Source organism: Momordica charantia (genome assembly GCF_013281855.1).
Source record: "Momordica charantia cultivar OHB3-1 chromosome 3 unlocalized genomic scaffold, Mcharantia_2.0 BLBB01000003.1, whole genome shotgun sequence".
Classification (NCBI taxonomy): domain Eukaryota; kingdom Viridiplantae; phylum Streptophyta; class Magnoliopsida; order Cucurbitales; family Cucurbitaceae; genus Momordica; species Momordica charantia.
This window is the reverse complement of record NW_028275161.1, coordinates 22,902,395-23,032,048: the sequence shown is the minus strand read 5'-3', so window position 1 is coordinate 23,032,048 and position 129,654 is coordinate 22,902,395. Positions and strand designations below refer to the sequence as shown.

The 129,654-nt window shown below is 33.6% G+C and overlaps 10 protein-coding genes and 1 pseudogene across 24 annotated transcripts; 4 read left to right on the top strand and 7 right to left on the bottom strand.

Annotated features, from left to right (window-relative positions):
* Positions 1–4,612: 4,612 nt before the first annotated feature.
* Positions 4,613–23,656, top strand: TAF2 (TBP-associated factor 2). 2 transcript variants are annotated; one of them, XM_022281634.2, is made up of 25 exons: positions 4,613–4,820; positions 5,069–5,402; positions 6,213–6,358; positions 6,445–6,511; positions 9,718–9,917; positions 10,060–10,213; positions 10,809–10,893; positions 11,006–11,097; positions 11,499–11,624; positions 11,700–11,753; positions 12,316–12,384; positions 13,983–14,080; positions 14,170–14,487; positions 14,578–14,665; positions 16,230–16,355; positions 16,431–16,487; positions 16,759–16,838; positions 16,923–16,965; positions 18,089–18,175; positions 18,899–18,988; positions 20,715–20,773; positions 20,861–20,951; positions 21,055–21,220; positions 21,416–21,599; positions 22,357–23,656. In XM_022281634.2, exons 1-25 carry the CDS (start codon positions 4,699–4,701, stop codon positions 23,501–23,503), a joined length of 4,083 nt encoding a protein of 1,360 aa, XP_022137326.1. In that variant the 5' UTR covers positions 4,613–4,698; the 3' UTR covers positions 23,504–23,656. The 2 variants fall into 2 exon arrangements, with proteins under 2 accessions (XP_022137326.1, XP_087977591.1); XM_088121465.1 differs by lacking the exon at positions 4,613–4,820 and having other exon boundaries at positions 5,265–5,402; positions 6,196–6,358.
* Positions 23,657–40,582: 16,926 nt separating this feature from the next.
* LOC111009036 (transcription factor TCP18-like) lies at positions 40,583–45,447 on the bottom strand. The gene is made up of 2 exons (XM_022281949.2): positions 40,790–45,447; positions 40,583–40,706 (listed from the first exon to the last, which is right to left on the bottom strand). Exons 1-2 carry the CDS (start codon positions 41,795–41,797, stop codon positions 40,671–40,673), a joined length of 1,044 nt encoding a protein of 347 aa, XP_022137641.2. The 5' UTR covers positions 41,798–45,447; the 3' UTR covers positions 40,583–40,670.
* Positions 45,448–55,737: 10,290 nt separating this feature from the next.
* LOC111008743 (uncharacterized) lies at positions 55,738–61,292 on the bottom strand. 3 transcript variants are annotated; one of them, XM_022281539.2, is made up of 10 exons: positions 61,137–61,292; positions 60,864–61,040; positions 60,140–60,315; positions 58,608–59,007; positions 58,172–58,455; positions 57,986–58,054; positions 57,826–57,882; positions 57,359–57,411; positions 57,191–57,266; positions 55,738–57,033 (listed from the first exon to the last, which is right to left on the bottom strand). In XM_022281539.2, exons 3-10 carry the CDS (start codon positions 60,145–60,147, stop codon positions 56,082–56,084), a joined length of 1,899 nt encoding a protein of 632 aa, XP_022137231.1. In that variant the 5' UTR covers positions 60,148–60,315; positions 60,864–61,040; positions 61,137–61,292; the 3' UTR covers positions 55,738–56,081. The 3 variants fall into 3 exon arrangements, with proteins under 3 accessions (XP_022137231.1, XP_022137228.1, XP_022137229.1); XM_022281536.2 differs by having other exon boundaries at positions 60,140–60,310; XM_022281537.2 differs by lacking the exon at positions 61,137–61,292 and having other exon boundaries at positions 60,140–60,310; positions 60,864–61,125.
* Positions 61,293–63,836: 2,544 nt separating this feature from the next.
* LOC111008549 (ATP-dependent Clp protease adapter protein CLPS1, chloroplastic) lies at positions 63,837–67,065 on the top strand. 3 transcript variants are annotated; one of them, XM_088121694.1, is made up of 4 exons: positions 63,942–64,074; positions 66,212–66,305; positions 66,396–66,543; positions 66,637–67,065. In XM_088121694.1, exons 2-4 carry the CDS (start codon positions 66,230–66,232, stop codon positions 66,896–66,898), a joined length of 486 nt encoding a protein of 161 aa, XP_087977820.1. In that variant the 5' UTR covers positions 63,942–64,074; positions 66,212–66,229; the 3' UTR covers positions 66,899–67,065. The 3 variants fall into 3 exon arrangements, with proteins under 3 accessions (XP_022136971.1, XP_022136972.1, XP_087977820.1); XM_022281279.2 differs by lacking the exon at positions 66,212–66,305 and having other exon boundaries at positions 63,837–64,074; XM_022281280.2 differs by lacking the exon at positions 66,212–66,305 and having other exon boundaries at positions 63,838–64,074; positions 66,427–66,543.
* A 1,002-nt stretch (positions 67,066–68,067) lies between these two features.
* Positions 68,068–69,986, top strand: LOC111008878 (protein ASPARTIC PROTEASE IN GUARD CELL 1). The gene has a single exon (XM_088121693.1). It carries the CDS (start codon positions 68,221–68,223, stop codon positions 69,679–69,681), a length of 1,461 nt encoding a protein of 486 aa, XP_087977819.1. The 5' UTR covers positions 68,068–68,220; the 3' UTR covers positions 69,682–69,986.
* A 2,926-nt stretch (positions 69,987–72,912) lies between these two features.
* On the bottom strand, positions 72,913–76,994 carry LOC111008552 (Peptidyl-tRNA hydrolase family protein). Of its 6 annotated transcripts, XR_002601112.2 has the most exons (11): positions 76,534–76,991; positions 76,102–76,186; positions 75,446–75,513; positions 75,296–75,346; positions 75,055–75,128; positions 74,197–74,255; positions 74,040–74,116; positions 73,842–73,950; positions 73,599–73,730; positions 73,443–73,489; positions 72,913–73,208 (listed from the first exon to the last, which is right to left on the bottom strand). XR_002601112.2 is itself a non-coding variant. In XM_022281286.2 (9 exons), the coding sequence occupies exons 1-9, from the start codon at positions 76,789–76,791 to the stop codon at positions 73,696–73,698; spliced, it is 816 nt and encodes a 271-aa protein (XP_022136978.1). In that variant the 5' UTR covers positions 76,792–76,991; the 3' UTR covers positions 73,578–73,695. The 6 variants fall into 6 exon arrangements, 4 of the variants coding, with proteins under 4 accessions (XP_022136978.1, XP_087978196.1, XP_087978195.1 ...); XR_002601111.2 differs by lacking the exon at positions 72,913–73,208 and having other exon boundaries at positions 73,238–73,489; XM_022281286.2 differs by lacking the exons at positions 72,913–73,208; positions 73,443–73,489 and having other exon boundaries at positions 73,578–73,730.
* Positions 76,995–77,853: 859 nt separating this feature from the next.
* On the bottom strand, positions 77,854–95,383 carry SCD1 (stomatal cytokinesis defective / SCD1 protein (SCD1)). Of its 5 annotated transcripts, XR_015789711.1 has the most exons (33): positions 94,931–95,376; positions 94,732–94,825; positions 94,364–94,565; positions 93,943–94,084; positions 93,700–93,800; positions 93,267–93,330; positions 92,907–93,020; positions 91,851–92,071; positions 90,898–90,952; positions 90,669–90,752; positions 90,169–90,364; positions 89,910–90,039; positions 89,747–89,810; positions 89,618–89,662; positions 89,424–89,502; positions 89,236–89,309; positions 88,807–88,857; positions 87,541–87,698; positions 84,418–84,465; positions 82,801–82,858; positions 82,598–82,681; positions 82,035–82,284; positions 81,739–81,938; positions 81,572–81,636; positions 81,319–81,442; positions 80,423–80,604; positions 80,183–80,254; positions 79,671–79,831; positions 79,543–79,584; positions 79,162–79,370; positions 78,488–78,628; positions 78,292–78,398; positions 77,854–78,106 (listed from the first exon to the last, which is right to left on the bottom strand). XR_015789711.1 is itself a non-coding variant. In XM_022281496.2 (32 exons), exons 1-31 carry the CDS (start codon positions 95,102–95,104, stop codon positions 78,533–78,535), a joined length of 3,639 nt encoding a protein of 1,212 aa, XP_022137188.1. In that variant the 5' UTR covers positions 95,105–95,376; the 3' UTR covers positions 77,854–78,106; positions 78,488–78,532. The 5 variants fall into 5 exon arrangements, 3 of the variants coding, with proteins under 3 accessions (XP_022137188.1, XP_022137187.1, XP_087977738.1); XR_002601156.2 differs by having other exon boundaries at positions 78,292–78,628; XM_022281496.2 differs by lacking the exon at positions 78,292–78,398.
* A 1,096-nt stretch (positions 95,384–96,479) lies between these two features.
* Positions 96,480–101,125, top strand: LOC111008981 (Eukaryotic aspartyl protease family protein). Its single transcript, XM_022281867.2, has 9 exons — positions 96,480–97,259; positions 97,804–97,921; positions 98,534–98,763; positions 98,861–99,100; positions 99,451–99,604; positions 99,699–99,775; positions 100,151–100,265; positions 100,357–100,429; positions 100,870–101,125. The coding sequence occupies exons 1-9, from the start codon at positions 96,664–96,666 to the stop codon at positions 100,980–100,982; spliced, it is 1,716 nt and encodes a 571-aa protein (XP_022137559.1). The 5' UTR covers positions 96,480–96,663; the 3' UTR covers positions 100,983–101,125.
* Positions 100,946–101,971, bottom strand: LOC111008982 (heavy metal-associated isoprenylated plant protein 19-like). The gene is made up of 3 exons (XM_022281872.2): positions 101,809–101,971; positions 101,637–101,718; positions 100,946–101,531 (listed from the first exon to the last, which is right to left on the bottom strand). The coding sequence occupies exons 1-3, from the start codon at positions 101,818–101,820 to the stop codon at positions 101,254–101,256; spliced, it is 372 nt and encodes a 123-aa protein (XP_022137564.1). The 5' UTR covers positions 101,821–101,971; the 3' UTR covers positions 100,946–101,253.
* Positions 101,972–103,236: 1,265 nt separating this feature from the next.
* Positions 103,237–103,754, bottom strand: LOC111008788 (S-protein homolog 1 pseudogene; annotated as a pseudogene).
* Positions 103,755–123,413: 19,659 nt separating this feature from the next.
* LOC148212601 (uncharacterized) lies at positions 123,414–124,399 on the bottom strand. Its single transcript, XM_088121448.1, has one exon. The coding sequence runs from the start codon at positions 124,316–124,318 to the stop codon at positions 123,659–123,661; it is 660 nt and encodes a 219-aa protein (XP_087977574.1). The 5' UTR covers positions 124,319–124,399; the 3' UTR covers positions 123,414–123,658.
* Positions 124,400–129,654: the final 5,255 nt, after the last annotated feature.

Below are 129,654 nucleotides of genomic sequence, written 5' to 3'. Positions count from 1 at the left end.
TATAGAGAGTATATATATCTAATTAAAAACGGTGTTTCACTGTACCTAGAAGTTACTCAAATTAATAAGGTGGTGTGTCATCCTTTTTTAGTATAACATGTGAGGTGGGGATCGAACTTACAACCTCTCGATTGAAGATATATATTAATTACTACTGAATTATGCTCGCTTTGGCAGGTCGTGTATCATTTCATTTGTCAATACACTTATTTGTATATTAGCATACATTAAGATGGGCCGAATTAATATCTTTAGCCAAATTTTAATTTAATTATATGTTTCTGATCAAAATTATTATAACTATAAAAAAACACGCACAAAATAAAGACGTGCCCATTCTATAAATTTTGATTGGACTGATGTAGTGTGATATACAGCTAAACGTTAGTAGGTATATGTATTATTAGTTTATAGAGCTCTGTATTTAGGTTTCTTATTTATTGTATCATTTGATCTCTTTTTTTTTTTTTTATCTCTTTTCTCATTTTCTAAAAATATTTTCAAAATTGTAAATTTTTTTCTAAAGTAATCAAATCATATTTCTTGTCATCATCATTATTGACTTATAAAATGCATAATAACTATTGAAAAGTAAATACGACCTAAAAATTTAAATATTTAATAAAATAAGTTTCACATAATTTTTTTTTCATTGAAATTTTTAAAGAACGAAAAACAAGAAATTGTTAATAAACACAGTTTCATTTATAACTGTTAAAAAAATAAGACAAAAATATTACCAAACATACCCTTATGTTAACACCTGAATAAAAAAGAAATAAAAAACAAAAATATTACCAAACATACATTTTTCAAAACTTTTTAAAGTTGGCTAAATAAAAACAATATTAAACATATTAAAAAAAACAAGTATTCAACATTAGAATACTAAAATTATTATTAAAAAAAAAGAATACTGAAATTATATATTAATGTTAAAATTAATATTTGGAATGAAAAATGAGTGAAAACCAATGACGCAGGTTGGTTGGGACGTTAGGCTACATTTTGTTGGTATTATTATTTAAAGGATGGAAAAGTGGGCGTGGGCTTGAAGATATTAGAAATTCAGTAGAGCAGTTTGCAGCAATTCAATAACCAAATTAATTAAAGGTCAAATTCTTGTGGTTATGGCTCAATATATGCCTCATTCATTAAAGAATTAATTAATTGAGTGGCAACGGTACAGTTGAGTTGAGGATCAAGAATATTTGTGAATAATTGGCTCTATCTCTCATCTAAAGGACATTAACCTTCTTGTCCTAATTGGGACTTACTATAACTAACTATAATCAATTACCTCTCTTTCTTAGCCTTCCAAATTCCAAACAATTTGGAATTTTAAACCAACTTTCATGTCTTTTCAGGGGCTATGTTTACCTACTTTTAATTTAAACCCATCGTAACATTTGTCTGTTTAGTTCCATCAGAGTTTATGAAAATTCAACGTTTAATCCGTAGTAGAGATGTAAGTAATATTTTTTAAATTTTATCTCTAAAACACTAGCAAGTAAAACAATTTTACATGTATATAATATAAATATAATTCGAAATGCAGTATGGCAATTAATTGTCCCAGTATTCTCAGGTTCCTAAACCAAAAACACGTTTTACTTTAAAGTTCTTAGGATTAAGTCACCAAAAAGAAAAGTGTACTTTGTTGGTATAGATATAATGACTCTTAATTCTTTTAAACATTTATTAACCATGCTTCCATGATCTTAAGATATCTATCAGATGTATTCATTTATGTACTCCCTCCTCCCTACTCAAGCATTTGTTAATATTTTAAACGAGTTGGCCTATCAATTAACGTTTCAATTTTGTCTCAAAAGTTCTTTTCCTTCGTTGTCAAGAAATTTTGCTTCTCTACTGTCTATCAATTGTGTCATAATTCCCTTCTAAAAAATGGGAGATTCTTCCTCATTCTATTTCTTCCATTTTCAAACTTAATTTAAGCAAATTTCGACATTAGCTACCACTGACTTTTAAATTTTGATAAGCCAACTCTCCGTTCAAAGATATGAATATTATTAAAAAAAAAAAAGAAAGGCAAAATTCAGATATTTTTATATATAGTTTAGCGGAATGTAATTTGAAGTTTTTTCCTTTTTGTACAATAATGGGGAATAAAGTCAGAGATCAGAAGTTTACATGTGGGATAGGTTCCAATTTCCCATTGGACCAATGCAATACACTAACGTGTGGTCTGTGGATATAGATGCATAAAAATTAATTAACTTCATATGGGAATTAAAGCATTCATGAAAGATGATTACATATGCAAGTGTTGTTATTTTCCAACAAAGTCAAACAAAACTGCCATATTCAACCCAAAAACATCAAAACGACAAAAAAAAGAAAAAAAGAAATTGCTGACTTTTCCAGTGGAAACAAAGCTTTGTCGATCGCAAAGCTGCAAAACGACTTGTAGTTTTTGCTTCAACGCGCGCACTGATTAATTAGTGATGCAGAGGATTTGGACCACTCGGAACGATGTGTTTGTCAGTTTCGTATTCGTAACCGTACCGTCGACCGACGATCTCGGTTCTTGTCGGCCACCACGGGTCTCCGGCGGCAACCCGGTGGCGGCGTAAATACGACATGTCGTCCCCCTTCCCGGAGATCGAAACTTTCCTGTCGCTCTGGCCGCCGCCGCCGACAAGGAACCAGCCATGAAAGAGTAACAATAATACACAGGCAATGAGCTGCAAAAATCTGATGGATTTCATTACAAACTTGAAAGAAAGAAATGAGAGAGATGGATATTTCAGAAATCTGAAGCTAAGGTCGAGCCTTGAGGAGATAATGGAACCCAATTTAATCTAATTTGTGAATGTTAAATTAATAATTGGAAGAGGTCTTGTAGTCGTAGGTTTGTGTTTGGTGTTGGAAGGATTCGAGTTCAGAATATGGAGGAGGAGTCAGTGAGGCAGCGCAAGCTTTGTCGAGCATTACTTCTTGTCCCGTTGAAGTTTAACAAACTCTGCCTTTAACAGAATCAAAATTTTCAAATTCCCAATTATGCCATCAATTAATGAAACGACCCAATATCATTCACAAACGACAACCAATTCATAGACTGATGTAAATTTTAATAGGCTATGAGGTTAAATATATGTTTGATCAAGTTAGTAGTTGACTTTGGAGATGAGCTGCTTAGCAGGTAGTAAAGCGGCAAAGAATAGTAAACATTTCGATGCTAAGTTAGTAGTTGACCGATCTATATTCAAGAGATAATATAGTTTCGCATACATGAAAATGAGGTGAGAGATCTCTATTTATATGTGGAGCTTCCAATAGGATTTTCAACGAGCCTCCAACAACTATCCGACAACTCGAGAATTGTGGCATGTTGTTGTGGATCGTGTCGAAGTTCTATTATTGAAGGAGTATCATTTGATTGGTTCGGCTGATATCACATGCGACCAGATCGACTCAGTCTCTCTAGAGAGGGATGAGATGCAATTACTTTAATGTATGACTTTTCATGTTGATTCATCATTGTTGTCATATCAGATGTTGACACGTGGTTAGTGAAAAATTGCCTCTAACAGATTTTTACTCGAAGGATTGTAGTGAGATGGAAGCATAATCGAAGTTATATAAAAGTTTAAAATGGCCAACACAAGGATAACTTAATTGTCTCCAATATATATATTTTTTGTTTGTTTGAGTTTGAAGTAAAAAAATTATTGATATTAAATCAAATTACTAAAAAAACTGTATTAAAAAAAGAAGAAAAAAGAAAAATTAAAATCTTCACGTACTGCTGACACCAATCTAATTCTTTCAAAATTGGGCCGAATGTGGGCCGCTAGCTCCCCTGGTCCATAGCCAGACTATAATGGGCTCGCAATCGCATCGCCAGGTTGGACAGTATTTGATTTTTTTAGAATTAGGGTTTAGGGGATATATAACAATTTAAGAATATAATTTCGTAAACGCAGCAAAGTAGCAAAATATTGATATCTCTCTCTCTCTCTCATTTCTTTTCGGAGCATCTATCATTCTCTCCATTTTGTAAATGACAGTATTATAAATTAAATAAAATAATTATCAATAACGGTATCTAAATCCCTACATTTATTGTCAAATTTTATAGGTTTCATTTGAGTTAATTAATTATTATTCACTCACTAACTAGTTTCCATTATTATTAAATAATTATCTTTAGTTATTATTAAATATTTGTTGCACAAATATATCCCTACTGTAGTTCAAAAAGTTAAGAAAAAAAGAAGGTATCCTAAGAAAACAAAGGTAAATAATTTTTTTTCTCGTCATTATATTAATTGATTTTCTTGGGTTTTCAGGTCACATTTGTGTTCAATTCTACGTGTTTCTGGATATTACTTTTTTTTTTTATTGAGAAAATTCTGGATATTACTTTTCTTAATTATGAATTTGAGATTTATGTTTATAAAAAAAAAAAAAAAGGCCATCATGTTCAATTTTCCTACATGTTCCCTCGTCTTTATAGCTTTCGATCTACGACGACCGTTGGATCAGATCATCGAGAAGCGTACGGTTAAGATTATAAAGACTAGGGCAACTAGGGTAGGGCACATCGTTACGAATCGAAACCCCTCGTCTTACAGAAAAGCTGGTGGAAGTCGTCTATATAAATTCCTTTGTCCGCCATCAATCGAAGAGAATTGGATCGCGCTGCTTCCAGTCCCAGGCAATGTGCTTGCCATGGCCAAGCCTCGCAAGCCCAAGAACACCGACGATGCCAAACCACCTGACAACTCTGGAGCTATAGTTCATCACCAGAAGCTTTGTATTTCTATCGACATTGACAAGCGTCGCATCTATGGGTTCGTTTTAGCTCCAACTTGTTCAATTCTGATCGCTACTCCCTCCCCCATCTACTTTTGTTTCTTTCTGGACGGAATCCTGCTTTTGTTTAATCTCTACTTGTGTTTTTATGCTCCATGAAGTTTTTTCCTAAGCATGCGAGGTTGTGATTGGCTTTCTGTGTTGGAAATTGCTGCTGAGGTAGCTTGCAGCTTCGTTTGCTGAGTTTTGGCCTTCGAGGTTCACAATTCTTGTTTCTGGATTGTAGGTTTACCGAGTTGGAAATCGCGGTGCCGGATATTGGTATAGTTGGGTTGCACGCGGAGAATCTCGGGATTGTGAGTGTTTCAGTGGATGGCGACCCGACTGAGTTCGAGTATTATCCGCGGCATCAACATGCGGAAAGTGAGAGGAGTTTTAAAGCGGTGTCGTCACCGAGCTCTGCTGCAGATTCTGCGGGGTCAATTTATTTATCTTCAATTGAGAAAGAACTGGTCCCTAATTTGTTGATAAATTGCTGCAAGGCTTTCAAGAATGGAAGTGAGCAGCAAGACCAGCCATTTCTTGAGAATGGACTGCAACCTGCGGGCGAGGACAAGCAGGTTGTAGCTGTTAGTTATTGTTACGAGGTCATTCTTTTAGATGATGGAGAATATGCATCTGGTTGCTAAATGTGGTGTCCTAGTTTTGGTCTTCAATCAATTTATTTGTTACTCCATGTATTATGGCATGTATATGTTATTGTTACGAAGTGTAATGTACATAGATATACTTTTATACTTATTTTGTTGTCGGTTTAAAATTTTATTTTATTTATTTATTGTTCATTCAGTTCATATGACTTGCTAAATGCCTGGTAAGTAATTAGAAGCATCTATATGTAATGAGCAGAACTAATCATCCATATGGCTTACGGATATTTAATTCTTTTGTTCTTGGGCTTTATGACTCCTCCGTACCTGAAATCCTAGTTCAGTAGGTTGTAGATTTGGAAACGAAGAAGTTATCTTTGTTTAAGCATCCATTTTTCTCAAGAATAGAAAAAAACCAGAACAATTCTTGCTCAGTTCAAACTGCTGAAAAATGAGAGATTTGAGGTTAAAGTGAAGAGTATTGCACGTGAGTAAGTAAGTAGATAAGTTTCAAGTTGGGAACTAATCATTCTTTCCGCATAAAGCTGTGGGAATATGATAAACTAAGTTAGGCAGAGATTATAATTAAGCATAAGTCTACGTACTTTTGTGAGAACCAAGGAAGAAGAAGGTTCTCTTCTTGATATGTAGTCATTTCTCAAGGTATTGGAGCTCTATGATGACTCTTGTTTATGGAATCCTACATGTTGAATTCTGTGTTTTGTGGTGAGGTTTATTATTTCTTTTGTGGCTTCTCATATAGGTTAATATTGGATGCAGAATATAAGGCTGGTTCGTATTGATTACTGGGTAGAGAAATCAGAGGTAGGTATTCACTTCAGTGATCATATGGCTCACACTGACAACCAAATAAGGCGTGCAAGATGCTGGTTCCCTTGTATGGATGATGGTCTTCAACGATGCAAGTAAGGATACTGTAATCTGATTGTTTATCTTGTCCCAATTTTAGCTTTTACTACCCATTTGTAATCCTATCATATCCCATGTTCAGGTATGACCTGGAGTTTACTGTCTCTCAAAATCTTGTGGCTGTCAGTAATGGAATTCTGTTGTACCAGGTGAGAAATACTCTCAAATGAGTATTATGTACGTATTTAATTTTTTCTTCTTGTATATATCTTGAGGTAGTTAGACAATTACGGAATGTTCATCAATAAAGATGATTGACTTTTGCTCCCGTCTGTTCTTCATCAAGTGCATTACTGCATTATAACCAATTCATTCATCCTGGAGTACTAACTTCATGAACAGTACTATTTTGAAGTTTCAACCGAACCACTATTTTTCATTTTATTTTTTTAATTTTAACAATATATTGAATGAACTTGTATTGCGAAGATCTACAACTCCATCTGCAACCTTGTTTAGCTAAATGATAATTCTAGAAGGGTGCATTGTCTTGTAATACTGTTTCAGGAAATGATTGATGCCCGTGAGCACTCCTGACTCTCGCCACCTTGTAATAGCTTGTAAAAGATGGAGCATGTATTTGGATATACTGAAAATTAAGAGGTGAAAATTAGTTTTAAACTTTTCGTAATGCGTCAAGAGTTTGGATTCTGAAAAAATAAATTCAACTGAGGATTATATTTATTTGTCCCAACCAAGTATAGTGGAGGCCTTTAATTGAGCATATGGCTGGTAACATACAAAATTAAACATTACCGACTGAACAAGTGACTGAACTACCACTAACCCTCAGCTACTAATGGGAACAAATTAGTAAAAGATTAAAAGGTCGGGAAACAACAAAGGAACTAACAATTCGTGGATAGCTACAAGTTTATGACACAAATCCCCCTCCCCCCTCTCCCAAAAAACTTGCCTTGATTTGTAAGCTGCCAATTGAAGCTCATTTGGAGGATAATGTTCTTGGAGCTTGGAGTTTGGACACATTAAGAACGGGAGAGATATCCAAACCTGCTGATAGCTCAACTCCATCAGAATTAGGGCAAATTTTCTGGACAATCTTAGAAGATCCAATCTTTTTACTTGAAGTTTATGGTATTAATATTATGTAGCTATTCCTCTTGTTACCTAGACAAATCACAAAAAAGTTACCAAGTCTCAAATTGATTAAATCAACTAAGGTTGTTAGTGTCAGTAATTTTAACCTGATTACTGCCTGAATTTTAAAAGTTAATTCATTCCTCGATGAATTTTAACTGCATCATTGCCTATTGGTAAGCACATTTATGAAAGCTTGAAACATTTCGTAGTTTGAGGAGATTCAACATTGAACGGCGAACTTTAGTATGAATCGAATGATGATTGCTTGGTTTGTTCATTATTTATTGAGTTAAATGCAAATGAGAAGAGCAGCATCCCACTGAAAAATATCCCCAAGTGTTCCCGGTAACTTCTATTTGGCCAGTTTTTGGAGGCTAACAAGTAAAACTTAATTTCAAAGTAGTATTAATTTTTTCCACAAAATCTTTCCAGAGTGACTTAGAAATTTTGTGTCTCGATTTGACACTAGTGACCAAATTTCATGAAGTCCAATAGCCTCTTGAGAGAAAAAGTTCACTATATTAATTATATCAGACATGTTTCTACGCAGAAGGAAATGAGACATATTGCTAAATTTGTCCAAGACCATGAATTCAGAATCAACTCTTCTATTGTGTTTGTGGAAGACGAGGATGAAATCCATTAAAAAGTTTTTCTTGATTTGGAACAGGGAGTAGTGAGTAAAGATCACTCCTTGAAGCTTGTCCTTTGAGTACTTGGCAATTGTCCTGAACAAAGTTAGTCAAATTCCTTATGATTTCTGGCCAGAAATCTATCACAGATAAATGTTGAAGTCTTATCTGGACCAAATGATCATTGCGCCCATTTAAACAAATCTTTCAATATACATGTTCTCGCGGTGAAAATTGTGGAAGGCACAATAAATTTTCTTTGAATAGGAATCCATCAGGAATATGATAATCCTTTTGACTTTCATCATGGACACAATCAATACAAATATTTGCAAAATAAAGATCCTCCTTAGAGTTCGTTGACAGAGTCAAAAGAAATTAGTTCAACTGTCAAAGTTGCTAGAAGGGTTGCAAAGCATCATTACCAAAACCTTGCTACTGTCTACAGATGTGTTTTTTTTGCAACAAGTCTAAGTCTTAAGTAAGCCACCCAGGAGCTTGCATCTTATTCAACACTTTTTTTTTTTTTAAATTATCCACTTGAGTGCCTGATGATTGGAGAGTATAAGATGATCTCATTTGCTACGAAGCATAAAATTCTGGTTCATTTGTTGCTCCTCATAAGTACTCTATTGGCTCATCATTCTTTCAGCACAGCACCGATGCATGTTCCAGAAGCCTCCACATTAACTTTAGATAGTACATTGATTTTAGGTAAAGCTAGTACAGTAATTGAACATAACTTGCTTTAATGTTATTAATGCTTTCCTGTTGCGCATCTTTCCATTGAAAGTCCTATTTTTTTAGACAGTTGGTGGAAGATCAGTATAGATGAATCTTTCTGATGAAATCCCTGTAAGATTGTAGCAAGGCCATGAGTCCTCCATCCGTAATGGTTCTCAATGTAGGCTGATTCTGGATGGCAACAGGAATCCACTAGAGTGCTATCTTGTCCCACAATGAATCCTAAGTAATACAAGGAAAATACAGTTAGCAATTGTCATAAAAAGAAAATTGTCATAAAAAGATTGCTTTCATGACCTGCAGTAAATAATTCCATTATATGCATTATGTGCTAGCCTTTTCCCCATCGTAGATTAAAATGTCCATATGAAATGGAAGTGTTCAACCACAAGTTTTCCCAGTTGAAGAACTTTTTGTTTTTTTTTTGAAAGGCAACAAATTTCATTAATGTAAATTATGCAATTAACATTATGATGAGCTGCATGCACGTCTGTGTATATTATCCTTTGAATTAATCAATAAGATGTGCTGGATCTGGATTTTCTTTTTCTTCCACCTGTTTGCATTTTGCTTATCTGAGAGACTTATGAGTACGTCCATCCCCTCTAATAGAATCTTAAAGTTCAAAGCCTTGTTAAAGGCAGCATATTTTCTCAACATGATGTATAGCACGAAAAACCTTGCTTCTTGCTGCAAGGTGTCTTCAAATCTGGCTACTCATATACATTTTCGTGCCCTCTGCAATCTTATTTCTTATTTACATTTTATAAAGCGCATCTGATGTTTTAATGTACAAATATCAAGTTGCACTCTACATATCAAATTGGCTTCAAGCATATTGGATGTTTTGACTTTCCACGTACTGCCATTTCTTTCAGGTCTTGAGTAAGGACAATCCTCCCCGCAAAACCTATGTGTATCAGGTGGACATCCCCGTCAATGCACATTGGATATCACTTGCAGTCGGACCATTTGAAATCCTTGCTGATCACCAAAATGGACTGATATCACATATGTGCTTACCAGTTAATTCATTAAAGCTCAAGCATACGGTAGAATTTTTTCATAGTGCATTCAGGTTTGTTTTTCAGTTTTCTGAATGCAATTAACTTGGGGGCATGGCCCATTCTTTTCAGTTTTCTGAATGTTTCAGTTACGATTACTAACCACAAATTCTATGATCGTAAATTATTTCTTACTTTGGAATTTACTTTGCATAGCTGCTATAAGGATTACCTCTCGGTGGACTTCCCATTTGGGTCATACAAACAAGTCTTCGTAGAGCCCGAGATGGCACTATCATCAGCGTGTTTGGGAGTTTCCATGTGTATATTTAGTTCTCATCTTTTGTTTGATGAGAAAATCATTGATCAGGTTTGTTTATTCATAGGGCTTGTGTAGCATGGGTTCACAATTCTTTTGTTTTGGAGTTTACATCTGTTGTAGGTGAATGTCCATTTTCATATATATGCGTAGATCATGAAATTTCTGTTGGGTAACAGTGTGCGAAATGCATGGGTTGGCTGACTAGATCATGAAATTTCTGTTGGGTATCAGTGTGCGAAATGCATGGGTTGGCTGACTAGTGAAGAACAATAGTGGCCACCTACCTAGGACATCAAAATCCTATGAGTTTCTTTGGCAACTAAATATCGTGGAGTTAGACAGGTGTCTTCTGAAATTAGTTGTGGTGCATGTAAGTTGGGCTGAAGCTTTACAGATATAAAAAACAAAGTAGCAAAGCACCAATACTTCCCCACCCTCTCTCTCTGCCATTGGGTCCTTTTCAAAACCGTAAGCTATTGTTTTGTCCTGTCCAAGTCCCTCTTAAGTGACCACCAATTTTTGATGGTAAGGTGTTTGGGTTCCATGGTGCATGCGTAAGTAGATTAGATTGGAAGGAATGACTTGAATGCTAAAAACTCTATGCTTTACTTCTCTAATTACTATGTGTTCTGATCGTTCACAGACCATAGATACGAGGATTAAACTTGCGTATGCTCTTGCAAGACAGTGGTTTGGGATTTATATTACGCCTGAAGCCCCAAATGATGGTAAATGGTTGTCATGCGTTTTCGTTGAAATTTACTGTTTTGTCTTCAGTAATCCTTTTTTGATCCAGAATGTCCATTTTCTCTGATTAGCACGTGTAATTCTTGTTGCTAGAGTGGTTGTTGGACGGTCTTGCTGGATTTTTGACTGATTTATTCATCAAGAAGAACTTAGGAAATAATGAGGCACGCTACCAGAGATACAAGGTTTGCTTTACTATGCTCTGGTTGCTTGCACTTATTCAGCATGCACTTTCTTCATCTTTCCTTTCCTTCTTTTCTACTTGAGGCTTTGTGTTACTTTTCTATCTGTTGGCCATTCAAAGAAGTTTTACTATTTCTGGTGTCACAAAGCACAAAATGAGGGATAATTGCACTTTATTAATTATTATTATTATTATTTTTTATCTCTGTACCTTGGCCATTTAGAAACTAGAATCGTGTACCTGGTTTCATATTTAATGTTTTAGTCCTACCACACTGGTGTCTTTTGCATTTTAGTCCTCTGGTTAAATCCTACCTATGAAATTGTTCTTATTTTTAAAAAATCATTTCATGTTTTCATATATCAATTTACAGTAGAAGAACTTTGTTACGTTGTTCTGCAGGCTAATTGTGCCGTTTGCAGAGCAGATGATAGTGGTTTGACCACCTTGAGCTCCTCTTCTACTTGTAAAGATTTGTATGGAACCCAACGCATTGGTATATACGGAAAAATAAGATCATGGAAATCTGTAAGTTCACTCTGGTTAGTTAGCTTGTTACTTCTAATAAAACTTTCTAACTATTTCTTTTGATTTCCAAAAAAGGTAGCAATCCTTCAAATGTTAGAGAAGCAGATGGGGCCTGAGTCTTTCCGTAAGGTAATGATTCTTGAAAATTATAAAGATTTTCTTAATGCCAAGGATGTAAGGATGATTATAGATTCTGCCATCAGTTTTATTTTAACTTCTTTCGGCTGGATAGAACAGAACTCTTTTTTTTCTTTATTTTGACATTTGTGGTATAGTCTACCACCCCATACACAGGGAGACTCTATGTGCCCCAATGTCAGGAGACAACAACGTTTTATTTTTCGTTACTTTTACCTTGGAGGCTCCAAATCAGGGCATTAGGCTAAAAGCCCCAAGAACTCCCTTTGGACAAAAAAAAAAACCCTTTAAATAACCTACTGGCCGTAGTACATTTTGATGGTTTTTCCCTACTTTTTGCTGTTTCAACTTTCAACACTCTCCTGTCCTACTGAACTCCTAGCTTGTCGAGTTGTAATACATCTTGATGTTAGATATGTTATGTGCTTGATTTTATCAATTAGACCTCCTTGTATGTTTGAGCAAACACTGTGATGGAAAGACCTACGATTTATAGAAGATAAGTTTCTTTCTTGATCTTTATTTTGATTTTTGCTTTCTTCTGCTGTGCCAGATTCTGCAAAATATTGTTTCTCGTGCTAAAGATACAACCTCTACTTCACGATCACTAAGCACAAAGGAGGTATTGACTTTCTCCTACGATAATTAATAGTTATTTTTCAGAGCCTTTTATTCTGTATCATCCATTTAGTGTTCAATGCAGTGCTTGTGTTAGAAAACTGATTTTCTATTTTTTATTGTGCCAAGAAACTATTGCATAACAATAAGAACACACAAATATCGTATGACATTATACAACATTTTGATTTTGTATATCAGATGATGTGTCTGAAGAACACACAAATATTGCATGAGATTATACAACACTTTGATTTTTAAAATCAGATAATGTGTTTTGCACCTGGGTCAGTTGAAAAATTGTTGGGGGAAAATGGTTATATAATACCTAATGAGAGGAGTGGTCAACTACATTTGAAAACAAGTGACAAAATCCATATAGGAAGGATCAGAAAGAAATATGGTGGGAAAGAAACCAGAAAATATTTGAAGTCTAACATTCAAAGTGGTGTGAGAGATTTAAAACATTAAGCTACGTCTTGGAGTTGTTTATCTACTTTTTTTCTTGAATTTATTTATTATTTTCTAAGAAACTAAGTGGAATATCATTATCAAAAGCAGCTTGTACAAAAAGGGGAATGAGCAATCCCCTAGAAGCCAATTGTTACAAAAAGGAATTCCAATTGGCAGAATATTCACAAAGCTGAAATTACAAAACTCTTTAGAGAGAAGACACCAAGTAGAAGCAAAAGTGTAGACAAGATCCCAAAAGCCCTCAATAGTAGTCTCAATGCCTTTGAAATTTCTCTGATTTCGTTCAAAGCGAAGTCTCCATAATGTCACTGAAACCACATTACGACAGAGAATCAAAACTTACTCTTGAAGGGAGAACCAACCACGAGCTGCAGCAATGCATCCTCACAGCCTTTGGGGAAGAACCAACTTAAGCCAAAAATCTTGAAAATTTTGGACCACATAGCATTGGCAAGGTCACAATGCAAAAGCAAATGGGAGTGAATTTACGAAGCCGCTTTACACATAATGCACCAATCTAGGGAAATCATCATGTTAGGCCTCCTCTTTGAATCCGATCACAAGTATTCAACTTCTCTTGACTAAGGATCCACAGAAAAACTTTCACCTTTTTAGGCATCTTTGCTTCCCAAATGCCATTGATGAAGTCTGAGGGAATGACGTTATACTGATTGGTAATTTAAGAGGTCAAAGAGCTAACAGAGAACTCCCCACAGCTATTCAAACTCCAAACTCTAATGTCTTGCCGTTTATTTATCTACTATATTTGACAATTACTCTTTACTGGATGTTATGAACAATTGGGGATTTTATTTTATTTATTTTATTTTGTAAAGTTTGTTTTATGTGTTTGGGGGTTATACGTTTAATAGGAGTTTTTTGGGATGTTTTGATGAGCTCCTCATAGGATTCCTTTAGAATTTTGCTCATACATTTTTATAGTATCAGTGAAAAGTTTGTTTCCTCAAAATAAAAAAGGGGTAAAATTATAATGTTATTTATTTTACATAATTTAATAAAATAAAATCAACCATAAAATACTTCTCCATTATGAGTGTTTGTGGGTATATGGATTTGCTGAATGGCATGTTGTCTAATGTCAATATTTTTTATATTTTCGAGATGCAGTTTCGTCATTTGGCCAATAAGATTGGGAATCTCGAGCGGCCATTTCTTAAAGAGTTCATTCCTCGGTGGGTTGAATCATGTGGTTGTCCATTGTTAAGGTAAACAATATACCATTATCTAAGTTCTTGCGTGTCTGCATATTTTCTTTGAACAAGAAACTCATCATTTGGTTTGTTCATAAAATCAGGATGGGATTTTCCTACAACAAGCGAAAAAATATGGTTGAAATGGCGGTGTCACGGGAATGCACAGTTACACCAGCCACAAGTGTAGACAATCGAGATAGTGATACTGGATGGCCTGGCATGATGAGTATCAGGATTTATGAACTTGATGGTGTGTTTGATCATCCAGTTCTTCCAATGACTGGAGAGTCTTGGCAGCTACTAGAAATACAATGCCATTCCAAACTTGCTGCTAGACGCCTACAGAAAACTAAAAAGGGGTCAAAACCTGATGGTTCTGACGACAATGCTGATATACCTGCACTCGATATTCGCTCTAGGTTTATAATTCCCTCATAATTTGATAATATCACTTGTAAGACAATCTGCTTAGTATTTGCTTGAATGCATTAAATTGTCTCTCTTGACAGTGTGGAATCCCCTTTGTTATGGTTGAGAGCAGACCCTGAGATGGAATACCTTGCTGAAATTCACTTTCATCAACCTGTTCAGATGTGGGTAAGACTGAATTTTGGCCCACTCATCGTAATATTTGCAATTGTTGGCTATGCGTTTTCCTGTATTACGTTACAGGTCTTTTGAGATGGTTTTTTATTGTTTTAGGTGAGGATACCGTAGGAATTTCATTATCATGCAAACGTCTTATCTATTCATGTTTGTTGGTTTTAGTTTTTCCTTAGAGGCAAGAACTTCAACTTCTATAAGAAAATTAAATGCAGAAGAGATTGGAGAAAAAAAATTATTTATAAAAAAAATCATGGCTATGATCCTATCTAAAAGCTATAGCTTTCCTAAAGGTTTGTACCTAGATAATTTCAATTATCAGGAATAAAAAAAGGTGGAAACTCTATGTTGATTTTTGTAAGAAGTATAGTTGGTCCTTTAGTTTACCTTTTCCTTCTCATATTTAACAGGATACAAACCTAAAATAGAAGCTAAAACTAAGGGTTCAAAAGTGGGCTGTGATACAGGGAGAGAAGAGGGAGTTGGGTGGGGAGGAGAAGCTAAAACTAACGGTACAGCATTTACAAGGAAAGTGAGCCTTGATGTAAGGAGAGAAGGAGAAAGGGTTTGGTAGGAGGGGAATCTGATAGATCAATAAAATTTTGGAGATATGCTAGGTTATAAACTTAGTGGGCTGATCCAAGAGGAATGAAATATTGTGATTCAACACTTCCCTTTAAACTATATTCTGAATGTTGATTAAATCCAATTTGATTTTCAAAATTGTAGTGGTTCTCAAAGGTGAAAAAGTGAAAAAATGCCTTAGTAAAGATATCTACGATTTGTGTTCTTGTTGGTATGTATGGGAGTGTTGAGTATATATACGAGATCGATTTTATTCTAATCTATTGGTTTAAGTTTTTTAGGTTTAGAAATGATTTAACATATTATATAGTAGGAGATCTTTAGGTTTACTGGTGGTTTAATGGTGGCTGAAGATTTTTCCTTCAATCTTTCTCTTTGATGGACAATCTATCTCCATATGGTTTTGCTATGCTTATTGATGGGTAATTCACCATGGGATTATACAAAGCCAACAAGTTATATAGAGTAACTGTTGTTCCCTAGATGGGAACATGAGCTATAGTTACTAAAAAGTAGGGAAAAAATCAATCCTATTGTAGTGGAAAATAAATGATCTTCTTGCGAGGGTTTTTCCTTAATTTGATATTTCTTCCATGCCTGCTAGACAACTCACCTGATCAGAACTTACAATGTAAGCTAAAGGCAATACAGTTGCATCTTGTGAAACAGTTACCTAGCATGATATCTGACAATTACTTTTCCATTTACCATATTAAATTTTGACATAAAAAAAAGTCACCTGATCAGAGATGGTATTCTTAGGAAAACCAATGGCCTTTGAATGACTCTTAGAGCTAGCATGAGAACAGCTACTATTGTATCTTATATCTCCAATGTTTTCTGGATGCAACAATGCCGAGGAGATTCCCTTCCTAAAGAGAATCCTCCCAGCTATTCAGCATGATACTTTTATCTTTGTATTGTTTATATATATTTTTGTATAAAATATTTACTCCAGTTCTCTCTAAATCAGATTAATCAATTAGAGAAGGACAAAGATGTCATTGCCCAAGCGCAAGCAATCACGACGTTGGAGATGCTGCCTCAACCATCTTTTTCTGTTGTTAATGCTCTTAATAATTTCCTCACAGACCCCAAGGTTATATATCTTTCCTACGGTACTTATATATTATGTTCCACAATGGATTGTGATTAACTGAACTTTGCTATGCAGGCCTTCTGGAGAGTGAGAATCGAAGCAGCATTGGCAATGGCCAAAACGGCATCAGAGGTATTATCACTCAGACACTGAACATCTAATGGAAACCTCCATTTCTTTATCTAAATTGGTCTTACAACAATTTCCCTACTTATTTATTGACTATGCAATGTTGGAAGGTTAGACAGTAGTCATTTTTCCAACCCAGTAGACATTTAGGAGCTATAAATTTCTAGGTGAAAAGTTATTTCTTCATTGAACATGTTGATGCATGTCACTTAGTCTGTGTGAAAAGTGACCCAGGTTCCTCATTCTTTTGATTGAATTTAACTTTCTTCTGCAGGATACTGATTGGGCTGGTTTGCTTAATTTGATTAAGTTTTTTAAAAGTCAGAGGTTTGATGCAGATACCGGACTCCCCAAGTAAGATTCAAAAGTGTTTTGTTTTAATGAGTTTACTCTTGGATCGCCAATTATGACTCTTGCTTGTTCTGACATTCTTACCAGGCCAAATGAATTTCGTGATTTTCCTGAGTATTTTGTTCTTGAGGTAATGCAATGAGGTAGGATTTGTAATAAGTTTGTGGATCAGTCTTTTTTGTTTCTACATTTATGAATTGGTTTCTCGTATAAATAACATATATATATATTTTAATTTTATAACTGGGAGTCGGAGCTTTGCTCCCCTATACCTAGGGGCACTTGTTCCCTAAGGCTGTATAAATAACATATGAAGCCATAAAATGGTCATAATTTGTCACATACCCTTTCTAGCCATCTTATGTGGGTATCATTTATTCGGATATACTCGTGCAAATCAACTTGATAGTTGAGCATACTGAATGTAAATGTGCCCTATAATTCTTTCTGAATATAGGCTCCTTATTGGAGACATACTATAAAAGTAAGTGAAACTGGGGGCTGGACTGGGACAGCACATGGGAGTTGGAGGAAGAGCATTGTGTATTTGATGATTTCTTATCTCTTATTTTCTTTTCAATTAGGCTGTGATATTTTTCTTCAGCAGAAATGTGCGCCTTCCCCCTTCTCTACAGAAAAGGTTTAATACAAATACTATAAAAATTCATTGAAGATGCATAATTCCAATTAAATCAGATGCTCCCAAGTCCATGTAATCTTAAAATCTTTGTTCTTCCTTCCAGGTTGTTTGAAGGATGCCACCGTTGTATATTTTCTACACTCTTCTGTCTCAAAAGTCTTACTCTTTTCTATATATAGTTTGAAATGACTTTTATGCACACCAACATACAAGCAATACAAAATAAGGAGTGGATTATTTTATTAGCATTTTCAAAGTATGTCTCCAATGTTGTAAATGGACTTCTTCGTCGGTCAGGGTGGTGCGGGCATTGATGATTTCAGTATATCGTGTTTACTTCTGTGAACCTTTACTTAATAACATGACTACAGAACTAGAAGTGGTGAAAGTTTTCTGAGTTGAATGTGAGTAAAATGGTGTATTGGACAAATCCCTATTCAATCTAGAGATTGGAAATCAGAGGTTGTTGGGTGATGATTGAATAGATACTTTTCTTTTTACAATTTCTGTACACCTTTATTTTTTTACTTTATTTGGCTGACTCGAATACTGAGGTGCTGCATTTCTGCTTGTATGTGTGTGTGGCTCTTTCTTCTTTCTGGGGTTCTCGTAGGCAATTCCTCATGCTGTTGCTATGGTCAGGGCCACCGACCAAAAAAGCCCTAGAGAAGCTGTTGAGTTTGTTTTGCAACTTTTGAAGGTAGGTGTTATTTCTGCTTGGACATTATGAAAGACCCACAAAAAATTGCAATTTCCATCCTGCTTGTTAGTTTAATGCTCTGGAAGACTCCTTGTTCGTCTGTAAGGGGTTGCAGGGCTGTATTTAGGTTTTCCCGTACTTGAATTTGCCTGTAAATGGTGATGATATTCTTTGAACTTGACAATTGGGAATTTTGACTTCCAGAGGAGAACAGAAAAAGGAGGAATTGGAAGAAACAAGGGCATTCAACTGAGACAAAAAAGGAATAATAAGAGAACACACTCGAAGGATCAGGGTTGGTCTAAATTCAAGAATTCATAGGCTAGGAAGATGCTAATACGTTGGAGAAAACAAAGAAGACACCTCAGAAGTTTTCCTTCTGAACGATGGTCTTAGTAGGTGGTGGGAGGAGGTTTCAAATGACTTTTGAGGAATGTGATGATACAACAGTTTAGAACCATGCTAGATCACAGAAATGCCCTGATACTTCGAAATTTCACAAGGGGAATATAAACTAAAAATTCAGGATAATTTTGAATAGATTTGTCTCAGGGAATGCAAGAAAGAGAACTTATATTTTATGATCTCCTCTTGAGTGTTTGGGGTATCATAAAAATTGCTAGTTTGTTTTTATCTTTCATAGTATGGTTTTTTTTTCTATTCCTTTTAAAATTTTGTCTGTGATTCATTTTCCAAATACTGATTTCTTTGCTATTTTGACAGTATAATGACAACAATGGGAATCCTTACTCTGATGTTTTCTGGTTGGCTGCATTAGTCCAGTCAGTTGGCGAGCTTGAATTTGGACAACAGGTTGGAATATACTCTTCTCAGCTTGTATCATTTTGTATTTTCTTGACATGATAGGTTGTAAAACTTAATTTCTGATATTTAATTTGTTATTGTTCATATTTATACTTGGGTTTGTTTTAGATAAGAGAGTTCATTGAAAAAGAAACCAAATAACAGCCTAAGGACAAGGGGTGAGGAGACCCCTCCCCAAAACACAACTACACAAGCAAAGCTCTCCAATTTAGGAGAGGCTGTAGTTACAAAAGAATTTTCTGTTCCTACATCACCACCAAGAGGCCGTAATATGTACACTATTCACAAAAGAATCAAAAGACTTGGACTTGTCCTCAAAAGATCAAAGGTTCCATTCCAAACCATAAATTCCATAGAAGAGCTCTGAAGGCACACTTCCAGGACACTCCAGCCTTTCCTTTGAGATGCCACCCATGAAAACGTTCTAACATCCAATCATCAATTTGTCTAGGCATGGAAACAGAGAAACCAAAGATGTCAAACAACACCTTCCAGTCCTTGGCAGCACAATGCAATGAAGAAATAGGTGTTTTAAGGTCTCAACTTCACCCAAGGAAAGACAACAGACCGACGGGGATATCTCTCAGCACCTTTTTTGTAACCGATCATGTGTGTTCAAAGCTTTGTGAGCTAGGGACCAAAGAAACAATTTCACTTTATTTGGAATGGCATCTTTCCAAATGAAATTAATCAGCGGGGACTTCAACCTAGGGGTGGTTTCCATTAACTTCAGAAAAGTTGACTTAGTAGTAAAGCGCCCATCAGGCTACAGAGCCCAAGCCACTGAAACTGACCCTTCCCCAACCACTGCAGAATCCAATCTTTGCACCATTCCCACCCAGCTTTCGATCTCCCTCTCAAGAAGGCCTTTTTTTTGGACAAGAAGAATTTTTCATTGATATATGAAAAGGAACATAAAATGTTCAAAGATACAAACTCAAAGAGAAAAAAAAAAAAAGAAAGAAAAAGAAAAAGTAAAATACAGCCATAGGCAAGATAAAAGCCTAGAGCCTAAAAGATCAAAGGAGTTACAGATTCAATCAAATAAAATCATGTAAAATACTACAAAATGAATAACCAACACTACGATTCTTATAAATGAACTCCACCAGTCTTTCCTCCCCTAAGAAGGCTCTTATATGCGTTCTGACCTAACCTACCAATAGATGACTACTCTTTAATGACACATTTGAGGCACAAACACCTTGTTCTTCTTCCGTCCATTCCCTTCTTTTTCAACCTCCTATTAGAACTAGTTATACAAAGTAGTCTTTAATGTCTTTCTCACAGGACACGCTTAATGAAATTAGTCTTTTAATAACCGTCATTTCTAGACATCTCCTATCCTTTTTTTTTTTTTTTTGATAAGCAACAATATGCATTAGATTAAACAAAAGAAGCAACAGCCTAAGGAATTTTCTCACAAAAATGGCATCTCCTATCTCTAAAACACAAAAGTGGCTCCACTCCCATAACTCACTCATTGATCATACATTTGTTCAACAATCCCCATTCGAGCCTTTATTTTTCTGTGGCAATGAAATTTTCTGTACATTTGTGTGGTCTTTCGAGTGTTTCGAACAAGGCCATAATTAACCTATTTTTGTTAGATCTCAATTCTCAAGTCATTTTATGTCTGCCTTTATTGGCAACGTTTTTTTGTCCTCCTACATCCTTGTAATTTCTTTTCTTTTTCTTCCTTGATAAATTGCAGAGCATTCTATTTTTAGCATCACTTCTGAAACGGATTGATAGGCTCTTGCAGTTTGACAGGTTGGTTAACCTGTTAATATTTGAATACCGGGATTATGTTTATGATACATTACTAGATTTTATGCATCTCAAAATGATATGTGACAGGCTGATGCCTAGCTATAATGGGATCTTGACTATTAGCTGCATCAGAACCTTGACTCAGATTGCACTGAAACTATCTGGACTTCTCTCTCTTGTAAGTTCTTCTTGTCTTCATATTATTTGTCAAGAAGTGCACTTATTAATGGTAATATTCTATCATTCGAGAGTGATTATATTGTGTTTTAAAATTTCTACAGGATCGTGTATTTGAACTTATAAGACCTTTTCGAAATTTTAATTCCATGTGGCAAGTTCGAATTGAGGCAACACGAGCGCTTCTTGATCTTGAGTACCACTGCAACGGGATTGATGCTGCATTGTTATTGTTTATTAAATATTTAGAAGAAGAGAAATCCTTGCGAGGTTTGATACTGTCATTTATTCCTATTTAATTATTTATTTGTTTGTTTTCTCATATAAGTTTTGAAGTTATCCTTGGTCTTCTATGCTTTTGGTGTCTTGTTTTATTTAATCTTGCGTTCCTTCGCATAACTATTCCATTAATTTGTTCCTCATATTGGGTTTCTCCAAGCTTCAGAAAAAGTTCTTATATTACAGGGCAAGTGAAGCTGGGTGTCCATGTTATGCGTTTATGTCAGATAATGAGAAGATCTGACTCGAATGATTTAGTCAATAGTGACACTCTTGTTGCTTTGCTCCTCCTACTTGAAGGCCATATGGCATTTAACAATGTCTATCTTCGTCACTACTTGTTCTGTATTTTACAAGTCCTTGGAGGAAGGTGGGTACCCTTTTTCTATGAATTTTTAGCTGTTTTGTACTTAATGATTGTATTTGTCTTTGTTCTACTGTTTTTCTCGGCTATGCCAAACATGTTTGTTATCTATTGTATTTCCTTTTCTTTTATTATTATTATTTTTTTAAGAACTGAAGCTGTATTCAGTAGTGCTTGTGTTGGTTTTGTATACGACCATCATTTGGTGCATGTCAGTTTTTTTACAAAATTATTTTGATCATTGTTATTAATTTGGCCTTCGGTATTTAACTTGATTCACTGTTGTAGATAACATTGTTAATCATTGTCACTTAAAACAGTGTACTAACACGTTAATACAAGAAAGTTGGTGCTGGGAGTATGGTTTAATCCCTTGCTTTTTTTCCTTGTAATGTGATTACTCCTCGTGCTTATAAATTTACACCTACCTTGAAGTTTGCTGAAATTGCGTTTGGGGTAGATGGTATCTTGTATTTGACCTGGATTTTTCTGTAACATTCAGTATTAAGATCGGGTCAGAAAAGAAAATTGTAGAGAACATGGTTACAACTACTTTCAGTTTCTCTGTAGATTATCTTTCATGCTCTGTGCTGACGAGGAGAGGAAAGGAAGCTAAATTTTTGTAATTTAAGTTGTATGATAATTCTTGTGTTTAAGGAAAATAACCGTGTTAAAAGTTTTTTTTTTTTTTAAATTATTTATTGTCTCCCATTTATGGTAAAACACAGTCTCATGTAAACTCTTATTTTTACTTCATTTTCAGGCCCCCAACACTTTATGGAGTTCCTAGAGAATATAAAACATTGCATATGGGTGAGACGGGAACTTGTAGTGAACAAAAGAAGGTTTTAACTTCTCTCATTCCTGAATTCAGTCCACCAGAGCCATCATCAGTCTCTGCCGTAGCACCTATGCCATCAATTGCAGCTACTCTGTCATCAGAACCACTTGATGCTCCCAAACAGAGGTCTGACAGCTTAGCAATTCCTGAGGTTTCCAAAGGAGGAGGAGCAATTCCAGAAGTTCCCAAGCAAGCTATGGCAATAGTAGAACCTCCCAGAGAAGCAGCCTCTGTTTCCAACAGCTATGAGAGGAAGTTGCCAGTTGTTAAGATCAAAGTCAGATCATCTGCTGCCACAAGTAGAGCAGAGGCTGATAATCAAACCATTGAAAGATCTCATGCTGCACCTCATGAAACAGATGTTGGTCCCAGTAGTTCTGTTTCTGTTGATGCACCCCAAAGAAATATTGCCGAGACTACAAGTATCAGCAACCAGAATCTTGAGGAGGTTAACTCCTGTCATGATCAGGGGTCTCGCATGACAGCCAGCATTGGCAGTGCAAAACTTGCAAGTTATGGTGATGAACTTGGGAAAGACTTCCAGTGCACTGCCGATTCCAGTAGGGCTTTTGGACATTTTCAGCCAGAAGATCCTTCATCATCAAGCATCATACAGGATAACAATGTTGATGCTGATGCACAGAAATATGCTAGTCTTCAGACTCTATCTTTACCACAGCATGATCATGGTTTGGCCTCTTTGCACTCTCGCCATGGGAAAAAGGAGAAGAAGAAAGACAGAGAAAAGAAGCGGAAGCGGGAAAGTCACAAAGAACATCGCAACGATCCTGAATACATTGAGCGCAAACGTCTGAAGAAAGAGAAGAAGCAAAAAGAAAAAGAGATGGCAAAGCTATTGAATGAAGAGGTGAAGCCACTGCCAATAGCAATCCCTCCTATAAAAGAACCACCAATCAAGCCAACACTCGTGCAGCTGGAAACAAACGAACCCAGTGGATCAAGATTAATCGTAGGAACTCAGAGTAAGCCCGAGGCATCAGAAGGTACTACTTCTGCTGCTCCCAAACTTAGAATCAAATTCAAAAATCGGATGCTGAACAATTCATAATGGATGTATTCTGCCTTCGTTAATTAGTTGGAATCCCTGCCTCCAACTCGTTATCACCCTATTCAGAGGCAAGGCATAGAATCTGAGTTCTGCGATAGTCTCTTTGTATTCACAATGAAATTCATTCAATTCAATCTTTCTCTCTTCCTTTCATCACGTAGTAGAGAAATGATCATTTCTTCTGTTATCATCTGTCTTAAGTAAATGAGCAGCAGTGATTACAAAGAACATAACGTACCACACAAGGCAGTTTTGTTATTCGGCCTGCCCAAGGGAGACGAGCCATGGAAATTGTATACCAGAGATGGCTTGCATCTTCAATTACAGTCCAATTAGTTGTAATCTTGTTAAAGTAATGAAATAAATGTTGGAGAGAAATAGGAAGAGATGGAGCCTAGACTTGCTTGGCTCAACTGATTGAATGACCAAACCTCTAAAGATGAAAGTTTATGCTGCTTTGAGGTGGATACCATATAGAGTGATCCAAAATTGTTAAAAGTCCAACTCATTTAATTGAATCTTAGAATGGCGGCTTAGGCTTGAATGAATGATGTTGGGGTCTTAAAATCAGGCTACACACAAAAATAGGGAAAATTCCAAGGTATGAAAATAAATTTTTAGGATTGGTTTGGTAACGTTTCATTTCTTGTTTCTTGTTTTTTTATTTTTTTAGAATTAGAGACGGTAATATGTTTGGTAATCATTTATATTTGTTGTTTTTAAAAAAGAAATAGAAACAAAAATATGTTTCATAATTGTTTACTATTTCTTGTATTTATTTTTAGTTTATTTAGTACAACAATTCATGGGAGGAGATTTGAACCTCAATATATAATATACGCTCGAAAAAATATAACTCATTAAAGAAAATATAAATTTATTTGATATAAAAGTATAAATTAAAAATTATTGGTTTCATTAAGAATCAAGCGTACATTAGGTGACGCATTTAGGTGAAAACTTGAATTAAGGTGATGGATGAGCCAATAGACCAAATACCCGCATTGTATTTCATGGTACATTATATAGTATTTAAACAAAACACGTTTCGAAACATTCAAACAGAAAAAACGAAACTACTTTTGTAGTTTTTAAAATTTGGCCCATATTTTAGAAACGTTTCTTAAAATTTAGAAACGAAAAATGGAAAAGAAAAACGTTACCAAACGGATCTTTAGTTATCAAATAGAAGGGAATATTTTCAGCTTTGTCTTGTTAAGAATACGATAAACTTTTATTCCTTGCAAGTTGCAACATCATTTCTAAGTCTCTTGGACTGGTTTTCTTTTTTTGCTATAAATCCAACCAATCCGAAAGAAGTTTCTTATTGCAACATTTAAGTTCTCAAGAGAGAAGGCGGCGAATGTCAGTAACAATGAAGTTGAAACAAGCTTGCCATGCATAAAGTCGAAATCTTTTTAGGACCCCACTTCCAATTCTATCAACCTAGGAGAGAAGAACCAGATTGAGATACTTCTTAGCTCACTGCTGCAACATATATCAATAATATTAGTTGCTTAAAAGTGCCTGATCTGCTACTCAAAAGGTTGAATGATCATAAAAATCAATGAGTATTGGGTTGATGGGAAAAAAAAGAAGAAGAAGAAGTGGTAGACCAAGAAATGAAAAAGAAAAGGGAAGAAATAAAAGTGGAAGTTAGTCAAAAAGAAAGGACAAAACAGGGGTGTTAGGTATACAGAAATCTTTTAGTAGACTGGTGAGTGTTACAATAAATGTTGATGTTAGGCTGTAGAATAGTATAGTATCACTGTAAAAGAAAATGGGTAAAATTAATTAATGCAAAATCAATGAGAGATTTTGCTGTTTGTTCCATTGGACATTGGAGTTGCAGTGCAGCAGATTCTCTTTTCCCTACTTTTTTCTGCCTCAACGACGTGTCGACTCTCAACTGCCCTTTGACTTGAGGGCCCAACCTGATCACTCCTTGTTCTTCAACTCTTTCAAACTCCTCAAAATCTGCCTTTCCTTTGGAATTTTACAATTCCCTTCTAATGGAGAGAAGCCCTCTTTTGATGAGTATGAAGAAGACAGGTATCGGAACATTTACCACGTATAACGTTTTATATCAATGATACGATACTCAAGAGTATACCTGGGGATATGCACATCGTTCCTATACCCGTACATATGCAAGGAATCATCATTTTGGTGGAAGTTGCATCCCATGTGGCTTGAATCCAAGACCTTAGAGCCTCGATGGATTGTCAGGTGTAGTGCACTGCAGGTCAATCTCTTATTTTTTTGGGTGCTCGAGACATCGCTTGCATTTTTATGTGGGATATATACATAAAAACTTCTAATCTTCACTCCATGGAAAGACTGAATTTCTTAAATCAGTAGAAAATTTTCACATTCCGTATTTGTTAAATAAGTTTTAGCTATGGAACATATATCAATAATATTACTTCTTCAAAAGTCATCATTTTCTATAATGTAAATGGGCAAAATAAGGAGAAATATCATGTTATATAACTTCTTTTTTATAGCAATTTGAGTATTTCAAATTGTAAACACTACCATCTCAAAACTTTCACCCTTAAATGTAGACACAGAGATTACATATCATATATCATAAAGACTCTTTCAATTAATATAATATCCATGTATGCAGTTTTAGAAAATACTGTACACTATCTCAAAAGAACAAAAGATGTCACTAATAGAATAGACAAGCCATTTGAAATATGAGCCAAAGTTATTTCAAAATCTGAGTCATGGGTTTGACTTATAGTGATACTTGAAGGCATATCCCACAAAATCTAACTTTATATCCTTCCCAAGATCTTAACTTTAAGCACATTTCTACACACCGGATAGGGGCTAGCGATGACAAAACTTTCCTTGTTTAAAGGTTGAACCAAATTTTTGAAGGCGATCCAATCTTTACACTTCAATATACAAACCTCTGACAAGGTAGACCAAATCAATTCAAAGAACCAACTTTTTGTATCATTTTGGTTGGTTTTTCAAATGCTCATAATAGAAAGAGAGGCAGAAAGATGCAACTTAAAATAGTAGGCACTTTGCAATGTAATCTAGTGGATAGTGTAGCCCATAGAGAGGCTTTAGAGAAATCCTCCCTCTTTTCATTTTTCTGATCAACCTTTTTCCCCTTCTGTTTTTCTTGTTTTTGGTCGCTGTTTTAGCTCATTTTTTTTTCCCGAAAAGAGATATTTTTCATTTGATGAAGTATGTGAGAAGAAACCACAAAAGATCAGAGAAGCTATATATATATAAAGGCATCTCAATTTAGAGATAGCAGAGATAGCATAATTACATGCCATAGGAGGCTGGGGGCAACTCAATAAAGGGGGGAGATGCTAAACACCTACAATTTCATCAAATCTTATTTTGCGTGCTCAACACCTTTATACACGTGGGAGAGGGGATTCGAACTCTCAACCTCTTAATTAGAGATATATGTCAATTAGCGTTTACTTTGGACAACTTTGTTATTATTAATTAATAATAACAAAATTAATAATAACTTTATTATTATTAATTAATATCAATAGCTTTTTAAAAATATAATTTATTATTATTAAATATTAGAATAATAAAATCTAATAATATTTTATATTAAATGATGGTTGTTCTAATACGAAAGTATTTTAGTCTACGTAATTTTATTTTAATTATTTATTACTTATTAACATTAAATAAATTATTAAAATAAAAAATATTTACAACCAATAAAATAGTAATAACATAAATTAAAATTTATTATTAGAACAATAATGTATTATTTGTAATTAGTTAGAAAGAAGAAAGAAGAAAGAAAATATATTAGTAATTGTTATATATCTGGTTCAGACAACATCATTAAATGATTTCTGATTTCTGTTCTAGAAAATTTATGGTAAAAACAACATCAAATGATTAACATTTCTATTATGATTCTTTCCACGATTTAATTTCTGCTACATATACAAGACCTTAGAATGATTTAGTTGAAGCAGAGACGTGCTTGAAGTTGATAGTTCGATCTCTTATCCTTGATTATTATCTGTGAGCTTTCTTATGTATTGTAATGATAAAATAAGTGGTGTTGAAAGGTGAATGAGGGACAAAGAAGACGTGTTAGGTTAGGGTTAGGAACAGGTATGTTACACAGCTGACACGTAACACTTACAAAAGCCAGTCTACAAATGTAAAGAAATAACCCTAATTATTTATCCCATCACCAATCAGATTTTGCTGTTCCCAAACAGATTCTCCTCTACCAAAACACATCATTCAACACAAATCCTTTCCCACATTGTGGGCACAAAGTTGTTAACTTAAAACACTAAACTTTAGTTTATGTGTAAGTTTTGTGATTTGTAAAACTTGGAACACGAGTTTTAAGATTTATTCATCCATTTAACTTCACACCTTCGACGAATTATACATTGAAGTGAATTGAAGTGTCTTGATTTAGCTTCTTTATCTTGGATGTTTCTCAAGTATAGCTTTTTGAATGAATGATATGATGTCTCTTTAAAAAAAACAAACAAAAAAGCAAATTATATTAATATATTTTTTTCTTTTTGAATACAATATGTGGGGATGAGATCGAACGACTCATAACCTCTTGGTTGGAGATATATGTCAATTATCACTAAACTATGTTCATTTTGACTCAAATTATATTAATCTAAAACTAAATAGCCAAACCGAGCATAGCTCAAATGATTAAGGCACCTATCTCTGACCAGAAGATCATGAGTTTGAACCCCACAAGCCTAGCTCAAATGGTTAAGGCACCTGACCATAAGATCATAAGTTCGAATCCCCACCCCCACAATGTTGTACGAAGTGGCCGCCTTTGCTCATTTTGTTCCACTCATTTATGCTTAAGAAAGGGAAATATTTAAACCGCTAAACTATGCTTGTATCCATGGGTTGAAAAGCATAAATACAAAATTGAAAAATATTAGAAACCACATCTTAAGGAATATATATATATAGCACTTTTGATGTGTAATCCCATATCCTGAAATATTAAATTAATTAATGCCACCACAATATTGGATCTCAGGCAGAGAATCAGAACAGAGTTTCTCTGATTACCCAATTAAGAAGACGACCGTACAATAAATATAGAGATCAAGACTCCTCCTGAATCTGTGAATTTTGGAAGTTTCTATTCTTCCTTTGAAATTCAATACCACTCTATTCTTAATAATTAATAGCTTTCCATTTCTGTCTTTGTAGAGTAACTTTAACAATTTTTCTTCTTCTTCTTCTTGAAATTGTTTTTATGATCTCTAACTTTTACTGTACTGTAACTCACCTATTGCTAATGCTAATTCTAATGCAGTAATTTGCATACATATTCACATTATTCCGCAACCATTTTCCAACTTCCAAAGAGTTCCTCCATATATTGATTTGGAAAATTATCTTATTTTTCAATCCCAAAATTGTTCTAAGAAGGTCTCTTTGAATCTATGGATTTGTCATGATGGTCTTACACAAAAAGTATAACACTAGCCTTTAAAATAGCTTTAGGAGCCACTTGATGTCCCCAAACTGATCCTTGACGTGACCTTCAGGCGAGAAACATACACAAAAAGAGTGAGGTTAAAAAAAAGTCACAAATTTAACGAAACGGTAGATATATCATAGTTAAAAAAAAGAAGATTTCAAAAATACCAAAATCCAGATCCTTAACATGACTACAGTTTATACAAATTTTAAAAAGTATTTGGGATCAAAGTAAGAGTTAAATGCGTTGTTATAAGCTCTCGTAGACTTTTCATGTAATGGTGTTTCAATGTAGAGGTTTGAACACAAGATCTTTTGCTTTGATACCATTTTAAATATGATTAAATCATGAATGAATAAAAAAAACCTTAAACTAATGAGTTAGGATAAATTTAATCATGGGATATGTTAACATGATTTTTTAGATTAATTCTATTTAATTATGATTTTAGTTTTTTTCTTTTATGTGTGGATGGATCTCTTCATAATTTATTTTGAATTAAATGTTACATATTCCTATTAAGGCCTAATAATATTCGTACATTATCATTTGCATGTCAAGTAAGAAAAAAATTTGTAGACGTTGTGAACATTATTTAAAAAATGTCAAGCAAGTTTAATGTATCCAACCAAAAGATCATGAGTTTAAATTAAAGGTTGTTCTAAAAAAAATATTATTTAAAAGGGTTGGAATTATCTAATTCAAAATGAATTTAATGATTTCTGGATCTGTCCTCCTAGATTCCAGCCTTCAATTTCGGTAAATTTAGTCTGGTCTGATCTCCTCTGCAGAAGTAATAACTCATTTTTCTTCTGTCTTTCGTTTTCTTTTTTATCTAAAAAATTTCTACAGTTAGTGTTCATAAGAATTCAAATAGTTTAATCAATCTGTTCAATCAAATCAATCAGATCAACAAAAGTTTAGAAGTTTCTCTTTCTTCCTGACTCAAACTCATTAAGAAGTAAATTACAGAGAGTTTTTTTAATAAATATTTATCCTACTTTATTTATTAAATGAACTAAACTAAGCAAAGAAATGATTAGCAACAAGGCTTAACTTTCAAATTAGAAAACAAAACAACTAATTTTATTGAACAGAATCTTAACAAATTATGGCTCCATCAACTTTGTAGAACCTGGTTAAATTCTCACATTCAGGATTATGTTAGATTATTGTTGGTAACCCAACGTTAAAAACAGAGACAGAAACAGAACCATTCCAAAGAAGACAAACAAAAAGATGCAAGTTTAATACATCTATTTTCATCCATAGTTATCTTACTGTAATCGTATCAATAATGTAAAATATACTTAATCTTTTTTTTCTAAATATATGTTTTAATCTTTAATATAATATTAGAGGTCAGGTAAAGCATATATATCACATATCAAAATACTTAAAAAAAAACTCTAATATTTGGGTATTTTTTTAATTGATTAAAAATTAGAATTTTGGTTAATCAATTTCAATTTGGTCATCATGTTGTAACATTTTTCAATTATACACTCCATGTGGATGAATATTAAAATTGAATTTATGTAAAGCCTGGGATAACATGGTTTAGTAAAGGTTGACGGAGTTTTGTTTTATTCAAGTAATGAATAATAATTTCAGTACCTCAAAATTTATTCCACCTCACATATACAATTCAATTGATACGCCTGCTAAAAAGTTTAGATCTTTTTTTTTTCTTTTTTCGAACAGCTTTATGAGAGAGAGAGAGAGAGAGAGAGAGAGAGAGAGAGAGAGAGAGAGAGAGAGAGAGAGAGATAGTGAAACTCATAAATTTATTCCAAATTCCAACAAAGCAATATAATGTTATGTAGTACTACGTAGTAGTTGTTGTTTGTTGGCAATTATATTGTTGCTCTTGCTGCCGTGGAAATCATATTCCAAGTTCTCATGTTCAAAGCTCTGCCCCGTCTTATATTTTCAGGTACCCTTTTCAACTTCTCTTCTTCTTCTTATGATCTTTCTTGGTAATTTCTTTATAATTCAGTTTAAGACATAAGAAATTTGACTCAACCTTAAAAAAAAAAAAAACATTAAACTAACTTTGCTTAAAAGAAACATTTCTCTGGTTTTCATTTGTTCTTCCTCTTCTTCTCTGTCGAATTTTAGTTTCTTTTCCATTTTCATCTGTTGTTTTTTGTTACGACAAAATGGGTTGTTTTAATATATATATATATATATATAGGAAAGTTCTCATTGGTTCATTGATTATTAATATACATGATTTGATTTGATGAGTGGTTCTGTTATATTGTGGAGTTTTAAGAATATTATCGTGATTTTTAATATTACTCGGTAGATTTTGTAACAAAAAAAATTTGCACCCAGTGAGTTGATATAGAATGTAATTTATTTTCCACAAAGTGTAAGAGGGAAGCAAGAAAACATCTGATAAGTTAATGTCAACCTTAGATGAACGAGGTAAATTATTGATGTTGTTAATTTTGATTTCTAGTTTATGACAAAAATTTCCCAACCTACAAAATTCCCGACCATGGTCTCGACATTAATTTAGGAACAAAAATTAAAATACTAAAAATGGAGCAAAGGTGGGTATTTGTAGCTTATAGGGTTGTCTTACAGCAGAGGCCCATTGGACTTCATTTTTAAAATTTACTCAATTGGCTTGAATTAGAAAAAGAAAATAACTATAGCAACAAAAAAAAAAAAAGTCTATTTATTGCCATAGTAAGATAATACTTTACTTTTACCTTCCGTGAGCTGCGACTGAGATTGAATCATGTCACGTGAAGCCCTTTCCTTACTTTAGGACTTAACTTCCCAATAAAGGTGAATGACGAAATGTCAAAAAAAAATTATTACGAGTCGACTTGATAACTGACCATTTTTTCTTTTAACACATGATTATATAGCAAGCAATTTGTTTACTCTTATAATTTATTTTTCAAAATACCAAGACAATTTTCGAGACTAAAAAAGAGTTTTTAAAATTTTGTTTTTGATTTAAAAAATTGGTTAAGATTTGATAGTGTGATAATAATTTTGTTTTTAATTTTTTATTTGCTTAGGAATTATGCTCAATTTCTTTATGTACTTTTTACCATTCTTACCAACCTATCTCAATTCTTATATCTAAATATTAAAAATTAAAGGAAGTCCTTAAAAACTACACCTTTTTGTAAAATGTTTTTAAAAAGTATATAACGAAATGACAAATACAATCATTGAAAGTAATATTTGAATGTATCATTAAATTAGGAAATATTGCTGAGAATTATAATAAAAATGAAGGGTGTGGTGCAGGAGCTTGTAATTTATTTTTCCTTTTTTTTTTTTTACATAAACTCTTTAATTTAAAAATTACTCTACATCATAAATCTAATAAATATTTTTTAAAATGTCAAAATTTATTATTATTTGTTTTTTTGTTTTTTTTTTTTGGTAAAATATAGCATAAGTGAGTAATTTTTCTTGTAATATTTTATTTAAGTTTGAATTTGATTTGAATTATGCTATTTAAAAAAAATAAATTCTGCTATATTTGGAATATATATATATTATGCTATTTATGTAAACGTTTGTTCCAAAAAGAAAAAAAAATAGCAAATCAAATTTGCAAAAGTAAATCAATTTTTTTCTAAAATAATGAAATATGTAAGAGTTCACGTTTTACGCGGACAACATTAAAAATGTAATATATTTACTAAGAAAAAAAAGTGGAAAGGTAAATAAATAGATAAATATTTGAGGCAATTAAATTTAATGATAAAGTAAAGTAAAAATATGTTTTTAAACATATAGCAACCAGTTCAAAATATTACACATTTCAAATAAAAAAAAAATTCACATACGAAGAAAAAGTCGGTGACATTTTTTAAACTACATAAAATATTTTTGGCCTCCAATATAATTATTTCCTCCATCTTTCAAAACTGAAGTAAAGGGAATTCGCTCAAAAATAATGATTAAGGCTAAAACTATGTATTAATGTCTAGTATTTGAGTTTTTTTTTTAATTTATTTTATTCTCGATTGTATAAAAAGTTTAATTTGATCCCTAATTTTTTTTAATTAACTTATACTCCCTCTATTAGTAGATTTTTTAGAGTTGGTTAGATAACCATTTCGTTTTGTAATTTTAGGGTCCGTTTAATAATCATTTTAGTTTTTGGTTTTTGGTTTTTCTTTCTTTTAGTTTTAGTTTTTGGTTTTCTACTTTTAAAAAAACAAAAACCATATACTTTTTATAACCATTTTTTGTTTTTAAAAAGTTAGAAAATTGAAAATACATATTAGAGAGAGAAAATTTTATGTAGAGTAGAGATGGTATGAGTGCGAGTAAGGATGCTCTCTCCCATTTTCGGGCTCGTGAAAATTTTTAGTCTCCGTCTCCACCTCGTTCTTGGGTCTGAGAGATGTTTTCGAGAAAAATTATCGGTTTTATAATTGTTTTTAATTATTTTTAGAATTTAAATATAAAAAGTGTAATAAATATATATTAATTGTTTAAAAAATGGAATCGGGGATGGGGACGGGGTCGGGACATGCATTTTCTATTTTTGGCACTCAACCCTGCGGAAATTTTTGTGTTACCATAATGTAGAAACATGAAAATAGAGATGTAAATAAACTTCTGGAAGATAAATTTTAGTGAGATAAATAAAAATATTTAGAAAAAAATAGTAAGAGAAAAGTTAAAGAAAAAAAGAGAAAAATTTTTGAGAAAAAAAATAAAATCGAGGGGAAAGATAGGCTAAAGAAAAAAATATAAAGAAAGTGAAAAACTATGGTGGAAATAAATTTAGAGATAAAAACAAGATTCAAAATATACTTTTTATATAAAATAAATAAATATAAAGATAAATAAAAATTATCGTAAAAGAAAATTGAACGAGAAAACAAAATATAATTTTTAGAAGAAAAAATAGATTACGGAGAGTTAGAAAAGTTATAAAATATGAAATTTTCGAGAGGAAAAATTAAGAAAAATATTAAATTTTTAGAAAGAGAAATGAAACTGATCTGTTAGAAAAAAAACAAAAATATAGAAAAGGTTGGAGAGAGACAAATAACAATAAATATTCAAAATATGAAAATTTTAAAGAGAAAAAATAAAGTTTGTAGAGAGAATTTAGAAATAAAAAAATTTTAGAGTGAAAAATTATTTTTTCAGAGATAAATATGGGAAAGAAAGAAAAAAGTTAAATAATTAGAAAAAGAAATGAAATTTTGAAAAACAAAAACCTGTTTTCGAAAACTTTTTTTTTTTTGACATTTATATAGAATTTCAAAACGATTTTTTAAAAACAAAAAACAGAAAATTGAATTGATTATAATCCTATTTTTGAAAAATTAAAAATAAAAAACCAAAAATAAAAAACGAAAACGGGCCCTTATTTTTTGTTTTTGAAACAGGAGTCTGTGTAATAACCAATTTAGTTTTCTGTTTTATTGTTTATTTAATAATATTTTTGAAATTATATGTAATTTTAAAAATTTATTTTTAAAAATAGATTTCTATTTTTCAAAATCTGATTTTTTCTTTTAATGTTCAATTTTTTTCTTTTAACATATTTGTTTAACAAATTTCTTTTTCTCTATCTAAAATTTTCATTTCCATAATATTTACTATTATTTCTCACTTCCATTTTTCTTTCTATAAGAATCTAATATTTTCCCAAACGTTGGGGAAAGTGCTTTAATTACTTTCATGCATCTACATTAGGGTGACAATAGTTCCCACAAATCGGATCATTGATATAAGAACAGGAAATGCATTTCCCCGACCCATCCCCAATTTTATTTTTTAAATAATAAATATATATTTTATTAACTGTTTTACTAAATTATGAATAAAAAATTAAATATAATTTTCATGCGAAGATCCTTGTCTTCAAATGAGGATTCTTGAACCTAGACATCAATCCCAGAGATCAGATAATGAGATGGAGATGAGGATTGTAAATTTCCGTGAGGACGAGAATGGAAAGAGGGTACACCATTGTTGTTCCTATTTTTCTCTTTCTAACATATCCCTTCAATTTTCTAACCCCTTGAAAACTGAAAACAAAAAAATAATTATCAAAATATATATGCTTTTTGTTTCTTCAAAACAGAAAACAAAAAAAATAAAGGAAATATATATATATATATAAAACAAAATATGCTACCGATCGACCCTGAGAAATTGACAAATATATATATATATATATATATATATATATATTTTTTTTTTTTTTTTTACGTGGCTTAATTTGCATTCTTACTCGAGCGAATTTAATATCCATGACATTAAAACATAAAAGATAAAATTAAAGCTTTTTATTTGGTAGAGACTAAATTAGAAGGAAAAAAAAATACCAAAAAGAAGAATGATGGCAGATGGATCCATGGAGGAATTTAATCTGCTGAATCTGATGGCTCACAGCCACAGGTTTATTAAACGGTAGTCGTCGACCCCAATCCCAGCCCTACTTAACTGTTTATCCTCCCGCCGTCACCGTTAGGTTTCCGTTTCCGTATTCGTATCGCCTGTTAGTTAAACGGCGCCTCTTTCTTTAATCTCTCCTTCCTCCAGTTTTCTTCCCTCTCAAATTCTCTTCATTTTTGGTTAAATCCCAGCTCAGATTTCGTAAGAAATAACTAAGAAATAGGATCTTAATCTTTCTTTTCTTCATGTGAACCATCAGATCCGCCAGCTTTATATGTATATATTAAAGTTTTCATCTTCTCCAGAGGTATTTTCTTTTGTTTCAAGTTCTCGTTTTTATTTTCTCCCCATATGAACACAGATCTAGCTCCGTAGGGCTCCATTTAACTTCCCCCCCCCCCCCCCCCCCCCCCCCCCCCCCCCCCCCCTTTTTGGAGAATCAGAATATTGGGTTTTTCTTTTATTTTGCTATTTTAACTCCCCGGCTTCTTAGAATGTTCAGATTTGAAGCAAAATTCCGCTGCTTCTATTTTTAGGGCTTGCTTAAGCAGCTGCTCTTTTTTAGGGTTTCTCTTCTTTCCTCTAATTTCTCTCTATGCTTTCATGGGTTTTGGTTGTTTTTTGACATCAAATTTGAAACTTTTTTTTTTGCCCTTGTCATGTAAATTTTTCCTAATTTTGGACTCTTTTTTTTTTCCATCTACTCTTACTTTAACTCACATTCCAGCAGCTTGAAGGGTAGAGATTGGTTTACTGCTGTTTTTTTTTTTTTTTTTGCCCATTTCTGGAGTGAGAATACTGGTAAAGGAATCAATTCTGTACCTGAAATGTCAGAAACTCATGGGTTTTGGTTTTTAATGGTGAAGAAAGAGAATTAATTATCTTCAGAGACAGCAATTAATCCCCACTAAATTTTTGGCCTATGGGATTTTTGCACCAAATCAAAGGGAATTGGAACCAGAGAAATGAATTTTTAGAACATGATTGTGATCTAATGCCAGTAGCTGAATAATCTAGTTACATAAGTATAGCCTTTTAACATTTATTAGACTTAAATAAAATGAAGTGAATTAAGCTAAAAAATATATATATTTTTTAGTGTGGGGATTGAACTTAATAAACATTAAAAAACTAAAAATCCAATCACAAATCTAAGCTTTATTATTATTCTTCTTCTTTTATGGGTTACATCAATCTAGGGTACACAAATGTAAGCTTTTTAACACTTATTTCTTAGGTTATGTTCTAACCTTTACTATTTGCAAATACATTATTCTAAGATATTTCATGGGTAAACTTTTCAACTCTTAACTTGTGAACGAAACATCTATAACATGACTTACTTTTTCACTCAAAATCATTTAGAATTGAGATTGAAAATGGTTTCTTTTCGAAGTGGAGGATGATTGTAAATTGGAAATATCGAGGAAGTGCTCTAATATTTTGGTAAGATTTTCCTAAAACTCTAAAAATTTGACAACACCGAGTGTTAAGTTAATAGTAGTGTTCATCCTTTGCTTAGGAGCCCTAGCTAGAAATAATATTTTCTACAGAATTGGTCTCTCTGCACAGGCAATAAAGTCTACTTTTGAAATTTATTATTTATTTATTTGATCAATTCTTAAGAGGACACTCATTGTGACAAGACCTTTATACTTTTTCTGCTTTTCAAATGTCATGTTCCTGAATCCATCATACACAACTAACTAATGTTCCAAATCATTGATAAGTTTAACAATTTTAATTTATTTAGCAAAATACATCACTCTTAACTTCTTCTTCTTATTTTTGACCTTTTCAAGCTCATACCTTTCTCCAAAACTGTTGTATTATAGGTTTTTGTACCCAAGTGTTTTGTTATTGTTGGTGGGTGGGTGTAATTTAACACATACTAATTTATGAATGGAATCAATATATAGCAACATAAATCTAATTTTTTTTTCAAAGAGAAGTGCAGCACAAGCATTTTCTTAATGTCAACAAGCACGCTTGACTACAAAGTTCATATGCTATATTAATGTTAAATATGATGGCACCCAACATAAATCTATCTGTTAAAAGAGCTATTTCTTTTCAATAATCATCTAATATGTTTAGCATCTAAAATGGGGCATGCATATAAGTATGTGGATGTAAAATTAAATGTTATTTTAATCAAATAAAATTTTCTTTATTCTAAAAAAAATTAAATGTTTCTTTAGTAATAATTGTCAAATTGTGAAGAATAAAATTGTTGCATTCCCTTTTTCATGAGTTATCCATCTTTGCATATGGAATACTTACACACAGGATTGAACTCACAATCTCTTAATTAGAGATACATGTCCATCATCTTAATTAGAGATACAGGCTTATCATCGCTGAACTATACTCACTTTGACTTTTACTTTAAGAACTATATCAGAGAGATTAAATTTTTTTTTAGACAAATTAGGGAGATTAATTTATACATATAAAAGTAACCTCAACATTTTATTTTGCTTTTACCAGATCAAAATGAAATATTTTATTTCTATTTTTGCTGGTCATTGAAACTATAGTCGTTCCATATTTCACTATAAATTGATCAATACTAAATCACTTCATAATTTAAGCTAATTTATATTAAATTTTTTGTAGTTCAATAATTATGGGCGGTGTGTAATTCAACCTTATTGAAAATTTGTTTTAATTAATGTTTTATCTATTGAGCTATGACTTTTTCCCTCATGTGTTAGACTCCTTTATTAAACAAATTTATAACGTTCAGTACATTTTTTTTTAATTTAACAATATCTAGAATCATTTGGTTGAATATATATACCTTAATCATTTGAGCTATATGTTAAAATTGGTCAAAACCGAGTAGATTGTTAATGGATAAAAATCAAAAAATTTTAGTGTTAAACAGATTTAGACTTTGCTATACTATTATAACAGTTAAAGATGGGCAAAGAAAGGAACATAATTTAGTGGTTAAGTCATTTATATTTCTTCAAAATTGTTATCCCAAGGGATTGCATAGCGCAGTGGATTAGTGGATCAAAAGGTTGTGGGTTCAACTCCCATTGTGGTCAAACAAAAACATTTCTTTCCATTTTTTCCTCCATTCGAACTTCCACACTTTGTATTTGCGATGTAATATTCTAAAGAAAAATTTACTAAAATTCAGCTTGCAGGTCCAGAAAGAACAGCGTCGCCTCTACGAGCAATTGCTGCAACAAGGATGATAATCAGCCTTCAGTTTTAGGTAGTGTTTCTTAGCCCCTTCATATATATACGTTGACAACTTTACAAAAATGTGCCAATTTTTAGAGCCAGCATTGAAGACCTTTGGAAGTTGATCATATTTTCCTCTGAAATATCGGTGCATCTGAAATCACAAACAACTTTGCATAAAATAGTAAATTTAATGGATCAAACTTTTAATCTTCCAACTTCTCTTAGAAAATGCATTAATTTACTACATTTTCCAACACTTCCACCACATGTATCCACTTAGATATTATTTTGAGCCACTAGATTAGTACAAAGATACACAATTCATATACCATGTCAAATTACTGCTAAATCTGAAAGCTTTTCATAATCGCTAAATAATTAGGATTAAATCAATAACTTAAAGTTTTAGTCATTAGGCAAAATAAATAAATCACTCAAGCATATTTGCATCTTGGAATGTTGGGATGTTGGGAAATTCTAAAGACTCACCAACTAAGACAGAATTATTGTAGTTAAGTAAGCAAATACTAACCTCAGAGTTCCAGCTGCCAAATTCGTATAGAGGATAAGGAAATTTTTAAGTACTTTCTTTGTTGATAAAGATGGAGAAGATAAACCAAGTTGTTGATAAAGACACTGAAAGTGAGGCCAAACATTTGTTGATAAAAACTGGGATCGCATTTCCATTGACATGACAACAACACAAGCTTTGTAGTACTTGATATAAAGTCAGTTCCACTACAATCCCAATCACCAATAATAAACATATAATTTGACCCTCAAATGATGAAGCTAAACTTTCTAGATGGTGAAGTTATGTGTGTGTATATGTTTCTAAAAACTTATATGCGTTCTGTATAATCTATATATGCTTGAGAAATATACTTGTTTTTTTTACTCTAAACTACAAAAATTCAAATTCTACTTTCTATGCTATAGGTGTTCTCTCTTTTACAAAATCATAACTTATAGCCAAGCTTCTCTTAACTCATTCCTCTGTGAGCCAAACATTCTCTTAAAGATTTAGTTTTGGTCTCACTAAATTCTGTTGCCTATGATTAATTTAGTGGATATATATGTGTTTAGAAGATAATGGAGGTACTTTTAATGTTAAACACAATCCATCATTCATACTTTGAAATTTTGTGTCATTTTAGTGTTTAGGAGAATTGACATCATGCACAACTTGGAAGTGGATTTTGGTAATTGCTCTCTCTTGAGTCTATTTCCATCACTTCCTAAAAGGTGTGGGATAAATCTCTCATTACTGGGATTCAGAGTAATCCACAGACTAGAAAATAAAATCATGCACAGTTTTGATGAAAATATAAAAAAGCATGATCCTTTTGGGAAAAAAGGAAAATGTGGATAAGGAAAGGAAGCAAGAAGTACTAAATAATGGGTTTCAAATGCATAATCATTTAGGTGGAAAATAAGATGGATATCACAAAATTATATTCATTTTGGGCTTTGAATAACTAGCTTTCTTCTCGTCGAGGATCCCACGTTGAAAAGAGATCACTTAACAAACGTAGGTTTATATAATAGAGTATATAAACCCATCTAAAAAAGGGTTTATATAATAGAGTACATTAAGAATTTCATAAATATTGATATATTTTTCTCACCTGCATGTGAGAGACTCTAGATACAAATACACAAGCAATACACATTAGAAGTAGATGAAATCCCAATCCTGATAATCATTTGAATTTGATATCTTGTTTTTGAAATTAAGCTTATTTTGAATCTTCATATTCTTGGATATATCCAACTTGTCAACAAAGGGGTCTTAAGAGAAATATATAGAGAAGCTAAGAAGATGAAAGAGAAATATATAGAAGAAAATTTTGCACAATTTGTGTCAAATAGAAAGTCATGCAAATATATATTGAGAAATATTTCTATGTTTTACATTAATTTCGATCATCAAGTGAAAGAACAATAATACACATGAAGTGCTAGAGTATTAATATAATGTTTTTCCACTTGATACCTCCCAGCTGGTTCCTTTGGGAACATTAAGGAACAAAACCCATGTTGGATTTGTTTGTAACATGCCTGACCAAATAATCATCCAAAGAATTGAGAGTCTCCAAGTTCCTGCTCCTGAAAAAGAGAAAAAAAGAACAAAAATTTGAGTACAATTAGTAAGCAACTGTTTGATTAAGATTTGAGGAAACTAAATTCACCTGAACTTGGAGATCAAGAGTTGAAGTTTGGTGCAGAAAATTGAAAGTGGAATCAGAAGGGCTCCAGTTTCCCATAATCTCCAAAGAATTTTGATAATCAGATCCGAATTGGGAGCTCATTGGTTGATGATGATCTTCAACTTCCATGGCAGGTGGGTTGAAATTGTAGCTGATCTGAGTGGTAGCACCTGATTCCTCCCCAGTTTCAAAGCAAGAAGATGTATTAATTTTGGGATCATGATGATCAAAATCAGAAATTACTGAATAATCCCGGCTAATCTGCAATATCTGATTCTTCTCAATAGTCCTTGCCCTTGCCCTTTCCCTAGCCTTCTTCCTCATCTCCTTGGCCATGGGTTTCCTGATTATTGGCTTTTTAATCCTCGTCTTTTTCATCTCTTTCCCACCAGATTTCATCTTTTTAACCACTAATTTCTTCTCATTTTCATGCTCATGCTCGTCAATTTCAGAAGTGGAGGAGCAAACACTTTTGGCTCGGTCAAGGCTGAGGCCAAGGCTGTAATTTCTTTCCTTAGCAAGTTTTAAGATTTCTGGTCTGGCCTGTACCAGCAGCCATTCCACTGTCTTGCTTCCCTTGTCAACCCCCAACATGTCCTGTAGCCCAAAGAACTGCCGAGCCACTGGGAGGGAGAGCCTCATTCTTCTGTCCCTTTGCCCACGAGCTGTGCAGATTTTGCTGTGCCTGTCCTTTTTGCACAACCTTTTTCTTGGGGCCTTCTTGATCTTCTTCTGCTCATCTGAATTTGAAATCATGGCCATGGGAGCTGTGGAATTACTATTATTAATAATCTCAGGGTTGTTATGAGGAAGAGGGATTTTGTGGGGTTGTTGGAGGAACAAGTGATCTTCATGGAATAATTCATCAACCTCAAAAGGGGAAGGAAAGGGGAAGAAAGAGATGGGGAGATGTAAATCTTGGTGTTTGAGAAATGGGTCATGCTGCAGCTCATGCCCATTTTTGGCACAACTATTGGTGGAGAAGAACATGTCTCTTGAGAAGTAGTAGATCAACAATAAGGTATATGCTTTTGAAGAAAAAAACCAAAAAAAGAAATAATTTTCAGATGGTTTCTACAGTGCAAAAGACCTAGCTAGACATGATGAGAAGTTGCTTAAATTGATGACATTTGGAGGAGAAAATTAGAAGTAAAAGCTTTTCCCATCCTTTTCAGTTTCCACACAATACAATTTCTGCTTCTGAGAAGAGATCAAGAAGAGAGCAAAAAAAAAAAAAAAAAAGACACCCCTTGTATTTAATTACATTTTTTTTTCTTTCTCTTAAGGCTGATCTTTCTTGGGGAAGGACAAGTAGGGTAGAAAGATTGAGAAAGACAGCACAGTTGCAATTACTGTTTATGGATCACAAGTACTATGGAGGGAAGAGGGAGGTGAATGGAAAGAGACAGAAAAAAAAGAGTTTTTTGAACAATTGGATATATGATGGTGTGAGAGATAGAGAGATTATATATATAATTGTAAAGAGAAAGACAGGAGGGAGGGAGAGGGAGGATTCATTTATTGTGTAAATGGACAAGGATCCATCTTTTTCTTTTGAGAAAAAAGTTGGATCTTTTTAGAGCGATATTATGGGAAGTTAGTGGGGGTTGAAACTGGTTTTGTGTGTTCCACTTCACGTGGTTTGCAGAAAAGGGGAGAGTTTGACAAAGGGGATAAGCCAAGGGGTGTGTTGTTTGAAGCCCCACAGCCCACCAAATTCAATTTAATGACTTTCTATGAACCCTATATATCCCCAACATTAAATATTCTAAACTCTGCATGGGATTCTAGGGCTAATTAGGGTTAGGTTTTAGTAATTATGCGATGATCAGCCTAGTTTAATTGTTTTGTAATAGCGTTGTATAGTTGGAGCCACAGTCATTTTCATCCATATTTAATACAGCTTGGTTTTTACATCAATAAATATGGAAAGTCAACCAAAAGATCTAGAGTAGGATCCCATTTGTTTTCAATCAACTTTTTATGATTCGATATCTTTCCATTAATAGTAGAGATAGATGAATGAACTGACACCATGTCTAAATTATATTAGAGAGATTAATTTGAAGGTAGGTAAACACGGTTAAGAAATTCTTAAAAAAAGTGTTACTACATATATCAATAATGTGCACTTTCCCTTTTAGTGATACGATCAAAAAACTTCAAATCAATGTCTTGTGGTTTACACTAGTGGATATCTAGGATTGTGGTTCGTTGTCTGGACGACCAAGCAGTACTATGACCAACACAGGATTCAAACACAAGACCTCATGTATAGGTGATACCAAAAGCAACATGTCCTTATCACTGCGTGATTTACCAGCTGACTTGAAAAAAGCAAGTTGTTGAGAGAATCCATACAATCCTCCAACAGACAAAAACAAACATATGTTTTCATTCATTCGTTCTCACAATTATATACAAATCACCCAAGTGAACCCAACAAAAATATTACTGAAATGATCTCATTTTTCCTTATGAATCACTTTTAATCATGTAGTTACACATATGATGGGGGTGACAAATGTGCCTTTGAGAACTAGGTCCACGTGGGCATGTCTAAGATTAAGGGAAGAAAGGACAATTATTTCACCCAAAATGGGCACGCTGGTGCCATAGAGAGATCAGAGAGAGAGAGAGATGAAATGGGAGAATACAGAAGAATTAATACAGATTTTGACTGGTTTTGTGTAATGTGTTGTGTTGAATTGAAGGTCACTTTCTACAAAAAGTAGAAACATTTTGGTGTGTGTCTCTCTCTTCTTTCACCCATCAATCAAACTCTGTGCGCAGTGAGCACAGCCACAGAAGAGAATGTTGTTGTTGCCTTTCCTCCATGCGTGCTTGCTTATCTCTCTCACTCTCTCTATTTCTTTGACAAGAAAGAGAGAAGAACCAAAAATTAAAGAAAAAATAAAAAAACAAAAACTGTGTACTTTGCGGCACTGTAGATACAAAGACCTTCTGAAACCCTAGCCAATCACCAACTACCATAACCACACAAAACCATCTCATCTTTCTTCCAAAAAATGCCATTATTCCCACTTCCAATCAAACCCCATCTTCCCATCTAACTTTTTTTTTTCTTTTTTTTTTTCCATTTTTACATGCCGTCCTCCTCTCCCCACCCACTTATCCCAAAACCCACCAAAAAAAAACCCCTTTTTTTTTCTTTTTTATCTAGCTAGGGCTGAAAACTGGCTACTTTAAGCTGACATAATGGCAAAGGACCACACAAAGATAATGCAGATCTAGCTGTGTTCTTGTGTGTGTTTTGAGGGTTACTTTCAAAAAAACAATATAACTACAAAAGATGGGGAAGATGAATAATAATATAGTACAAATTTGGGGTAGTGGTTCATTATTATGTATCAAACTAGATCAATTCATGGTTTTCCCTTTCTGTGTGATATGAGCAACCATTTTTATTCCAACCCATGATGGCTTTTTTACCTAGATAAGAAGGGTAAGTTATTTGAGATTGAAATAATGTGGCTGATAATTCTACACATTTTAATTTGAATTTGTATTTAAAGGAAGAGACATGTTGTGATGATTTCATCTAATAATTTTTTCGGTGTGAGTTTCACATATGTAATTATAGTGGGCTCTTATTTATTTATTTATTTATTTTTAAGAATATTATATATATGTTTGAGCACCTTATATATTATATAGTCTTGCAGATCATGTGAAAGTACCATGTTGGTCAAATCATTTTTACTTTCTATGTGTATTGTGTGAAGTTTAAAAGGAAAATGAAAACAGAATTTATTTTTCGTGAAAAGCATGCATTAAAAAGATGAGGTTCATATAAAAGCACTCCAATTTATTATTTAGAGAAATAGAAGCTAACGTTATAATTACAAAAATGAGATGACTTTGAAGACCAAAGAGAGGCAAGAGTCAATATGTCATCCTAGAGATTAGGGCAAAGCTCTTGAAGAATCCATAAAGGTCAGGTTGTTTCGCTCCATCCAAATATTTTACAAAATGGAAACAAAAGCATTGCACCGTAAAATGTTCCTCTGGTTTTCGAGAAAGGAGACTTTTGAATGAACAAATCAATTTGAGCCAGCAACGCCATAGAGGTATGGAAGGTCTTAAAGAGGCGGGACCAAAGATCAGCTATGAAGAGTGAAGAAATAAGAGGTCCAAACTCTTCTCCAAAGTTTTGAAATTGAAGAAACTTTTGTCCTCTGAGATGACACAATGGCAACTATTCGGAGCATTGGCACACATTGGTTATAGTGTTGCTCAGCTCAAGTAATTGAGCTTCGATTATTATAGGGGTCTACTAACGTAAGTCACACGACATTAATTTCTACCGACCCTACGAAACATCAAACCTCGTTCTCAAATCTTTAAAGTTCTAGTTTCCATTTCTAAGAATATTGAAGTATGTATGCAGAATTTTTTATTTGGCTAAGAAAATGAAAAGTTGCAGATAAAATCCAAGATAGGTTTCACTCAGTGGTGGCCAACAATGAGAATGAGAACTGGACCACATGAAATTTCTCAGATGTTGATTTGGCAAAGAATGATGAACTATATATCTACAGTTATATGTATATGAATCTACTGCCACCAACTTCTGGCTCGACTCTCGACTGTAATATGAAAATTTCCTGCGTCTCTCTCCATTTCAGCGTCCACACTGGTACTTTTTTAAGAGTGTGGTCTCTAATTCAGAACCTGTATCTTCAATTACTTTTGGCAAATTTATATAACAAAAATGTTTTCTACTTAAAAGAACAAGAAAATAAAATCACGAGGACAACTAAAAGGAGAAAAAAAGAAACTTTCTAACAAAACACTTATATCCAAACCCATTTATCCATAGTGTGTTTTTTTTTTCTTTTATTGGAAAAACTAGAAAACTATTTTCTAAAAAATTGTTTCCCAAGTATTAATTTCCGTGTATACTATGTGGATCCTTAACACGACTTTAAGATGATAGCTCTTTTGAACTCACCAATCTTGGTTGGATTCGTTGGAGGTTGTTAGGCTTTAATACTATATTAATATTCATGAGTTCTATCTCAAAACAAATCGACAGTTCAGGTATATTATAAATTTTTGTAGGTCCCTTATTTTTTTCGATATGAGATTCGATACTTAACTTACCGTTTTAATAAATAAAGAGTTAATAAAATTGAAGGTTGGAGATCTATGTTTTGTTCATGCAAAAGTTATGAATTTAAAAGACGTGGATATAAGTGTAAATTTAGGTGTAGTTTATAAATCTATGATGTATGAAAGTCTATAAGATAAACCCAATTTGAATATAGTTCTAACTAGTTAAGATATATGAAAGTCTATAAGATAAACCCAATTTGAATATAGTTCAACTAGTTAAGATATATGATTTTATCATCGACTAAAAGATTAGAGATTCGAATAATCATACTTCCAAGTCTGCTTTAAAAAAAATGGGTTTAAACTCAATTTTGAAATAACCCTATAGATTCCACCACCCATGATATATATTTTTTACCCTAAAACTTTTCAATTTTGCTTCTCATGCGATCACATGTCCTACTTTTATAAGTCTCAATTGGCCTTTCTTTTTTTCTTTTTTTTTCCTTTTTCCTTTTTTATCTATTGTTCTCCCTTCTGTTTCCCAATCTTGCTCTTGGTCAGTGCTTTAGGTTATTGCCATTTCTCATTGGCTTTGAACTTTCTTTACCTTTTAAGAGCCCCATTAATTATTTTGGCTTACTACTGTATTTTTGGCTTGGATGATATGTCAATGTCAACTATGTTTAGGGGACAGTTTTTCAATTGTTTATATCTGATTTTGGTTGTCTTCTTTTATTCTATTTTTCCTTTTGTTCTTTTTGGTGGGGGAGGGGGGAGGGGGGTGGAGGGGTCAATTGACATTGAAAAGACATCAAATTTTCCACAATAATATGATGTTCTTTTCCACAAATGATGTTATCTTCTTAGTACTCTATGTCATCTTCATATAAATATTGACATATCTATTTTTCTTTTTCTTTTTTTTTTCATTTTTGTATAATCCAAAACTTAGTGAGGAAAAGGAATTTTATAACTTGATATTAGATTAATTTTTATCACTTGCAAAATGTTAAAGGAAACATCAAAAAGGAAAAGTGTAGGTTATTTGCCTTTATTGTCTATTCATTGAATATGATTCCATAAATGAGCTAGGTTCTCAATTCTCTTTTCCTTTTTTGGTCAGTAGTTTGTCTTTTACTTTTTTTTTAATTTTTTTTAATTTTAATTTTATGCAATTGGGACTATGAAAATATGTTTAAATTATTAGATTAGGTATTAGTACAATCTACTTGAGTAGCCTATCAATTTAGTTGTGTTTTTTTCTTTTTGGTGAAGTGATGATTTAATGGTTTACTTAGGTAATAAGAGTACTTTAATGTGAATCAAAGTGTAATTTTAGGTTTTTTGGTGGCTCGCTCACACTATAATTTGTGGAAAATTAATGTCGAAAAGAATGGAAAAAAAAAAAAAAGGAGTTGCCACATTTTGCTGTTACTTTACACGTGCGAGTGACATCAGTCAAAATAAGTGGATTCCCTAAGCTAGGGGCCCGGGTGGGTTTTATCTCCATCAAATAATGGTTTCAACAGTACGGTTAAAGGTCTCTCATGAACTCTCAAAAAAAAAAAAAAAAATCTATGAGAGAGAGAAGAAATAGAATATTCCATGGAATTTCTTTTAATCTATTTACCAGCATTAACAATTATATGTATAAATGTTTTTCACTATTTGAAAAATTAATTTCATTATTAGGTATAACATTTGATTATACAAAATGGTAATAAATATCTTATTTATTTAAGCGCCCTCTAATCGACACTGCATAAAGAAAACAATGGGATATACATGGATTATTTATATTAATTTAAACATAATTAACCATCCATGTAATAAATCAGGGAATTTTCAAGCCAAAATTGAAAGTGGCAACTTTAGGAAGAACGACAAGATGGGTTTGAAAACTAAAGTTTTTTTTAAGATGAACACGAAAGGCCATGTGTGAGAAACATACAACAATGGAAGGCTAAATGAAAGCACTCCAACTTAAAAAGGTGGGGGAGAGGTCATTATTACAAAAGATTATTTATAAATTCACCCTCCAATCAAAAGGTTCAATAACTACGGTTTTAATTGAATTTTTTTTCTATAATTAAAGTTTGATAATTCGAAAGAAAAAGATCTATTTAATTATTACATATAAAAACTCAAACACACTAAATAATTTTTTTTTTTAAATAAGAAACTCTTTCGTTAAAGAGATATATGCGAGAAATATACAGCTAAGTGAACGCAATCCAATTTAACGAAATGTTACAAAAAGATAAAGGATTTTGAAGACTAAGAGAAGGCAGAGATATTTTTATATCTTTCCAGGGATTGACGGATGATCCGTAGCTATTCGAGAAAGAGCGATTATTTCTTTCGAGCCATACATTCAACAGATAGCATCTACAGGATGTTTCTCCTACAACTGAATTGAGATGCAAAAAATAAGAATGAAAGAAATCCACAAGAATTTGTCTGGGCCACTGGAATCGCGAGCTCCTCCAGTGACTTTGTTCCCTCACTAGATGATTAAATGGTTAATTATAAGATTTAAGGGTGAAATAATTATGAATGAATATTATACTCCAAAATTTTAATGTTTTTGGATAGAATAAAGTATGATTAAACTGAAAAAAGGACGAAGAGGGCAACAATGTAAGTGTAAGATTAAAGAAGGAAATAATCAGAAACTATATTATTAACTGAAATACCACCAACAATTTGCCTTTGGTAACGTTCAAAATAAACTTCCCAAAATTCAGTCTCTCCTCTAAAAATAACTTTTTTGATCCTCACTTGTTCACGCAATCCCAAGAACCTCTTCTTTTTTGCCTACTTCTATCTCGATAAGTTGAAGCCAAAGTTCTTTGAGTGTGATATATTTCCGTGGTAAAAATAAGAAAAAGAAAAAAGAAAAAAAAGAGGTCCATAGAAGCGAATTGTGCAAAGATTTTTTAATTCAGCAAATTGAACCAATTATTAAACATATATATATATATATATATATATATGAACTTTTTAAAATTAATTACATATTTGTTTAGTTTTATAATTAAAGTTAGTCTATGTTCAAAACATATGGTATACTATTTGAAATTAAAGTTTATCAAAATGTTAGCTATTTGACTTTCTATCTTTTTAGTTGGTGAATCGAAGTGTGAACCATCTTACACTATCTTTTATTAGTTAAGCCCTCATTAATACAATTTATTTAGTCGTCCCTACTTTAATTTCTTATTACGATTAAGCCTAATTTACATACTATATTTTAGCTATGAACACATGTTAGTAGCAATTGTTAAATTTAATCTCCATTAAGATATAGATTTTTTTTTCAAGTATACAAACAACACGTGAGGTGTGGATTCGAACCCACAATCCTTTTTATCCATAATATATATCTTAATCAGTTAAATTGTATTCAGATGGGCTAGAAGTAGGATAGAGATTATTACGTTATAATGGACATTGAAACCTTAACCGTTCAATTTTGTTATAATTTTCTTTCAAAGTTACTAGTTAATATAGAAGTTAAATTGGTTGATATGATATACAAGTTACTACTGTTAATAACTTAATATTGATTTGCTTAATCTACATATAAATAGTTATTTTTATAAATATTTCACTTTTCTGTTTTTTAAGTCTAATTAAATTACTTAGGGCTAATATGCTTCAGACATTCATCCAAGAAAAATCCAGGCAAATTTGCATTGTACATTTCCATCGGAGTGGGCTTGACAGTACTAGGCCCAAACAACCCCAAGGACTAAACCCAACGTAACATATAGATATTGTTACTAAAATACCCTTTAGGCCTAAACTAATATAACATACAGAAAATGTTAATACAATAGCCTTTTCATGTCACAATTTGTCAACCCGTAGTCACAGTGACCCAATTGCAAAAGTATAACTCTATCAACTGAGCTATATCCCTCTATCAACTGAGCTATATCCCTCGAGCCAATGTAGTTGGGTCATATTGGACTTGAATTGGACCTCGTCCGAACATAGTTCAATTGATTAAAGACATATTCTCGACTAAAAAATCAGAAATTCAAATCCCCACTCCAATTTTATTTATCTATATCACTATCAACTTTAGTTATATTAGCTCTAAAGGGGTTAAGCATACAGTGGCGAACTTGTCTCAAATGATTGGGAACAATCTTAACATCAACATCAAATGAGCTTACAAAGTCTACTTCAGCTTCATTTTAACTGAATTTCATTAATCATTCCAAATATTCTCATGATTTTCTTATCATATAAATTATTGTCCCAATTATAATATGAAAATGTGTCCATGTTTTTTATGAAGATAGGTCAATGTGGGTGACATATTGTAGTAATCAGAACCTTCATCTTACAAGATTACAATAAGATGTACAGATTGATCTAGAAAGAGAAGTAAACAAAAAAAAGGAAATGATAAGAACTAACAAAAACAGATGCATGGGATTTTGATACAATGAATTGCTTCAATCGTGCCAGCAAAGAAGCATAGCAACACATCGGCCAAATATATACAGCCTACCTTTTCCTTCTCGCACCAATCCTCCAGCTCCTCTACATGAGGATTTTGTCTTGGAATTCTCAATTTTAGAAGCACTTTTAATCTCCATGATCTCCTCTTTAACTTCCCTCTTCATGGACCAATTAATCTTTCCCAAGATCGTAATTCTTAGTGCTGCTTTAGGCTCACTTTCATGGTTCTTGTTGTATTGCTTTGAATGGGAAAGAAAAATTCACTGGGAAAGTGATGGAAGCTGCAGGAAAAGTGGCTGTTCTTAAAGGGGAAGAATGAAGATGGATGAGATCAGCTCAAACTTGGACCAACCAAATGATCCAAAAATCAAAGGCCATGACCATAAGGCGTCAAATAACACAGGGGTCCCACCATTTTACTCACAAATAACTAATGAACTAACAATTCTCCATAACCTTTTTGATTCATCAGTGAGCTTTTGGTCCCATCAACTAAAAATAAAAAACCTCAATCACAGAGACGTTTTGCCGAGTGAGAGAGAGCTGAGGAAAGGTTCAGAGCTTTTTCTTGCGTTCTCTGAGAGGTAGTAGTCATGTGGGTGAGGAAGCCAAAGTGTTTCTTCCAATACAGATTCCACAAGAAAGAACCAAAGAAAAGGAAGGGAGGGGGGGCCCCCCAGATTACAGGGTAAGTTGTCTTAAAAGGGAAAAGCCACACTAAAGACATTGTACACGTGAAATTCAAAAACATACACGTGAAGTTCACGGGGGTGGGCATGGCAAATGTCTGACACGGAAAGACAACCTTAGCTACATGAATGGTTCAGAAACTCTTAACCATGACCTATGTTTAAATTAATGCCACTAATCTCTGTCGGTCCACATAAGTAAAGTGAAACTCCTGCCTCAAAATTCCATTCTTTGGCAGCTTCATTGACATGGGAATTTTAAACTGATAATCTCTCTTGACGACATAATAACCTAAGGCCAAATTGCCTCCACATCTTAAGCCATCATGAAATATCTAAAAATGAAGTAAGAACACAAATGGCTAGACTACTTTTCTTTTGTGTGCATGTGTTTGTTGACGAGTCAAATCGGTTGAGAAACATTAGCATCATTCAATTCTATTTCAAGTGCTTAATCTGACCAGGGAAAAAAAGGCAGAGAGAGGGGAGGGAAGCACCTGACATGAATTGAAAAAAGGATTGGAGACTAGGCAGGCCACCAGAGTGTGTGCTGTGCTGATCCAGCTCATGCCTGTTAAGAATCAAGATACAGAAAATATGGATCACTAATTTTGATCTTTCGGCTAAAGTCAAGATTTTACTACCACGTGATTTTCTTCAATGGCTTCAGTATCCATCCAACCTCAATGCCCAATCCACATCCTATCACCAGATAAGAAGTGTGACCAACCTGTACAGAAGCTTATTACCTGTGGTACATCCCTCTGAGATTTTTCTCGGTCCATATTTGAAAGCTAAGCTTTTGGTCCACATACAAAAGTGATTGGCAACCCCGTTTGCTTTCAAAGAAAGACTTCTCTGAACTTTGAGACAACATAAATAGGTACCATAATAACATCAATGGTAAAAACACTGCCATTTATTTTTACACATTATATGCACAATGAAGAACATTCTCATTCTTTTAACTTCCCTGCCCCATGATATGTAAATTAGTTCCAAATTACGTGGTTAAAATGATTCCATGTTTATGTCTTTATTTTCGAATAAGGTAAAAGAAGGTACTTATTTCTTTAATTCCTGCAAGCCACACAGGCCCTGTAACTTTACTATCTTCTTGGTCGGTTCAAATTAACATGTACTATAACCAAGTAAACTCGAAAGGAACAATCTCAGTTCAAACCATCTTTATGGATGTCCTTGGTTGGTCTCGCTCCCTTTTATGTTGAACAAGTACAATGCTCCAGCCTTCAGTTTTTCCGGCATTCCAATACAACAAGAGAACAACTCATGCTCATTGAAGAATTATGCCTAAATATAAAAATAATTATTTCTAGGATGTCAGCTAACATATGTAAATAGGAGACATCAATCTAAGTCTTTAGCAACTTATTTAATCATTTAAGAAAGAAAAAGAGAAATTACATTTGAAATCCATAAGTATTGGGTTGGGGTTCTTTTTGTCTCTAAACTTCAAAAACTTCGTCTTTTTTTTTCTTTTTTGAGTTCAACAACAATCAACCCTATTTTTAAAATGATTCTTTAGAATAGACTAACGATAGTGATATGGCAACGGTGACATGAATTTTTGTGTTAATAATTAATGCATATCAGGCTAGAATTTTACTAGTCCTTAATGTTTGTGGCCCTGCTATCCTATTCTCTCTCTACTAACACTTTCTTCTCCCATGATTTGTTCTCTTATGCTGAAGGTCAACAAACTCCCTGTCTCGCTGAGAAAAGGAAATCTCTCCGTCTTTCCAAAGAAGAAAATCTATCTCACCTCATTCTCGCTAGAGCAATGAATACTCAGAAAAATAGTGGGGATTTTGAATCAATCCCCTCTCATTTTCAAATCAATGTTCGAACATAGAGAAAATTTATATTCAAACTTAAGCTCTTCCAGACTTAGGATCTAAAAACGCAAATTTGGATCATCACCCTCCCTATGTTGAATCAACACCCCCTCTGAAAATGGTGGCTAGTCCTCCAACTAAGTATACAAAATCCCTATAAATGGGTGTCTCTAAAATCATTATTCGGATCTCTCATCTTCAGCTGCATCTTCAGCTGAAGATAGTAAAAAATGGATACGAGGAAGATGAAAACCGTGGTTGGAGCGTCCAATTGAGGGGGAAGAGGAGCGTGAGGGAAGAGATGTGTAGCTTACTGTTCAGATCTCTATACCACGTCAATTTTTGTTGAAGTGAACAGCAGCAGTTTGTTCCCAACAATTTATTAGAACATCTTTCTGAGGATGAGGATATATTTCTTAACGTTGCAACCAAAGAACTAAAGAAAATTTTGACACAACCCTCAAAAACTTAGCCCAAAAAGGACCAAGTGGCTATGAGACCAATTCATTTGTATGACGTGAATCTTTAAAAAGACGACATTATTTGAACTACAGATAATATCTTAATAGCAACACTGATACATGGGCAAGGGCAGCTTGTTGTCGTTGCAGTTTTTTAGGGTAAAAGACGAGATGTTATGTTGATATCAGAGAGCGTTAAGGACCTAAGGCATGAAGCATAGGCAAGCAACAAATGCAGAGATAACGAGCTTCTTTAAAATAACAATGCATGGCAATGAACAGGTATAACTGTATGGTACAAATTAATACTTGTTTGCTCTCTTGCTCATTATGACTAACTTTTGAAATACTTAAACTACTGAACCTGGTGCAGATATAATTCACTCTATTTCACCCTTTTGAATCTTAAAATAGAATCAGGTTATCAAATTGGATACCTATTTCTAGGATTTTATACACACCGAACAGTGTTCAAAATCAACTCATAAGCACACAATCTATCCCCCTAAGCCAAATTCAGCCTTGTAAGCACACTATTAGAACCATTATGATGCTTAGACTGAGCAACTAAACCAGTCACAGATCAATAAGTGGACCTTTGAAGGTTTTACCAAAGTTACAATTATGCAAGTCTTCCACAATCAGTTCCATGAACACCAGCTTTGAACTCCTTGAACTGTAGTTCTTTCTCAAATTCTGAGCCTCATTGTCAAATACTCCTTTATCTGATAGCAATGAGCAGACATCGTTATTCTCCTTTCTCCAATGCTGCCTTAAATTCTAGAAATAGTTTCAGAAGTTATTCTCCGTGTAGGAGCAACTCCTCTAGTCATCATTGTCAACCTTACAAGAGCTTGAAGAATTATTTCCTAACAAAGTTTTACATGTCATTATGTACACCAACAGGTGAAAAAAGATTTTCCAGTGGAAATTATAATACGTTTTATTTTCAAGATTTCTGTCCAGCTTAGCTACGCCCTCTTAGAATACTCGGAACTGCAAAGATCTCTACATTTGAATCAAGATAACTAACTCAACTTCTAGGCTAAAATACACCCCAACCCGTGAAACTTTGACAGTTTTGTCCCTTGTTCAAAATCAATAGGAGTACCTTTTTTATTTCATTTATACATAATTCGTCCTTCAAATTTAAGTGTCCTTTAAAGGAATGGCGTGGAAGAAGACACGTACTGTAAAATAGATGGCATGGCAAATCATATCATCATCCTCAACTGTCTCTGCACCTTTCCCTGTACGGTAATCTCACTAAAATAGATGCATGGCAAATCATATTATCTCTCTGGAATCCATTTATTTATAATCTCTCTCCTCCCTCTCCCTCTACAGTGGTCACTAGAGAAAGTTTCCATTTGAAGGGGAGAGATAACATTCCTTTGGGGTGGGAATATCTCACAATGAAGTCCCTCCTCCACAACAAGGTGGAGAAGAAGGGATTGAATCAGACTAACGATCAAAGAGACCATTAAGAAACATAACTGAAAAATATAGATATTTCCCAACAGTTTTGAGCCAAGAAATCAAAATCAAGCACTAATCACAAGCCCACAGGCAAAATTGTGCTTTACCAGCCTTTTTATCTAAATTGATTGAGAAATGAGAAAAGGAGAACGTCAGTAAAAGTGAAAGTAAATTGAAGAGCCATCATGGCAAACCAATTGCATAAAAGGCTAGCTAAAACACGACAACTAGAACCATCACCATGAAATTAAATAGAGTTGATACTCATAACATCATGAAACTATTTCGTCACACTTGGAAGGAAGAGAGGGCAAGTTTCGTACAGTTGCCATTTTCTATACCACATAAAACAGAAAATCGAAAACACAATCATTTCAAAGTAAAAAGGACAATGGTCAGGTACCTCTTATCGCATATTCTTGTAAAGCATCCATCAGTCTGCCCCATATCAAACAAGAAAAAATTCCGTCTCCAGAAACTTCAGATAAGACCTTGAATCAGCTGCAGTAACAAATAATCCAACAGAAGTAGGAGTACAAGGAGGTAGAGAACTTTCCAAATTAATTCAGAAATACGAGAAAAACGAAAAGAAGGAAAACGGACCGTGGGCGATGATAAAAGTGTATTCCATCTACTGTTCGAACAATTTACTAATTGTCTACGAAATTTGGCGTCATTACATTTCACATGGTGGAGAAAATAAAACAGAACAAACCGCGCGTGGATTGGTTATCTCGATTTCTTCGTTCACCAAATATTAGATATCTTTCTATATTTTTCTAGAATTCGAATATTGTTTGTGAGGAATATACAATATAATGAAACAACACATCAACAGTTAAAAGATATTGAAGAAAAAAACTCAATTTTGAAGTATAGAAGAGAAATGAGACGTAACAGATATAGCATGTATTTATTTGATGCCTACGATTTCAACTTCCACTAATATATATGAACAATACATTATTTAAATTACAGGCTACAGATCATAACCAACGTCCGTAATCTTCTATAAGCACACAGAAATCAAGAACATAATTTAGTTCAGAGAAGATCACCGTCAATAGCAATACATTCCCTCCTAAAAAATTTGATGGGACGATGACCAAATCCATGACTGGGTGACGCTTAACCGAAAATATACAAACTCTATAAAGACATTCTCATTCTCCTGTTCTGCTTGCCACATCCTGGAAACTTAAGAAAGTGGGTTCTTGAGGTGTTCTGTAAGCTAGCCATCCAAGTTCTCTCTTGGTCTCAATTTTGGAAAAGGCTTCGACTTCGGTTTTGGTTTGGGTTCTGTTCCACCGGGCTCGTTGACCAGGAGCAAACGAGACATTACATAAGCCAAGAGCTCCTCCCGGTGCGAGAATGTGAAGTCCAGATGCGCGTATTCGAATTCGTTGAATGATACACAAACACCTGCATCCTTCATCATTTTATAGTACCTTTTCACCATTGTTGGTCTTATCACTTGGTCCTTCCGCCCAGCAACTAAATCTACAGGGATATCAATAAGCCCGAAGTATTCACCCAAGTCCAATGGCTCTGGCGATCCGTAGGCTTCCATGTTGGCAGATGCATTTCCATAATCGAACATTCTAAACTTCTTGGCATGCTTCATCTGAGCAATATGCACGCCTACTCGAAATGCAACTCCAGGCATATCATTCATGTTATAGTGCGGTGTTCCCAGTACTCCAACCCAATTTGAGCTGTCCCCACCAACAAAGTAACTCACGACGGTTTGAACCAACCCTCCAACCGCAGGGTAGTGATGGAAGTCACGAGCCAACTTGTTGAGAAGCATACGGAAAAATCTGGTGGGTATGTACAAGCCAGGCACAAATGGAGCTAAAATTGGAGCTGACAGAAGTAAGAGATTCTCGACTATTGTGAAAATAAATGGGGCATCGTCATGGAATCCAGCAGGAGATAATAAGACCAATCTGGATAATCTATGTGGCTTTTCTTCAATCCTCCTTGTTATAACATACATCAACATAGCAGCCCCTCCCATGCTGTGGCACAGAGCGCAAAGCTTGAATGGCTGATCATTGTCGGTTTCTTCTGCAAGTTCAGGTTGGCTGAGCTTCAATTCAGAAGTCTTAACGTCATTAATTTTTTCAATCATCGCTGGAATGTCCTCCATGGCATGTTCATTCATGGAATATTTCCAGTACCTGGATAGTTTGTAACATCAGTAAGTAAAATATTTTATTCCCGACGCATGAGGACATAAAGCCTCCACATTATCAAACCTCCGAATTTCTCATGATGCGGATTAGTTTGTTAAATGAATTGAAGATATGTAGAAAAGTGAAAAACGCAAATACTTACTGTCTTGAAGATATATTCTTATCAATATGTTCTCTGGAGACCAACCCACGAAAATTCCCGAGGTAAACATCATACCCTGGAAAAGAAAACTAATTAGTAGATGAACGAAGCCTAATGCGTCATCGCCGAAGGCTCGAGGCTTGAACTTCAGAGGAAAAAGAAACATACCTTGATCAAAAGCTGCAAAAGCTGGCGACCCGACAACCCCATTTGACACCCAACTAAGCAGAAAAAAGAATTATTATAATTAGAGAACAGATGTAGGCTTGAACTTCCCCACCTCTCCCAACTAGGAATAAAAAAGAATAATGAGTTCAACCTTGTTTTAGTGCTTTTTGTGTGGGTGCCGGGGTTAGGTGGTGGGGGAGTAGTTCAAGAATCAGATCTTAACAGACATTGTATATGAGTAACAATCCTATCTCCTTATCCATAAGATGTTCTTTTGTATTATCAGGGATCAAATTTTTGTAACTATGTTGTCAGTTCGTTGCCTGTATATAAATTTAAAGATGTCCTTGACCCTAATCAAATAAGTCAGGATGTATTCCCTATCTGTCCTAAATCACAGATTAAACTATCAGACTATGTACAGCTGCAAAACAGAAACCGGTAAGAAATGGGAGAGGAAACCTCACCCCATGGACGAATCAAATAATCCATGCTGCAGATAAAGAGCTTTACGAGCATCACGCCTGCAAATAACAGTACAAGCATTTGCCACATAACGTTCAGACCCCAAAAAAAAAAAAAAAAAAAAATCCAAATAGGCAAAGAATAAATTAGCTAGTATTGTACCTAGGGATTCTTTCAAGAAGAAGAACATATCCATCATTAGTCACAACACGAATAGCTTCATATGGATACCTAGGATAGGAAGAAAGATAGGAGGATGAGAAACTAATAGCTTCATGCTGATACCTAGAGGATAGGAAGAAAGTGGTAGAGGATAAACCCTTGAGAAGCCACCAATGCTAGTCTTACCCAAGCTCGGATATAACATCTTGGCACGTTCTGGCATCTGTATTTAGTGACTGATGAAAGGTGTAACTCCTTTCACTAGGCACAGGGTCATCATCTCCAAGGGTAGCTGTAGGCACAATGACATCTGAACCAATACCATCATCATCTCTCTCACAACCACTCCAAGAACAAAACCATCTGAACAGAGTTCTGAATGCATCTAATGGCGAGAGAATAAAATGTGCAGCCTTATGGACCATATCGAAGACAGATTCAATAAAGATTTCACTTGCAAGATGAAGATCCTGATTAACAAGGAAAGAAAGAGAAATTAAAAAATAGAAGTCAGGCCAAATAAAGCATATCCAAATGTATCCTATCAGCACAACGTTTCCTAGTATTAACTGAAGTCAAAGGTGGGAAAACCAGAAAATACTAGTAGCAGTAAAGGAGAAACCTCAATAACTCCACGTCTCCGGTCAGTGGTGCGATGAACAACATGGTCCTTATGGCTATGCACCCTCTTAATTGAGGGCCAAGGACTTCCAGGTATGGATGAGGACCCAGCCCATTTAATGAAAAAAAAGTGACAAATACGAAATGGAATCCCCAATAGAAATTTTGCAGGTAAAAGAATCCAAAGAAAGATGCCTTTGATCCTTTCTGTCCAGTGCCAAACATTCTTGACATGAACACTAGCCCTGGACCTGGAGCCCCGAGAACTGTGAGATGATGGTGATGCAGGATACTCATTTGCATTTGCAAAAGTATCTTCCTCCCCGGAGGAATAATCTAAGCTCGACTCGTCGGAATCCACTGAAAGCTCGTGAATGAACTGGTTGAAAGAGGACACACCACTATGCACCACAGGAAGAAAACATGTCAACCACTTATTTGCCCAAAGAGCATAAATATAAAATGCAATGCAGTTCTATCCTATGGCAATGAGGATAAAAGGAAAGGAAAGGAACGCATTGAAGAATTACTCATTACATCTGAAATGGCGAATTTAAATCAAGGGAAAATGAGGTATTGACATTACACGCAAAAATAGAGCAGCAGGGTCGTATACAGAACATAAAACCCACCAGCCATGAGGATACAAAGGCTGTTTTCTATTGGGAAAGAACCACGCTGGAATGTGGAGTGGCTAACGGGCATGTTTCAATAGGTGAAACAATATCACACTTTCTTCTTTTCCCTTTTTTTTTAAAAAAAGATTGATCTAGAGAGAATATTGAACTATGAAGGAAATAACTTTTTCCCACGAAAAAAATGTGCAATTGTGGACTCAATGACTCATGTACTCACGATACTATTCCAAACTTCATGGCTCCAACATTGTCTCAACAGTTAAAACTACAATTTAACGTAAGTATGAAAAACACAAAATTTAACGCCTCATATGCTCTATCTAACTTTTCCATAGGTAAATCTCTGCCTCTCCAATCCTCGATTTTGACTACTTGTGTTTCCCATCCTCCTGTGGCCTTATTCATCCTATATCCCACTCACCTTTTCAGAGACTAAACTCTATAGCAATCCCAAACTTGCCCTGCACAAAATTTAGGATTGATATTTTTTAAAAGTACGAATGAATCAGTAGCAGGGGTCCCTTTCAAATTTCTTTGCATTACGGTTACAAGTAAGGTAAATCTGTCCCTGCTTATCCTCGTCACTAAAAGGACAAACGAATACCGTGAGTCGAAGCACAACTTTTTTCACAGAAAAATAAATAAAAAGTGTGCTGAAATATGACTTCGATACTTTTAAGGCATGAGTTAATGCACAATAGCAACCTTTTACTGCTTATCCTAGTCACGGAAAGGATAAACCATAAAGATTTCCAAGTCTATCGCGTGTGTGAGTATCATGATAACCTGGACATTCCTAACGATTAAAAGTGAATTTAAAAGCATGCAGCGAAATCTATTATGAAAGATTATTTTGGACACCAAAACGTCGTAGAATTCAGGTCAATCGACATACTTTTCCATCCAGCGGGGAAAACGAGGTCCTCGAAAGGTTGGTCTGAGCTCCCAGCCATAACCTTCTAGTACGGAACCTCTCCCTGGTAAAATAGTCAGCAGAAGTGCAGATAATCCGTTGATCAGCCTCACAACATTATTCAAGGACTCGTACGTGAGTGTCTTCACCGACCTGCACTAAAAAATAAAATAAAATAGGAATGAAGTCACTTCTGCAAGGAAATAAGCTCAACTAGTAAGAAACAAAAGCCTCAAGGGAAATTGAAACAAATAACAAATTGGGCAACGAAAAAGAAGTTCTTAGACGCAAGTTACAAATGTATTACAACTGGCCACAAAAAGGTCGAAAAACTTCAGCAATCAAGAAGAGTTGCGTATTTCTCCATTGACATAAAAATACAAATGAAGAGCATAGGGATTAAGAAAAAGGACAACATGAACAAATGGGGAAACAAGGGATAGAAGTTTACGGCAAGATCCAACAAAATCCCAGTTCCTCAAGGAAAACAGCACGAATTTGCTTAATCCATTGCAATATTCGAAATAAGCATCCAACATTTATATTATGTGATGAGAATGAGATTATCAAAATTATCTTGCTCGATTCCGCAAATAACATACATCATCAACCGCCAAAAAAACGATAAAACAAAAGGAAAATCCCCATTAGCTGAAAGAAAGTTAATCAGGAACGCCGACGGAAAGCGGAAGAAAGAGGGACTCACTCTTTGGTAACAGCAAGCACATCGTCAACAAAACCTTGAATCATTTATTAAGCTTCTTGTAGTATCTCTTCCCGATCCGAAAAAATTTACGGAATCGGAGAAAGAGAGAGATAAACAATATCCAGACCCAAATCGAGGCGTAAATTTAGACACGAATCGGAGAAAGAACCGGAAAACCTGTAGAAGGAAATTAGGGAAGAGAGAGAGAGAGAGAAATTATCGGGTTGAATTGATTATAGTGATACAATAAAACAACGGCGATTCTTGACGTACAATGGAAGTCGGTTATTCTTGGGCCGGTGGCTATGTCAGGCAGAAGAATTCCCCCGCGTGTGAGCTTCTGGGGAGGAAACAGCTGACGTGTCCCTCCCTCTCCACCTCGATCCTTTCCGATTAAATACACGTATTTCTGACGTGGATTCTCCCTAATCTGCTTTTCGACACACGTGCCCTCCACCCTAATCTAGACCGTTCATTGTGGTGCGGTCAGATCAGATTTCCACGACTCGGATGCTATTGGACCGACCTGTGGGACTCCCTGAATAACCTTTCTTTTTAGTAATAAAACTCTGTGTCTTAAGTCTTGACACATGTTAAATAACGTGTAATGGTAGTCTTTTAGTTAAAGAGCGATCAAAGAGCTTTAACTCATTGAAAATGCTTTTTTGAAATTTGTTGATAATAAAAAATAGTTAAAGATTTTTAGAAGCAAATGAAAAAAAAAATCAACTTGCTTTTAGGTTAAATATGGTTATGTGATAAAATCCAGCGCATGGCTTTTTTTTCTTGGTTGGACACGTGTATTCAAGCCTCGGTTTGTAGGTACTAAAAAAAAGAAAAAGGAAAAAAGACTCGTGATAAAGAATTTAGCTCGACTAAAAATTTTCACCTAGTAAAATATCTACCGATATTTGACAGAACAATAATTCTATTGTCAGATGCTATGGCATTTCTTAAATGTACACAATATCTTACAATTTAATTCAATTCATTCGATATCTTTTTTATTTTACCTATAAATCAATATAATTAATTTGAATAAAATAGCACTTCCCTTTAGATATTTTTGTCTTTTTTTTTCCCTAGCCTCCCAACTTTCGCCCCGGTCAATTTTCAAACTTGAATACATTATAGCGGTATGCAATAAATATTAAACATTATTCGTAATTTTAAAGTTTTTCTTAAGTCATCTTGGGAGTTTTAAAGGGCATTCTTACATATCATATGGTGCATCTGTCATTTTCCCAACTACGTTTTTCCATTATTTTTTTTTTCCAAAAATTAAATGAGAAGGAAAACTATTGAACCGCTCAAATGATGTTGTTGTCGTTTTGTCTGATTATTTCGAAAGAATAATAATAATAATAATAAATTTTTAAATAAAATAAAGATTAAATATAGGAAATAGTTTCTGATGTTTGAGACAATTTTCATCGTCTTTTAACGTATACAAAATTATTAATTAAGTCATTAGGTACAAAAAATGTTAAAATTTATTAACAGAAAACGGTATTATTAAATTATTATAATAATTACATATTTAAGCACATAATCATACTATTTAAACACCTCACTCGAAAGAAATATATTTCATCTGTATAATAAGTAGGTTAGAATTTTATGTATCGTGTAGCATAACACATTTACGTATCTAAATATATTAATATATATAATAGTTATTTTATGCTATACTAATTCTTTGTTTGCATTTTTTTTACATGTGAAGGTGGAGGATTGGACACACAATCTTGATGGGAGATATATGCTAAATTGTTGAGATATACTTATTTTGACAAATTTTTCATATAATGACTTAATTGATGATTTTTAATACATAAGTGTGAAATTAATCATTTAAAAACATTAAAGACTGGGTTGAGAATTACCTTAAAGATTAGGGATCATCTTGTATATTTAGTCTAAAATAAAACGACAACAAAATATATGAAGGTATCAATTTCTTAATAATTTTTGGTCTATCATTGTTCTTTTTTATTTTTTTGGTTTAACGACTTGTGGAATCAATGTCATTAATCAAAATGTTAAAGGTTGAAATTTATACTCCTAAATGTTATTGTCGGGGAGAAAAATGGTATGAAAACGTGTATCTATACAAATCAAAACCTAAGAGCTTAAAGACATTAAATATCAATCATTAGGTATATTGTTAAATTAATTTAAAATTCTGTTGACATTTTTTTAAGCATTACAAGCCAGAGATCAAAATTTATCCGAAAAACAAAAAACTAAACAATTGGAGGACAACATTTTGAAGTTATACGCACACACACTAATATCTAACGACTTATTACTTGATATTAAAAAAAGACAACAACTTATTACTTATTAGGAATCATTTTACTATAATGCAATAAGAAAAAACATCTTGTGTTCAACATTCCACTTTTTTTTTAATTCAATTTAATTTAAAAACGAATGTACCAGAAGTCACAAACAAAATTCAAGATATTTCGTTATAAAAGTATTTTTTCCCTAACTTATTGGTCCAAAAAATATGCTTTAACTATTATAAATTTATCAATTTATACTCTTATTTTAATAATAAAATGAATGAATTATATATAAGTTATCTACGACTAAATACATTATAATATTAGAGAAAAGAGATAAAATTATTTTGAATTTCAGATAACGAAGTCCCATACTTATAAAACTTCAGGATCGTCAACACGAGTTCAGTGCTAATTGGTACTCATCTTTGACCAAGAGATTATGAGATCGAACATCTCACCTTAAATTGTTGTACTAAAAATAAAAATAAAAATTAGAGTCCGGCCTATCTTTTTATCTATAATATATAATTTTTTATAATACATAATTTATTTATTCATAGAAGATGGGACTTGAGAGTATAGTTGGGTGGGTGAGATTTTTGGATATTGTACCGAAAAATTGAGCGGACGATTTGGATTTGGCGCGCATAACGACGTCGTAAAAGGACGAATGGCTGAGAGGAGACGAGAAACGGAGATTCATCAGCCACTACCCTCCCGAAAAGATCGCGAGAGTGAATGTCACATAGCGAAGAGAAACCACTCAGTGGAGTCGCTGCTCGTTTACATTTTTTTTGGAACCTGCTGCCCCAAATCACTCTTCATTCCTTCAACCACACGGAGAGAGGCTATGGAAGCTGCAATTTGCGGTCGAGTACCTCTTTCACCCAACCACTTCTTCAATCAAACGAGACCAGGTATTCAGGGTTCTACGGAATTTTCAATTGCGCCTCTTAATTCTCTTCGTTTATCAATTGCCCTGCCATTCTCTTGGTTTCACTGTGGGTTCTTCGTTTATCTTGACAAATTTCGCTTCCTTGTTGAATATTTTACACAATTCATGGCTTTGTGGAGATAGAAGCTTCTGGCTCCTTAGTCTGAATATCGTTTTCCAGATTGTGTGAATTTTATTTTTCTCGAATTGGGAAACAAAGTGGTGCATTATGGGGGAAAACTAAAAATGAAACCAAATTCAACTGCAGAGGATGATCTCAAGCTTTTGTATGGTGCTGTAGTAAAATGCTTACACGATAGTTTAGTGAAATCTTGTTTACGTGACATGAGTACATGGCATTCACATAACTCTAGATTTCTGTAACTTGTCATGGAGTAGCATTAATATATAGGAACAATATATACAACAAGGACTTGGGATGTTTGGTGATATCCTCCAAAGTTCTAAGTTCAAGCCTCTGGGTTAAAAGTTTAATAACTTAAAATTCTTAATCTCTTGAAGTAACGACGACCAAACTTAGCATCTTGTAAATATTTCGTACTAACATTTCAAAAACTATTTGGTATACACAAATATATGTATGATGTTACTTGGCGTACTAGAACTTATATATGTCTATTATGGACCTCCACCTCATGGGATCGAGAAACCTTTTGGATCTTATTGACCAAAGAAATAAGCCGCTTTAGAGCCTTTATATTTGATATAACTTTTCCAAGTTCTATTGACCACTTGATATAACTCTCGGGAGATTCTTTTGTTTTTTTTTTTCGGTTCTTGCTTTGTTTTTTGTTTTTTGTTTTTCTTTTTGTGTGTAGAACCACATAGCTAGCTCTGAGCTATTGTATTGCATCGATAGGTGGGACAGTTTTTCATATTTTTCTATTTTTGTTTTGTCGATCTTGTTCTTGAAGCTGAATCCTCTCCAATACAACCTAAAAAGCAAGGACTAAACTTAGCGTCTTGTAAATACTTCATATTAACATTTTAAAAGCCCTTTCTTGTTGCCTTCTGTCTAGGCACCTTTGGCTTGGGCTGGTTTTTTGTATGCCCGCTTGTATTTCCTTTCATTTTCTCTACAAAAGTCTGGTTTTTCATATAATATATAACATTTCAACATTTCTACTATGGTGAATTAATATCTCAGACTATATGGATATAGAAAGCTCAATGACCAAGTAAAACTTTTAGAAGTTGAATGATCAAAATGAATATCATGTAGAAAGGTATAGTTTAGCTACCAATTTAACAGCTTAAACAGCTGATCTTCTACTCTTTTTCTTTTATTTATATCCATGTTATTGCAGAGAGTCTTAGAACGATGATATAAATTCCAGAATTTACTAGAGTTGCTTATTAGCAAATATTTTTCATTAGAAACAGAGTGAGAGTTTAAATGTGCAATGGTGTGGACCCAAACTGGATATTAATGAAGTTTGGATGTAATTTTTTGGAAAAGTTAGCTATTTTACGTAAGAAGACATAGATTATCCATAAATGTTGTTTAAGCTCAAATTTTATATGATTGTTGTTTATACGTGGTCTATTGATGATTTGACTTCTTGGTATTTATTTATGTAAATATATACACTGGGTCTTATACTAATGCAACCTACGTTGCATCCAAGACTAAAATTATGATGGCTTAAGTTTAAAATGCTGAGTTTGGTAGTACTTGGAACAACTGTTATATAAACTCTTCAAAAGAAAGACTAATTTGTGAACATATTTGGTGAATCGTCCGGAAGGAGTTCTCCACAAAAAAGGGGTCCATCTTAAGAGGTAAAATTGCACAAGAAACCTTTTAATTTCTAGTTTAAGTTAAACAGTACTGCCCATTTTAAAGTTTAATATTCTTGGATAATCTTGGACAACAAACTGATGGCTGGTCCATAAACTGAGATTGTTAAGAGTTTTGAGCCTAGTCTGATTTTAACTCAGAACTTCTAGCATATATATATATATATATTGGATAAGAAACCTTTATAAAAACAAAAAGGAGGAAACAAGACAGAATTACAAAATAATTTCAAAACAATCACAAAACTACATAAGAACTTCTACCATGTAATCTGACAAATAGCCAAAAATGACCTTAGGAGTATATCTATCGATCAATGAGCTCACATGGACCTGGGTCAGCTTTGGGTTGCAATTTCCATAATCAACGTACATTTGCTATTACCTGCAAAGGTGTGAAGGCTGTTCATTTTATTGTTTGTTGGAATTTGCATGACATGTTTCTATAGTGTTACCCATTTATAATGGCTATTTGTGTCATAGGGGATAAATACTATTTTCATAAACAATGTAGAAACCGGAGCACCTTAATGATGTTATCAGTTGCTGAGCTCGGAAAAGGTGGGGGGTTGTTGGAAAAGCCAACCATAGAGAAGACAACACCTGGTCGTGAATCTGAGTTTGACGTTAGGTATAAAACGGTTCTTTGAATGTCACATATAAGCAACTAAAGATCTGTATGCATTATTGAAGGTCCATCTTCCAAAATAATTTTGATCTTCAGGAAATCAAGGAAAACTGCCCCGCCGTATCGAGTGCTGCTACATAACGACAATTACAATAAGCGGGAATACGTTGTGCAAGTTCTGATGAAGGTGATCCCTGGAATGACCCTTGACAATGCAGTCAACATAATGCAGGAGGCACATTACAACGGGATGTCAGTGGTAATTATCTGCGCTCAAGTGGATGCAGAAGATCACTGTATGCAGCTGAGAGGCAACGGTCTTCTAAGTTCAATCGAGCCTGCGAGTGATGGTTGTTGAATAGGAAACATAGACTATGTAATGTACTCTTTTGCCTCTTAATTATCAGCTATATTATTAAAATCGCATGTCCTCAACTGCTACAATATTATTGCAAGTTGCACCTATGTACATAAATAGAGACACTCCGTAAAGAAATAAACTTCAGTTTACGAATACGATTTTCACTCTGGTTTCACTAGTCAGTTTGTATATATTATGAGTTGTACGTGTTTGTTTTTCTCATTGGATTTTTTGTTACTCGACTTCCATGTGGTTTTTTTGTGCACTTGTGAATGCAAGCATATAGTGGAATCTATCTTTGACTTGGTGGGACGTATTTAAGTGAATATGTCCAATGTACAATAACTATGTTTGATATAGATTGAGACTTCTGTGAGAGAAACAATGTTTTGTAGGAAAATGAGCTACTTGGGAGTGGTGGAATGCATGATTAGTCTTTACATTATCTTCTCTAATCTAGTCGAATCAAGTACAACCGATGTTACACATTTTCTAATCTTTCCCGACGGGAAGAAGAAATTTGGGGTCACAATTGCTGCATTAACTCTAAATGGGCTGCATTAACTCTTGCAGAACTCAACTTGGAGGACTGCTCTTCAATTGCTGCAGGTAGATCCAACCTCTACTGCCATTATTTTCTTTCCAAGACAAATTTACTTTAAAAAAATCATAAAGACTTTTCTACCATATTTTAGTAGGTGAACAAACATACCAAAATTTTTCCATTATGGATTCTATATGGTGTGTGAATTTTGTTAACTTGTCACCAACTTTGCTTATAATTTTCAACTATATTACTGTATAATTTTTTTTAGTACAACAAATGAAACGTAGATTCCAACTCACGATGGCTCAGGTTGACTATTATATAACTTCTATAATCTTAACACTTATATATAAAAGAAATAAATTTATTCAACCAAACGCCAAAACCGTTCCTTCCAATAGAGTCATAACCTACATCCATGTGACGATGTGATGTAGGTGACATTTATTATTGACAACATATGTACCTTCTGGCTACAATTTGTAATGTAATTTTCTTCAAACTCATGTATTTTGCATCAAAAACAACATTTTTCAAATCAAATCAAATCAATTCTGTTGCAAAGTTATATAGATATATATTAATAGTAATTATGAATTATAGATAAAAATTTGATTTTTTTTCCTTCTGAAAAGCAGATAATGGCAACTAGGAGCAGTGGGTTGCCTCCAACCCCAAACCAAACACAACCATCTTCCCAATTTAAAACCTCACTTCCTTTTTAAACCCAACTCTTAAACTCTGCTTTCTCCACTGCAAATTTCCCCCAACGATGGTGCTACCTGTGTTCACCATCTTCATTTTCTCTCTCTTCTTGCCCTTCACATCATGCCGCAGTTCGCCGGAGCTTTCTCGCTCCTCCTCCGCTCTGCTCGATGTTTCAGCTTCACTGAAACAAGCCGACCAGGTCCTGAAATTCGATCCCAAGGGTTTAATGTCTTTCCAGCAGCAGGAGCAGCTTGTTCCGGCGAACTCTTCCTCCTTCTCTCTGCAACTGCACCCTCGCGATGCTCTTCGCAATGCCGGACACAAGGACTACAAGAGCCTCGTCCTCTCACGCCTCGACCGCGACTCCTCTCGAGTTAAATCGCTCAACGACAGGCTTCAATTTGCCCTCAGTGACCTGAAGAGGTCGGACCTTCAGCCGTTGAAGACGGAGATTCTGCCGGAGGATCTGAGCACTCCGATTGTCTCCGGCTCCAGTCAGGGCAGCGGCGAGTATTTCTCCCGCGTCGGCGTCGGACAACCGGCCAAGCCATTCTACATGGTTCTCGATACCGGCAGCGATATCAATTGGCTTCAATGTCAGCCTTGTACGGATTGCTACCAGCAATCCGACCCGATTTTTGACCCGAGAACTTCCTCCTCTTTTGCTTCCCTTCCCTGCGAATCTCAGCAATGCCAAGCTCTAGAAATGTCTGGTTGTCGTGCTGCCAAGTGTCTTTACCAGGTCTCGTATGGCGATGGCTCCTTCACCGTCGGCGAGTTCGTCACTGAAACGCTGTCGTTCGGCAACTCCGGGACGATTAACAACGTCGCTCTCGGGTGCGGCCACGACAACGAGGGACTGTTCGTCGGATCCGCTGGATTGCTCGGACTCGGCGGCGGATCACTATCCCTCACTTCTCAGATGAAAGCGTCGTCGTTTTCGTACTGTCTTGTGGACCGCGACTCTGGTTCGTCTTCGAGCCTGGATTTCAATTCCGGCGCACCCAGTGACTCAGTGACTGCTCCATTGCTCAGAAGCGGAAGAGTCGATACTTTCTACTACGTCGGGCTGACCGGACTGAGCGTCGGCGGGCAGTTGCTGTCGATTCCACCGTCTCTGTTCCAAATGGACGATTCCGGGTACGGCGGAATCATCGTGGACTCTGGAACCGCCATAACTCGGCTGCAGACTCAGGCGTACAACTCCCTCCGCGATGCCTTCGTGAGGCTGACGCCGTACCTGAGGAAGACGAACGGGTTCGCACTATTCGACACGTGTTACGATCTGTCGTCCCAGTCGAGAGTAACGATTCCGACGGTGTCGTTCCACTTCTCCGGCGGGAAGTCCCTGATGCTGCCGCCGAAGAACTACCTGATCCCGGTGGACTCAGCCGGAACTTTCTGCTTTGCGTTCGCCCCAACGACGTCGTCTCTGTCGATCATAGGGAACGTTCAGCAGCAGGGGACACGTGTCAACTTCGATTTGGCAAACTCGCTCGTAGGGTTTTCACCCAATAAATGTTAGAAAGGGTAACAATAGAAATAAATTAGGGTTTGGCTTCTTTTATTTTATTTTATTATTTCTTTTAATTTTGTTTTCTTTCGTTTTGGGTTATGGAAATGACGAAATTGGGGTGCGTGGGTGTGTGGTTGATTATATTAGAAGTGAGGGTTTTTAGGCATTGTGATTTATGTGGATGTGGATAAGTAATGGGGGGTAGAGGGGGTTTTGCATGTGGTAGTCATAAATCAATCATAATTATTAAAAGTTGTACTGTGAGATTCAGTTGAGTGGCATGTATTGTAAATATAGTGCAAGCTTGTGCCCTAGTTTCAACTCTCTACCCACAATATAATATGATTAATATGGACATAATATTACAATTTTTTTTTACTTATTTACTATATATTTTTATAATTTTTTAAAAAATATTCATCCATATTTTATCATAATTTCTTATCAATATTTTTTATAAAATTGAAACTTGGACAGTTCGACATTTAAAACTTTTGTTGCTATTCCCGTTTGATTATTGGATTTTTTAGTTCTTTTGTAACATTTTTTATCTTCATATATTTTTTTGGAATATGTTAAAGGTTTTTTTAAAAATCTTGATTGGGTAAAGACTTAAAATTATGTCTTTATACTCTTGAGTTGAAATGCTAATGTTTTCATGATTTTTTTTTTCTTTTCGGGTGCTGAATTAGCTTGATATGGTCAAATAGCTAGGCACTGACCAGTATTTTTGTCAAAAGTGTTAATCATAAAGTTCAATAAAAACATAATTCAAAATTCAATTACATAATTGAAATCTTGAAAATTTGGAAGGCTAAACATAGTCTAAATTATTTTTTCTTTTGTTGAATTTATTAAACCTTCAACTTCAAAAAAATATAATTAATGCATTCTTCCCACTTATTCTGACATTTCTATTCCTATTTATTGTACTAAAAAAACTACAATTATGTCAATCGTTTTAAAATAATTTTTTCTCAAATATTTCTTTGACAATAAAGTTAGTAAAGCAATACGGTTTTATATTATTTGAAAAAATGCATATATTTATCTAAATTTACATAAAAAAAACTATGCTAAATCTCATCTAAATTAGTAATTATTAAATAAAAATAATTTTATTTAAAAATCATATTTTTGAAATTTCAAATTTTATAATTTAACCAATATATTTAAATTAGGAAAAAAAACGAGAGCTTGGGAGAAGGGAAGAGGTGGGATCCACGCTAGGGAGTGGAAGACAGCATAATAAATGAATAATTAAATTACTAAATTTGAGGGACGACTTAAAAATGGTAGGGTGCGGCAAGGACCACGATAATGTTTTTCAAGATGGATTGAGGGCCATCGATTTAAATGGATGTGGGGCCCACGAGCCGTGATTGTCGGTGAGGTCTTCTTAGTCATTTTAAGCCAACAAACTTTTCAGCTGCCAATATTATTATATTTCACGTTCAGTGGCCGCCTTTATTTATTGACCTTAATTTTCTTCAATTTAAGGTTAAACTTGTAAATTCATACTTTCACCAGTATTTTCTTTAAAAAGGATAAAATTAGACAACTCTTTTCACAAATTGTTATTCACGACACAATAATTATAACTTTATAATGATAGAAAATCAGAAAAATATATGAAATAGAATTTCTTTAAAGCTTAAAGAATTATAACACTCATTTAAAAAAGAAAAACACTTTATATTCATTTTGAGTTAAATCACAAATAAAAATAAGTTGGAAAACTATTTTGGCCTTTTTACTATTCATTTTGGTTTGTACTTTCAATTTTTAATCATTTTAATCATCGTACTTTCAAGACGTTCGTTTTGGTGCCTATAATTTTAAAAGTGACTAATTTAGTCCAAATTTATAAGATTGTAACAAAAATTAAATGTCCAATAATAATCCTTTAATACAATATAAACTCACATGAATAAAAATTACAAAGCATAGACCAATAATAATTGAAATAGTGCACCACTAGTGGAAAACAAATTAGAATGTGAGTGAATAAGGATCATGCTTCATAATGAACAAGGAATCTTAAAAAAACAATAAAAAATAAAATAAAATATCTTCTTATATACTATTATAATGAAGAACTTTTTAATTTTTAGAGCACATTTTGCAGTTTCACGCGTATACACAAACAAATCCTAGAATACACGTGGGTGTCAACAGTACTTGATTTTAATTATAAAAAAAAAGGGCTACAATAATGTACTCATTCCACAAAGTAATAATTGGAAGAAAATTGCCAAGGGGAGGGAGACATCATGTGGGTGTGAATAAAATATAATCTTTGAAATTAGAGAATAATGGAAAATTAATTTAGATTAGATTTAAGAGGAGAGAGGCACATGGGAAATCTTAATATGAATATGAATAAGAATACATACAAGAGACACACAAGTTGGAGTTGGAAAAGGACAACAATGGGAGCGGTGGTTCATGTGAATGTTTGCAAACAAAACGACATCACTTCGTTTTTGCAAACCCCAACTGTGAAATCTGCCCACATTTTGTATGTCGGGTTGGTCAAAATTTTGAGAAGCTATTTAGCCCTTGTATTTTTACCTCAATTTATTATTGCTCTATATATTCAAAGAATTTATTTTGATATTTTAAAAAAGGACAAAAATAAATAAAAATTAAAAATACATGTATAAAAATAGTATTTAAATGATTGTTTTATGTTAATGACTCTGCACTATGATGATTTCTTAATTGAAAATATATACCATTACCACTAAGTTAGACTCGCTTCTCGATGACTTTGCATTATTTTTAAATATTTGCTGACAAGGAACGTAGTATAAAGAAATTTCTATACTACAAAATTTTCTCTCTTTTTTTTAAGGTATAAAAAAAAAAGGCCCACCGGGGGTCCACCCCAATAAATTAGAGTAGAGGGAGTGGGTAGGTGAGGTTTCCGAAAAGATAGAGAAGAAATAAGTGTTGGAGGACAGTTTGCATTTATGAAATGAATTGAAATATGGAGGAAAGAAGGCAGCCATGCAAACTCAGGCTTCACAAATGTCTCATCTTTCCTGTCCATCTTCTCTCCACCATCAATTAAATGCAACTCCCCATCCTTTTTAACCCCACCTCCAATGAAAAATCAAAATATGTCACATAATTTTTTAGTTAAAATCAAAAGGAGAGAGGCCTCATTCCTCCAAGTTGCCTCGACTGATCAACAGGCTTTCAAATAATTAGCACCTGATTCAATCCCATTTGAAATATATATATATAGTTGGTTTCAATCCATTAGATTTGATTTTGATCGATTTAATCCATTTGAGTCAATTTGAGATAGTTCAGTAAATTACAGGAAAATCGTGGGCCCCTCAGAACAGGGGGAATGCAAAAAGCTGAAGAACCAGACAAGAAAGGTAAAGAAAGAGCCTCCGTTGGTGATGCCGAGATGAGATAATCAAGAGCCCTTTGATAACGTACAAGCTTCTTGTTTCATTTTTTTTAATAAAGAAAAATATAATTACATTTCATAACTATTTCTTGCCCTTCCATGTTTTTAACTGAAAAAAAAAAGAAGAAAACTTGATTTTATTTGAAAAGGGAACGAAACAAGAAACTTATTTTTTGGTTTCCAAAATTTCTACACAATTTTAAAAACGTTTCTTAAATAATTGAGAAACAAAAAACATGAACAATTGCCAAACGTACAAGTTTCTCAATAAAACTAGAAACAAGAAAATTACCGAACGGACACTAAAGTATTAAAGGTTAGGTCGAAAGGCATGGAAGCTCACCTTTATCAATTCCTGTCTTTCTCAACTTTTCTCGGCTTGTTTGCTGCCTGGTGGGGGAGATTACTAACTTTATTGGTCTATTCAAAGATCACAACTTTATGCCTAAGAGATTTCGATCCAAAAGGAACGGGAGAGTGAGAAAGGCAATGAGATTACCATTGATGGGATTCAAAATACTAGTGACCCTTTGCCGACTATTTAGCATTATGACACTGGTGTCTCTTGCTGCAACAGGTCTTTCTCGCCATGAATCTCATCCAAAGCTTTCAAGGAAGTTGGTAGTTGAAACTGTAGCGAATGCCGCCCCGTGTATTAAGCAGTTAATAAAATAGTTTGATACAGAACAAAATGGAGTCCTTTTAGAGTCTATAAAAGGTTTAAATAATGAGTAGTTTCAACCTATTTGTTCCAGAGGTTTGTTGGTGTTGACAAATGTTGCACTTTTGTTAAACCCCTCGAGCAAAAGGATCCGAATTGCCTCCAAGCCAACTTGCAGTGTAAAATTCAACTGAAAAGATATTCCCCTTGAATGATTAAAGGTCAAGATTGATTATCGACATGCTTTATTTTGCAGAAATATGATTGTATTTTACACACCTCTTCTCGTTCTTGTTTGTTGAAGGGCCGCAGAACAAAGTTCGCAGCATCCATTTTCCCGGGAGGGCGTCCAATGCCTATAAGGTTTTCACCAATTTAACAGCTGAAATTATCTCAAAACAGTGTGGAAGTGCTAACAGAGCTCTAAGAAACGTACCAATTCTTAATCGAGGGAAATCACGACTTCCCTTCAAGTGATCAATAATACTCCTCATCCTGCCATAGATAGCAAATAAGCAAATTAAAAGTTACACTTTTTTCTCCTTCACTCTTCTTAATGTTTTTTCTATTTACAAACTTGAACATACAACAAATACTCAAATTCCTAGACGGAGCTTAAATTCTACGATCAAGCGTCCATGGTATCTTATAATCTTTATACAACAACTTTCACATTTACTACTACTCAGTCAACCCAATTAAATGTGATTTCTTCCCTTTAAAGCTGCAAAAACTCAATAGTAAATCTACCTTCTTATCTGAAGAAAGCATGCCTTTTTAAAAGAAGAAAACTTTTGCAGTCAAAACTTTTCAAGTAAGAAATCCTATCTAAAGAAAGTATACTTTTTTCTTGGGGGACAAAATTCAGCAAAAACTCATCCTTACAACCAGAAATCCATCAAATAGAATATGCTTCTTTTTTTTCCGGTTGGACAACACATCGCTGCCTCACAGAATCAAATAAAAAAAAAATCAGTATTGTTCAGATACAAAGCCTAAAAATAGATTGGACAAAACGCCCACAAAAACCTTCCATCATGTAGTAGATCAAGCCTTCTTCACTCTATCACTCTACTTATCTATTTTTTTTGGAAGCTCACTCGTTAATTTAATGAATTCAATTAATATATATTGTTGTACAGCAAAAGTAGGTAGCATGAAGCATGATCCAGAAGAAATTATACGAAAACCTGCCACTGTACCCATTAGTATTAAGGATATTAAAAAATGTACGCCATCAAACTCACCCAAAATGAGGCATTAAACTGAATTGTAATCCAAAAAAGATAATTACCCATTTTGTCCTCCATGGCCACCCTTGGGCAGCATCCGCAATTTTCCAAATGGCAAATCTAAGTCATCAAAAATCTGTTGTATGAACCGTAATTCATCGCTTAGATGTGGTAGGAAAAAAAAAGAAGTGAATCATATCGATCCCCACCCCCACAGCCCAACCTCCTCCCTTCTCCTAAAAGTTGTATCACTTGTAAATAATACTAATACTTCTTATTCTTCCATTGGGAATAAAATATTACCACAAGTACTTGCTTCAATGGAATCTTATAGTAGGAAACAATAGCACCAACCTGCAAACGAAGGTTAAGTACACAACAAATTAGCCACTAAGAACAAAGGACAAACTGAATAATTAATATGGATAGAAATCCTTGAGATAGCTTACTTACAGACTCACCACTTGCATTCATGAAAGTTTGTGGCTTGGCTAGCATTATGGGAACATCCCCGATGAAACCTGAAATACAAGAAAATGCTGTTAGACTATCTCCAATATATCAATAGAGTACAGCTGGGAAATAATCATATCGCTATTACTTTGTCCTGAAAAGTTAAAAATAATTCCTTTTGCAGGAGAAGAGAGATCCAACTTTTCTTGATATTTTAATTGCATTACAAGAAAATAATCATAATACAAAAAATTTGCTAAAAAAGATTCCAACATGCAGCCAAACAAGTGCTGTGCCATTACTATCTGGAAAAGCAAACTCCAACTAGAGAAATATGCCTACTAAGGATTGAGAATGCACAAATATAATTAGAATGTCGATTAGAGTCCAATTGCAGACAATATAATTGTCATTTTACCAAATTAGAGTTCACGGTCAAACAATTTCAACACTACAATAAGGAAGAAGATTTACACATCTTCAAAGAGGAATGGAAGGAGTCAGTAATCTACTAGCAAGTTAGTCAAGTTCAAGGCAAGCAAATAAGCAGCTAGATATACTTCTATGTTCTAACCAGATATTTTAATTTCATGAACTGTTGAGAGTTGACAAAAAAGCAGTTGGTAATAGCATGAAACTTGTTAAAAACTGCACACCTTTCCCGATCAGAGCTTTGAAGGATACACTACTCATGGATATCCCTTCAGCTTCAGCTACAGTATCCACCATCTCAAAACCTACCTGGAAATTCAGTCATCGCATTAGGTGCTGCTAGTGCTTCAATCCGTGATCAAAGGCATCCAGATGACACCGACTATGACTATTAACAAAAACAGTAACAAATAATATAGCATTCTACAGCTTTATAAATCAACATAAAATCGAATTCCCTCGAGTTAAATATGCATTCGTGCTTGGAAAAATAGGGCATAATCTTCTCGCTCAACATGGTTTTCAATAAAACAGAAGCTAATTTCCCACATAAATGCATGAAATAGAAATCGTTCAAGCTCAAAATAAAAGGAACAAAAGAAATAACGATAAAAGCAACTTGGAATTCATATACGCAGAGATAGGACCATACGGACATTATGGCGCGTGCCATCATATTTCTTCCCAGGGTTCCCAAGGCCCACGATGAGCCATGGCTTGGGCGGCGGCGAGGGCTTCTTGTCATCTACAGCCAGCTGATCCGCGGTCGGAGGCGAGGATGTGGACATTGACGAAAAGATACGTAAGCTTCCAGAATTCGGGAAGGATGTGAGGATTTTGGAGGTGCGAAAGCAATGGAGGCGAATAGGAAGGCGGAGGGCAGCAATTGAAGATATAGAAACACCAATATTCATATTGCGTGTTCTTGACTGGTTCCAATAATCTTCAAGAGTTTCAAAATGGGGAAGAATTTGAAGGGATTGAAGTAACAGATACAACAATGGCGGGAGGAGGAAGAGCCGCAAGACAAGAGGCTGCAATGGAGGGATTGAGGATTTAGGTTCACACTTGGCGGGAGAAAACTAAAATCGATTAAACCCTAATTTATCCGTCTCTTCCTCGCGGGTAAAGGTAAATCAAACATATATTTTTATATTTAAAAATTAATTTCGAACATTTTCATTTATAGTTTTCCAAATCATTTTATCAGTTTAATCAAAATTAATTTCAGTAAAACGAGTTCCAATTCCCCTAACGAAATTGGCATGAGAAATTAGAGCACCTACCTTAGAAATAATGTCTTAATTTCGTTGTTCATATCGATTTAAACCATAAGATTTAATAAAAAGATGTAAAAATTTATTAGATTTTGCAAATGTATCTAAGGTATGATTGGTACAATAAGTATAATTATTCCTTCAAAATGAAGTCTGAATATGATAATTAAACTCACGTCGATTTCAAAATCTAAGGTATGATTTGTAAAATAAATATAATTATTCATTCAAAATGAAATCGAATATGATAATTAAACTCAGGTCTATTTCATTACTAATATTTAAATCTCGCTGTCATAATTTTTTTTTAGAGAAATATGGGGAATACATATATATACACACACATTTGTAAAGGTTCATTAGTTTTTATTGAAATTTTTTTTTAGTAAAATAAGTGGAGTGGGAGAATTCGAATTCACGACCTCTCGATGAGAGATAGGTATCAATTAACACTAAACTATGTTCATATGAATTAAATATTCAAGCTTATGGTATGGTTGTACATTGAAAAAAAACTGAATTCTTCTTTTTCACATGGACTCAACTGGTTTAGTAAATTATTGTCGTTTGGTTCAATTTTAAAAGGGAAGATATTAAGGTGGATTTTGCTTTAGTTGAACTTGGTTTGGGCACAGATTTAAATCAATTTAATTTTCCGAAGCAAACATGCTAATTCAACACAATTTGCAACAAAAAGACTAGTCAATGTCAAACCAGATGCTTACATCTTTAAATTCAGCATCTCTTATATTCTTATGCTACATTCCAATGCGAATAAGAGCGAAAACAAATAAAATTTTAACCAACAATATATATATAAAAATTTGATCCAAAACTTAGATGAGGTAAATAAAAATTGATGACACATTTCCACATCTGGCATTGGCAGTTAAGGTCCAACTCGATTTCCATGAGAGTAGGCTTCACTGTCTTACGATGAGTCCTCACTTCTCTGAAATGTAAGTAGCAATGTTCAAAGTTGGCAGTTGAGTTAATTTTAGGTAAAGAGAATGAGATTCCAAAGAGAATTATGAATATTAAAATGAAATGATCATATCATAATATGAACATCAGATTAAGAAGCTGCTCTGCTGCTGTCTTCTTTTTATCTAAACAACAATGTAATCTTCTTCATACCGAATGAACACAAGGGCTCTAGAAGAACTACATCAACCAAGTCCACTTTTTAGCTGAAGTTAGCCGACTCTTCGATCCACATTTCCCCGCAGCATTGATAAAGCAAACTAAAAAGAAGCAGTGGACCAAACAAATGGCATAAACCACGCTAAGGTATCTGTAAGTTGTTTAAAGAATGCAAAAGAAGGAAATTTACACGATAAAATAGCACAGCATTTGAACTCGCAAAGACAATATTGCCTCATATGTTGATTGTTGCTTCCCAGAGCCTCAGAAGGCCATTACGGCCACCAGTGCATATTCTTTTCCTTTCGAGGTCTGAAGACACGCATCGTACCTGGAGGCATACAATAGATGAGTTAAAATGGATTCTTTTTTTTTTCTTATAAGTTAAAAGTAATAATAATAAAAAGCAAAACCAAGAGAACTAGAAAAGCAAGATCTCTGTGGACAAGGAAAGATTGTCTTCTGGTCTATAACGGAAATACAATTTGGTTGTAGGCATACCCCCTATTGACAAATTATGCAATAAACTTATATAGGATTCAAGATGAACAAAAATCGAAGATGACAGAAGAGGCTACCAAAATCTCATGGCATTACATTCATGCATCCAATCCGACACATGTTCACACATTCTTGACATTTGAATATTGCATGCAGTTATTTAGCGTTGTCTCCATTGGCCTAAATAAAGGAAGTCACTATGTAACTACTAATTTCCTTCTGTTTTATAAATTTCTGCCTTATGTGAGAAGGTAGCGTTTCCTCAGGATAGAATAAGACTGATACACTAAAAAATAAAAAAACCAAAAAGGCTGTCAAAAGAGCTCAAACCGTCCAAAAATTCGAACAAAAAGGGCTTTATACCATGGCTGCAGTCTTTTGTGGGGTTCTGTACAGTTGCCACCCAGCCATTTTTGCGCCCGTGTTAGTGAAGCCACCAAGTCTCTCTTGAGGCCGATGAAAGAGGGACATTGAGTTATCTGCCGCACCAATTCCTAACCAATGTTCCCCAGCACTGATGGACAATATGGCAGCACTGTGAATAGTGACATTTTTCACACATCTAATACCTCCTGCATATATAACCAGAAAAGTTTGCATCATAGTTTCACGTGATCAAGAAAAGGAAATCCTCAATGCAAGAAACCAAAGTCCATAGTTGACACTTGATGACGTCTAAAGGAAAGTTAAAATAAGTAAAACGACATCCCCATAAATAACTTTGGAATTTTACAGATGATTTACCATCCTCATTTTCCCAGAAACGGAGAAGCCCATCAGTCGAACCTGAAAGGAAAACATGTAGCCTTCTTTTCAAATTTTAACTCCAGTTTTCTTTTACTGCATTAATAACCAGAAGGTAAGTTAAATACCAGTTATTATTCCTTTATCCAGTGTGGAATACTCAACGGCCAATATTGGGCCAGCATGGCATGCTAGAACAGCATCACATGTTCCTCGAGAAACAGACCACAACCTAGCGGTCCAATCATCACTACCAGTAACTATGGTGTCTCCTACCATTCTAATTGAGCTGCATGGATGCCACACATGTATTAACTTTGCCACTATGTTAAAATATCCAAGAGGCAAAGATAGGAAAGCCAAAAATAAAAAGTAATGATCTCTACACCACTGAAGACGCTTGCCCGATGTGTCTGCAATGTTCACCTTGCTTTTAATCTCAGATTTGGTTTTTTATTTATTCTTTAATTATCTGTGCTCTGGGCCGCAAGTTAGCATTTGCGCCTTATTTATTTTACAATGCATTTAGTTGGTGGGCCGGTTTCCCACATTTTGAGTCTATAAATATTGACTCCTTTGGGTTGTACTGATATGTTTTTTCAAATAAATAAAAGTAACTGTTACGGGTTACACCACTAACCGTATCCATTTTGTATGACCTAAAAGCTTGTGCATTTGCCTGCCAGCACGGATGTCCCAGATATTTGCTACTCTGAAATGCAGGTTACCAGTACATAGACAACAAGTTAGTGATCGTATACCACTCAAAATTGACTTTTGTAGAACATTCTAATTTCAAACAATTAACATACGCATCTCTGCCACCTTCAAAATCGACATACACAAAACAAACATATCTAATTTCAGCGAATTAACATACGTATCTCTACCACCAGCAGCCAGTATTCCTGTGGAGTCATCATATTCCATGCATAGAACTGCACTAGAGCAACGACCAACAGTAGCTACACAAGTATCAGTTCTAACATCCCACATCTTCACAGTTCCATCATGCGCAGCAGTAAGGACACGTTCTCCTGATAGCATACGCACACAACTGACCTGCAAAGATCAAGATACAACACGTTCAGGCATTGTACTTCATACTGATTTTCACAATTTCATTCAAAAGAAATTTTTATTTAAATATTTCATTGTTGTGTTTTAGTAATCTTTTAGACTCTTAGAAATGTGATTGGTTTTCATTTATAAATCAATTAACATTTGTAGTTTTAGCAGTTCAGGAATTGATGAGGAAGATACTTGAATTTATTTTGTCTACCACCCTTATGTTTACAAACTTAGTCCTTCACTCCAAATAACGGTGACTGACTAACTGTTTCCCGTCTTCCCTCCTAGACCCTTGCATTTTAAATCCTCTTCCTCTTCTCTCTCTACTCTCCTTAATCTCTATATGAATATCCCATTGTTGCTCAAAACATCACCTCACACAAACCGTAGCTGAAGAGCCATCCTTATCTAACGAAATGATCGAAACGATTCAAAGAAAAATGAAATACAGAACACTTCCAAAAGTAGAACTTAATTGACAAGAAGGTGATGACAAGTGCAATTATAGATAAGAGGACGGCATTAATTAGTCATTACGATGTTACAATTTCTTCAAAGACGACTATTGCACAATATTATCTTACGGTGATGGAATTCTACTGAACTAAAAAATATTAGTAAAACCTAATTTGACAAGTTCGTATAAGTATCTTTAAAGTTTCTATCTTCAGTGTCATGAAAACCAAGGTTTCAAGAAAATAAAACCTGAGCATCGTGGCCTTTCAGCTCTTCTAGAAGCTGGGTTGTTTGTTTATCCCATACGATAACGGACTGATCATCAGATCCAGAAACTACTTTTCCTCGATCAGAATTAATAGAACGAACAGGTCTGTATGCTCAAAAAATGGATACAGAGACACTTTATATAGGTAAGGAGTAAAATGGACTTGTGTAGAACAAAAAGGAGTAAATCAAACTGATCACTCAGAATGAGGATTTAAGAATTTGGAGGAAATACCCTGTGTGACCTTTCAAAGTTGCTCGCAGTTCAGAACCACGAAGGCTTGGATCCCATATCTTGACCTACGCAATTGTGCACAATATGAATTAACAATTTGTAACCCACATACTGTACAAAATCTCCAATACAAAGGTCTTCCAACGATGAGAAATGCAAGCTTTTACCAAGCAGTCTGTGCTTCCACTAATGAAGAAACCTGCATCCTCACGGTCTCCCACCAAGTCCCACACCTCTCTTTTCGTAACACAATGAAGTGCTGTCACAGCTCCACTATGACCCCTAAGAACACGGATATTGCTCTGAACTTTTTTCTGGCCAGCTGGGGATAAATCTTGTCTTTGAAGAGTACCACTCTCACTCGTGGCTGAACTCAAAAGGACAAATAAACAACACACGGGGTGATTGTACTGCAAATATTAACCCACACAATATTGATAAAAGCTACATATGAAGCACCAACCATCAGAAGACCAACGACCACTACGACCCAAAGAGTTAATCCTTGCAGATGTATCCCTGCTAAACATGCTCTGAACCCAGCTTCTTCCAACAACAGAAGCCTCAGCAGGCTGCTGATTCTGATCAGTTCCATCACTGGGACGTGGAGATGGCAATGCATGAGCAGATACGGATTGGGACTTGAAGGAAGAGAGCCCCCAATAACTAATCCGCAGCTGCTGGATATGGGATAAGAATCCTCGGAGCCTTATCTGAAAATAATATCAGTAGGATTGTAAAATGACTAAATGAGAGAACTCATATGGTAATGAAATTACTAAGCCTACTCCAAGTTCTATAACTTCTCAAACTGCATTCTGCATGTGACATCATGCATGAAATTTATGGGATCCAGAATGAAACTGGGAAAAATATTAAAATAACTAACCAACCAACCAAACAACTATCTTTAAAAATTTTCTTAATAGATGAAGCAAGGATTGAATGTATGTTGTGGCAGATGTGAACAGTTCCGGAGTGCAATTGCAGACTATGATGCATCAGAAAAAATGATATTTGACTTACGAGTTGCTTGTATCCAATGCTGTTTTTCTCTGCAATTGTCTCAATCATGTACCAAGCATCAGTGTCAGGAAGCCCAAGCCCAGCCTTCAAGTAGGCAATAAATAGAATCAAGGTTTTTTCCGCTTTATTTTGTTGTGGGGGACTTGATTGCAAGAAAGGAACGATAAAATAAGACAGCTAAAGTGGCGTTTTGTGAGGAATACCATATGCGATGCCATAACAATTAGCTGTGCAGAAACCAGAGATGCATAATTGGCGGATCTGCATTCAAAATAAAATAAAATAAGAACCAGTAAAATCTACATGAAAAAATTAAAAAAGAACACAACTAAACAAACTGAAATTACACACACACGCACAAGAAGAAGCTTTTTCTGTTTCAATGAAAATTACATTGGGAGATGGTACGGAGGTATGGGTTACCAATGCCCATACTCATAGATCATCTAATTATCAAGAAAGGGGCTATTTTTGGGATAATTAGAGGAGCCATGGTGTGTAATGCAAAGGGAGATGCTACATAGGTGATCAATGTCAGTTGATGGTTCTATGAGAAGCCCAATGGAGGAAAAACAAATAGTATGAGCATGTTCAACAAATGAACTGATGAGTTGGGATTGTGTGAAAAGCCAATGATTAATAGTAAATTTACTTGGCCCAACCTAAGGGAAACCAAAAAAAGAGCCATTTTTGGAACTTTACCGTCTAAAATCTAGATTCTATTTCTTGTTTTCAGATTCAAGAATCAATTTGATTTAGTGAATATCTGTTTGACAGATTTTTTTTTTGTTTTGTGAAACTGGGAGTCGAAGCTCTGGCAGATTTGTTTTTTGAAAACTGTTTTCAGATTTTGTTCATCCAAATAGTGAAAATTTTGAAAACAACTCTTTTATGTTTTTAGTGTAAGTTAAAATGCAGAATTACATAAAAGAAAAATTGATAAATATATTATTTTACGTTATAAAATCAATTTTTTTTGTTAAGATTAAAAGATGTAAAATATAATATATTATAGACGAAATTTATAACATATATGTTAATAAATTAATTAATATTATTTTAGATTGAACAAAATATTTAGTTGGTGCAAATATGTTATTAAACACTTTAAACAATTTTTTAAATTGAGATTCAATTTCCAATTCAACTACCAAACACATCCATAAACAATCAAAACTCTATTTTTCAATTGAATCTCTTATTTTCAAATTACCAACCAAACGCACTCTTAGCTTCTGAAGGATGGGTGGTGCAGTTAATTGACTAGAAATCTAGAAGTGTATAACATCATTTTCTTATTCTATTAGAAATAAGTCATGAGGACGCTATCCTTTTACGTTCATATTTGTGGACCCTGCATCCAGATTCCAGACTTTGTGAAATCAATGGAGTTCTGGTAGACAACAAAATAATAGGTCTGGACTGCATCATCAAAATTTGGGAAAATTGAAAGGTTTTATGAAGGATTGAAGTAAACGGAGGAGCTGAAGAGACAGATCAGTGAAATCGATAGCAAAGAAGAATCTGGCAGTTGGTGTAGTGAGCATAGAAATCTTTGATGTGGCAACTGCATGATGTCATCCTAAAAGAACATAAGGCCAGGTAGAGGAGTTTGGTAAAATGGCTAATCAACTTTCTATTACTATAGCTAGAGAAAAACTAACCGCAAGACCAATTTCAAGAATTTGTGAAACTTCAAAGAATGAAACTATTAATTAAACATTTGCATCTAGATCTAGCCTAAAACATTATTATCAAGCAGCCACAGAAAAAGAAATTAGAGAACAGCAAATAATAATAACTAAACATGAAATCCTTACTTATTTGAAGACCGTTCCATCAAATAATCAAAATAACCTTCCCAAAACCTGCAGAACATCAAATATAATAATTGAACCCAAAATAATCCCAATAACAAATAAAATATTTCAGGTAGGATGAAACAATTCTTGAAGAAACTGGACGGATACTGGTTTGATACTGAAAATCCAAGGAAAATTACAAGATCTATAAAGTATAGAAACCTTTCTCTATGCAAAAAGGTTAGAGAATGCATCAAGAGAAAATAAATTATGTACAATAACAATTATAAATCTTCTGCAAGTTGAACCTAATTCTCTGTGCCAATGAGAAACTTGTAGAAACAATATTCTTCAAACACAAAGGCTGAAGCTACCTAGACAATCATGTCACTATAACTTTGGTCTTCAACTTTTTGCAGAATATCTGGCTTGAGAGAAGCAGGAGGGTTTTTAGGGGTGAGGAGAGGTCTTATGGAGGTTTAGTTAGGTATTTTAGAGCTTTTTTTTTTTTTTTTTTTTCCCTTTCCTTCCTCTTCTGGGGATAAAAGACTGTGCATTCAAGAAGACCACAAAAGAGAAAACAACCTAAGTGGTCGAGATCACCCTCCCTGCAAACTAGACAATAGCGGCCTTCCAATCACTAACTATCATATGTAAGTTATAATTACAACCACAAAGTAATATGATCTAAATTACTATAAAAAAAACATCCTCTAAAGACTTTTTATCTTCGAAAGCCTACTATTCCTTTCTCTCCAAATAAGCCAAAACACTTTGCATATCCTTTCAGTTTCTCAATGATAGAATTGTTTTTCGGAAAAAAAAAAGTTCATAGTGATAGTATTCCATTTACAAGAAGATAAAATTCACCATAAAAAAGAGTTGATAGAATCATGGTTAATCACAAATTGAGTCCCTAAAATTTGATGGTTATATCTATCTAGTACCTAAACTTTAGAAAGATTCCATTAGAATTACATCTTTGAATTTTCGATTTTGATTTTGATAAGTCCAGGGATTGGTTCAAATTATTTTGGCATCTCTCTTTGACAAGTTTCTTAGGCTTTTGCTCTTCAGATCATTATTATCTTGCATCTTCTAATATTTTCTTTTCAGTTGTTCTCTTTTGTATTTTCGTTGCTTTCTTTCACTCCCTTTGGGAGTTTATATCCTTTGAATATTGTATTTCCTTTTCATTATTTCAATGAGAAGTTCGTATCTTGTTAAAAAAAAAAAAAACCTATCGGAAACACCATAACTTGAATGTTGACATTGCATACGATTGGACGGATGAATAATGATTTGGTACAAAGTGTCAAATAAGTGTAGGCTAGTGAAATAAAATATGGTAAGACAGGCCAAAAAAATTTATTCAGAATGCATAGTAAAATTTACAAACATGCAAAATTAGTCTTTCTTGGTCATATCTCAACTATCAAGAAAAATTGCCATAAAATAGACCACTCTTCCACTTTCTTCTAGGGTAAAAAAAGGTTCCAAAAGCTCCTTGCCCTTGTGATATCGAGATAACGTCAAGACCATCAAACAAAAAGCTATAATGAATGTCAGAGTCTACCAGGAAGAAAAATATCCAACATTTCCTTCTCAATCTCCTTCGTCCCTAAAATATCATTCCCAATTCTTTGACTCGCAATTCCTAAATCTTTTAGAGTTGGAAACTCCATAGAAATACGATGTATTGCTCTCCTTCTCTAACCCATTTCACTCTAGAATTTTGTCTCCAATACATCTCTTCTCCAAAATTAAAACCTCAAAATCTGCATTCAATCAAATTTGCTCCTAAAGCAAATCCTCTCTTAAATTCCTCGTGGTTCCCAGCTCATCTGAAACCTTTGATAGACCCCAATCGTGAAAGAATGTAGAAGGAAGATGGATAGGGGGGAAATTGATGAATTAACAAATATCTAGTAAGAGATTGTTGTATTAATGTAAAGATGATCCTTAGTCATTAAGTTAGAATATGAAGGGGTCTGGTAATGAATATCTGGGGTAAGTATCTGGAGAGTAATAAAAAGACTTAGTCATTTAACTTAATGAAAGAATACACAAGGTAAGTGTTAGAATCCATATGAATGAATTAAATTTACCCAACCCATCAGCTTAAGTTTTTGGGTTGAGTGGTGGTTTATTCATCCTTAAGATGGTATCAGAGCGGGAGGTTCTGTGTTCGAACCTCTGCGTTGTTATTTCCTCCCCGTCTATTATGATTTCCACTCGTTGGATCTTGATGTAATTTTCCAAGCTCACAAGTGAGGGGGAGTGTTAGAATCCATATAGATGAATTAAATTTACCCAACCCATCAGCTTAAGCTTTTGGGTTGAGTGGTGGTTAAGCTTTGGGTTGAGTGGTGGTTTATTCATCCTTAAGAGTAAGTATCTATCTAATTAACCTTTAAAGTAAGTTGATCATCCTTGAGACATCAAAAACCTATCCAAATAGCTGAGAATCAGATTGTCACGTAAATTCAACCAAGTAAAACTAGCATTCACAACAGGATCAAATAACGCATGCTCCTCAATGAGCAGAAGCTCTATAAAGTAGAACTCTAGTAATATTTTCTTTGTTTCGGAAAAAGGGATACATATTTCATACTTATGGAAAAAACCTCTTTTTTCTTAAGAATTCCAAAAGCCTTATTGGATTCATATCTCACGGTAGCAACCAAATTAGTTAGCAACTCATCATTCTGCAATCAAATTCAAGATTTTGCATCATCAAACATGAATGTGTATTACCTGAACTACATAATGTTGGAAAAAGTTGAACACCGAAACCAGGGAAATACTTAATGTACGACTCTTAAGGTAAGCTTTTATCCTTCCAATTTCCTGCCCATTACTTGTTTCGTTATCACACGTCTTACATATATGTTTTTTCAATGTCACATAGTTGTGCTTCAGAATAAAAATCCAGATGATCCCACATTAATTTGATGAAACATAACGTTTTTCTTCAACTTAATATATGGAATATGAATATCTTCGTTGATAAATAAACAAAACTACAAATTAAAAAAATAAAACCAACTAAGAAAATGATATGAGAATGTTAGAAAACTAGAAAGCTTAAACTAAGGAGGAAAAGGAATGCCACTAGAACTGATGGCCAGTAAATATTACCTTAGCTCCTCCCATATAGATAGAGAAATAAGATGGCGTTGGATGTAATCAGGAACATTATTAGGGTCTTTCTTGAACATTTCAGCTGACACTTCAAGAGCATCCCTAATTGTCAATACATCATTTCGTGAAGTCGCACGACTGATTGCTGTTTTTAGCTGATTATAAAAATAAAATAAAATAATTAGTTTACAACATTCGAAGCGAGCTACATGAAAAGGGTAAAATTCCAAACTCTATTCGGTTCTACAACATAAAAAGAAAATACTGTGTGTCTTCGTAAAACTGTTTGCAACTGCATGTAACTACGCTCGGTAATAGTTGAAATAGTTTCTGTAAACACTTACCAATTCTAAGATTTATACAACCAATTGCAACCCAAAACAATTGTTAACTGTTATGATATGGTTGTTCCTTTGATCTCCAATTAGAGTATTCTCATTTAACGTTTCTGTAATTATTCTCTATTCAAATTTTCACAAATTGGAACCCATTTTCTGTAACCTCCTCTTGTTAGATAGATTCTCCCCACCCTTGATTTTTTTTTTTTTTAATAAGAAACAGACCAGATGTATTTCATTAAAAAAAAGGGACATCCTGAAGGCAGAGGGTTGAGAAAACCCTCCCCAAAGAACTATACAATCACAGCTTTCCAATCCTGTATAATCATTTGTAGACTATAATTACAAAAAACCTTCTTGTGGATGGATATCCACCAAGAAACCGTATGCTGTATATTCACACAAAGAGAATCCACAGAGGACTTCTTATCTTCAAAAAGTCTACTATTCCTTTCTCTCCACAGAAGCGAAAGTAAAGCTCTAACCATACAATTCCATAGGATAAAAGCTTTACCCCTAAGGGCCCTTCCTCCGAATCCTTCTGAAATAAACTCATCTATCCCCACCCTTGATTTCTTTTGTATCTTTTCATGATGCTTAATGAAAAAGTTGCTACCACCTTCTCAATAGAAAATATAACCCCAACCAAAATTCTGAGTCAAAAAACCATTTTGTTTCTAATAAAAGAAAGCAATTTCAAACACAATCTCAAATAACTTGAATTCCCAAAAAAAAAAAAAAAAAGGAAAACCTGATTCCCCTCCGAGGAACAGATTAATATAAACAAATTAAATTGGTGAAATTAGTTTAGCTGATTTTAGTATAAAGAATAAATGTCATGACAAAAACAAAATCATAAACATGAAGTTTATTACCATAAGCATGCCAAGTTGCATCCAATTAGTTCAGATCATGAATTACATACCAATTCTTTCACAGCAATAAATTGCTCATCGGTTAACTGACAAATCCATCCCTGAGAACAAAACCAGTCAAAAGTTAACCCAATGCCATCTTGAGATAACAAATCTATCAATGTCTTCATAACAATTGAACTACAATCCCAGGGAAATAAAATCTACAACATTTGTTCATGATCTAACTTCCTTCAAACCTTTCCATGTAGGTTTTTAGATTGGAATTGCCATTCTTATTGTTTTGCTTTATTCTTTTCTTAAATTGATTTATTTTCTCAAACTTTGCATTAACAATTTAATGTGAATTGAGATCATAATGGAGATTTGAATTTGTGGTAAAGAGATAAAAAAAAAGGTAATAATAATGAGATTAGATATCACAAAATGGTAGTTTGAGCATGAATGACCAATTCTTATCAATCCCACGAGCTACTTACTGTATTTATGTGCTCTCTAATACACTCAACAAATCCACTACCACCAATTCCCTCTGCATCAGATTCAATCAAAGCTGCAAAGAGAAAATAATTTTTTATTAAAAAATTAAATATATTTGCAACAAACAGAGACAAATATCTTGTCTCATCAATAAACCAGCAATAAATCAGCCTTCAAAACAAGTTACCAAGAATAGTGCCATATTCAAAAGAAGAAAGAGGAGGATCATCAGTAGCACTCAGTTTCAGAAGACGTAGCCAGAGACCCTAATCAACAAAAAATGTCAACTAATACACAGAGGCTCGAATTCAATACAATCTAGGACTTGAACTGAAACATATTTAGAAGAAAATATGGCAATAATAAGTAAAAATAATGAACCTGTAGTTTGACTTTTATGTCCAAAACCATGCGTTCTCTTTCCGCCTGTGAGTCAACTATGTAGTAAATTCCAGGACAACCTCAAATTATATGAAAAAGTTCAAGAGTGACACAATGTAAAGAACTTACAGCCCTCTCCATAGGACTGAGGCTTTCTGCTTTCAAGTCCTTGCCCATTAGCACAGAAGGTGAACTGATTGATAGAAGGAAAGATTAAGAATTAATGGACAAGCTTGACAACCAATTCATGGTTTTGCAGAACAATTACAAGATTTTGAATGTAAGTTCATACTTAGGATTATGCCTTCCTGAGTATTCAAAAGCTCCACTTGCTTCTGCTAGAATTTTCTTCCTCTTTTCTTCCTGCTCCTCAGTTCTGATGTTTGGAGGAAATCTATCGTAAGTGTACTTGGCACCAGAACCTGCAAAGAGTACAGAAATGTGGAGAAAAATCAACATCCTAGCACTCGTCAAAGTTTCTAAGAATACTTTTATGCCTGTTCAGAAAGCTTTTATGATGTTCTGATATTTCATTTTGATATAGCCTTTACCTGATGTTGCCATATCAGGGTCAGAAATTGTTATGATCTCAGGTTCAGCCAACAAGGATGGAAGAATTGAAAGAGGATTTTGACCCCTCCCAATTGCATCTTGTAACTTGTCGAGAAGATTATTATTACTTTCATCAGAACCTATGCACCTCTCTAGATAGTCTAAGAAGCCATGGGACTCCATGAACTGAGTTATCTGTAAACACAATAAAAGTATAAGGGGCGCAATTTATGAACCCAAATACAGGGGGGAAACAAAGAGATTTTTCTCAGGAAAATACTATTGTGCTCATAGCAGCAATAAAATAGTATCACACTATCTTCAAGTGCCTTAATCAACGAGATTATATAGTCTTAAGGTTCAATGTGTTAAGATGTTTTTGTATCTCAATAAACTCAGACATCAAGTGAAATATCTATATGAATATAAATCAGTTTCATTGATATTTCGAAAAATAACTACATAGAGGACAGGCTAAGGATTAATTTGAAGGCGTCACCATGGGGTCTGTTGGTTGACTAGTTGATCGTGAACGCTTCTTCAAGAATGCTTGTGTATTGAAGACATCAGACGCACTGGTTTCCTGATTAAAAATTTTCATTGAAAAAATTATGGTAAATTAGATGCCAAACCTCCTATATAATAATTGTGCCTGTGTTTGTGTGTCACGTGTGAGGGGGAGAGGGAGAGAGGGAGAGAGGGAGAGAGGGAGAGAGCAAACTACGTACTATAAAATTGCGATAGCCACTTAAAAGTGATGCAAAGAATTTTAAAAATATCATCCTGCATAAAGGATAAAGAAAATATTATCATAATCGAGTTTTGTTTATGAAGTCGTCAAATCTACACAAACCATGTTAAATTTAGCAATCATGCTTGATGCTTGAGATAAATGTTTACTTAATGTGCCTAAAACCTAATAATATATCTTGAACAGATATCTTAGAAATCCAAGACTAATAGCATGATTCAAGAATATAATAATCATAAACATAGCATACTGACAACTTCAGAAGCACATATGCCAGGAGTTAGTTTCTGAAATGTCACTATAATACATAATCTCCAGGTCCATATATTAGTACAATCATACATATGATGATAGCCAAATCAATGAAGACAAGTGATAATAATTGATAACCTTGCAGAACTGAAGGGGAAAGCTTAACAGTAAACCATTGATTATTTCAGATCTCCAGTATTGCATAAAGAAGAAAAGTAGCACACAAATCATAACTTCTACTTGGCGAAATTACTTTTCACCACCAGTTTCAGAAAAGAACTTAAAATTAAAAAAGGAACTATCTGGATATATACATGCTGTCCTCAGTTAAACAGTTGAAAGAACTTGTAAACAATGTTGAGATGGAGCAAAGAATCCATTTGAAAACATATGTCCTCCCCCCACCCCCCGGGGGGCTAGAACAAAAAACAAGAAGATAATAAGAGTAAAATTAAAGAACCATAAGTCTCCAACAAATATCTGAGGTCCTGCACAACAATCACAAAAAGCAAAAACCTAAGATTTTATAGACTACAACAATAATTATTACAGAAAAAAGAACAAGTGCACGCAAAAAATTACATAGAAGTTGTTCGAATGCAAGTAAACTTCAAAAAAATTTTCACTAGGAAAGCTGAAAGTACTTCATAATTATAAGTCTTGATGCCCAATTATCACCTAAGCTGAAGGTCATGGTCTTCTCCCCAAGGCTTGCTGCTACCTCTAGGGTATTGCTCAGATGAGCTACGCAAATCAGACCTCATTTGATCTATGCTGACAACATTTGGACATAATAACTTCATTAGCTCACCACGCAAAGATCCAAGCTCTGGTTCCGGAATAGGTGGTATTTCCTCTGTAGTGGTGATACAATTATACTCAAGGTCCACTACAACGACCTAGGTTTCAAAACAAGAAAACAGCAAGCATTTAACTGATTTAATTCACTAGAAAGCTCTGTGATAGGAGCACCCAGAATCACAAAGTGATGTTTCACCTCAAATGAAAATATTTGAAGGCGGAACAAGGAAAGCAACATATAGAAAGACAATAAAAGTAATAGCATTCCAGGAAGCTCCAACCCACAAATATAAGGCTCCAAGTAGCTTCTATCACATTTCTATGGAACTGAGCTAATTTGGTCTCCTTGTATAGGGGTGCAATTCTTCACTTGGTTGACTTCTATAATGCTAATTGGTGTTCTCTTGTTAGTGAACCCTTTTGTGATTAAGAGTGGATTCTTTAAAGCTCTAGGGTGAGGAGGTTCTCTCTCCCCTTTTTGTACTATATTGATAAAATGTTAATGTTTCTAAAATCTCAACATTATTATGAATGCAAGGGGCAGTCTGCAATGGGACATTTTCATTTCAAGAAAGAAATCAGAACTCGTAAAAGATACGCCTTCTACCAAAATGGAAAACTGCACAAAGGATTAACTGCAATATATAAAAAGGTCAGTTAAAAGCTACTGAACATGATGTAACAACAAACTTATCAGGAACTGGCCTCCTTTTGCAGAGTATAAGAAATTTCAGAAAGGTTTATAAGCCTTGACATAATATCTTAATCTGTTACACATAAATTTAAAACCAAGAGGCCACATACCAAATATTCTGCCAAGTGCAAATGTCAATCAGGGTGATACGTTATAATATAGCCACGATAAATATTGTTTCTCATAAAACTCAATTATTTGAAAAAAATAAACATTAAACTATAAAAGAAATTACTTACACCATCCATTGCCAGATAGGATGTATCAACACCTGAATGAAGACCCATCATATATGGTGTGGGAGCGTCAATATAGTCTACTCCACTGAAAAAGAGTAACGGAATGTAGACATGCTTCAGGACAACAAACATAGAAAGATTGGGTTAGAGTTCATTATAAAGAAGCAACAACATATGCACGAAAACCCACTTAGTAAACCCACTTAGTAATATCACACCAGAAATTATTAATTATGGATTTCAACTGCTATATTAAAAAACCTGTTCAGGAATTACCGACATTTTCGAGCAAAAAATTAAGGGAAGAATTCTTTCATATTTAATAACCCCAAAACTAAAAATTGAAGTAATGTAACTTACCTGCCACCTAAATGGATATATTAGATGACAAATGGCTTCTGATACCAGAGTTAAAAGTGAATACCTGACAAAAAAAAAAGGAAAAAAAAAGGTGGAAAACACGTTATCACATACTAAAGCATGACACTTATGAGATTTTAAGAGTATGTATGACAAATAGGAAGTGGTTCAGTCAAAATGATCAGTTAAACCAGATCATTCCACAAGAAACCAATGACTATTGACTAGTACTAGGAGATAAAAACGTTTGTTCTTTATAATTACAAGAAGCTCTGAATTATTAAGTATTTGATTCGATCATACATTTTAAACAATCAAACGAGAATTCTAGTAAACATGAAAAAATCAAATCTATTAATCAAACAAATGAATAAGATAATTAAGTTTTGACATATATCACTCCAAACAAGTCTCTATAGATTCAGAGAGATACTTGTTCGATCGAAGAAGAATCCTCCTTTCCAGCAAGACCGCAGTGAAAAGTTTGATTACATTTTCCAAATCCAAGCACTGCATAAGTGGCTGAAATGAAATCTGCACTCCTTGTAAAGAGGATGATCATTAGATGAGAAGACAAATCAACATTTCATTACACTGTCTGTGAAGCACAACAGCATTCAGCCAACTTTAAAAAAAAAAAGAAATATATATATATATATTGAAAAAGTCGGCTTACATCAGCGTGGGGAAGCCCATCCTTTGGTGGAGCCTGAACAGAAAGAAGACAATTCTCAATACCAAACAAAATCCGTTCCTTCCCAGGAGTAGGCAGAGGTACATTGGAGACCATGTATGCTATGACATCCCACAGCGGCTTGCTGAAATGTTGACGTTCAAATTCTTAGAACAAATTGATTTTTTGTAATGATGACTCTTTTTTGGCTAATGCCAGTTGAATAAATTTTTTATGATCCCCTTGGCTGCTGGGTTGATTTCTCATCACCCTTTGTGTACTTTTCTCTTCCTTCTGGCTTCAAGAATCGTTAAATGAATCCACTCGTGTCTATAAAATTAGCTTTCTAATTCACACTGTGGCACCAGAACCTAGTGCCGTAAAAATAAGATGAAACGGAGATAGTATCCAATTATGTACTGACCTACTTCCACTGCTGGAGAAGCACAAAGCAAATAATTCCTCCAGCCCATCTTTAAGAACGCGGAAGCTGGACGAACGCGAAACAATACAGATACATTTATCAGCAAACGAATTCGGTGGAATGCGGTAAGCTTCGGCAATATCCTCGCTGACAGGGTCCCTAAAAGCAATGCAACTGACATAAATTTTTGACCCATCGCCCTCTGCATTAGAATTTCCGCAATCGCAGTGAGTGGAGATACTAGCTACACTTATGACATACTTAATAACTACATTCTACTTAAATATAACATACATCCACAATGGCAAGCTCAAGCATCTTCGAATTACGAATACTGAAAGAAATTTGAAGTTAAGCAGCACCCATACCCGTCAAAACAATCGGATAACTGCGCGGAAAGGTGTAGGCATCACTGGAATCGAAGCCCGACGAAAAAAACTCGACCCCAGCTGGCAGAACACACTGCAAATGCAAACCATGTGCGAGCTCATGTTAATTTGACACCTGAAAACTAGAGCAATAGAATAATATACTGGAAAGTGATAGAGTTGCTGCAATGGAACTCACTGTTGGGAGCTGAGGTGGTGGAGGAGGATAGAGAGAATGGTTGGAGGGCGGATACTGGTCGAGAAGAGACGGTAGATACATGTAACCGAATCCATGAAATCCCTTGTTGCCATCTAAAGTCCGAATCTCGGGCCCGATCCCACAAACCACGAAATATTCAAAGATCCCAGCCATTCAACACCGATGGCCGATTCAATTCTTCCGTGATTGATCCCAGAGAGAAAATTGACGAATTGCAGCTGCTCTTCAAGGTGGTTCCAACTTAGAACGTGAATTTGATAGAGATTAGTAAAATCACATGAAGTAAAGATGAGGAAACAAATACAATTACTCTGTACTCCCTCGGTCCTGGAATGACGCGCGATTAGATTTTCCAAAACGGAAGATGAATGAAATCTATATATGTGGGCGGTTGCCGGTTAGCCCGTTTCGGACTAACGATCGGGAAATGTGTGTGTTTTTTTTTTCTTTTCCTCTTTTCTTAATTTGTTGTTATCATTTTATTCAATTTATTTTAGAAAAATATTTGGCAATTTTTGTCTAAATCTTATTTTCGCGAAAATTGACAATTTATTATTTTTTTGCCTCGGAAGCGACGCTTCCACCTTAACTGTGGTTACACATAAATGATAAATTTTCAATACATAAATTAGAATAATAATCTGAGTAATTTTTAAATAAAAATATTATAGTACAACAAAATATAAACACACGAATATTATACCCTCTAATTTGAAACAACATGAAGTGGGAAATTTTACTATCTCTTTATTTTAATACAACAAATTCGGATCGAGAGAGGGTAAGTGCTAGTATTCATGTTAGGCAAATTTTACTAATTTCTAATTTACCAAAAAGAAGATGAAAAAAAAATCGGGCTAAACTATAAAAAAACATATATAATAAAATAATAATAGTCATTTTTCTTAATATAACACGTGAGCGGGAGAGATTCAAATTTACCACATTTTGGTTTGACATTGATGTATTGCCTTATGGATCTATCTCCAAGTTGCTAGAAAAAGAACAATCATAAACTTTGCTATTAAAAAAATTACGAACTTGCTACTTTAAAAAAAATACTATTGTCATTTTAATTCAAAATCTTTCAAATATATATATATATATATATATATTTTAAACTTCAAAAATATAATTTTAAAAAACATCTTTATATGTTTTTTTAAAAAAATTGACATGACGTAATGATGTAACAATAAATGTAAAAGATAATAGACGTTTGTGTCATATGCTCTAAAATTTGAGGGACTCGAATTGTATTAAAAATGAACCCGTGTCCTCATATTGAAGAAACTTTTAATGTTAATTGTCGCGTTCATGCTGTGTCATGCTAATTTTGCTTTCGCTGAAATGAAACAGTATTGAAACTCTTGGAAAGAATACAGAGCATTTTTTAAACAAAAGCAAAGCTTTGGGGTATTTCTTCTAATTTAGCCGTAAATTTTCACTAAAACTTTCCCTCGCGTTTTCCATCTGGAGTCGGGGAAAATGGCCCACTCTGTTGTTCAAGCTCAACATGTGAACTCCCGATATGATTCACATCGAGGACTTTCCACGCATGACCCACCTACTCCTCATCCGTTGATTTGTTCAGATTTTGACTTTCCGAACGTTGAAGCTGAGCCAGAAGATGGAGACTATGACCAAGTAAACAGCAGTTTCTATAATCGGTTCTCTCCTCTGGAACTTCCGCAGCTCCTCAGTGATTGAAGATGGAATCCGATAAGATTAAAGGGGTCGTCATAATCACTCTTCCACCACCGGATAATCCGTCGTTGGGTAAATCCATCACTGCTTTCACACTCTCCGACGACTTCCCGGAACCTCCCCGCCAATCCGGCGCCGTTCTTCAAGAGGTACAAGAATCAAATAGTAACGAATTGACCCTCCAACAGAATCTTCCGATTCAGGCCCCTTCGAATTCGAATCAGCAAAGTATCTCTTCGTCAGGGGGGCTCTTTGCTGGTACTCCAAGAAAGCTCGTTGTCTTACTGGGTATTGCCCTTGTTGCTATTTATCTTTCTGCTTCCAATTTCCCGGTGACCCTTTTGGAATTGCGTAGTTCCGAGAAGAATGATGACGGTCGCCCGAAATCCTTGCTATTTCCTCTTTATTCCAAATTGGGGTTGGGTGAGAACAATGATTTCCAGCTTAAGTTGGGGAGGACTGCCAGTGTAAATAAGGATAATCCGGTTACAACATTTAATATTGGGCTTGAAGTTCCCATGCCTGGCAAATTGGTTTCTTCCACTTTAAAATCTGAGGAGTCCGCCATTTTACCTGTGGGAGGAAATATCTATCCAGATGGGTATGTCTTTATCTTGATCTTTTTTTTTTCTTTACTTAATTTGCTTTCTGTCCGGCGAAGAAAGTAGTTGGACTGCTTTTTTGAAAGCTTATTTTGTTTGGAATACTAAGAATTACAACTGAAAAGGCACTTTCAGCTGGAGAAGAATGAACAGCTAGAAAAATAAATAACTATAGTACTTTCAGCTAATTTGATATTTGGATAACGATTTAAAAATTCAGAATGATATGCCCTGTAAGTAACTGAATTAACTGCAGAAATCACCCTCCCAATCCTGTTGGTTGGTGATTATTAAAAATATCTGTGCTCATACCTACTCGAACTTATTAATCGACTATTTAATTGGTGATGTGGTTTAATGCCACTTTAAATGACCAAGGGAATTATGTAGCTCTAGCCACAAAAAGAGATGATAATACTGCTTTTAACTCTAAATTAGGCTTCTCAAAAGCTTGTGCATTTGTCCATTCTATGTAGACAGCATGCTTTGTTTGTCATGAAGATGTCATTCTTTGCACTAACATGGCTTTTCAACAACATATAGATTGTATTATACTTACGTCACTGTTGGAGAGCCACCAAGACCTTACTTCCTCGACATTGATACTGGGAGCGACTTGACATGGGTTCAGTGTGACGCTCCTTGCACCAGCTGTGGCAAGGTAAGTTATCAAATCCGTGCTTTTGCTATTATTTTGGTCAGTTATATTTTATCAAATTGTATCTTATCTATAATTCAATTCATCAAGCCTCTATTATAATTGTTTTATATAGCATTCTCCCTTCAAATGTGATCTTACCTGATTCTTGTATGGGGGCTTCTTTCATGTGCGAACAATCAACAGTCCATTTGTTTGACCATGTTTTCTTGGTACTGCCATTATTTTCGTACCAGTGATAACTAGTTTTTTTTAAAGTGAGGTCTGTTAAGAACTTCCACATAATATTAATTGCATCTGCTTTGAGCCAATCATTTATCCGTTCATTGCTGAAATGCTTTCTGGTTTTAGGTTTAAAAAAAATTATTGATTCAAATAAATGATGGAGTATCAGCTGAACAATATTTTATTTGAATATCCGTTTAACTTGCTTCAGCTGGTGCTATGCGACCCAACAAAACCATCTAACCAGTTTTGTAGTTGGGCAGTATCTTCTCGTTAAAAAAAATGGAGTGCCAGCTGAACAACATTATATAGAGTAACCAAACATCATAGATGACATAAAACTCAATTGATGAAAACTATATCATTAATCTAATAATACAGTTAATGTAGGGAAGCAATCCATTATACAAGCCAAAAAGAGAGAACGTTGTATCGTTCAAGGACTCTTTGTGCATGGAAGTTCAAAGAAATTATGATGGCGACCAGTGTGCAACCTGCCATCAATGTGACTACGAGATTCAATATGCTGACCAGAGTTCCTCTCTAGGGGTTCTTGTTAAAGATGAGTTTAATTTAGTGTTTTCCAATGGATCATTGACCAAGATGAATGTTACTTTCGGGTATCACTTTTTCTCCTTGTACCTCCGCAGTAAAGATTGTCCAAGTTTTAGTTCTCATGTCAATATTCTAACCTTTTTTTGTTCATTTGGTTACAAGGTGTGCTTATGATCAGCAAGGCTTACTATTGAACTCTTTGTCAAAGACTGATGGCATTCTGGGACTAAGCAGGGCTAAAGTTAGCTTACCTTCCCAGTTGGCAAGCCATGGGATCATAAACAATGTGTTAGGTCACTGTCTTACCGATGATGCAGCAGGTGGTGGATATATGTTCTTAGGTGATGATTTTGTGCCACAGTGGGGGATGGCATGGGTTCCCATGCTTGACAGCCCATCCATGTGAGTATGGATTACACCTGTTATAGTTGTAATTTTGTCTTATTAAAGAAGAATCTTCTTCCAACTAATTCTTTAAAGATCAAAATAAAACTTAAAGAAGGAGAAGAAGCTATACTTGGCATTTGGATCCTAACATAAATGCTCATAAGCTTCCTAATATTAGTAGCTTATGTTTGTACTTACCTTTTTGTAGAGAGATGAAAAATAACTAGCAAATGGAATACTGATTATTTGGTTGATTGTCTTATGTCAAATCAATCCTGCACTGTACACTTAATCCTTTGCACTTGGTGGCTTTTACATCTGCTCTATTGTAATGGATCTTTAACCGCTTCAGTTTATAATTTCAGAGATTTTTATCAAACAAAGATTGTGAGAGTAAATTATGGAAGCAGCCCACTGAGTCTTGATACTTGGGGCAGCAACCAGGAGCAAGTAGTTTTTGATAGCGGCAGCTCCTACACATACTTCACAAAAGAAGCATATTCTCAATTGGTTGCGAATGTAAGTTTCAAGGCATAGCAGCCCAGAGTGAATTTCTTTCTAGTTTCTGCCAAAAAGGTTTATCAGCTGATTACGAATCTCTATTCCTCTGCAGCTTGAAGAAGTCTCGGCGTTTGGGCTTATTCAAGATTCATCAGATACCATTTGTTGGAAAACTGAATCTTCTATAAGGTATAAGGCAGATATGAAGACATTCTTAGATAAATTAAGACTGCGTCACTAAAATGGATAGCATTTACTACTATAAATTTTCCCTTACAGCTTTACTCACGAGTGATCGATTACTTCATCAATATGGATTACTTGTACTAGCCAACTTTGCTTATCTTCTTCTGTTTTTATAACACCTTGATGAACGATGACAATAGGGGAAATAAAGGTTCTGGCTACAAGTTTCTAGCTTAGAAGAGAACATAGAAAGTCTCAGTAGAATGACAATTTTCTCGTTCATGTTGGAATTTGACAAAATTTACCACTTCAATAATTCCAGTCTCAATTCCAGCTCTCCACTATTGCTGGAACCTAATTTTATGTGAACGCCTGCAGATCTGTTAAAGATGTGAAGCAGTTCTTCAAGCCTTTAACGCTCCAGTTCGGGAGCAGATTTTGGATTGTGTCCACAAAACTTGAGATTTCTCCAGAGAATTATTTAGTCATCAATGTATGTCTTTATTTATTTCCTATAAAGAGTATACATATTTCTGCTGCTGTTATTTGCATCATTTTTGTAATAACGACTCCACGTTCTGCAGAAAGAAGGAAATGTATGCTTGGGAATTCTTGATGGAAGTCAGGTGCATGATGGGTCCACAATCATTCTTGGAGGTAAATACAGTTTAAAACTTTAAGAATTTGCATGATTCTCTTAATTCTACCTCATGGACTTACATTCATAATATTACTCTTTTTCACAATTCATATATAAGAAGTTTATTTATATTTGTCAATTGTGCGCTTGAAAAAAAATCCAGAACTTTCACTTATTTTTTTCACTTTGCGAACATTAGAAATGTGTTCGAATTTAGTGTGCCTCACATTTTTTTAAAACACTGCTCTTGAATAAGAACACGGGAAGCTGTTGAATTTTCAATATCCAAGTGTTTATGGTATAAATATTTATCCACTTGCAACACAATGACCAAGAAACCAGGATGCTTTTGTTTACAATGACATCTTTATCACCTTGATAATCTGGCATTTACTTTGCCTCTTAGTCCTCATTTTAACTTTTTCTGAATCCAAATTTATATTTCTTTTTCTTTCAGACAATGCACTGCGTGGGAAATTGGTCGTTTACGACAATGTGAATCAGAGAATTGGATGGACTTCATCTAACTGTCATAAGCCAAGAAGAGCTAAACGCCTCCCATTCTTTTGATACACTGTCAGTCTACAGATAAACTTCTTGGTCATATTGTTACATGGAATGCCTAGACTGTTGTGTCTATAAATAGGAGTAGCTATTTGTTAATATAATAATAAATTTTTGGAATATATGTCTTTAATCATGCGCTTCTTACACGATCAACTATAAGTTCGTCTTTCGACCGACTAGTAAACAACAGATTGTATATAGTTTCAGGATGAAATTTCAAATTTGCAAGCATGACACAGAAACTGACAAACTAATACCAAAGATGAAGAATGGTTTATGTTATAGAAGAGGCTAATTCTTCCTTTTCTGTGTCCCCTTCATGCATACAACAAGTTTCAGCTTGGTCATAGTTGGATCGGCATTTCCAGGGATTGATGATCAAGGGTCCTTGGATATCGTTGTTTTCAGTGAAGGTATCACACTCTTGAATCTCCAATATCTCTACTCTGCGGTTGGTCTTCTTCCTTATCTTGATTGCTACATCTTGGGGGCTGAACTTTCCACAAACACTTACCCTGCACTGCTTTTGCTCTATCAAATGGGTCTCCAACTCTGTCAAGATGATAAGGACTACCATGTCATAAGTTTCCTAACTATTAGATGCGTGGTCAAACCAAGAAAAAGAGATAGAGATAGGGAGATAGAAAGAGATTTCACCTTTTATACTGAGAAGGGCTCTTCTTACTTTCCTGTAACATCCATTGCAGTCCATGTGAATCCTCAAAACCATGCAGCAAAACTGCCATAGTTGTCAAGGGTAAACAGTTCAATAATGCCAATGAAGCTTGGAAGGAGAAGAAGAATGGAGTGGTGGTGAGATTGAACTTGCCTTTCCTGTCATTGAACCACAGACAAAAACAGAACCGTCTCCAAGAATCTAAACCAATATAATGTTTAAAGACAGAAGCAGAAATGAAACTGAAGGGTTTTCTGAGAGAAAATGAAAGAGACTGACTTGAAAGTCTGGGTTTAACAATGGTGTTGATTGTGGAGAGAATATGAAGACACTGAATAATAATAATGTTTATATTTGGAACCTGATTCGGCTTTGTGGTGTGTGGGCTGTTCATTATTCTTAGCTTTCCGAGCTTTGCTTCTCCTTTTCGCCCTCTTCTTCACATGGAGAAAAAGAAGACATCCTTTATTAAACCAGAAAGCCATTCTTTTTCTCATCCTGTGGCTATGCTTCTCCATAAATAAATTAAAGGTTTAGCAGAGCAAGCAATGGCAACAACCATATGAAATAAGACTTTTTTTTTTATAACGGAATATTTTGAAGTATCCTCTGCTTTTAACTCCTAGGTCGTGTTTGGTTTATAGGGCTTTTGTGTAGCCTAGGATTAAGAAGTCGAGTTTATGTTTGGTTTATGTGTTTGCTTTACCTTTGAGTTTGTTAGTTCCACTTGTTGGAACAATTATGTTATACGATTATGAAATTCAGTTTTGATAATACTACGTTGAAATTTTTACGATTATAAACTCACGCACCAAATATAAATTACACAACTTATTTATTCTTTTTGTACTCAACATAGGTTTGATAGGCTCAGACTTCTTTGTCTAGATTTGACAAACTCAAATTTCATAGATTTGGACAAAGTTACAAGTCAAACAACACTTTAAAGTTTTAGAAGTTTCAATTATATTCTTAACAATGGTTTGAAAAAGAAATTCAAAAGTTATTGTTCCTAATTTCATTTAGAAAATGAACAACAATATGATGTGGCATATACTTAAATAAATACAATAAATACACCCAGATATTTAGTGACAAATGACACATTAAATTCCTAAGAAACAAAATTAATACTATTCATGTATTTTTACAGCATGTTTTGATGTCAATACAATACTAACATGAACATAATTTAACTAGTTGATACATTATACACATCAGTATAAAAATTTACATAGCAAATGATATCTTATTGAGAATTTTAAAAGATTAAGAACTAAATTACAAATTACCTAAAAGATCAAGGACAATTATTTGATAGGTTGAGCAAAAATAAAAAAAAAACTTTCTAAACAGAAACAAAATACAAACTGTGTTTGAGATTAAAGTTACACTCAAATGAGGATTATTAATTTATTATTATTATTTTTTCAGTACAACAACGTGTGGAATAGAACTGTTTGAACACACAGCTTTCTAGTCGAAACTACTACCTTAACCAATTGAGTTAGACTTAGGTTGACGGGTTATTAACTTATGTGTAGAGGAAGAAGGTGGGGAGCGAGGAATATATTTTTTACATCATTTTTGCCAGCGGTATTTTAATTCAAACGTCCTTTGAGGAACATGTGCCAAGTAAATCCCCTGATCTCCACGAGCAACCCAAATGCAGTTAGAAAAATCACATCTATAAGCAAGCCAGTCACTTTTCTCTGGCCAGAAAACTTCACCAGAAGCATGACCATACATGCTCTTAAAATTGCACCAAAACAGCGTCGTTTGCCAAAAGTTTTCTTTAAACTTCCATTCGTATCGGCCCCTGAATTCGATCACGTGCTCGCCCAGATCGTCGTCTTTCGACTTGCAGTGAACCGTCAGATTAGCCGAGCCCTTCAGATAATTACGAATGGTCACTTGCCAGTGGGATCCTGGCCATTGTCTATATGATCCTGCAAAACATGATCCCAAAGCAAGCAATAAGATGAAACAAAAGATGTATAGGGGCTTCATTTTCATGGAGTTTGGTCAACCCATTTTGGTTCGGTTTCATTTATACCCAAATTCAATTCCTTTATGGCAAGATTCACAGCCTTTACCATCACCCTCTCTTACCTTACTAATGTGGCTGTATTAATGTAAAAAACAGATACGTTGTATGTAATAAAGGTGTTACATATGGGAATATTTGTTGCTCTGAAGTTAAAAAAAAAATTGAATTAAACCGTGATTTCATGAATGGGAGACAGCTTTGAAATCGATCACCTGCACCCTAAAATGGCCTATGTAATGTATGTATCTGCTGTGTTACGGGACATTTTACTAAAGTTTCTATTGTATCAGTAATCTACCCTTGTTTAATTTTTGTTGAAGCATATACTCGGAGAACGGTCGATTTTAAAACGTTGGTCGGAAGCTTAGTAGCATAAGATTTTAGTTCGTGTAATTTATGGTTAAGAAGTGAGTTTATGTTTGGTAAACTTGTTTGTTAATATGTGACATGTGAGTTTGTTAGTTTCATGGGTCATAGAAACCATGTTCCATAACCTTCGATCTTAGGATGCTCATCTTTTAATATTACTATTAATTTCTATAGACTATCAACTCTCAAATTAAATACAAATTACACAAACTTGGACTTCTATCATCTATGATATTGTACAATCCAAATTACATAGGTTTAACTTCTTCATCCTAACTTTGGAAAAGTCAAACAAATAATTTAAAGTTTTAGAAGTTTAAAAAAATACTTTTAAAACTTATAATTGTTTGAAAAAATGTTTTTATTATTAATTACATTTAAAAAATGAACGACAATATGGTATGATATTTTAATTAGGGCTTAGTCTCAATATTTTGAATAAATTCATCTCCATATATATATATATATATATATATATATATAGTGCCAATACATGCGTTAACTTTTTTTTTTTTTTACCTTATGCTCATTTACAATTTATATATCTTGAATGCTTGTTTATGTGAAATTAAAACCAACTTATTAGTTGGTAATTGGTACCTACTTTTTCTTTTAAGGTTGGAAGTTGAATTCAAACTACTCTACATTCTACTAAAACTAATAATAATAATTATGTCACGAAATAAAAAATATATTTAATAGTTTATAAAGATTTCAATTACATGTCAAAGCAAGCATACTTTAGTAGTAATTCACATATAATATATATATATATATATATAAATAAATATAAAGTTAGTCTTTTGTTTTTGAACAAACCACCAAATTTTATTAATAACATTTTAATTATATTTCATTTTTTTCAATACAGCAGATGAGAAGGAGAATTTCAAAATACTGAAAAGAGGAAGGTGGGAGGGGAATTTTGACGTCATTTTTTCCAGGGATACATTAATTCCAACTGATTGGTGGGACGATTTGTCAAGAAAATCCCTTGCTCGTAAGCAGACCAAATGCAGTTAGAATAATCACATCTTTTAGAAAGCCACACTGTTGACTCTGGCCAAAAGACTTGACCAGAGGCTTGCCCATTCTTGCTGCTAAAGTTGCACCAATACAACGTGGTTGAAAGAAAATTTAAACGACCAGTTGAAATTGCTCCCGTACCCGATTGTTTGCTCGCCCAAATCGTCGTCCTTCGATTTGCAGTGAACCACCAGACTCGAGTCCTTTTGATAGTTATAAATAGTCACTTGCCAGTGGGATCCTGGCCATTGATTTGCAAAACATGACCTAAAAATGTTACATTCCAAAGCAAGCAAATATAGGATGAAACAAAAGATGTTTAGAGGCTTCATTTCCATGGAGAGCTTGATCAGCCCATTTTGGTTTTGTTTCATTTATATACCGAAATTCAAAGCCTATAATGGAAAGATTATTTACAGCTTGTACACACAACCCTTTCTTACCTTATTCATGTGGCTGTATTAAATGTACTAAAAAAAAACGGATACATTAAACCAAACTAAACCGATAGTCTCAAGCTGATTATCGTAAGTTAATTCTTTTAAAAGGTTGTTTAAATTGGGAAGCATTCCTTTAGCTTTCCTTTTGTAGGTAAGTTTCTCACATCTTCAATGAATTGATGGTATCTTTAAGACAAAAAAAAAGAGAAAAAATTCTTTTATAATCGAGTTTATGTTTGATATGCATTGTTTGTTTACCGGTGACATTTGAATTTGTCAGTTTCACTGGCTATAGATAAATTATGTTACATAAACTTGCAATCTTAGGAGATTCATCTTTTATAATAGCATTTATTAATTTCTTTTTTACAAATTATCAAATAACAAATTAAATATAAATTACAAAAACTTGCGTTTCTAAAATTTATTTGATTGTATCCCAAAAGATAGTTTGGGTGGTTAAAGGCCTCAAGAAATATCCTTGAAGTCTTGGTTTAAGTTGTTAAGGATTCCACATTCAAAAAGTAATTGGACCTAGTTTATGATTGTACTACCCCTCCCTCATTGTCAATTGGTTTTGAGATGAGACCCATGAATATAATATTAATATGGTATCAGAATCCAAAAAGCTCAAACGTCAAACCAGCATTCGTTCCAAAAAATGGAATCTAGCCAAGATCGACGAGCCAAGACCTTGCATATGTACAGGGTATGGGAGCAGTGCGCATAATAATCGGGTTCATTGATATTTTTGGTATAGTAGAATACTATCACACATACAATCATACTTAATTTAATAGAATTGTTTGATCTTAAAGGAGATCTTTTATGATTTTGCACGTGAGGGGTTATTTCTTGGTTTCGTCCCATCATTAATAACTTGATTATTTTTAGATAATAATAGATAGAAACGTAAGGAGTCCTATTGAAACCAAGAAATATAGGCTTACCTGCCATCCACACCAGAATAAATAAAGTTTTATGAAAAAAGTGTGTTTAAGACTACGGTTAACCAACATGTTAACTAATCGATTACGATAAATTGGATTGAATTTTGCAATTTTTTTCTTTCTGCAGCACCTCGACGTGACATGAGCATGAAAGAGGTTCAAGAATATCAATTTTCTTTTTATAAGGGCCAAAATCATTTATTTTGGCTTTTTACCCCTAAACCCTAAATCCATAGATTCTATATTACTTCTTACTTTTTTTAATACTTTAGCATGGGATTGAGGATAGTCTTTTTTTACTTCACAGAAGGGATACTGGATCATATATATGGTTTAAATTACTGTGACAAAATTAAACTTAATAAGATAAACAAAGTCATGTGTGTGGTGAGACAATACTGTTTTAGAAATCTTAATAATATCCTTAAACTTTATCAATTGTTTGAATAAAATGTCTTTACTACTAATTATATTTTAAAAAAAACGATAATATGATATGGTATATGTTAGAATTAGTTTTAGTATTTAAATAAAAACATGTAGATATCAGGAGACAATGCCAGACCTTTTTCCCCCTTTTTTTATGCATGCTTGTATGAAATTATGTCACTAAATGTCTAGGCACCCATATCACAAAAGGAAAACATGTCCCTGATACCACAAAAACCACTTTCAAAACAACTAATAAATTCAAGGGTATCAATAGAACTTCAATAAAAATTAAAAAAAATAATAAATTAAATTAAGGACTAAATAGAAAAAAAAAATAAGTTTAATATTTTACAGACAAATAGTAGATTTCAATTACATTAATAATACAACACAATTATTTTGTAAAATAAATACTACACTTGATTGGAGTTGTTTCTCTTCTAACTTAGAATGGAAAAATAATATTAGAATAATTTACTAGTTTAAAGGTATTGATGTTGAACTAAAAAAAAAAGAAACACGCACGAGGGGTACTTTATTCTTATCTGTGATGTGTCACTCTTCTATATGCCATCATAAAATAATCATTTTAAGGGAAAAAAAAAACTTAGGAGAAGAGATTTTTTAAGGGCACACTTGTCTTTGTCTTTTTATTTATTTTATCGTTTTTTATTTCTAGTATTTGAAAAATATAAGAATTTGATAAATCATTATTCAATTTTAAGAAACGTTTTAAAAATTTTATAGAAATTTTGAAAACAACAAAATCGGGTGTCGTAGCTCCTAAATTTGTTTGATATTTTATTTGCTCGTTTTATTTTTTGTGTTTGAAGTAAATTTTTTTAGATAAACAAACCAAAATCTTGTCTAAATTAATAGGAACATTTCCTACCTTTTATGTTTTGTCAAAAAAGGGAAGAAAATAAACTATTTTTAATAAATATTATTCCCCTTCTTTAATTTCCTTAAATATAATATTATTAATTAAAAGAAATAAAATATTTCTGGGAAATTTTCTAATCGATTTAGACCAACTTTAGAAAAAAATCAAACCATTTAATTACTAATATGAAATTATATTACCTTTAAAAAATTAATTAATTAAATAATACTATTTTATCCTTCTTAGTTATTTCTATTTGGGTTTGATTATCTAATTTTTCCCTAATAAGTTATATTTTTAAATTCCCATAAATTGAGACAACTTGGAAAAAAAATAAAACCATATTTAATTAATCAAATGAAATCATATCATTTTTTTCTTTCTTAGCTTTGATTAATTAATTAAATCATATTATTTTATTCTTATTTCCATTTGTATTTGATTATATCTGAGTTTTCTTTAATAAGTTAGATTTTGAAATTGCTATAACTTGAGACAAGGTCGCTTGGGAAGAAGACACGGCAACACAAAAACAGATTTATCACTTTTTTTCAAGAAACATAAAAATAACACAAAATGGAATATGTATTTATATAGCATTCATTTAAAATTTTATAAAAATGACATAAATTACATTTGGATCTAAAGAATCTCACTTTCTTACTCTTTTTTTTTTCTTTTTCTTTTACAAACTCAAACCTCTTTTAATTTGTAGGTTGGCGTAGTGGCAAGTTGAGACGTCAAATTTGGGCTCTGTGCTGTTCACAATGTTCTCAAATCTAAACAACAAGTTCAAATTATAAGAATCCCGCTAACAACCGATCCTGGAAAGAAAAAAGAAAGACAAACTCAAATTCAAACTTCTTCCTCCTAAATCATGATAAAGTCAAATTTAACAAGTCATGTAAACACATAGTAGATTTCAATTATGTTATTACTACACACAGTCAAACTTTGTTGATAAGATTCTAATTGTACTGTATTCTTAGTTGCACTAAAATGGAAGATGATGTCACTCTTTTATGCCATCTCAGAGAATCATTTTAAAGAGAAAAATATGAGAAGAGAAGTTTTAAGATATTATATTGAAAATAAATTAGAAGTAAGAAAATAGAGATGCCTAGCCATCAGGTATAGAGAGAAGTTTTCAACAATGAATTTTTTTTACAGAGAGAATTTTTATTCGAAAGAAATAAGTAAATTTATATGAAAATAAGAATTTGAAATTCCATCCAACCCACAAATATGTCTCTTTCTCCACCACATGAAGAAATTTAAAAATTACGGATTTTGGAGGACGTACAAAAGAAAATATTTTTTTAAATACTTAAAATATTTGATAACAAATAAAATCACTTTTGCGGTTGATAATTATTTGATAATTATTTTTTAGAAGAATCACTTTAAAGATTGTTAAAATTATAAAGTGGTTGACAGAAAATCACTTTATAATAATCTAGCGTTCGTTAAAATAATCATACAAACTTGCAATTAAAAGTATCACTTTTGAGAAAACGTAATCAAACATACGAGTATTTTAATTAAAACCTAGAAAGTATTTTAAGAATTTTTTTAATTTATTAAATTAAAAAGTATACCAAACCCACCCTTAATAACAAATCAAATATACTATCAAATTACTTTCATGTCTCTAATAAATTATAAACTCTTAGACCAAACAAAAATTAGTTAAACCCATAGACCAAATAAAAATTAGACAAACCCAATATTTCTATAACTTATCTTTATGGCACACAATTCAAATAGCCTTTTAACAAAACTTCTTTATCCTGACTTGATAGCCCAAATTTAATAATTAACTTATCGATCAATTGTTTGAAAAAAAAAATTATTTATATCACTAACTTCTGAGAAATGGATGATAATAAAGCCAAACATAGTTCAATTAGTTAAAACATATATTTTTTTATAAAAAATTTATGAGTTTGAATCTCAAACACCCCACGACCTTTTTAGGTCTTACCTCATACACTACCATTCATGTTTTTTAATGGCCGTGACATCATGAATAATGTAGTTCAACTAGGTTGATGCATTACACATGTGATTATGAAATTTATCTACTAAATCGAGAATTTTAAAATACTAAGAACTAAATTGAGAATTACTTAGAAAGATTTTAGATAACCTTTAATATATGTAGCCAGCAGAAAAAGAAAATACAAGTGTTGTGGTGAAACAATACTCAAATTGATGGTTTATGGCAGAAGAGGAAGATGGGAGGGAGAATTTTTACATCATTTTTTCCAAGGGTACATTAATTCAAAGTGCTTGGTAGGACGATTTGTCAAGAAAATCCCCTGCTCAAAAGCAACCCAAATGCAATTAGAATAATCGCATCTTTGAGAAAGCCACACTGTTGACTCTGGCCAGAAAACTTGGCCAGAGGCCTGCCCATACTTGCTGCTAAAATTGCACCAATACAACGTCGTTGACAAAAAATTTTCCTTAAACGACCAGTTGTAATTGCTCCCGTACCCAATTGTGTGCTCGCCCAAATCGTTGTCCTTCGACTTGCAGTGAACCACCAGGCTCGAGTCCTTCTGATAATTGTAAATAGTCACTTGCCAGCGAGATCCTGGCCATTGATTTGCAAAACATGACCTAAAAATGTTACATTCCAAAGCAAGGAATAGGATGAAACAAACGATGTTTAGAGGTTTCATTTTCATGGAGAGCTTAATCAACCCATTTTGGTTATGTTTTGCATATATAGCTAAATTCAATGTCTATAATGGAAAGATTATTCACAGCTAATTGTAAACACCTCCCTTTCTTATCTTATTCATGATGTGGCTGTATTAATGTTAAAAAAACGGATACATTGTATGTAATAAGGTGTTATATATGGGAATTTCTTGAATCCAATCAAACCAAATTAAACCATGGTCTCGAGTTAATTATCGTAAGTTAATTAATTCTTTTAAAAGGTTTTTTTATAACCGTGGTTAAGAAGTGAGTTTATGTGTAGTATGCATGTTTCTTTATCGGTGACATGTTAATTTGTTAGTATCATTGGCTTATAGATAAATTATGTTACATAAACTTGGTCTTAGGAGACTCATCTTTTATAATAGCATTTATTATTATTTTTTTAACAAATATTAACTCGCAAATTAAATATAAATCACACAAATTTTTGTATTTCTATATTTATATATGATTGTACAATCCAAACATAGACCTAACATACTCAAATCTTTGAGATCTTGATAGAATTAAATTTAATAAGCCAAATAAAGTAGTTAGTCATCAAACAATATTGTTTTGTTTAGAAATTTTAATAATATCCTTAAAGTTATCAATTGTTTGAATAAAATGTCCATTCTTAATTGGGGTTGTTAACCTAATAACTTAGAATCAAAACTAATATTTGAATAATTTTACCCTTTGAGGCAAAAAGAGAAAAATTTAAGTCTTGTTTTTTTCAACATCATATTTTGTTGTCAAGATTCTAAGGATCTGGTACTAAATAAAAATTACTTTTATAAGAATCAAACTTGTTTATAATTATTTTTAAAGAATCAATTTAAATTGATTATTAAAAAGGAGATTATAAAGTGATGGATCAAAATCAAATCACTTTAATTTTAAAATAATTTTATAGTTAATTTATCATTTGTATAATTCACTTCTAGAGGTAGACCACCAAACAAATTTGCGACTAAAATCACTTTTAAGAAAATATAACCAAAACCAAACATACAAGTATTTTAATTAAAACCAATTTATAAAAAGTGGTTTTAAGAAAAAAATATATTCTTTTTTATTACAACAAGAAAAATATTTTATTAAAAAAGTGAATAAATTAGAAGTTTCATCAAACTCACCATATTAATTATGTCAAATCAAATATACTGTCTAATTATTTCCATGTCTCAAATAAATTATAAACTCATAGACCAAATACAATTTACACAAACTCAAATTTTTGTAACTTTTTTATCCTGGACTTGATGGACCAGCCAAATTAAATAAACCTAATTAAACAAAGCTTTGAGCCAAACGATTCTTAAAGTTGTAGCTAGAAGCTCCAATAATAATCTTAAACTTAATTAATTATCAAATGTTTGAAAAACAAAATGTTCTTCTAATTATGCTAACTTCATTTGGAAAATGAACGAGAATATGATGTGATATGTTACGCTTATTTCTGTATTTAAATAAAACCATTTAGATATTTAGCGTCAAATTAATGAGACATGTTGACTTTTTTATTTTAACTTATGTTCATCATAAAAATTCCTCAAAAAGAAAAATAAATCAAATTTAACCCTATTTTAAGTATTTGATCCACCATGAAGAAACAAATACAACTGTGGTGTTTGAATTGAAGTCCCACGCTGAAATGAGGGTTGTTTGTAGAGGAGCACGACACTACACAAGAATTATAAACTTTCCCAACGTTATTTTTTCGATATTACTAAATTTAAATAGTCGGGACTTTTACATCAGAGGGAATTCTTACATCATTTTCCCCAGCGATAAATTAATTCTATCTCCTTAGTAGGAAGATTTGCCAAGGAAATTCCATCATCTCCCGCAGCAACCCAAGCGCAGATATTATTCTCACATCTACTAGAGAGCCAGCTTTGTGTCTCTGGCCAGAAAACTTGACCAGAAGCATGTCCATACTTGCTCCAAAAATTGCACCAAAATAGTGTCGTTCGCCAAAAGTTTTCCTTGAACGACCAGTTATACTGGCCCCCGTGTCGGATGATGTGCTCGCCTAAATCGTCGTCTTTCGACTTGCAGTGAACGACCAGATCGATCGGGTCCTTCTGATAATTAAAAATGACCACGCTCCATTCGGATCCTGGAAGTTGTATATACGATCCAGCAAAACATGATCTAATAATGTTACATTCCAAAGCAAGCAATGGGATGAAACAAAATATGTTTAGAGGCTTCATTTTCATGGAGTTTGGTCAATCCATTTAGGTTCTGTGTCATATATATTAGCCAAATTGAACTCCTTTATGGAAAGTTTCACAGCTTGTACCATCACCCTTTCTTACCTTATTGATGCGGCTGTAATGATGTAAAAACACAAATATATTGTATGTAGTAAGTAAGGCAATATATGGGGATTTCATGCTATAAAATTAAATATTGTGAATTGAATCAAACCAAACAAAATCTATAGTTTGAAGCTAATTATAGTCAGTTTTTAATAGGTTCTTGTGTAATTACTTTGGTACGTGTGTTTGTTTACTCATCCTCATCTTACACAAAATAAATATAAAACTCATCTAGCTATTTCTTAAATTTTTTACAAATTATTAACACTCACAAATTAATATAAATTACACAAACTTGAATTTTTATAATTTATATCTTATTGTACAATTCAAACATATAGATTTAACTAACACAAACTTCTTCCTCCTAGACCTCACAAATCAAATTGAATAAGTCTGATAAAATCATGACAGTAATCATGTAGAAAAAGATGGTCACCAAGAAACAAAAACTCGCATAAATTTTATATATATATATATATATATATATATATATATATATATATTAATGATGAGAATCTATATATATGAATTAAATTTATCTAACTAATTAGTTTAGGTTTTTGGATCGAGGAATAGTCTATTCCGCTTTGTTATTAATTAGTGATAAATATAGTTTGTGATAGGATTGTTTTTGTAAATTGATCAAAAGGTCCCCTTCTGCTCAAATTTTCTTTTATTCTTGGTGTTCGAGAATTTAAATGAATTGATGTTGAATCCATTACAATGAAAAATATGCAGAATACTTATGGGGTTTCTAATTCCACTACCCAACCTCAACGAAGTTAAAAAATGGATTCAAGTATGAAATTTACCTCCCGAACGATCTCTAGTACTTGAGAATTAATTAAAAGATTAAGAACTAGATTGAGAATTAATTAAAAGATAAGAGACTTGAAATCAAAACATAATGCCATGCACTTCCATCGCACTCAAATGTGAAGGTTTGTAGAGTGGAGATTTTGGCATCAATTTTCCCAACGGTACATTAATTCAGAGTCCTTCATAGGAGGATTTTCCAAGTAAATGCCTTGGTCTCCAGAAGCAGCCCAAATGCAGTTATTATTCTCACATCTATCACATAGCCAACTATCATTCTCTGGCCAGAAAACTTTACCAGAAGCATGCCCATACTTGCTGCTAAAATTGCACCAAAACAGTGTTGTTTCAAACAAGTTTTCTCTGAACGTCCAGTAGTACTGGCCCCAGGCTTCGATCACGTGCTCGCCCAAATCGTCGTCCTTCGACTTGCAGTGAACCACCAGACTCGAGTCCTTCTGATCATTACAAATAGTCACTTGCCAGGGGTCCCTGGATATTGTTTACCTGGTCCTGCAACACATGACCTAATAATGTTAGATTCCAAAGCAAGCAATAAGATGAAACAAAACATGTAATTTAGAGGCTTAATTTTCATTGAGCTTTGTTAACCCATTTTGGTTCTGCGTTTCATTATATAGCCAAATTCAGTTCCTATATGGAAAGTCACATCTTTTACATCATTTACCATAGAGATGTGGCTGTATTAATGTACAAAAACAGATACATAGTAGGTAATGAGGTGCTATATGGGAACTTGTTGCTCTCAAGTTAAAAGATTACCAAACTAAATCCATAGCATGAAGCTAAGTATGATAAGTTTTTTATTAGGTTCCTGTGTAACCTTGGTTAAGAAAAAGTGCGAGTTTATATTTTGATAGGAGCGTGTTTGGGAGTGATTTTGACATGACAAAATTGTTAACTTTCAAGAATGAGAGAAAATAGGGAGAATTAATAACCAATACGATTTTGTTGAATTGAATTCTTTGATACAAACCTAAGACAAGAATAGGAAATCTAATTCAAATAATATTATCTAAAAAAACCACTTTTACCATTATCAAAATCACCCCTATTTCCATGGATCATTTTTTACAAATTAAAAAAATTGAATTTAAATCACTTAAAATCAATTTTTATGGTATCACTTGGGCGGTGATTTTTAAATCTTTATTTTTCAAAATCACTAATTCTACCACCACTCCCAAACACACACTCCCAATCTCATTATTTAACTGAATCATCTAGATATTTAATTACAACGCACACCTTGATTATTTTTAGTATTATGTTAGGCCTAGTCTCATTTAATTTTTTTTTTCACCTTATATATGCTCATAAAATTCCTCGAAATACAAAATTTTACTATTTAATATACTTCCAATGCATGTTTGTCTCAAAAAGTTGTGTATCCTTTAAAAAAATGTAACCAAACACAAAGATCACGGACCATATAATATATTTAGCTCAATAATTTAAACTTGACCTTAAAGTTGTGTTTTGTCGCCAAAAAAGAAAAATGCATGTTTGTATGAAATTTATGTCATTAAATGTCTAGGAACCCACAGATATATATAATTAAAATTATTTTAAGAAAATGTAGTCAAACACACAAGTATTATTTAATTAAAAGTTTCAATAATAATCTAAACTTATGAATTTTTTAAAACATTGTTCTTATAACTAATTTCATTTCCATATGATGTTACATATTAGGCTTATTTCTGTATTTAAATTTAGATATTTAGTGACAAATGACAACTTCTTTGCATTTGACCTTATGTTCATAAAATTTTTCAAAGAGAAAAAAATATGTTAATACATTATTCATGAATTTTTAAGGTATGTTTCTATGCAAACATAGAACATATCTTAACTAGTTAATTCATTATACATTTATCTTAAAGGTAATTTGTTGAACTAAAAGAAAAGGAAAGATCCAATATGAAATTTACATATCAGATGATATCTAGTTGAGAATTTAGAAGAATATGGACTCCATGGAGAATCATCACGGTTCATTTAATATATTTAGCTCAAGCAAATCATATCCCAAACCTCCAAAAAAAGAAGAAAATTGAAGAAAATAAACAACTGTGTCGAGTCGAAGTCACTGAAATGAGGGTCTGTAGAGGAGAGGAGGAATTTTGACATCAATTTTCCCAGCGGTACTTCAATTCGTACTCCCCAATAGAAGGATTTCTCAAGGAAATGCCTTGGTGATCTCCATTAGCAGCCCAAATGCAGTTATTATTCTCACACCTATCACATAGCCAACTCTCAGTCTCTGGCCAGAAAACTTCACCAGAAGTATGCCCATACTTGCTGCTAAAGTTGCACCAAAACAACGTGGATCGCCAAAAGTTCTCTCTAAACGACCACGAGTAATGGCCCCCGACTCCGATCACCTTCTCGCCCAAATCGTCGTCTTTCGACTTGCAGTGAACCACCAGAGTCGAGTCGGTCAGATAATTAAAGATGCTCACCTCCCATTGGGACCCTGCAAACTGTCTAGAGTCACCTGCAAAACATGGCCTAATAATGTTAGATTCCAAAGCAAGCAATAGGATGAAACAAGAGATGCTTAGGGTCTTCATTTGCATGGAGTTTATGGTGAATCCATTTTGGTTTTGTTTCATATATACACCCAAATTTAGTTCCTATATGGAAAGTCACACCTTGTACATGTCACCCTTTCTTTCTTACCAAATAAATGTGGTTGCATTAATGTGAAAAAATAGATACATATAGCAGGTAAATAATAAGGTGCTATATATTGGAACTTGTTGATTTGAAGTTAAAAAGAATTCGATCAAAATCAAACTAAACCAATAGTCTGAGGCTAAGTATTATAAGTTTTTAATAGATTCTAATACTGTAATGTGGTAATTATAAGTAGTGTAATGTGTGTTTGAATATCGATGTCCCGTGACATGTGAGTTTTATTAGTTTCACTAGTCAAGAAAACTAAATATGACATAAATTTGATCTTATTAAACTCGTCTTTTATAATATGGTGTATTATATTTTTACAAATTATCAACTCATAAATTAAATATGATAAATTAACGATCTTTCGTTCATGTAATTTAACCAACTCAAACTTTCTTCATCTTACACTCAAACAAAGTGAAATTTAATAAGCAAGATAAAGCTGTGAGCCAAACAATACTTTACAGTTTTAGAAGTTTTAAATACAATCTTTAAAACTTATCAATAGTTTGAAAAAATGAACTTAATCCTAATTATATTTTTTAAAAAATGAAAAACGATATATATATATATATAGATATATTAAAGAATTAAAATCTCTAATTAATAATTTTTATTTGAAAGAGATGGGTAAATTTATATGAAAATAAGAATTTGAAATTTCATCGAAATAATCTTTTTAAGAATAGTTAAATTTTGTATATTACTCTCCGTAAATTAATTCATTCATCAATTAAATTAAGAAAAATATAGGAATTTCCGAGAGTATATTAGTTAGAAAATTCTCCTTGCCACCATATTTTCCCATACAAATATGTCACTTTGCCCACCAATACGGGAGAAATTTAATTTTAAAAACACACCGAGTGTTGATCCCCAAAAATTATTTTCAAGACCCTAATAGATTATAAACTTTGTAGACCATCCATAAATTATACAAATACAAATTTTTGTAATTTATATTCTTGTACATTTCAAATATAACCTCAAAATACAAAATTTATTGGATAATTCATGTATTCTCATAATCTACACTTTTTTTTAGTTAGTATGAAATTAATATGAAAGTATGCTTCAATTGAACAATGGTAGATTGATACAATAGAAATCTCTGGTAAAATGCTCCCCGATAACCTAACAGATAAAGTACATTACATAAAATAAACCAAATTTGATATCCAAATACTCGATAATTTGATAACTTGCTACTAACTCTTCGTCTCCATATGGTAAATAAAGAGGTAATCTATCTCATTTCTGCTAATGAAGAAATTAGAAAAATAACAAACCTCATAGATTGACGCCACAAATTCCACCCCAAAGACCATATTTTGATTAAGCCTGAACTATATATCAACTGCGCAGTCCAATTGTTAGATAATCATAGTTGGCAATAATCATCACTATTCTCATCGCTATATTACCAAACCGTACATGAGATTTTCACCTCAATATAGCTCCTTCAAAGCACATAAATAAATCTAAGAAGTGTGTCGGAATTATTTATCTTGATATGTCATTTTTTTTTTGGAATAGTATAACTCGAAATTGATAACTTTAAAACGATTAAGGATTACATTGAAAAATTAGATGGAATGGGAGGTATTTATTTAGTCAAAAGCAAAACATATCCCACCTCCAAAAGGAAAAAGTACAAGTCACTCAATGAGGGGATATTTATTTGTTACATCAATTTTGCCAAGGGTACGCCAATTGAAACTCTCTGATAGGAGTATTTTCCAAGAAAATTCCCTTGTCTTCAATAGAAGCCCAAATGCAGGTATTTTCCATGCATCTATCACTAAGAAAACTTCCTTTCTCTGGAAAGAAAACATCACCAGAAGCATGCCCATACTTGCTGCTAAACTTGCACCAAAACAATGTCGTCCCCCAAAGATTTTCTCTAAACATCCAGAAGTAGTGGTCCCCGACCTCGATGACGTGCTCGCCCAGACATCGTCGTCTTTCGACTTGCAGTGAACCACCGGACTCGAGTCGTTCTGATAATTATAAATGCTCACTTCCCAGGTTCCACCTGGGAATTGTCCAGACTCTCCAGCAAAACATGAACTAAGCAAAGAAAGCAATAAGATGAAACAAATAAAGATGTTTAGAGGCTTCATTTTCATTGAGTTTGGTCTACCCATTTTGGTTCTGTTTCATATATATACCTAAATTTCAATTTCAATAATGGAAAGATTCAGAACTTGTAGATCACCACCCTTTCTTACCTTATTGGTGTGACTGAATTCATGTAAAAAACATATACATAATAGGAAATAAGGTGTTACATATGGGAAGCTGTTGCTCTTAAGTTGATTATAATCATGCTCAAACCGAACTAAAGTGATAGTTTGAAGTCGAGTCATATAGGTTTGTTGGGAACGCGACCGGAGTCCTACATTGGTCGAATAAGAAGAAGATTATGGGTATATAAACGATGACAATTAGATCTTTTGGTACGAGGTTGTTTGGATGAAACTAAAAGTAAAACGTGAGGTTTATGTCAAAAGCGGACAAGAAAATAGTGGATTATTCAAGGTAAGATACAAAGTGTCATTTTGTTCAAAACGAAGATCGGTGGGAAACAATTATCTCCATTAAATGTTAAAAATAGAAAATATTACTAGTGTGGAGACAGTTGGGTGTACTTGGGTACCATTGTATTGTCCTTAACAAAGTTCTTGTGTGTAAGTTATGCTGGGTCAAGAAATGAGTTTATCGTTGGTACATGTGTTATTTTATTTTTATTTTATTTTATTTTTTTTTTGAAGAAGGAGAACTTAATTAATATATGTGAGAGACATACAAAAAACCGCTTTAAATAAAGGCGCTCCAGTTCAAAAATATGGTAGATACATTGTAATGGTACGTGTGTTTTCATCCATGACTTACGAGGTTGTTAGCTTTCCTAGACATAGAAATTATTTTACATAAACTTGATCGTAGGAAGGTCATCTTTTATTTACTATTTATTAATTTTTTAAAATTATCACCTAGCATCAAGACACCCACCTTCAAGTCACTAATAAATTATAATTTTGTTTCAAGTCACTAATAAATTATAAATTTGTAGACCAAACATAAATTATAATGTTCGATTTGCAAGGAGAATGATCTATAGATGAGGTCAATTATCTCAAAATATAAAAAATTTGTAACTTATCTTCTTGTGTGTACTTTCCAAACATATTCTTAACGAATTAAAACTTTTACGTCCTAAATTTGACAAACCCAATTTTAATAAACCTAGACAAAGTCGAGAGCCAAACAATACTTCAAATTTTATAGATTTCTATAATATTCTTAAACTTATCAATTGTTTTAAAATGGAAAACGCTCTAATTTTAGAAAATGAACAACAACATGATGTGTGCTAATTCTGTATTTTAATAAATGCACCAAAATAATATTTAGTGGCAAATGACACTCATTGACTTTTCTTACATTTTATATCAGAATACAAAATTCATATGATTCATGTATCATCAATAATGCATTCCTATACACACGAGCAACTAGTTAAGTATTACATATCTATTCTAGAGATCGGGAGGTTCAAATCTACCTGACTTGAACCTCCCCGACTTTTAGTTAGTATATGAAATGTGTCCATAAAAAATGATCACGAGAATAATTGAGAATTTCAAAAGATTAAAGATTAAACGGACACGATTTCGATATATTTATTTAGTGAAACGCAAAACATATCCCACCCCCAAATGTGATGATCAGTTGAAGGGATTGAAATGAGAGGTGGGAGAGGGGATTTTGACATATCATCTTTGCCAAGGGTACATAAATTCCAACTGCTTGAGAGGAGTATTTGCCAAGTAAATTCCCTGTTCAACAGCAGCCCAATTGCAGGTATTTTTTGAACATCTATCAGTAATATAGCTTCCTTTCTCTGGCCAGAAAACTTCACCACTAGCATGCCCATATTTGCTCCAAAAATTGCACCAAAACAGCGTGGTTTGCCAAAAATTTTCTTTAAACATCCAGTAGTAGTGGTTCCCGACCGCGATGTGTTTCTCGCCTAGATCGTCGTCCTTTGATTTGCAGTGAATCACCAGTTCCGCGTCCTTCATATAGTTAAAAATGCTCACTTCCCAGGGGGACCCTGGAAATTGTCCACTTCGCCCTGCGAAACATGACTTCATAATATTTGATTCAAAAGCAAGAAATAAGATGAGATAAAACATGTTTAGAGGCTTCATTTTCATGGAGTCTGGTCAATTCATTTTGTTTCTGTTTCATTTATACCCAAATTGAATTCTTATATGGAAAGATTCACAGCTTGTACATCACTCATTCTTATCTTATTGATGTGGTTGTATTACTGTAAAAAAACAGATACATGGTATGTAATAAAGTGTTAGATATGGGAATTAATTGCTTAAAGTTCAAACAATATTTTTAATCGAAATCGAACTAAACCGATAGTCCATAGTTAAGTATGTTTAGTATATTTAATAGGTTCTTGTGTAACCGTGGTTAAGAAGTGAAGTTTATGTTTACTAATCGATACTATGAAGTTAAGTATGTTTGGCATGTTTAATAGGATTTTTTTTAGTTCAAATGTTTGACAGGTTCTTGTGTAACCGTGGTTAATATTAGTATTGTGTGAGTTTACATTTGGTACGTGTGTTTGTTTATCTGGGACATGTGTTGTTAATTTTACTAGCCGTTAAAATTATATTACATAAATTTGATCTTATGAAACTCGATTTATAGTACTATTTAATTAAATTTTATAAGTGAAAGCAAGATAATTGACATGTACCTCCAATCAAGTTGTAAGTTCGAATCCTCCCTCCAATATGTTGTACTTAAAAATTAATAATAATAATAATAATAATTCAAGCACATGGTATTTATCTTAATACATGTGGGGTTGGGAAATCAAATTCTCAACTTCATGGTTGAAGGTATATACCAATTACCGCTGAAGCTCGTTTTCACACTTCAAAGTGATTGGCTCATCAAATAATGGGGCATTAATTACATGTCCAGATCCATCCATGCTTCTGCTCACCTATTAGTGGGCCGGGCTTCAAATTTTGTTTCAAACCCAATTTTGGGCTTCATTTCGACCTGCTCTTTTTTTTCTTTTTATTACAATATGTGTTGTGAGGAATCGGACTCGGAACGAGATATATATCAATTATAGCTATGCTCTGTTTTGGGACTTTTTTTTCTCAAAAAACAAGCAAATTTATATGAAAATAAAATTTTGAAATTGCATCCAAGTAATCTCTTTTGTTTTCTTTTTTTTTTTTCTGAAAAGGCAATCTTTTTAATATATTATATTACATTCTCGACTTAAGAATGGTAAATTTATTGATCAATAAGAAAGAAAGGAATTTCATTATCATAAAAAATAAAAATAAAAAACTCGTTGCTACCCTTTTCCCAAACAAATATGTCACTTTCTCCTCCGCCTGTGAAAATTTTAAAAATATAGAGAGTCTTTCTTAATAACGTCACATCAAATATACTATCAAATTACTTTCATGTCCCGAAATGCCTATGCCGTCCACGTCTTAACAAAAATTATATAGTTTTTTTTAATAAGAAAAAAATTTATTTAGTTGGTCAAAAAATGAGGATTCAACCCTCATTAATCAATTAAAACTTCTTTCTCCAAAAAAAAAAAATAAAACAAAACAAACAAACCAATTAAAACTTAGGTTAAAAAATAATTTTTTATTTAAAGCAAGAATTCAGTCCCTTTAGTTTGTTACTATTTAATCTCTATAGATAACAATTCATCAATATTTATGACAATTAAGACCGTATTAAATTTACGGGCTTGACTTCAAATTGACCTTTTAAATGGAGAAATTGACAATATTAATATAACAATGGAGTTCAAGAACAGTACCCAAGACAGATTTCTATATTTGTTTGATTCCCTCTTAAGGACCGAGCCTGAAATTGTTGGCGTTACTTGTTGGCCCATTTGGAATGATAGAAAAATCAGGTATGTCAAACTCTCCCTGATACTCAATTTCGGAAGGACTGGATTATGAATTATGTAAAGGAATTATGGAGGCATTATGAGAGAGAACAAAATAATAACCTGAATTTGAATGTTCCGACTGATAGGAGATGGATTAAGATCAATGTAGATGCTACAACAGTGTACCATAAAACTGATTAAAAATAGTCAATTTTGACCGTAAATCTATTTCAAAATTTTCTATTTATAATATGGCATTTTAAGAAAAATATCATATATAAAAATTTAGGTTTGGTTGGTGGAGATATCAAAGGAAAGTAGGATTGTATTCATTATTTTCAATCTTTTTAATATAATATATTTTTAAAAAAAAGGTAAAAAAGAAAAGTTATTTGCATGCTTAGATGACTGAAACTAAAAACAATTTTGAATTGCATGACAAACATACCCTTATTTTAGTATCCAAAATCTGACGAAATGAAAGTTTTAATCCACGGGATAATCCCAAAACTTCAAAAAGCGACGAATTAAACGTCTCTCAGTCTCGACATAATTTTCAACGACCTAAAACTTTTCAAATTCATACTCCTAAAAAGTCTATTGAGTTTGGTGAGTGATGCATAGTTGGAAAAAAAAAAAGAACAAAAAAATCTCGTGGTTTTAAAGTAAAGAACACCATACATAAACATTCAGCACCATCGTGTACCGTCTCTTTCTGAAACCCACAGTCCAATTAATCCCCAGTTTTGCCCCAACAGTATTATGTCTGATTTTTTATTTTCTTTTTTTTTTTAAATATTTTTGAGTGTCCAGACTAAGCACACGTCTTGTCAACCCATCTTTACACCATGTAATATTTAGTATTGATGTCAAAAAAATGCATAGAAATTAATAATTCTTAAAATATGTGACTATCAAGGATTTGAAGTGCCAAGGAAGTACCCATATACCTTAATTAAACAAAAATACTTTTCTTACCTCTTCCTAAGATTTAAAGTTCACATGCAGATTATAAATTTTTAAAACAAAATAATATTGAGAATTTCTCAAGTAAAATGAGATTTAAACCCAAATAAAACGAGAAAAACTGAGAGTTGAGTTGCAAAGATGGTGTTTTTTACAGAGGTAAAATTAAGAATCATTCTACCTTTCTTTTTTGGTTTTGGGAAATTGTGCAATTCTATTCTAAGATTTTGTATTTTCGCCCTTTCGGATTTACAGCCTAAAAACTTGAAAGTTGGAAACGACGACAGGTCGGGTCCCACCCACCGACACGTCGAAACCACCTCCCGCATTTGCAAGTTAAAACGAAACGTCTCTACAAAGCCGGCAAAGACTCCGGCCAAAACGGTGCGTCCGAATAATCAAACAAACCCCCCAATGGTACGAACCCATTCTCCTCCGCCGCGTTCGGCCCAATGCCGATTCCCAACTCGAACGAGTCGTAACACGGTATCTCGTCTCCAAACCCTAAGTTCCCCCCCAACTCGAACACACCAGGAGAAGCAGGGTAAACAAAACCAACGGCCTCAGGCTCCATCTTCCCCGTCGGCGGCAGCCCGAGCTCATCGTCCGACGCCTCGTACAGATATCCGAGTTCCGCCTGCGGAGACTCGTTCTCACCCGACGACGGTTCAACACTCGGCGGTTGCGGCTGAATCTCCTCCTCGAAGCTTCTGATGAAAGAGTCGAGCTCCAGGCCTTGGATAGCCGCGTCGCGCTCCGAATCCTCGAGGATATCGAGCAACTCGTCCTGAATCTCCTCCGGCCCCGCCAAATCAATAATCGCACCACCGGCGCCGGAACCTCCCTGTTCCGACTTAGAGGAGTTAACATTACAGTTGGCCTTGGTGGTGCATGGCGTAGCCAATAATCTCGATTCGGAGTTAACTCGTGCGAGCTTGGACTCGGACGAATCGGCGGGCGAGTCGTCGAACTCGCCGCGGACTCGCTTTCTGTTATCGGTGAAACCTTCCATGGAAGAAAACACAGAGAGAGAGAGAGAGAGAGAGAGAGAGAGAGAGGCAGAAGAAGGGAAATGGCGATGATGTGAAAGTGGCGTGAAATGGGAGGGAGTTTAAAAAGAGGGGCAGAGGAGGTGGGGCCCATTGGAATTTTGAAATGTAGGGTTTCAGGGGAAGAAAGAGACAAGGACACGTGGCGAGTAAAGAGAGGGTTTAGATTAGAAAACCCATTTCCATTTCAATTTCCGTTTCCCGGTCGTCTTGTTCTTCGTTCTTGTTTTACTTCTTCTTTTTTCCGGTCTCTTCCAATTTTATCCTCTCTGTGTTGTGTTCAATGATTCTCCTCCCTTTTTTTTTTTCTTTTTAATTTAGTTATTTGGATTTGGTATTCGATGATTTAACTAAATATAAATGTAAGATTTGAAGTCCGTTGCGGGGCCCACTGACTTGGCATTGAATTTCGCCTTTTTTTCATTTTTCGTAAATTGTAATTTTTGTATCGGTTGGGAAGGGCGATTTCAATGGTCTCCCTGCCTTCTGCATTACTGTCCTTTTCCTTTTATTTTGTTTATGCTTGGCCATTCTTTTATTTTGGCTTCTCCCTAAATTTTAATTAACAAAACTCCAAGCTCCACTATTTTCTTCTTACTCCTCACTCGTCCCTTCTTATCAACGTAATCACATCGAAAATCAACCTAATAATCCTTCTTTTAACAATAACACGCCATGCGGATTCTCAACTTCATTCTTTTCCTAAATTCTTCAACTTTGAACAAAAATTATTAATACGCAAATTAACCTATAAGTCAAATGGATAAAATATCAAAAGATTCTTAAAAGTGGGTAGACAATATACGACAAAATTAAAATGTTAATTTACATGTCACGCGTCCTTTAAATTCTAACTCACAAATTTTCTAATAAAAATATTGATGATATTTTTAAAATATTTTATGAAATGTAAAAAATTTTGAGTTGTTGACAAAGTTGAAGGGTATTATTGATAATTTAGTCTTATTCTTGACAAAATCATTTTCTGTTTAAAATTATTTATGATATGATTAAATTCCTACACTAACTTTCTTCCTTATCTACATGTTAGCGGGAATTAAAATCAAAGATGGAAATAATTAATTTACTTAGGAAAGACGATTTCAATCTTTGAAACTCCAATACTAAAGTCGAGGGTTGATTCTTTCTCAACCAAACAACTCAAATTTTAAATAACACCTTACCATTTGACCCACTTGATTGATAAAATCGTTTATATTTAAGAGATTATCATTTTTCTTTTTCATGCCCCCTTGTATTATAATCTATTGTTCACAAAATTTCATGGAGTCAAAATCATATATTACCTATGTTAAATTGTAAATAATAGATCCTAAATTTTTTCTGAATTTTAAATGTTGTAACCATCAAGCTTTTGAATTCAGTTTTGTGAATAATAAAATTATAAACTATTAGATCTTTTAATTAAAAAAAATAATATCATTCGATACAAAATTAAAAATTTTAAGAATTATATACACTTTTAAGGTGTTGGAATAAATGGATGAATTAAGTTTAATGACAGGTAGAAACGAGGAGTTGAGTTTTTCTTTTTTCTCAATGAAATAATGAATTCCAACTTAAATGAATTTAGGTATTTTACATTGAACATCGAATTAAATGGAGCGAAGAAAAAATTGTACAATGAGATGTCAGGTGAAAAGGACGGGGAAAATTTAAAAGTAAAATTATTTGAATATCTTAATAAATACGAAACAAGTACGATCAAATAATGCTGGGTTGGAATACCTCGCATGTATTTAAAGAAAACAGGTATAGTATCAGAAATTTTCGCATACCATCGCAGCAGAACTTTTAAAATTAGCAAAATTTTAGAATAAATATTTAAGAGGATTTAAATGAAATAATTAATTTTAGGCAACGGAAACGGCTGCCGTTCACGTGAACCATTTACGCCGCCTGAAAAAAAGTAAATATCGTAACAGATAAATATCTCCCGTTTGACTGCCGTGCCTCACTCCCCCAGCCGTAAACGGCAATCTTGTCTGGAAGTAATTGTTTGTGGGTCCCTCAAAGAGTTCTAGAACTATTCAGCTAAAAACTTCCTAAATACTCATCAACCTTCTTGAACTGTGTCATTTTTATGCTTAAATTTCAGACTTGTTTTAAAATTATCATTCCATTGATTTTACCCTTAAAATTGAGATGAAAAAAAAATATATGATACAATGATCACGTGGAAGATAGTGATTCTAAAATTTATTTATGTCCTAAACAACATATTTCAATTGATTAATATACATTTTTCCAATCAAAATATTTTAGATTCATTAATTGGGTGTTCATGTTTTTAGACTTATTTTCACCATCTACCCATAAGAATGAGAATAATGTATATATATATATATATATATATATATATATATTAATTAGAGCGGGGACAACCAAAAACGTTTATTGTTGGAATTTGTCCTTTCATCTAACATCAAATTCGTACAATTTTTTTTCTTCACTTCATTTAATTTGATATTTATGTTAAATATCTACAAATAAGTTAAATTTACTCAACTCATCAATTTAAGTTTTTTGGTTGAGTGATGGTATATTCATCTTTAATTCATCTCTCTCTTGTTTTTTTTTTTAATTTGAGTTTTTATTTTCGAACCGTCATGAGTTGATTTAAACTTTTTTTAGGTATGACATGTGAGTGAGGATCCGAACTCACACTTTTTAATTCGAGATAAGTATCTCAACTAATTAAGTTATATTGGTTGATTTAAACCTTCTGTATGACTTTACCATATTAGATATATTAATAATCATAATTCAATTGGTTAACGTATGTATTCTGATTAAAATGTCGTGATTTCATGTTATTAGACAAACATAGATAATTATATTGAATATTTGTTTTAACTAGACATTTAAATAACCATATAAAAAAAGTTTAGTAAAGAAATATGCATTAATCATAATTTAACTAATTTAAAATCTACCATTTCATATTTATGATATAATATTTTTGAAAATGTTTATTTAACCTATTAAACGATCACCGATGTATTACATTTGATTCAGATTTTTAACCCTCTCTCATTCGTCCACCTAATAAAGAAGTAGCAATATCAATTAGCAAGAAAATAATATTGCCACATAGCCCCTTATTTTATTGGACTTAAAACCCTCCATCAAATAAAGTTTAGAAATCCATATAAATATAGCTTCGAAGACTTATTTTCTTAAAATTGGATGTTTAAAGCTCACCTTATATTTGGTATACTAAAAATAATTAGATGATCAAATTGTGGCAAAGTGATAAATAATATCTACCTCGAATATTCAAATGTTGATACCCATATTTATTATGTTAAAATAAATAATAAACACAGACACAAATTCCAAAAAAGAGGATTCATCCTTATCTCTCAGTTAAACAAATTTTCAAATTTTAATTATTTTAGAGAAAAATAGTAATGGACCAGAATCAGCGAACTATTATTAAAACTTTATCTAATAAGAAGATATCTATCCGAGACTAAAGATAACGTGATAAAGTTAATCGAGGAGTGGCGGCGATTAGGGCAACGATTTCCTCGGGCGGATTGCCGGAGCAATGGGAGAGCCACCGTCACGAAAAGCAGTTTCACGGAAACCGAAGGCGGCTGACGTGGAGGTAGAGCTGGAGGTGGAGGAATTACACTTCGCTACAGCACATGCACCGCGCCACCGCAGCACCTGCCGCCCACGTGGCCCCGCTCCGCCCGCACCACACGACACCGTCTCGGGCGGCGATGTCCAACAAACCGCTTTGCTAAACCAAACCCCTCAGATATTTCCACCCCTTTTTCTAATTTATTCTACGTGTCCTTTAGAATTTAGAAAGATCAAATCCGGGAATTGTCGCTTTGGTAGAAATTAGAATTCCGCTAGCAACGTTTATTTTTTTATTTTTATGTTCTTTGTTCTTTGTTTATTGCTGTTTTTTGATAAGTGAAAACATAACTAGTTTGTAATTGTTTATTGTATCTTCTTCTATACTTTTTGAATAAATGAAACAGAAAAATCAAGGTTTTCGAAACGATTTAAAAAATGACAAACGAGACAAAAATAATTTTAGAAGGCTCGAGTTTATAAAAACCTAACAATAAATTTAAGATAATATCTTCATTTTTCATTTTTTACTTTTAAGGAAGAAAAATATAATTACATGTTTTCGATATCTCTAAAAGATTGAGTAGTAAAAAATAAAAATAGTTGTAAAATGCTTACATTTCTCAGTAAAATTGGTAAAAAAAATAGCATTATTTGGCAAATGTCCGTATTTTATATTATTCTAATTCCTTTTAATTCTTCCAATTTTGAAAATATATATTTTAACCAATAAAATTATATTTAAGGTGAGCTAGATTTCTTTCTTCTATGATTCCATTAAAAAAAATTATATATTTAAAGTTTTTTTAGGAGACCATTAGAATAAATTTCTACTCTTTTTTTTATCTAGTGTATTTTTATTTATATATATATTTAATAGATAAATAGATCTTATTAAAATTTTTAAACTACTAGAAATTATGCCACGTTAGTAGGAAGTAGGAGCTCAGTTCATTAGGTAAGTATTTTTTTTAATGTAGAACTAAATTCTCAGAAAGTTTCAATTATACATTTCTACTGATATTTTGGGAGACGAATATTCTGGAGAAAGACAGGGAGCGTTGATTTGTTAAATTAATTAATTAAGTGATTTCAAACCATGACTTGGTTAACAGTATAGTTAATTTAGTACATTAAATTGAATAAATTAATAATATTGATTAATGAATACTCATCTACTGCAATTAATTAATAAAAAAATATTTGTTAACATGAGCAGCAATAATTAGTATCTGCTTATTCTATAAGGTCGAAAATTTAAACTTTCGTACTACTACTTTATTATCAAATTTTTAATAGGTTGAGGAGGGAATGGTTAACCTACATATAATTTGATTTAAAAAATCAAGAAGATTTAAACAAAAAAAATATCATAGTTGGTTGATTCGTCGGGACATTACTTCATTAAAAGTAAGAGGTCAAAATCCTTCTTCCTCATATGATAACTTTTTTTATTTGGTCAAGAAATAAAAAGAAAAAAATTGTGGTTAAATTGTTGTGTTGACGTGTAAGTGCAGTATTCTGACCACAAATGTGTCTGTCTTCCGAGAAAATTAAAATGATGGGAAACTTCTTGAGAAATCCCACCTCCACAAAATTCAAAGGTACTCCAAGAAAAAGGATTTAAATCATTTTAAAAGAGTAATACATTTATTTATTTTTACATTTTTCTCTCCAATCTACCAAA

Bases quoted from the DNA above. Each gene is read 5' to 3' on its own strand.
- TAF2 (XM_022281634.2), top strand. From the start codon at position 4,699: ATGGCCAAGCCTCGCAAGCCCAAGAACACCGACGATGCCAAACCACCT. The intron at 20,774-20,860 runs GTTGGTTAACCT...GATATGTGACAG, and splicing joins AGGCTCTTGCAGTTTGACAG to GCTGATGCCTAGCTATAATG. The intron at 21,600-22,356 runs GTGGGTACCCTT...CTTCATTTTCAG, and splicing joins TTACAAGTCCTTGGAGGAAG to GCCCCCAACACTTTATGGAG.
- LOC111009036 (XM_022281949.2), bottom strand. From the start codon at position 41,797: ATGTTCTTCTCCACCAATAGTTGTGCCAAAAATGGGCATGAGCTGCAG. The intron at 40,707-40,789 runs GTGAATTTAGTT...TCTCTTTTTCAG, and splicing joins CTCTTGATCTCCAAGTTCAG to GAGCAGGAACTTGGAGACTC.
- LOC111008743 (XM_022281536.2), bottom strand. From the start codon at position 60,907: ATGATTCAAGGTTTTGTTGACGATGTGCTTGCTGTTACCAAAGA. The intron at 58,055-58,171 runs GTAAGACTAGCA...TTCCTATCCTAG, and splicing joins GATGTTATATCCGAGCTTGG to GTATCCATATGAAGCTATTC. The intron at 57,267-57,358 runs GTATGTTTCTTT...TTTCTTTTCCAG, and splicing joins TTTTGCAGCTTTTGATCAAG to GGTATGATGTTTACCTCGGG.
- LOC111008549 (XM_022281280.2), top strand. From the start codon at position 63,896: ATGTCACATAGCGAAGAGAAACCACTCAGTGGAGTCGCTGCTCGTTTA. The intron at 64,075-66,426 runs GTATTCAGGGTT...TAAACAATGTAG, and splicing joins CTTCAATCAAACGAGACCAG to AAACCGGAGCACCTTAATGA. The intron at 66,544-66,636 runs GTATAAAACGGT...TTTGATCTTCAG, and splicing joins GAATCTGAGTTTGACGTTAG to GAAATCAAGGAAAACTGCCC.
- LOC111008878 (XM_088121693.1), top strand. From the start codon at position 68,221: ATGGTGCTACCTGTGTTCACCATCTTCATTTTCTCTCTCTTCTTGCCC.
- LOC111008552 (XM_022281286.2), bottom strand. From the start codon at position 76,791: ATGAATATTGGTGTTTCTATATCTTCAATTGCTGCCCTCCGCCTTCCT. The intron at 75,514-76,101 runs GTGTGCAGTTTT...CTTGTATTTCAG, and splicing joins CAAAGCTCTGATCGGGAAAG to GTTTCATCGGGGATGTTCCC. The intron at 75,347-75,445 runs GTAAGTAAGCTA...CTTCGTTTGCAG, and splicing joins TGAATGCAAGTGGTGAGTCT to GTTGGTGCTATTGTTTCCTA.
- SCD1 (XM_022281495.2), bottom strand. From the start codon at position 95,104: ATGGCTGGGATCTTTGAATATTTCGTGGTTTGTGGGATCGGGCCCGAG. The intron at 90,753-90,897 runs GTACGTAGTTTG...ATTTTTAATCAG, and splicing joins GTGGCTATCGCAATTTTATA to GAAACCAGTGCGTCTGATGT. The intron at 89,503-89,617 runs GTTCATTATTTT...TTTGTTGATTAG, and splicing joins ACATAAAAGTCAAACTACAG to GGTCTCTGGCTACGTCTTCT.
- LOC111008981 (XM_022281867.2), top strand. From the start codon at position 96,664: ATGGAATCCGATAAGATTAAAGGGGTCGTCATAATCACTCTTCCACCA. The intron at 99,605-99,698 runs GTAAGTTTCAAG...ATTCCTCTGCAG, and splicing joins ATTCTCAATTGGTTGCGAAT to CTTGAAGAAGTCTCGGCGTT. The intron at 100,266-100,356 runs GTATGTCTTTAT...CACGTTCTGCAG, and splicing joins AGAATTATTTAGTCATCAAT to AAAGAAGGAAATGTATGCTT.
- LOC111008982 (XM_022281872.2), bottom strand. The intron at 101,532-101,636 runs GTGAAATCTCTT...TCATCTTGACAG, and splicing joins AGCCCTTCTCAGTATAAAAG to AGTTGGAGACCCATTTGATA.
- LOC148212601 (XM_088121448.1), bottom strand. From the start codon at position 124,318: ATGGAAGGTTTCACCGATAACAGAAAGCGAGTCCGCGGCGAGTTCGAC.